Source organism: Mobula hypostoma (assembly GCF_963921235.1).
Source record: "Mobula hypostoma chromosome Y unlocalized genomic scaffold, sMobHyp1.1 SUPER_Y_unloc_1, whole genome shotgun sequence".
Lineage (NCBI taxonomy): Eukaryota > Metazoa > Chordata > Chondrichthyes > Myliobatiformes > Myliobatidae > Mobula > Mobula hypostoma.
This window is the reverse complement of record NW_026948171.1, coordinates 505,725-638,700: the sequence shown is the minus strand read 5'-3', so window position 1 is coordinate 638,700 and position 132,976 is coordinate 505,725. Positions and strand designations below refer to the sequence as shown.

Sequence of the window (132,976 nt, the reverse complement as noted above, 5' to 3'; positions counted from 1 at the left end):
GAACAGAAAATGTGATGACTGTCTGTCAAGGTGTTGACAATTTCAAATTCTCTGTATTAGCCAAATAACTGATAAAGATGTATATTTGTGTGTGTATCAAATAATGTAGTCATGTTTGTAATTTTTACCTCCCGGTAAAAATCCTTAAAAGGGGAGAAGTGTGACGAGAATACACATAAAATTAAGATGTTTGATGGCCTGGGTTAGCATCAGTGATATCAGCAAGTGGTCTGCCACCTGCCCTCAGGGGAAGGAGAGATAAGGAACAATGGAGCAGCATCTGGAGATGTGTAATGAAGGGACGGGGGAGAGAGAGCTGTCTGGAGTGGCTCCTCCCTTTGAACCTTGAACTGTTTGAAGTGATGGACAGGCGATACCCCAGCAGGGGGATAAAAAGGGACCGGTTCGCTAAGGTAGGACACACGCCACCCAAGGTAACGAGACCCTGGAAGCGGTACGCCTCTCACGAGTCGGTGGGGAGTACCAGAAAACGGCCAGGGTGGAAAGGTACGATCAGCAGGAACCCGGTATGTGTCCGCCCTTGCCTGGGTGCCGGGTTCACTGCAGAGGATCGACCGCATCTGGAGGAGGGGTCACAGTCGGTGACCTCAGGTGACATCACCAAGGACCTGCCCAAAAGCTGCTTGTGAGCCATATCGCCGGTCTGTGAGTGAAGCCGTGTCTGAATGATCAGTTGTTCCTGTTCTCTCTGTCTCTCTCCCCCCACGTTGTCCATCACCATGGCAATGATTACTGCAAACTGAACTACTAAACTGGACTGAACTTTGAGTCACATTGAAATTTGGTCATTTACCCCTAGACAACGATAGAGCTTGATTGATGCTGTTATCTTAATTCTGTGCGCATGTGTGTTTATCATTGCTGAACTGTTGCATTTATTATCCTTTCGATTACTGTGTTGCTTATTTTTTTAATAAAACTTTCTTAGTTCTAGTACTCCAGACTCCAACTGAGTGATCCATTTCTGCTGGTTTGGCAACCCAGTTACGGGGTACGTAACAATTGTTATACTTCACGTGAGTAATTTTAAAACCAAATATTATTTAGTTGACAAAACTCCCAAACATATAGGATACCAATGTATAATACAGGACAAAAAAATATATCTAGACAAATATCATGAAAAAAGAAAAAAATGAATAAAATATATAATCCCCTCAAAAAAAAGCTAATCTAAACAGAATTAATCCACTAAACTAAAAAAAATGACCTGGGCTCCTGTACCTCTTTCCTGATGATTGAGAGTTAATAACTGTTCCTGAACCTGGTGGTGTTGGTCCTGAGTCTCCTGCATCTTCAGCAGATGGTTGAGTGGTGATTACTGTTCCTGAACCTGGTGGTGTTGGTCTTGAGGCTCCAGTACCTTCACCCTGATGTTTGAGAGGTGATAACTGTTCCTGAAACTAGTGGTATGACTCCTGTGGCTGCTGTTCATATACCCTGTTGGTTGAGGGGTAATAAATGTTCCTGCACCTGATGGTGTGGGTCCTGATGCTCCTGTACCTCCGTTCTGATGGTTGAAGGGTAATAACTGTTCCTGAACTTGGTGGTGTGTGACCTGAGACTCCTATACCTTCACCGTGATGGTTGAAGGGTAATAACCTGGGCTGTGGCTTGTGAAACTCCTTTACCTTCACCCTGACGGTTGAGGTGTAATAACCACTCCTGTACCTGGTGGTGTTGGTCATGAGGCTCCTGTACCTCTTTCCTGATGGTTGAGAGGTAATAACTGTCCCTGAAACTGGTGGTCTGTGTCCTGAGGCTCTTGTACCATCACCTTGATGGTTGAAGGGTAATAACTGTTCCTGAATCTGGTGATGTGTGTCCTGAGGTTCCTGTATATTCACCCTGATGTTTGAAGGGGTGATAACTGTTCCTCAACCTGGAGGAGTGGGTCCTGAGACTCCTATATCTTCACCATAATGGTTGAGGGGTAATGACCGTTCCTGAAACTGGTGGTGTGGTTCCTCTCTTTTTCAATCTTTTTATTGCTTTCATAGAATATTTACATAACTTACCAGGTTATTGGGAATTCATTGTTATACTTAACGTGAGCAATTTTAAAACCAAATATTATTTAGTTCACAAAACTCCCAATCATATAGGATACCAATGAATAATACAGGACAAAAATATATATCTAGACAAATATCATGTAAAAAGAAAGAAATGAATAAAATATATAAACCCCTCAAAAAAAACGAATCTAAACAGAATTAATCAACTAAACTAAAAAAAAGACCTGGGCTCCTGTACCTCTTTTCTGTTGATTGAGAGTTAATAACTGTTCCTGAACCTGGTGGTGTGGGTCCTAGGTCTCCGCATCTTCAGCCAGATGGTTGAGTGGTGATTATTGTTCCTGAACCTGGTGGTGTGTGTCCTGAGGCTCTGTACCTTCACCCCGATGGTTAAGGGGTAATTACTGTTACTGAAACTGTTGATGTGATTCATGATGCTCCGATTCCTCATTCCTGATTGGTGAATGGTAATAACTACTCCTGATCCTGGAGCTGTTGGTCCTGAGGCTCCGTACCATCACACTGATGGTTGTTGGCTAATACCTGTTCCTGAACCTGGTAGTGTGGGACGGGAGGCACCTCTACCTTCACCCTGATGTTTGACGGGTAATAGCTGTAGCTGAACCAGGAGGTGTGTGCATCCCGATGCTCCTTTACCTCCTTCCTGATGGTTGAGGGGTAATAACTGTTTGTGAAACAGATGTTGTGGAACCTAACGCTCCAGTAAAACCTTCCAGATGGTTGAGGGGCAATAACTGTTCTTGAATCTGGTGGTGTGTGTCCTGAGGCTCCAGTATCTTCACCCTGATGTTTGAGAGGTGATAACTGTTCCTCAACCTGGTGCTGTGGGTCTTGAAGCTCCTGTTCCTTCACCCTAATGGTTGAGGTGTAATTACTGTTCCTGAAACTGCTGATGTGAGAAGTGAGGCTCCTATACCTCCTTCCTCATGGTTGACGGGTAATAACTGTTCATGAATGTGGTGGTGTTGGTCCTGAGGCTCCTGTTCCACCTTCCTGATGGTTGAGGGGTAATAACTGTTCCTGAACCTGGTGGTGTGGGTCCTTTCTTTTCCAATCTTTTTATTAGTTTCGTAGAATACTAACATAACATGGCAATAATACAAAGTTATTGGGAATATATTGTAATACTTAGCGTGAGTAATTTTAAAACCAAATAGTATTTAGTTGACAAAACTCCCAATCACAGCAGATACCAATGAATAATACAGGACAAAAAAAATCTAGACAAATATCACGAAAAAAGAAAAAAAAAAGAAATATTATATAACACCCTCAAAAAAGAAAATAATCAAAACGGAATTAATCAAATGAACTAAAAAAAGACCTAGGCTCCTTTACTACTTTCCTGACAGTTGAGGCGGAATAAATGTTTCTGACCCTGGTGTTGTGGGTCCTGAGGCTCCTGTACCTCCTTCCTGATGGTTGAGGTGCAATAACTGTTCCTGAACCTAGTGGTATTGGTCCTGAGGAACCTGTGCCTTCACCCTGATGGTTGAGGGGTACTAACTGTTCCTGAACCTGATGGTGTGGGTCCTGATGCTCCTGTAACTCCGTTCTGATGGTTGAAGGGTAATAACTGTTCCTGAACTTGGTGGTGTGTGACCTGAGACTCTTGTACCTTCACCGTGGTGGTTGAAGGGTAATAACCTGGGCTGTGGGTTGTGAAGCTCCTTTACCTTCACCATGATGGTTGAGGTTTAATAATCATTCCTGTACTTGGTGGTGTTGGTCATGAGGCTCCTGTATCTATTTCCTGTTGGTTGAGAGGTAGTAACTGTTCCTAAACCTTCTGGTCTGGGTTCTGAGGCTCCTGTACATCCTTCCTGATGGTTGAGGGGTAGTAAATGTTCCTGAATCTGGTGGTGTGTTTCCTGAGGCTCAGGTATCTTCACCCTGATGTTTGAAGGTAATAACCACTCCTGTACCTGGTTGTGTGGGTCCTGATGCTCCTGTACATTCACCATGATGGCTGAGGTGTAATAACCACTCCTGTACCTGGTGGTGATGGTCATGAGGTTCCTGTACCTCTTTCCTGATGGTTGAGCGGTAATAACCGTTCCTAAACCTGGTGATCTCGGTTTTGAGCCTCCTGTACATCTTTCCTGATTGTTCAGGGGTAATAATGGTCTTGAACCTGGTGGTGTGGGTCCCAATGCTCCTGTACCATCACCCTGATGGTTGACGAGTAATAACTGTTCCTGAACCAGGTGGTGTGGGTCCCAATGCTCCTGTACTACCTTCCAGATGGTTGAGGGGCAATAATTGTTACTGAATCTGGTGGTGTGTGTCCTGAGACTCCTGTATATTCACCCTGATGTTTGAGGGGTGATAACTTTTCCTCAACCTGGAGGAGTGGGTCCTGAGACTCCTATATCTTCACCATAATGGTGGAGGGGTAATGACCTTTCCTGAAACTGGTGGTGTGGTTCCTTTCTTTGTCAATCTTTTTATTGCTTTCATAGAATATTTACTTAACTTAGCAATAATACCAGCTTATTGGGAATACATTGTTATATTTAATGTGAGTAATTTTAAAACCAAATATTATTTAGTTGACAATACTCGCAATCATATAGGATATCAATGAATAATACAGGACAAAAAATATATCTAGACAAATATCATGTAAAAAGATAGAAATGAATAAAATATATACCCCACAAAAAAAACGAATCTAAACAGAATTAATCAACTAAACTAAAAAAAAAGACCTGGGCTCCTGTACCTCTTTCCCTTTGATTGAGAGTTAATAACTGTTCCTGAACCTGCTGGTGTGGATCATGAGTCTACTGCATCTTCAGCCAGATGGTTGAGTGGTGATTACTGTTCCTGAACCTGGTGGTGTTGGTCCTGAGACTCCTGTACCTTCACCCTGATGTTTGAGAGGTAACAACTGTTCCTGAACCTGGTGGTGTGGGTCCTGAGGCTCTGTACCTTCACCCCGATGGTTAAGGGGTAATTACTGTTTCTGAAACTGTTGACCTGATTCGTGATGCTACTATATCTCCTTCCTGATGGGTGAATGGTAATAACGGCTCCTGAACCTGGAGTTGTTGGTCCTGAGGCTCTGTACCATCACCATGATGGTTGTTGGCTAATACCTATTCCTGAACCTGGTAGTGTGGGACCGGAGGCACCTGTAACTTCACCCTGATGGTTGACGGGTAATAGCTGTAGCTGAACCAGGAGGAGTGTTTATCCCGATGCTCCTGTACCTCCTTCCTGATGGTTGAGGGGTAATAACTGTTTGTGAAACAGGTATTGTGGAACCTGATGCTCCTGTACCACCTTCCAGATGGTTGAGGGACAATAACTGTTCCTGAATCTGGTGGTGTGTGTCCTGAGGCTCCAGCATCTTCACCCTGATGTTTGAGAGGTGATAACTGTTCCTGAACCTGGTGCTGTGGGTCTTGAAGCTCCTGTTCCTTCACCCTAATGGTTGAGGTGTAATTACTGTTCCTGAAACTGCTGATGTGAGAAGTGAGGCTCCTATACCTCCTTCCTCATGGTTGACGGGTAATAACTGTTCATGAACGTGGTGGTGTTGGTCCTGAGGCTCCTGTTCCGCCTTCCTGATGGTTGAGGGGTAATAACTGTTCCTGAACCTGGTGGTGTGGGTCCTTTCCTTTCCAATCTTCTTATTAGTTTCATAGAATACTAACATAACATGGCAATAATACAAAGTTATTGGGAATATATTGTAATACTTAACGTGAGTAATTTTAAAACCAAATAGTATTTAGTTGACAATACTCCCAATCATAGCGGGATACCAATGAATAATACAGGAAAAAAAAACTAGACAAATATCACGAAAAAAGAAAAAAAAATAAAAAAATATATAACACCCTCAAAAAAGAAAATAATCAAAACGGAATTCATCAACTGAACTAAAAAAAAGACCTAGGCTCCTTTACTACTTTCCTGACAGTTGAGGGGGAATAAATGTTCCTGAGCCTGGTGTTGTGGGTCCTGAGGCTCCTGTACCACCTTCCTGATGGTTTAGGTGCAATAACTGTTCCTGAACTTAGTGGTATTGGTCCTGAGGAACCTATCCCTTCACCCTGATGGTGGAGGGGTAATAACTGTTCCTGAAACTAGTGGTATGACTTCTGAGGCTGCTGTTCATACACCCTTATGGTTGAGGGGTAGTAACTGTTCCTGAACCTGATGGTGTGGGTCCTGATGCTCTTGTAACTCCGTTCTGATGGTTGAAGGGTAATAACTGTTCCTGAACTTGGTGGTGTGTGACCTGAGACTCCTGTACCTTCACCGTGATGGTTGAAGGGTAATAACCTGGGCTGTGGGTCCTCAGGCTCCTGTACCTTCACCCTGACGGTTGAGGTGTAATAACCATTCCTGTACCTGGTGGTGTTTGTCATGAGGCTCCTGTACATCTTTTCTGTTGGTTGAGAGGTAGTAACTGTTCCTAAAGCTGGTGGTCTGGGCCCTGAGGCTCCTGTGCATCCTTCCTGAAGGTTGAGGGGTAGATACATTTCCTGAACCAGGTGGCATGGGTCCCGATGCTCCTGTACAACGTTCCTGATTGTTGAGGGGCAATAACTGTTCCTGAATCTGGTGGAGTGTGTCCTGAGGCTCCAGTATCTTCACCCTGATGTTTGAAGGTAATAACCACTCCTGTACCGGGTGGTGATGGTCATGAGGCTCCTGTACTTCTTTCCTGATGGTTGAGAGGTAATAACTGTCCCTAAACCTGGTGGTCTGGGTCCTGAGGCCCATGTACCATCACCCTGATGGTTGAAGGGTAATAACTCTTCCTGAACCTGGAGGTGTGGGTCCCAATGCTCCTGTACCTTCACCCTGATGGTTGACGAGTAACAACTGTTCCTGAACCAGGTGGTGTGGGTCCCAATGCTCCTGTATTACCATCCAGATGTTTGAGGGGCAATAATTGTTCCTGAATCTGGTGGTGTGTGTCCTGAGGCTCCTGTATATTCACTCTGATGTTTGAGGGGTGATAACTGTTCCTCAACCTGGAGGTGTGGGTCCTGAGACTCCTATATCTTCACCATAATAGTTGAGGGGTAATGACCGTTCCTGAAACTGGTGGTGTGGTTCCTTTCTTTTTCAATCTTTTTATTGCTTTCATAGAATATTTACATAACTTAGCAATAATACCAATTTATTGGGAATACATTGTTATACTTAACGTGAGTAATTTTAAAACCAAATATTATTTAGTTGACAAAACTCCCAATCATATAGGATACCAATGAATAATACAGGACAAAATTATATCTAGACAAATATCATGTAAAAAGAAAGAAATGAATAAAATATATAAACCCCTCAAAAAAAACGTATCTAAGCAGAATTAATCAACTGAACTAAAAAATAGACCTGGGCTCCTCACCTCTTTCCTGTTGATTGAGAGTTAATAACTGTTCTTGAACCTGTTGGTGTTGGTCCTAAGGCTCCTGTACCTTCACCCTGATCTCTGAGAGGAAATAACTGTTCCTGAACCTAGTGGTGTGGGTCCTGAGGCTCTGTACCTTCACCCCGATGGTTAAGGCGTTAATACTGTTCCTGAAACTGTTGATGTGATTCGTGATGCTCGATACCTCCTTCCTGATGGGTGAATGGTAATAACTGCTCCTGAAACTGGAGTTGTTGGTCCTGAGGCTCTGAACCATCAACGTGATGGTTGTTGGCTAATACCTGTTCCTGAACCTGGTAGTGTGGGACCGGAGGCACCTGTACCTTCACCCTCATGGCTGACGGGTAATAGCTGTAGCTGAACCAGGAGGTGTGTGCATCCCGATGCTCCTGTACCTCCTTCCTGATGGTTGAGGGGTAATAACTGTTTGTGAAACAGGTATTGTGGAACCTGACGCTCCTGTACCACCTTCCAGATGGTTGAGGGGCAATAACTGTTCCTGAATCTGGTAGTGTGTGTCCTGAGGCTCCAATATCTTCACCCTGATGTTTGAGAGGTGATAACTGTTCCTGAACCTGGTGCTGTGGGTCTTGAAACTCCTGTTCCTTCACCCTAATGGTTGAGGTGTAATTACTGTTCCTGAAACTGCTGATGTGAGAACTGAGGCTCCTATACCTCCTTCCTCATGGTTGAAGGGTAATAACTGTTCATGAATGTGGTGGTGTTGGTCCTGAGGCTCCTGTTCCACCTTCCTGATGGTTGAGGTGTAATAACTGTTCCTGAACCTGGTGGTGTGGGTCCTTTCCTTTCCAATCTTCTTATTAGTTTCATAGAATACTAACATAACATGGCAATAATACAAAGTTATTGGGAATATAATGTAATACTTAACGTGAGTAATTTTAAAACCAAATAGTATTTAGTTGACAATACTCCCAATCATAGCGGGATACCAATGAATAATACAGGACAAAAAAAATCTAGACAAATATCACAAAAAAAGAAAAAAAAATAAAAAATATATAACACCCTCAAAAAAGAAAATAATCAAAACGGAATTCATCAGCTGAACTAAAAAAAGACCTAGGCTCCTTTACTACTTTCCTGACAGTTGAGGGGGAATAAATGTTCCTGACCCTGGTGTTGTGGGTCCTGAGGCTCCTGCACCACCTTCCTGATGGTTCAGGTGCAATAACTGTTCCTGAACTTAGAGGTATTGGTCCTGAGGAACCTGTCCCTTCACCCTGATGGTGGAGTGGTAATAACTGTTACTGAATCTGGTGGAGTGTGTCCTGAGGCTCCAGTATCTTCACCCTGATGTTTGAAGTTAATAACCACTCCTGTACCTGGTGGTGATGGTCATGAGGCTCCTGTACCTCTTTCCTGATGGTTGAGCGGTAATAACCGTTTCTAAACCTGGTGATCTCGGTTCTGAGCCTCCTGTACAACTTTCCTGATTGTTCAGGGGTAATAATGGTCCTGAACCTGGTGGTGTGGGTCCCAATGCTCCTGTACCATCACCCTGAGGGTTGACAAGTAATAACTGTTCCTGAACCAGGTGGTGTGGGTCCCAATGCTCCTGTACTACCTTCCAGATGGTTGAGAGGCAATAATTGTTACTGAATCTGGTGGTGTGTGTCCTGAGACTCCTGTATATTCACGCTGATGTTTGAGGGGTGATAACTGTTCCTCAACCTGGTGGTGTGGGTCCTGAGACTCCTATATCTTCACCATAATGGTTGAGGGGTAATGACCTTTCCTAAAACTGGTGGTGTGGTTCCTCTCTTTTTCAATCTTTTTATTACTTTCATAGAGTATTTACTTAACTTAGCAATAATACCAGCTTATTGGGAATATATTGTTATACTTAATGTGAGTAATTTTAAAACCAAATATTATTTAGTTGACAAAACCCCAAATCATATAGGATACCAATGAATAATACAGGACACAAAAATATATCTGGACAAATATCATGCAAAAAGAAAGAAATGAATAAAATATATAAACCCCTCAAAAAAAATGAATCTAAACAGAAATTAATCAACTAAACTAAAAAAAAGGCCTGAGATCCTTACCTCTTTCCTGTTGATTGAGAGTTAATAACTGTTCCTGAACCTGGTGGTGTGGTTCCTGAGTCTCCTGCTTCTTCAGCCAGATGGTTGAGTGGTGATTACTGTTCTTGAACCTGGTGGTGTTGGTCCTTAGGCTCCTGTACCTTCACCCTGATCTTTGAGAGGTAATAACTGTTCCTGAACCTGGTGGTGTGGGTCTTGAGGCTCTGTACCTTCACCCCGATGGTTAAGGGGTAATTACTGTTCCTGAAACTGTTGATGTGATTCGTGATGCTCCTATACCTCCTTCCTGATGGGAGAATGGTAATAACTGCTCCTGAAACTGGAGTTGTTGGTCCTGAGGCTCTGTACCATCACCCTGATGGTTGTTGGCTAATACCTGTTCCTGCACCTGGTAGTGTGGGACCGGAGGCACCTGTACCTTCACCCTCATGGCTGACGGGTAATAGCTGTAGCTTATTCAGGAGGTGTGTGTATCCTGATGCTCCTGTACCTCCTTCCTGATGGTTGAGGGGTAATAACTGTTTGTGAAACAGGTATTGTGGAACCTGACGCTCCTGTACCACCTTCCAGATGGTTGAGGGACAATAACTGTTCCTGAATCTGGTGGTGTGTGTCCTGAGGCTCCAGCATCTTCACCCTGATGTTTGAGAGGTGATAACTGTTCCTGAACCTGGTGCTATGGGTCTTGAAACTCCTGTTCCTTCACCCGAATGGTTGAGGTGTAATTACTGTTCCTGAAACTGCTGATCTGAGAAGTGCGGCTCCTATACCTCCTTCCTCATGGTTGAAGGGTAATAACTGTTCATGAACGTGGTGGTGTTGGTCCTGAGGCTCCTGTTCCGCCTTCCTGATGGTTGAGGGGTAATAACTGTTCCTGAACCTGGTGGTGTGGGTCCTTTCCTTTCCAATCTTCTTATTAGTTTCATAGAATACTAACATAACATGGCAATAATACAAAGTTATTGGGAATATATTGTAATACTTAACGTGAGTAATTTTAAAACCAAATAGTATTTAGTTGACAATACTCCCAATCATAGCGGGATACCAATGAATAATACAGGACAAAAAAAATCTAGACAAATATCACAAAAAAAGAAAAAAAAAGAAAAAATATATAACACCCTCAAAAAAGAAAATAATCAAAACGGAATTCATCAACTGAACTAAAAAAAGACCTAGGCTCCTTTACTACTTTCCTGACAGTTGAGGGGGAATAAATGTTCCTGACCCTGGTGTTGTGGGTCCTGAGGCTCCTGTACCACCTTCCTGATGGTTCAGGTGCAATAACTGTTCCTGAACTTAGTGGTATTGGTCCTGAGGAACTTGTCCCTTCACCCTGATGGTTGAGGGGTAATAACTGTTCCTAAAACTAGTGGTATGACTCCTGAGGCTGCTGTTCATACACCCTGATGGTTGAGGGACAATAACTGTTCCTGAATCTGGTGGTGTGTGTCCTGAGGCTCCAGTATCTTCACCCTGATGTTTGAAGGTAATAAGCACTCCTGTACCTGGTTGTGTAGGTCCTGATGCTCCTGTACATTCACCGTGATGGCTGAGGTGTAATAACCACTCCCGTACATGGTGGTGATGGTCATGAGGCTCCTGTACCTCATTCCTGATGGTTGAGCGGTAATAACTGTTCCCAAACCTGGTGATCTGGGTTCTGAGGCTCTTGTACATCCTTCCTGATGGTTCAGGGGTAATACTGGTCCTGAACATGGTGGTGTGTGTCCTCTTGCTCTTGTGCCTTCACCCCGATGGTTGAGGGGTAATAACTGTTCCTAAACCTGGTGGTCTCAGTCATGAGGCTCTTGTACCTTCGCCCGGAAGGCTGAGGGGTAATAACTGCACCTGAACCTGGGCGTGTGGGTCCTGAGGCTCCTGTACTATTACTCTGATGGCTATGGGGTAATAACTGTTCCCGAACCTGGTGGTGTGGGTCCTGAGGCTCCTGCATCTACACCCTGATAGTTGAGCTGTAATATCTGTTTCTAAAACTGGGTGTGTGTGTCCTGAGGCTCCTGTACCTTCACCCTGACGGTTGAGGTGTAATAACCACTCCTGTACTTGGTGGTGTTGGTCATGAGGTTCCTGTACCTCTTTCCTGATGGTTGAGAGGTAATAACTGTCCCTAAACCTGGTGGTCTGGGTCCTAAGGCTCCTGTACCATCACCTTGATGGTTGAATGTTAATAACTGTTCCTGAAACTGGTGGTGTGGGTCCCAATGCTCCTGTACCTTCATCCTGATGGTTGACGAGTAAAAACTGTTCCTGAACCAGGTGGTGTGGGTCCCAATGCTCCTGTACTACCTTCCAGATGTTTGAGGGACAATAATTGTTCCTGAATCTGGTGGTGTGTGTCCTGAGGCTCCAGTATATTCACCCTAATGTTTGAGGGGTTGATAACTGTTCCTCAACCTGATAGTGTGGGTCCTGAGACTCCTATATCATCACCATAATGGTTGAGGGGTAATAACCGTTCCTGAAACTGGTGGTGTGGTTCCTTTCTTTTTCAATCTTTTTATTGCTTTCATAGAATATTTACATAACTTAGCAATAATACCAGCTTATTGGGAATACATTGTTATACTTAAGGTGAGTAATTTTAAAACCAAATATTATTTAGTTGACAATACTCGCAATCATATAGGATACCAATGAATAATACAGGACAAAAAAATATATCTAGACAAATATCATGTAAAAAGATAGAAATGAATAAAATATATAAACCCCTCAAAAAAAACGAATCTAAACAGAATTAATCAACTAAAATAAAAAAAACACCTGGGCTCCTGTACCTCTTTCCTGTTGGTTGAGAGGTAGTAACTGTACCTAAACATGGTGGTCTGGGTACTGAGGCTCCAGTGCCTCCTTGCTGTTGGTCGATGGGTAGAAACTTTTCCTGAACCAGGTGGTGTGGGTCCGAATGCTCCAGTACAGCCTTCCTGATGGCTGAGGGGCAATAACTGTTCCTGAATCTGGTGGTGTGTGTCCTGAGGCTCCAGTATCTTCACCCTGACGGTTGAGGTGTAATAACCACTCCTGTACTTGGTGGTGTTGGTCATGAGGCTCCTGTACCTCTTTCCTGATGGTTGAGAGGTAATAACTGTCCCTAAACCTGGTGGTCTGGGTCCTAAGGCTCCTGTACCATCACCTTGATGGTTGAATGTTAATAACTGTTCCTGAAACTGGTGGTGTGGGTCCCAATGCTCCTGTACTACCTTCCAGATGGTTGAGGGGCAATAATTGTTCCTGAATCTGGTGGAGTGTGTCTTGAGGCTCCTGTATATTCACCCTGATGTTTGCGGGGTGATAACTGTTCCTCAACCTGGTGCTGTGGGTCCTGAGACTCCTATATCTTTACTATAATGGTTGAGGGGTAATGACTACTCCTGAAACTGGTGGTGTGGTTCCTTTCTTTTTCAATCTTTTTATTGCTTTCATAGAATATTTACATAACTTAGCAATAATACCAGGTTATTGGAATACATTGTTATACTTAACCTGAGTAATTTTAAAACCAAATATTATTTAGTTGGCAAAACTCCCAATCATATAGGATACCAATAAATAATACAGGACAAAATAATATATCTAGACAAATATCATGTAAAAAGAAAGAAATGATTAAAATATATAAACCCCTCAAAAAAAATGAATCTAAACAGAAATTAATCAACTAAACTAAAAAAAAGGCCTGAGATCCTTACCTCTTTCCTGTTGATTGAGAGTTAATAACTGTTCCTGAACCTGGTGGTGTGGTTCCTGAGTCTCCTGCTTCTTCAGCCAGATGGTTGAGTGGTGATTACTGTTCTTGAACCTGGTGGTGTTGGTCCTTAGGCTCCTGTACCTTCACCCTGATCTTTGAGAGGTAATAACTGTTCCTGAACCTGGTGGTGTGGGTCTTGAGGCTCTGTACCTTCACCCCGATGGTTAAGGGGTAATTACTGTTCCTGAAACTGTTGATGTGATTCGTGATGCTCCTATACCTCCTTCCTGATGGGAGAATGGTAATAACTGCTCCTGAAACTGGAGTTGTTGGTCCTGAGGCTCTGTACCATCACCCTGATGGTTGTTGGCTAATACCTGTTCCTGCACCTGGTAGTGTGGGACCGGAGGCACCTGTACCTTCACCCTCATGGCTGACGGGTAATAGCTGTAGCTTATTCAGGAGGTGTGTGTATCCTGATGCTCCTGTACCTCCTTCCTGATGGTTGAGGGGTAATAACTGTTTGTGAAACAGGTATTGTGGAACCTGACGCTCCTGTACCACCTTCCAGATGGTTGAGGGACAATAACTGTTCCTGAATCTGGTGGTGCGTGTCCTGAGGCTCCAGCATCTTCACCCTGATGTTTGAGAGGTGATAACTGTTCCTGAACCTGGTGCTATGGGTCTTGAAACTCCTGTTCCTTCACCCGAATGGTTGAGGTGTAATTACTGTTCCTGAAACTGCTGATCTGAGAAGTGCGGCTCCTATACCTCCTTCCTCATGGTTGAAGGGTAATAACTGTTCATGAACGTGGTGGTGTTGGTCCTGAGGCTCCTGTTCCGCCTTCCTGATGGTTGAGGGGTAATAACTGTTCCTGAACCTGGTGGTGTGGGTCCTTTCCTTTCCAATCTTCTTATTAGTTTCATAGAATACTAACATAACATGGCAATAATACAAAGTTATTGGGAATATATTGTAATACTTAACGTGAGTAATTTTAAAACCAAATAGTATTTAGTTGACAATACTCCCAATCATAGCGGGATACCAATGAATAATACAGGACAAAAAAAATCTAGACAAATATCACAAAAAAAGAAAAAAAAAGAAAAAATATATAACACCCTCAAAAAAGAAAATAATCAAAACGGAATTCATCAACTGAACTAAAAAAAGACCTAGGCTCCTTTACTACTTTCCTGACAGTTGAGGGGGAATAAATGTTCCTGACCCTGGTGTTGTGGGTCCTGAGGCTCCTGTACCACCTTCCTGATGGTTCAGGTGCAATAACTGTTCCTGAACTTAGTGGTATTGGTCCTGAGGAACTTGTCCCTTCACCCTGATGGTTGAGGGGTAATAACTGTTCCTAAAACTAGTGGTATGACTCCTGAGGCTGCTGTTCATACACCCTGATGGTTGAGGGACAATAACTGTTCCTGAATCTGGTGGTGTGTGTCCTGAGGCTCCAGTATCTTCACCCTGATGTTTGAAGGTAATAAGCACTCCTGTACCTGGTTGTGTAGGTCCTGATGCTCCTGTACATTCACCGTGATGGCTGAGGTGTAATAACCACTCCCGTACATGGTGGTGATGGTCATGAGGCTCCTGTACCTCATTCCTGATGGTTGAGCGGTAATAACTGTTCCCAAACCTGGTGATCTGGGTTCTGAGGCTCTTGTACATCCTTCCTGATGGTTCAGGGGTAATACTGGTCCTGAACATGGTGGTGTGTGTCCTCTTGCTCTTGTGCCCTCACCCCGATGGTTGAGGGGTAATAACTGTTCCTAAACCTGGTGGTCTCAGTCATGAGGCTCTTGTACCTTCGCCCGGAAGGCTGAGGGGTAATAACTGCACCTGAACCTGGGCGTGTGGGTCTTGAGGCTCCTGTACTATTACTCTGATGGCTATGGGGTAATAACTGTTCCCGAACCTGGTGGTGTGGGTCCTGAGGCTCCTGCATCTACACCCTGATAGTTGAGCTGTAATATCTGTTTCTAAAACTGGGTGTGTGTGTCCTGAGGCTCCTGTACCTTCACCCTGACGGTTGAGGTGTAATAACCACTCCTGTACTTGGTGGTGTTGGTCATGAGGTTCCTGTACCTCTTTCCTGATGGTTGAGAGGTAATAACTGTCCCTAAACCTGGTGGTCTGGGTCCTAAGGCTCCTGTACCATCACCTTGATGGTTGAATGTTAATAACTGTTCCTGAAACTGGTGGTGTGGGTCCCAATGCTCCTGTACCTTCATCCTGATGGTTGACGAGTAAAAACTGTTCCTGAACCAGGTGGTGTGGGTCCCAATGCTCCTGTACTACCTTCCAGATGTTTGAGGGACAATAATTGTTCCTGAATCTGGTGGTGTGTGTCCTGAGGCTCCAGTATATTCACCCTAATGTTTGAGGGGTTGATAACTGTTCCTCAACCTGATAGTGTGGGTCCTGAGACTCCTATATCATCACCATAATGGTTGAGGGGTAATAACCGTTCCTGAAACTGGTGGTGTGGTTCCTTTCTTTTTCAATCTTTTTATTGCTTTCATAGAATATTTACATAACTTAGCAATAATACCAGCTTATTGGGAATACATTGTTATACTTAAGGTGAGTAATTTTAAAACCAAATATTATTTAGTTGACAATACTCGCAATCATATAGGATACCAATGAATAATACAGGACAAAAAAATATATCTAGACAAATATCATGTAAAAAGATAGAAATGAATAAAATATATAAACCCCTCAAAAAAAACGAATCTAAACAGAATTAATCAACTAAAATAAAAAAAACACCTGGGCTCCTGTACCTCTTTCCTGTTGGTTGAGAGGTAGTAACTGTACCTAAACATGGTGGTCTGGGTACTGAGGCTCCAGTGCCTCCTTGCTGTTGGTCGATGGGTAGAAACTTTTCCTGAACCAGGTGGTGTGGGTCCGAATGCTCCAGTACAGCCTTCCTGATGGCTGAGGGGCAATAACTGTTCCTGAATCTGGTGGTGTGTGTCCTGAGGCTCCAGTATCTTCACCCTGACGGTTGAGGTGTAATAACCACTCCTGTACTTGGTGGTGTTGGTCATGAGGCTCCTGTACCTCTTTCCTGATGGTTGAGAGGTAATAACTGTCCCTAAACCTGGTGGTCTGGGTCCTAAGGCTCCTGTACCATCACCTTGATGGTTGAATGTTAATAACTGTTCCTGAAACTGGTGGTGTGGGTCCCAATGCTCCTGTACTACCTTCCAGATGGTTGAGGGGCAATAATTGTTCCTGAATCTGGTGGAGTGTGTCTTGAGGCTCCTGTATATTCACCCTGATGTTTGCGGGGTGATAACTGTTCCTCAACCTGGTGCTGTGGGTCCTGAGACTCCTATATCTTTACTATAATGGTTGAGGGGTAATGACTACTCCTGAAACTGGTGGTGTGGTTCCTTTCTTTTTCAATCTTTTTATTGCTTTCATAGAATATTTACATAACTTAGCAATAATACCAGGTTATTGGAATACATTGTTATACTTAACCTGAGTAATTTTAAAACCAAATATTATTTAGTTGGCAAAACTCCCAATCATATAGGATACCAATAAATAATACAGGACAAAATAATATATCTAGACAAATATCATGTAAAAAGAAAGAAATGATTAAAATATATAAACCCCTCAAAAAAAATGAATCTAAACAGAAATTAATCAACTAAACTAAAAAAAAGGCCTGAGATCCTTACCTCTTTCCTGTTGATTGAGAGTTAATAACTGTTCCTGAACCTGGTGGTGTGGTTCCTGAGTCTCCTGCTTCTTCAGCCAGATGGTTGAGTGGTGATTACTGTTCTTGAACCTGGTGGTGTTGGTCCTTAGGCTCCTGTACCTTCACCCTGATCTTTGAGAGGTAATAACTGTTCCTGAACCTGGTGGTGTGGGTCTTGAGGCTCTGTACCTTCACCCCGATGGTTAAGGGGTAATTACTGTTCCTGAAACTGTTGATGTGATTCGTGATGCTCCTATACCTCCTTCCTGATGGGAGAATGGTAATAACTGCTCCTGAAACTGGAGTTGTTGGTCCTGAGGCTCTGTACCATCACCCTGATGGTTGTTGGCTAATACCTGTTCCTGCACCTGGTAGTGTGGGACCGGAGGCACCTGTACCTTCACCCTGATGGCTGACGGGTAATAGCTGTAGCTTATTCAGGAGGTGTGTGTATCCTGATGCTCCTGTACCTCCTTCCTGATGGTTGAGGGGTAATAACTGTTTGTGAAACAGGTATTGTGGAACCTGACGCTCCTGTACCACCTTCCAGATGGTTGAGGGACAATAACTGTTCCTGAATCTGGTGGTGCGTGTCCTGAGGCTCCAGCATCTTCACCCTGATGTTTGAGAGGTGATAACTGTTCCTGAACCTGGTGCTATGGGTCTTGAAACTCCTGTTCCTTCACCCGAATGGTTGAGGTGTAATTACTGTTCCTGAAACTGCTGATCTGAGAAGTGCGGCTCCTATACCTCCTTCCTCATGGTTGAAGGGTAATAACTGTTCATGAACGTGGTGGTGTTGGTCCTGAGGCTCCTGTTCCGCCTTCCTGATGGTTGAGGGGTAATAACTGTTCCTGAACCTGGTGGTGTGGGTCCTTTCCTTTCCAATCTTCTTATTAGTTTCATAGAATACTAACATAACATGGCAATAATACAAAGTTATTGGGAATATATTGTAATACTTAACGTGAGTAATTTTAAAACCAAATAGTATTTAGTTGACAATACTCCCAATCATAGCGGGATACCAATGAATAATACAGGACAAAAAAAATCTAGACAAATATCACAAAAAAAGAAAAAAAAAGAAAAAATATATAACACCCTCAAAAAAGAAAATAATCAAAACGGAATTCATCAACTGAACTAAAAAAAGACCTAGGCTCCTTTACTACTTTCCTGACAGTTGAGGGGGAATAAATGTTCCTGACCCTGGTGTTGTGGGTCCTGAGGCTCCTGTACCACCTTCCTGATGGTTCAGGTGCAATAACTGTTCCTGAACTTAGTGGTATTGGTCCTGAGGAACTTGTCCCTTCACCCTGATGGTTGAGGGGTAATAACTGTTCCTAAAACTAGTGGTATGACTCCTGAGGCTGCTGTTCATACACCCTGATGGTTGAGGGGCAATAACTGTTCCTGAATCTGGTGGTGTGTGTCCTGAGGCTCCAGTATCTTCACCCTGATGTTTGAAGGTAATAAGCACTCCTGTACCTGGTTGTGTAGGTCCTGAGGCTCCTGTACCTTCACCCTGACAGTTGAGGTGTAATAACCACTCCTGTACTTGGTGGTGTTGGTCATGAGGCTCCTGTACCTCTTTCCTGATGGTTGAGAGGTAATAACTGTCCCTAAACCTGGTGGTCTGGGTCCTAAGGCTCCTGTACCATCACCTTGATGGTTGAATGTTAATAACTGTTCCTGAAAATGGTGGTGTGGGTCCCAATGCTCCTGTACCTTCATCCTGATGGTTGACGAGTAAAAACTGTTCCTGAACCAGGTGGTGTGGGTCCCAATGCTCCTGTACTACCTTCCAGATGTTTGAGGGACAATAATTGTTCCTGAATCTGGTGGTGTGTGTCCTGAGGCTCCAGTATATTCACCCTAATGTTTGAGGGGTTGATAACTGTTCCTCAACCTGATAGTGTGGGTCCTGAGACTCCTATATCATCACCATAATGGTTGAGGGGTAATAACCGTTCCTGAAACTGGTGGTGTGGTTCCTTTCTTTTTCAATCTTTTTATTGCTTTCATAGAATATTTACATAACTTAGCAATAATACCAGCTTATTGGGAATACATTGTTATATTTAAGGTGAGTAATTTTAAAACCAAATATTATTTAGTTGACAATACTCGCAATCATATAGGATACCAATGAATAATACAGGACAAAAAAATATATCTAGACAAATATCATGTAAAAAGATAGAAATGAATAAAATATATAAACCCCTCAAAAAAAACGAATCTAAACAGAATTAATCAACTAAACTAAAAAAAACACCTGGGCTCCTGTACCTCTTTCCTGTTGGTTGAGAGGTAGTAACTGTACCTAAACCTGGTGGTCTGGGTACTGAGGCTCCAGTGCCTCCTTGCTGTTGGTCGATGGGTAGAAACTTTTCCTGAACCAGGTGGTGTGGGTCCGGATGCTCCTGTACAAACTTCCTGATGGTTGAGGGGCAATAACTGTTCCTGAATCTGGTGGTGTGTGTCCTGAGGCTCCAGTATCTTCACCCTGATGTTTGAAGGTAATAACCACTCCTGTACCTGGTGGTTTGGGTCCTGAGTCTCCTGCATCTTCAGCCAGATGGTTGAGTGGTGCTTACTGTTCCTGAACATGCTGGTGTTGGTCCCGAGGCTCCTGTACCTTCACCCTGATGTTTGAGAGTTAATAACTGCTCCTGAACCTGGTGGTGTGGGCCTGAGGCTCTGTTCCTTCACCTCGATGGTTAAGGGGTAATTACTGTTCCTGAAACTGTTGGTGATTCGTGATGCTCCTATACCTCCTTCCTGATGGGTGAATGGTAATAACTGCTCCTGAAGATGGAGTTGTTGGTCCTGAGGCTCTGTACCATCACCCTGATGGTTGTTGGCTAATACCTGTTCCTGAACCTGGTAGTGTGGGACCGGAGGCACCTGTACCTTCACCCGGATGGTTGACGGGTAATAGCTGTAGCTGAACCAGGTGGTGTGTGCACCCCGATGCTCCTGAACATCCGTCCTGATGGTTGTGGGGTAATAACTGTTCCTGAACCTGATGGTGTGGGACCTGATGCTCCTATACCTCCGTTCTGATGGTGAAGGGTAATAACTGTTTTTGAACTTGGTGGTGCGTGACCTGAGACACCGGTACCTTCACCGTGACGGTTGAAGGGTAATAACCTGGGCTGGGGGACGTGAAGTTCCTTTCCCTTCACCCTGACTGTTGAGGTGTAATAACCATTCCTGTACTTGGTGGTGTTGGTCATGAGGCTCCTGTACCTCTTTCTTGTTGGTTGAGAGGTAGTAACTGTTTCTAAACCTGGTGGTGTGGGTCCCAATGCTCCTGTACTACCTTCCAGATGTTTGAGGGGCAATAATTGTTCCTGAATCTGGTGGTGTGTTTCCTGAGGCTCCTGTATGTTCACCCTGATGTTTGAGGTGTGATAACTGTTCCTCAACCTGGTGGTGTGGGTCCTGAGACTCCTATATCTTCACCATAATGTTTGAGGGGTATTGACCGTTCATGAAACTGGTGGTGTGGTTCCTTTCTTTTTCAATCTTCTTATTGCTTTCATAGAATATTTACATAACTTAGCAATAATACCAGGTTATTGGGAATACGTTGTTATACTTAACGTGAGTAATTTTAAAACCAAATATTATTTAGTTGACAGAACTCCCAATCATATAGGATACCAATGAATAATACAGGACAAAATTATATCTAGACAAATATCATGTAAAAAGAAGGAAATGATGAAAATATATAAACACCTCAAAAAAAAATGAATCTAAAAAGAATTAATCAACTAAAATAATAAAAAAAAAGGACCTGGGCTCCTGTACCTCTTTCCTGTTGATTGAGAGTTAATAACTATTCCTGAACCTGGTTGTGTGGGTCCTGAGTCTCCTGCATCTTCAGCCAGATGCTTGAGTGGTGATTACTGTTCTTGAACCTGTTGTTGTTGGTCCTGAGGCTCCTGTACAATCACCCTGATGTTTGAGAGATAACAACTGTTCCTGAACCTGGTGGTGTGGGTCCTGAGGCTCTGTACCTTCACCCCGATGGTTAAGGGGTAATTACTGTTCCTGAAACAATTGATGTGATTCGTGATGCTCCTATACCTCCTTCCTGATGGGTGAATGCTACTAACTGCTCCTGAACCTGGAGTTGTTGGTCCTGTGGCTCTGTACCATCACCCTGCTGGTTGTTGGCTAATATCTGTTCCTGAACCTGGTAGTGTGGGATCGGAGGCATCTGTATCTTCACCCTGATGGTTGACGGGTAATAGCTGTAGCTGAACCAGGAGGAGTGTTTATCCCGATGCTCCTGTACCTCCTTCCTGATGGTTGAGGGGTAATAACTGTTTGTGAAACAGGTATTGTGGAACCTGACGCTCCTGTACCACCTTCCAGATGGTTGAGGGGCAATAACTGTTCCTGAATCTGGTAGTGTGTGTCCTGAGGCTCCAGTATCTTCACCCTGATGTTTGAGAGGTGATAACTGTTCCTGAACCTGGTGCTGTGGGTCTTGAAGCTCCTGTTCCTTCACCCTAATGGTTGAGGTGTAATTACTGTTCCTGAAATTGCTGATGTGAGAAGTGAGGCTCCTATACCTCCTTCCTCATGGTTGACGGGTAATAACTGTTCATGAACGTGGTGGTGTTGGTCCTGAGGCTCCTGTTCCGCCTTCCTGATGGTTGAGGGGTAATAACTGTTCCTGAACCTGGTGGTGTGGGTCCTTTCCTTTCCAATCTTCTTATTAGTTTCATAGAATACTAACATAACATGGCAATAATACAAAGTTATTGGGAATATATTGTAATACTTAACGTGAGTAATTTTAAAACCAAATAGTATTTAGTTGACAATACTCCCAATCATAGCGGGATACCAATGAATAATACAGGACAAAAAAAATCTAGACAAATATCACGAAAAAAGAAAAAATATATATATATAACACCCTCAAAAAAGAAAATAATCAAAATGGAATTCATCAACTGAACTAAAAAAAGACCTAGGCTCCTTTACTACTTTCCTGACAGTTGAGGGGGAATAAATGTTCCTGACCCTGGTGTTGTGGGTCCTGAGGCTCCTGTACCACCTTCCTGATGGTTCAGGTGCAATAACTGTTCCTGAACTTAGTGGTATTGGTCCTGAGGAACTTGTCCCTTCACCCTGATGGTGGAGGGGTAATAACTGTTCCTGAAACTAGTGGTATGACTTCTGAGGCTGCTGTTCATACACCCTTATGGTTGAGGGGTAGTAACTGTTCCTGAACCTGATGGTGTGGGTCCTGATGCTCTTGTAACTCCGTTCTGATGGTTGAAGGGTAATAACTGTTCCTGAACTTGGTGGTGTGTGACCTGAGACTCCTGTACCTTCACCGTGACGGTTGAAGGGTAATGACCTGGGCTGTGGGTCCTCAGGCTCCTGTACCTTCACCCTGACGGTTGAGGTGTAATAACCATTCCTGTACCTGGTGGTGTTTGTCATGAGGCTCCTGTACATCTTTCCTGTTGGTTGAGAGGTAGTAACTGTTCCTAAAGCTGGTGGTCTGGGCCCTGAGGCTCCTGTGCATCCTTCCTGAAGGTTGAGGGGTAGATACATTTCCTGAACCAGGTGGCATGGGTCCCGATGCTCCTGTACAACCTTCCTGATTGTTGAGGGGCAATAACTGATCCTGAATCTGGTGGAGTGTGTCCTGAGGCTCCAGTATCTTCACCCTGATGTTTGAAGGCAATAACCACTCCTGTACCTGGTGGTGATGGTCATGAGGCTCCTGTACATCTATCCTGATGTTTCAGCGGTAATAACTGTTCCTAAACCTGGTGATCTGGTTTCTGAGGCTCCTGTACCTTCACCCTGACGGTTGAGCTGTAATAACCACCCCTGTACTTGGTGGTGCTGGTCATGAGGCTCCTGTACCTCTTTCCTTATGGTTGAGATGTAATAACTGTCCCTAAACCTGTGGTCTGGGTCCTGAGGCCCATGTACCATCACCCTGATGGTTGAAGGGTAATAACTCTTCCGGAACCTGGTGGTGTGGGTCCCAATGCTCCTGTACCTTCACCCCGATGGTTGACGAGTAACAACTGTTCCTGAACCAGGTGGTGTGGGTCCCAATGCTCCTGTACTACCATCCAGATGTCTGAGGGGCAATAATTGTTCCTGAATCTGGTGGTGTGTGTTTTTGAAGCTCCTGTATATTCACCCTGATGTTTGAGGGGTGATAACTGTTCCTCAACCTGGTGGTGTGGGTCCTGAGACTCCTATATCTTCACCATAATAGTTGAGGGGTAATGACCATTCCTGAAACTGGGGGTGTGGTTCCTTTCTTTTTCAATCTTTTTATTGCTTTCATAGAATATTTACATAACTTAGCAATAATACCAATTTATTGGGAATACATTGTTATACTTAACGTGAGTAATTTTAAAACCAAATATTATTTAGTTGACAAAACTCCTAATATTATAGGATACCAATGAATAATACAGGACAAAATTATATCTGGACAAATATCATGTAAAAAGAAAGAAATGAATAAAATATATAAACCCCTCAAAAAAAACGTATCTAAACAGAATTAATCAACTGAACTAAAAAAAAGACCTGGGCTCCTTACCTCTTTCCTGTTGATTGAGAGTTAATAACTGTTCCTGAACCTGGTGGTGTGGGTCCTGAGGCTCCTGCATCTTCAGCCAAATGGTTGAGTGGTGATTACTGTTCTTGAACCTGTTGGTGTTGGTCCTGAGGCTCCTGTACAATCACCCTGATCTCTGAGAGGTAATAACTGTTCCTGAACCTAGTGGTGTGGGTCCTGAGGCTCTGTACCTTCACCCCGATGGTTAAGGCATTAATACTGTTCCTGAAACTGTTGATGTGATTCGTGATGCTCGATACCTCCTTCCTGATGGGTGAATGGTAATAACTGCTCCTGAAACTGGAGTTGTTGGTCCTGAGGCTCTGAACCATCACCTGTTCCTGAACCTGGTAGTGTGGGACCGGAGGCACCTGTACCTTCACCCTCATGGCTGACGGGTAATAGCTGTAGCTGAACCAGGAGGTGTGTGCATCCCGATGCTCCTGTACCTCCTTCCTGATGGTTGAGGGGTAATAACTGTTTGTGAAACAGGTATTGTGGAACCTGACGCTCCTGTACCACCTTCCAGATGGTTGAGGGGCAATAACTTTTCCTGAATCTGGTAGTGTGTGTCCTGAGGCTCCAGTATCTTCACCCTGATGTTTGAGAGGTGATAACTGTTCCTGAACCTGGTGCTGTGGGTCTTGAAGCTCCTGTTCCTTCACCCTAATGGTTGAGGTGTAATTACTGTTCCTGAAACTGCTGATGTGAGAACTGAGGCTCCTATACCTCCTTCCTCATGGTTGAAGGGTAATAACTGTTCCTGAACGTGGTGGTGTTGGTCCTGAGGCTCCTGTTCCGCCTTCCTGATGGTTGAGGTGTAATAACTGTTCCTGAACCTGGTGGTGTGGGTCCTTTCCTTTCCAATCTTCTTATTAGTTTCATAGAATACTAACATAACATGGCAATAATACAAAGTTATTGGGAATATATTGTAATACTTAACGTGAGTAATTTTAAAACCAAATAGTATTTAGTTGACAATACTCCCAATCATAGCGGGATACCAATGAATAATACAGGACAAAAAAAATCTAGACAAATATCACAAAAAAAGAAAAAAAAATAAAAAATATATAACACCCTCAAAAAAGAAAATAATCAAAACGGAATTCATCAACTGAACTAAAAAAAGACCTAGGCTCCTTTACTACTTTCCTGACAGTTGAGGGGGAATAAATGTTCCTGACCCTGGTGTTGTGGGTCCTGAGGCTCCTGCACCACCTTCCTGATGGTTCAGGTGCAATAACTGTTCCTGAACTTAGAGGTATTGGTCCTGAGGAACCTGTCCCTTCACCCTGATGGTGGAGTGGTAATAACTGTTACTGAATCTGGTGGAGTGTGTCCTGAGGCTCCAGTATCTTCACCCTGATGTTTGAAGTTAATAACCACTCCTGTACCTGGTGGTGATGGTCATGAGGCTCCTGTACCTCTTTCCCGATGGTTGAGCGGTAATAACCGTTTCTAAACCTGGTGATCTCGGTTCTGAGCCTCCTGTACAACTTTCCTGATTGTTCAGGGGTAATAATGGTCCTGAACCTGGTGGTGTGGGTCCCAATGCTCCTGTACCATCACCCTGAGGGTTGACAAGTAATAACTGTTCCTGAACCAGGTGGTGTGGGTCCCAATGCTCCTGTACTACCTTCCAGATGGTTGAGAGGCAATAATTGTTACTGAATCTGGTGGTGTGTGTCCTGAGACTCCTGTATATTCACGCTGATGTTTGAGGGGTGATAACTGTTCCTCAACCTGGTGGTGTGGGTCCTGAGACTCCTATATCTTCACCATAATGGTTGAGGGGTAATGACCTTTCCTAAAACTGGTGGTGTGGTTCCTTTCTTTTTCAATCTTTTTATTACTTTCATAGAGTATTTACTTAACTTAGCAATAATACCAGCTTATTGGGAATATATTGTTATACTTAATGTGAGTAATTTTAAAACCAAATATTATTTAGTTGACAAAACCCTAAATCATATAGGATACCAATGAATAATACAGGACACAAAAATATATCTGGACAAATATCATGTAAAAAGAAAGAAATGAATAAAATATATAAACCCCTCAAAAAAAACGAATCTAAACAGAATTCATCAACTAAACTAAAAAAAAGACCTGGGCTCCTGTACCTCTTTCCTTTTGATTGAGAGTTAATAACTGTTCCTGAACCTGCTGGTGTGGGTCCTGAGTCTCCTGCATCTTCAGCCAGATGGTTGAGTGGTGATTACCGTTCCTGAACCTGGTGGTGTGGGTTCTGAGGCTCCTGTACCTTTACTCTGATGGTTGAGGTGTAATAACCACTTCTGTACTTGCTGGATTTGGTCATGAGGATCCTGTACCTCTTTCCTGACGGTTGAGATGTAATAACTGTTCCTAAACCTGGTGGTATGGGTCCTGAGGCACATGTACCATCACCTTGATGGTTGAAGGGTAATAACGGATCCTGAACCTGGTGGTGTGGGTCCCAATGCTCCTGTACCTTCACCCTGATGGTTGAGGTGTAATAACTGTTCCTGAACCTGGTGGTGTGGGTCCTTTCCTTTCCAATCTTTTTATTAGTTTCGTAGAATACTAACATAACATGGCAATAATACAAAGTTATTGGGAATATATTGTAATACTTAACGTGAGTAATTTTAAAACCAAATAGTATTTAGTTGACAAAACTCCCAATCATAGCAGATACCAATGAATAATACAGGACAAAAAAAATCTAGACAAATATCACGATAAAAGAAAAAAAATAAAAAATATATAACACCCTCAAAAAAGAAAATAATCAAAACGGAATTAATCAACTGAACTACAAAAAGACCTAGGCTTCTTTACAACTTTCCTGACAGTTGAGGGGGAATAAATGTTCCTGACCCTGGTGATGTGGGTCCTGGTGAACCTGTCCCTTCAACCTGATGGTTGAGGGGTAATAACTGTTCCTGAACTTAGTGGTATGACTCCTGAGGCTGCTGTTCATACACCCTGATGGTTGAGGGGTACTAACTGTTCCTGAACAAGATGGTGTGGGTCCTGATGCTCCTGTAACACCGTTCTGATGGTTGAAGGGTAATAAGTGTTCCTGAACTTGGTGGTGTGTGACCTGAGACTCCTGTACCTTCACCGTGACGGTTGAAGCGTAATAACCTGGGCTGTGGGTCGTGAAGCTCCTTTACCTTCACCCTGACGGTTGAGGTGTAATAACCATTCCTATACTTGGTGGTGTTGGTCATGAGGCTCCTGTACCTCTTTCTTGTTAGTTGAGAGGTAGTAACTGTTCCTAAACCTGGTGGTCTGGATCCTGAGGCTCCTGTGCCTTCTTCCTGATGGTTGAGGGGTAGAAACTTTTCCTGAACCCGGTGGTGTGGGTCCTGATGCCCCTGTACAACCTTCCTGATGGTTGAGGGGCAATAACTGTTCCTGAATCTGGTGGTGTGTGTCCTGAGGCTCCAGTATCTTCACCCTGATGTTTGAAGGTAATAAGCACTCCTGTACCTGGTTGTGTAGGTCCTGATGCTCCTGTACATTCACCGTGATGGCTGAGGTGTAATAACCACTCCCGTACATGGTGGTGATGGTCATGAGGCTCCTGTACCTCATTCCTGATGGTTGAGCGGTAATAACTGTTCCCAAACCTGGTGATCTGGGTTCTGAGGCTCTTGTACATCCTTCCTGATGGTTCAGGGGTAATACTGGTCCTGAACATGGTGGTGTGTGTCCTCTTGCTCTTGTGCCTTCACCCCGATGGTTGAGGGGTAATAACTGTTCCTAAACCTGGTGGTCTCAGTCATGAGGCTCTTGTACCTTCGCCCGGAAGGCTGAGGGGTAATAACTGCACCTGAACCTGGGCGTGTGGGTCCTGAGGCTCCTGTACCATTACTCTGATGGCTATGGGGTAATAACTGTTCCCGAACCTGGTGGTGTGGGTCCTGAGGCTCCTGCATCTACACCCTGATAGTTGAGCTGTAATACCTGTTTCTAAAACTGGGTGTGTGTGTCCTGAGGCTCCTGTACCTTCACCCTGACGGTTGAGGTGTAATAACCACTCCTGTACTTGGTGGTGTTGGTCATGAGGTTCCTGTACCTCTTTCCTGATGGTTGAGAGGTAATAACTGTCCCTAAACCTGGTGGTCTGGGTCCTAAGGCTCCTGTACCATCACCTTGATGGTTGAATGTTAATAACTGTTCCTGAAACTGGTGGTGTGGGTCCCAATGCTCCTGTACCTTCATCCTGATGGTTGACGAGTAAAAACTGTTCCTGAACCAGGTGGTGTGGGTCCCAATGCTCCTGTACTACCTTCCAGATGTTTGAGGGACAATAATTGTTCCTGAATCTGGTGGTGTGTGTCCTGAGGCTCCAGTATATTCACCCTAATGTTTGAGGGGTTGATAACTGTTCCTCAACCTGATAGTGTGGGTCCTGAGACTCCTATATCATCACCATAATGGTTGAGGGGTAATAACCGTTCCTGAAACTGGTGGTGTGGTTCCTTTCTTTTTCAATCTTTTTATTGCTTTCATAGAATATTTACATAATTTAGCAATAATACCAGCTTATTGGGAATACATTGTTATACTTAAGGTGAGTAATTTTAAAACCAAATATTATTTAGTTGACAATACTCGCAATCATATAGGATACCAATGAATAATACAGGACAAAAAAATATATCTAGACAAATATCATGTAAAAAGATAGAAATGAATAAAATATATAAACCCCTCAAAAAAAACGAATCTAAACAGAATTAATCAACTAAACTAAAAAAAACACCTGGGCTCCTGTACCTCTTTCCTGTTGGTTGAGAGGTAGTAACTGTACCTAAACCTGGTGGTCTGGGTACTGAGGCTCCAGTGCCTCCTTGCTGATGGTCGATGGGTAGAAACTTTTCCTGAACCAGGTGGTGTGGGTCCGGATGCTCCTGTACAAACTTCCTGATGGTTGAGGGGCAATAACTGTTCCTGAACCTGGTGGTGTGTGTCCTGAGGCTCCAGTATCTTCACCCTGATGTTTGAAGGTAATAACCACTCCTGTACCTGGTGGTTTGGGTCCTGAGTCTCCTGCATCTTCAGCCAGATGGTTGAGTGGTGATTACTGTTCCTGAACATGCTGGTGTTGGTCCTGAGGCTCCTGTACCTTCACCCTGATGTTTGAGAGTTAATAACTGTTCCTGAACCTGGTGGTGTGGGCCTGAGGCTCTGTACCTTCACCTCGATGGTTAAGGGGTAATTACTGTTTCTGAAACTGTTGATGTGATTCGTGATGCTCCTATACCTCCTTCCTGATGGGTGAATGGTAATAACTGCTCCTGAAGATGGAGTTGTTGGTCCTGAGGCTCTGTACCATCACCCTGATGGTTGTTGGCTAATACCTGTTCCTGAACCTGGTAGTGTGGGACCGGAGGCACCTGTACCTTCACCCGGATGGTTGACGGGTAATAGCTGTAGCTGAACCAGGTGGTGTGTGCATCCCGATGCTCCTGAACATCCGTCCTGATGGTTGTGGGGTAATAACTGTTCCTGAACCTGATGGTGTGGGACCTGATGCTGCTATACCTCCGTTCTGATGGTGAAGGGTAATAACTGTTTTTGAACTTGGTGGTGCGTGACCTGAGACACCGGTACCTTCACTGTGACGGTTGAAGGGTAATAACCTGGGCTGGGGGTCGTGAAGTTCCTTTACCTTCACCCTGACTGTTGAGGTGTAATAACCATTCCTGTACTTGGTGGTGTTGGTCATGAGACTCCTGTACCTCTTTCCTGATAGTTGAGAGGTAATAACTGTCCCTAAACCTGGTGGTCTGGGTCCTGAGACTCCTGTACCATCACCCTGATGGTTGAAGGGTAATAACTGTTCCTGAATCTGGTGGTGTGGGTCGCAATGCTCCTGTACCTTCACCCTGATGGTTGACGAGTAATAACTGTTCCTGAACCAGGTGGTGTGGGTCCCAATGCTCCTGTACTACCTTCCAGATGTTTGAGGGGCAATAATTGTTCCTGAATCTGGTGGTGTGTGTCCTGAGGCTCCTGTATGTTCACCCTGATGTTTGAGGTGTGATAACTGTTCCTCAACCTGGTGGTGTGGGTCCTGAGACTCCTATATCTTCACCATAATGTTTGAGGGGTATTGACCGTTCATGAAACTGGTGGTGTGGTTCCTTTCTTTTTCAATCTTCTTATTGCTTTCATAGAATATTTACATAACTTAGCAATAATACCAGGTTATTGGGAATACGTTGTTATACTTAACGTGAGTAATTTTAAAACCAAATATTATTTAGTTGACAGAACTCCCAATCATATAGGATACCAATGAATAATACAGGACAAAATTATATCTAGACAAATATCATGTAAAAAGAAGGAAATGATGAAAATATATAAACACCTCAAAAAAAAAATGAATCTAAAAAGAATTAATCAAATAAAATAATAAAAAAAAAGGACCTGGGCTCCTGTACCTGTTTCCTGTTGATTGAGAGTTAATAACTATTCCTGAACCTGGTGGTGTGGGTCCTGAGTCTCCTGCATCTTCAGCCAGATGCTTGAGTGGTGATTACTGTTCTTGAACCTGTTGGTGTTGGTCCTGAGGCTCCTGTACAATCACCCTGATGTTTGAGAGATAACAACTGTTCCTGAACCTGGTGGTGTGGGTCCTGAGGCTCTGTACCTTCACCCCGATGGTTAAGGGGTAATTACTGTTCCTGAAACTATTGATGTGATTCGTGATGCTCCTATACCTCCTTCCTGATGGGTGAATGCTACTAACTGCTCCTGAACCTGGAGTTGTTGGTCCTGTGGCTCTGTACCATCCCCCTGCTGGTTGTTGGCTAATACCTGTTCCTGAACCTGGTAGTGTGGGATCGGAGGCATCTGTATCTTCACCCTGATGGTTGACGGGTAATAGCTGTAGCTGAACCAGGTGGTGTGTGCATCCCGATGCTCCTGTACCTCCTTCCTGATGTTTGAGGGGTAATAACGGTTCCTGAACTTGGTGGTGTGTGACCTGAGACTCCTGTACCTTCACCGTTACGGTTGAAGGGTAATAATCTGGGCTGTGGTTCGTGAAGTTCATTTACCTTCACCCTGACGGTTGAGGTGTAATAACCATTCCTGTACTTGGTGGTGTTGGTCATGAGGCTCCTGTACCTCTTTCCTGCTGGTTGAGATGTAGTAACTGTTCCTAAACCTGGTGGTCTGGGTCCTGAGGCTCCTGTGCCTCCTTCCTGATGGTCGATGGGTAGAAACGTTTCCTGAAACAGGTGTTGTGGGTCCCGATGCTCCTGTACAAACTTCCTGATGGTTGAGGGGCAATAACTGTTCCTGAATCTGGTGGTGTGTGTCCTGAGGCTCCAGTATCTTCACCCTGATGTTTGAAGGTAATAACCACTGCTGTACCTGGTTGTGTGGGTCCTGATGCTCCTGTACATTCACCGTGATGGCTGAGGTGTAATAACCACTCCTGTACCTGGTGGTGATGGTCATGAGGCTCCTGTACCTCTTTCCTGATGGTTGAGCAGTAATAACTGTTCCTAAACCTGGTCATCTGGGTTCTGAGGCTCCAGTACATCCTTCCTGATGGTTCAGGGGTAATACTGGTCCTGAACCTGGTGGTGTGTGTCCTCTTGCTCTTGTGCCTTCACCCTGATGGTTGAGGGGTAATAACTGTTCCTAAACCTGGTGGTCTCGGTCCTGAGGCTCTTGTACCTTCACCCGGAAGGTTCTGGGGTAATAACTGCTCCTGAACCTGTGCGTGTGGGTCCTGAGGCTCCTGTACCATTACCCTGATGGTTATGGGGTAATAACTTTTCCCGATACAGGTGGTGTGGGTCCTGAGGCTCCTGCATCTTCACCCTGATAGTTGAGCTGTAATACCTGTTCCTAAACCTGGTGGTGTGGGTCCCGAGGCTCCTGTACCTTCACCCTGACGGTTGAGGTGTAATAACCACTCCTGTACTTGGTGGTGTTGGTCATGAGGCTCCTGTACCTCTTTCCTGATGGTTGAGAGGTAATAACTGTCCCTAAACCTGGTTGTCTGGGTCCTGAGGCTCCTGTACCTTCACCCTGATGCTTGACGAGTAATAACTGTTCCTGAACCAGGTGGTGTGGGTTCCAATGATCCTGTACTACCTTCCAGATGGTTGAGGGGCAATAATTGTTCCTGAATCTGGTGGTGTGTGTCCTGAGGCTCCTGTATATTCACCCTGATGTTTCAGGGGTGATAACTGTTCCTCAACCTCGTGCAGTGTGTCCTGAGACTCCTATATCTTCACCATAATGGTTGAGGGGTAATGACCGTTCCTGAAACTGGTGGTGTGGTTCCTTTCTTTTTCAATCTTTTTATTGCTTTCATAGAATATTTACATAACTTAGCCATAATACCAGGTTATTGGGAATACATTGTTATACTTAACGTGAGTAATTTTAAAACCAAATACTACTTAGTTGACAAAACTCCCAATCATATAGGATACCAATGAATAATACAGGACAAAATTATATCTAGACAAATATCATGTAAAAAGAAGGAAATGATTAAAATATATAAACCCCTCAAAAAAAACGAATCTAAACAGAATTAATCAACTAAAATAAAAAAAAAGACCTGGGCTCCTGTACCTCTTTCCTGTTGATTGAGAGTTAATAACTGTTCCCAAACCTGGTGGTGTGGGTCCTGAGTCTACTGCATCTTCAGCCAGATGCTTGAGTGGTGATTACTGTTCTTGAACCTGTTGGTGTTGGTCCTGAGGCTCCTGTACCTTCACCCTGATGTTTGAGAGGTAACAACTGTTCCTGAACCTGGTGGTGTGGGTCCTGAGGCTCTGTACCTTCACCCCGATGGTTAAGGAGTAATTACTGTTCCTGAAACTATTGATGTGATTCGTGATGCTCCTATACCTCCTTCCTGATGGGTGAATGGTACTAACTGCTCCTGAACCTGGAGTTGTTGGTCCTGAGGCTCTGTACCATCACCCTGCTGGTTGTTGGCTAATACCTGTTCCTGCACCTGGTAGTGTGGGACCGGAGGCACCTGTACCTTCACCCTGATGGTTGACGGGTAATAGCTGTAGCTGAACCAGGTGGTGTGTGCATCCCGATGCTCCTGTACCACCTTCCTGATGGTTGAGGGGTAATAACTGTTTGTGAAACAGGTGTTGTGGAACCTGACGCTCCTGTACCACCTTCCAGATGGTTGAGGAGCAATAACTGTTCCTGAATCTGGTAGTGTGTGTCCTGAGGCTCCAGTATCTTCACCCTGATGTTTGAGAGGTGATAACTGTTCCTGAACCTGGTGCTGTGGGTCTTGAAGCTCCTGTTCCTTCACCCTAATGGTTGAGGTGTAATTACTGTTCCTGAAACTGCTGATGTCAGAAGTGAGGCTCCTATACCTCCTTCCTCATGGTTGACGGGTAATAACTGTTCATGAACGTGGTGGTGTTGGTCCTGAGGCTCCTGTTCCACCTTCCTGATGGTTGAGGGCTAATAACTGTTCCTGAACCTGTTAGTGTGGGTCCTTTCTTTTCCAATCTTTTTATTAGTTTCACAGAGTACTAACATAACCTGGCAATAATTCAAAGTTATTGGGAATATATTGTAATACTTAACGTGAGTAATTTTAAAACCAAATAGTATTTAGTTGACAATACTCCCAATCATAGCGGGATACCAATGAATAATACAGGACAAAAAAAATCTAGACAAATATCACAAAAAAAGAAAAAAAAATAAAAAAACATATAACAGCCTCAAAAAAGAAAATAATCAAAACGGAATTAATCAACTGAAGTAAAAAAAGACCTAGGCTCCTTTACAACTTTCCTGACACTTGAGGGGGAATAAATGTTTCTGACCCTGGTGTTGTGGGTCCTGAGGCTCCTGTACCTCCTTCCTGATGGTTGAGGTACAATAACTGTTCCTGAACCTAGTGGTGTTGGTCCTGAGCAACCTGTACTTTCACCCTGATGGTTGAGGGGTAATAACTGTTCCTGAAACTAGTGGTATGACTCCTGAGGCTGCGGTTCATACACCCTGATGGTTGAGGGGTAATAACTGTTCCTGAACCTGATGGTGTGGGTCCTGATGCTCCTGTACTTCCGTTCCGATGGTTGAAGGGTAATAAGTGTTCCTGAACTTGGTGGTGTGTGACCTGAGACTCCTGAACCTTCACCGTGACGGTTGAAGGGTAATAATCTTGGCTGTGGGTCGTGAAGCTCCTTTACCTTCACCCTGACGGTTGAGGTGTAATAACCATTCCTGTACTTGGTGGTGTTGGTCATGAGGCTCCTGTACCTCTTTCCTGCTGGTTGAGATGTAGTAACTGTTCCTAAACCTGGTGGTCTGGGTCCTGAGGCTCCTGTGCCTCCTTCCTGATGGTCGATGGGTAGAAACGTTTCCTGAAACAGGTGTTGTGGGTCCCGATGCTCCTGTACAAACTTCCTGATGGTTGAGGGGCAATAACTGTTCCTGAATCTGGTGGTGTGTGTCCTGAGGCTCCAGTATCTTCACCCTGATGTTTGAAGGTAATAACCACTGCTGTACCTGGTTGTGTGGGTCCTGATGCTCCTGTACATTCACCGTGATGGCTGAGGTGTAATAACCACTCCTGTACCTGGTGGTGATGGTCATGAGGCTCCTGTACCTCTTTCCTGATGGTTGAGCAGTAATAACTGTTCCTAAACCTGGTCATCTGGGTTCTGAGGCTCCAGTACATCCTTCCTGATGGTTCAGGGGTAATACTGGTCCTGAACCTGGTGGTGTGTGTCCTCTTGCTCTTGTGCCTTCACCCTGATGGTTGAGGGGTAATAACTGTTCCTAAACCTGGTGGTCTCGGTCCTGAGGCTCTTGTACCTTCACCCGGAAGGTTCTGGGGTAATAACTGCTCCTGAACCTGTGCGTGTGGGTCCTGAGGCTCCTGTACCATTACCCTGATGGTTATGGGGTAATAACTTTTCCCGATACAGGTGGTGTGGGTCCTGAGGCTCCTGCATCTTCACCCTGATAGTTGAGCTGTAATACCTGTTCCTAAACCTGGTGGTGTGGGTCCCGAGGCTCCTGTACCTTCACCCTGACGGTTGAGGTGTAATAACCACTCCTGTACTTGGTGGTGTTGGTCATGAGGCTCCTGTACCTCTTTCCTGATGGTTGAGAGGTAATAACTGTCCCTAAACCTGGTTGTCTGGGTCCTGAGGCTCCTGTACCTTCACCCTGATGCTTGACGAGTAATAACTGTTCCTGAACCAGGTGGTGTGGGTTCCAATGATCCTGTACTACCTTCCAGATGGTTGAGGGGCAATAATTGTTCCTGAATCTGGTGGTGTGTGTCCTGAGGCTCCTGTATATTCACCCTGATGTTTCAGGGGTGATAACTGTTCCTCAACCTCGTGCAGTGTGTCCTGAGACTCCTATATCTTCACCATAATGGTTGAGGGGTAATGACCGTTCCTGAAACTGGTGGTGTGGTTCCTTTCTTTTTCAATCTTTTTATTGCTTTCATAGAATATTTACATAACTTAGCCATAATACCAGGTTATTGGGAATACATTGTTATACTTAACGTGAGTAATTTTAAAACCAAATACTATTTAGTTGACAAAACTCCCAATCATATAGGATACCAATGAATAATACAGGACAAAATTATATCTAGACAAATATCATGTAAAAAGAAGGAAATGATTAAAATATATAAACCCCTCAAAAAAAACGAATCTAAACAGAATTAATCAACTAAAATAAAAAAAAAGACCTGGGCTCCTGTACCTCTTTCCTGTTGATTGAGAGTTAATAACTGTTCCCAAACCTGGTGGTGTGGGTCCTGAGTCTACTGCATCTTCAGCCAGATGCTTGAGTGGTGATTACTGTTCTTGAACCTGTTGGTGTTGGTCCTGAGGCTCCTGTACCTTCACCCTGATGTTTGAGAGGTAACAACTGTTCCTGAACCTGGTGGTGTGGGTCCTGAGGCTCTGTACCTTCACCCCGATGGTTAAGGAGTAATTACTGTTCCTGAAACTATTGATGTGATTCGTGATGCTCCTATACCTCCTTCCTGATGGGTGAATGGTACTAACTGCTCCTGAACCTGGAGTTGTTGGTCCTGAGGCTCTGTACCATCACCCTGCTGGTTGTTGGCTAATACCTGTTCCTGCACCTGGTAGTGTGGGACCGGAGGCACCTGTACCTTCACCCTGATGGTTGACGGGTAATAGCTGTAGCTGAACCAGGTGGTGTGTGCATCCCGATGCTCCTGTACCACCTTCCTGATGGTTGAGGGGTAATAACTGTTTGTGAAACAGGTGTTGTGGAACCTGACGCTCCTGTACCACCTTCCAGATGGTTGAGGAGCAATAACTGTTCCTGAATCTGGTAGTGTGTGTCCTGAGGCTCCAGTATCTTCACCCTGATGTTTGAGAGGTGATAACTGTTCCTGAACCTGGTGCTGTGGGTCTTGAAGCTCCTGTTCCTTCACCCTAATGGTTGAGGTGTAATTACTGTTCCTGAAACTGCTGATGTCAGAAGTGAGGCTCCTATACCTCCTTCCTCATGGTTGACGGGTAATAACTGTTCATGAACGTGGTGGTGTTGGTCCTGAGGCTCCTGTTCCACCTTCCTGATGGTTGAGGGCTAATAACTGTTCCTGAACCTGTTAGTGTGGGTCCTTTCTTTTCCAATCTTTTTATTAGTTTCACAGAGTACTAACATAACCTGGCAATAATTCAAAGTTATTGGGAATATATTGTAATACTTAACGTGAGTAATTTTAAAACCAAATAGTATTTAGTTGACAATACTCCCAATCATAGCGGGATACCAATGAATAATACAGGACAAAAAAAATCTAGACAAATATCACAAAAAAAGAAAAAAAAATAAAAAAACATATAACAGCCTCAAAAAAGAAAATAATCAAAACGGAATTAATCAACTGAAGTAAAAAAAGACCTAGGCTCCTTTACAACTTTCCTGACACTTGAGGGGGAATAAATGTTTCTGACCCTGGTGTTGTGGGTCCTGAGGCTCCTGTACCTCCTTCCTGATGGTTGAGGTACAATAACTGTTCCTGAACCTAGTGGTGTTGGTCCTGAGCAACCTGTACTTTCACCCTGATGGTTGAGGGGTAATAACTGTTCCTGAAACTAGTGGTATGACTCCTGAGGCTGCGGTTCATACACCCTGATGGTTGAGGGGTAATAACTGTTCCTGAACCTGATGGTGTGGGTCCTGATGCTCCTGTACTTCCGTTCCGATGGTTGAAGGGTAATAAGTGTTCCTGAACTTGGTGGTGTGTGACCTGAGACTCCTGAACCTTCACCGTGACGGTTGAAGGGTAATAATCTTGGCTGTGGGTCGTGAAGCTCCTTTACCTTCACCCTGACGGTTGAGGTGTAATAACCATTCCTGTACTTGGTGGTGTTGGTCATGAGGCTCCTGTACCTCTTTCCTGCTGGTTGAGATGTAGTAACTGTTCCTAAACCTGGTGGTCTGGGTCCTGAGGCTCCTGTGCCTCCTTCCTGATGGTCGATGGGTAGAAACGTTTCCTGAAACAGGTGTTGTGGGTCCCGATGCTCCTGTACAAACTTCCTGATGGTTGAGGGGCAATAACTGTTCCTGAATCTGGTGGTGTGTGTCCTGAGGCTCCAGTATCTTCACCCTGATGTTTGAAGGTAATAACCACTGCTGTACCTGGTTGTGTGGGTCCTGATGCTCCTGTACATTCACCGTGATGGCTGAGGTGTAATAACCACTCCTGTACCTGGTGGTGATGGTCATGAGGCTCCTGTACCTCTTTCCTGATGGTTGAGCAGTAATAACTGTTCCTAAACCTGGTCATCTGGGTTCTGAGGCTCCAGTACATCCTTCCTGATGGTTCAGGGGTAATACTGGTCCTGAACCTGGTGGTGTGTGTCCTCTTGCTCTTGTGCCTTCACCCTGATGGTTGAGGGGTAATAACTGTTCCTAAACCTGGTGGTCTCGGTCCTGAGGCTCTTGTACCTTCACCCGGAAGGTTCTGGGGTAATAACTGCTCCTGAACCTGTGCGTGTGGGTCCTGAGGCTCCTGTACCATTACCCTGATGGTTATGGGGTAATAACTTTTCCCGATACAGGTGGTGTGGGTCCTGAGGCTCCTGCATCTTCACCCTGATAGTTGAGCTGTAATACCTGTTCCTAAACCTGGTGGTGTGGGTCCCGAGGCTCCTGTACCTTCACCCTGACGGTTGAGGTGTAATAACCACTCCTGTACTTGGTGGTGTTGGTCATGAGGCTCCTGTACCTCTTTCCTGATGGTTGAGAGGTAATAACTGTCCCTAAACCTGGTTGTCTGGGTCCTGAGGCTCCTGTACCTTCACCCTGATGCTTGACGAGTAATAACTGTTCCTGAACCAGGTGGTGTGGGTTCCAATGATCCTGTACTACCTTCCAGATGGTTGAGGGGCAATAATTGTTCCTGAATCTGGTGGTGTGTGTCCTGAGGCTCCTGTATATTCACCCTGATGTTTCAGGGGTGATAACTGTTCCTCAACCTCGTGCAGTGTGTCCTGAGACTCCTATATCTTCACCATAATGGTTGAGGGGTAATGACCGTTCCTGAAACTGGTGGTGTGGTTCCTTTCTTTTTCAATCTTTTTATTGCTTTCATAGAATATTTACATAACTTAGCCATAATACCAGGTTATTGGGAATACATTGTTATACTTAACGTGAGTAATTTTAAAACCAAATACTATTTAGTTGACAAAACTCCCAATCATATAGGATACCAATGAATAATACAGGACAAAATTATATCTAGACAAATATCATGTAAAAAGAAGGAAATGATTAAAATATATAAACCCCTCAAAAAAAACGAATCTAAACAGAATTAATCAACTAAAATAAAAAAAACACCTGGGCTCCTGTACCTCTTTCCTGTTGGTTGAGAGGTAGTAACTGTACCTAAACCTGGTGGTCTGGGTACTGAGGCTCCAGTGCCTCCTTGCTGATGGTCGATGGGTAGAAACTTTTCCTGAACCAGGTGGTGTGGGTCCGGATGCTCCTGTACAAACTTCCTGATGGTTGAGGGGCAATAACTGTTCCTGAACCTGGTGGTGTGTGTCCTGAGGCTCCAGTATCTTCACCCTGATGTTTGAAGGTAATAACCACTCCTGTACCTGGTGGTTTGGGTCCTGAGTCTCCTGCATCTTCAGCCAGATGGTTGAGTGGTGATTACTGTTCCTGAACATGCTGGTGTTGGTCCTGAGGCTCCTGTACCTTCACCCTGATGTTTGAGAGTTAATAACTGTTCCTGAACCTGGTGGTGTGGGCCTGAGGCTCTGTACCTTCACCTCGATGGTTAAGGGGTAATTACTGTTTCTGAAACTGTTGATGTGATTCGTGATGCTCCTATACCTCCTTCCTGATGGGTGAATGGTAATAACTGCTCCTGAAGATGGAGTTGTTGGTCCTGAGGCTCTGTACCATCACCCTGATGGTTGTTGGCTAATACCTGTTCCTGAACCTGGTAGTGTGGGACCGGAGGCACCTGTACCTTCACCCGGATGGTTGACGGGTAATAGCTGTAGCTGAACCAGGTGGTGTGTGCATCCCGATGCTCCTGAACATCCGTCCTGATGGTTGTGGGGTAATAACTGTTCCTGAACCTGATGGTGTGGGACCTGATGCTGCTATACCTCCGTTCTGATGGTGAAGGGTAATAACTGTTTTTGAACTTGGTGGTGCGTGACCTGAGACACCGGTACCTTCACTGTGACGGTTGAAGGGTAATAACCTGGGCTGGGGGTCGTGAAGTTCCTTTACCTTCACCCTGACTGTTGAGGTGTAATAACCATTCCTGTACTTGGTGGTGTTGGTCATGAGACTCCTGTACCTCTTTCCTGATAGTTGAGAGGTAATAACTGTCCCTAAACCTGGTGGTCTGGGTCCTGAGACTCCTGTACCATCACCCTGATGGTTGAAGGGTAATAACTGTTCCTGAATCTGGTGGTGTGGGTCGCAATGCTCCTGTACCTTCACCCTGATGGTTGACGAGTAATAACTGTTCCTGAACCAGGTGGTGTGGGTCCCAATGCTCCTGTACTACCTTCCAGATGTTTGAGGGGCAATAATTGTTCCTGAATCTGGTGGTGTGTGTCCTGAGGCTCCTGTATGTTCACCCTGATGTTTGAGGTGTGATAACTGTTCCTCAACCTGGTGGTGTGGGTCCTGAGACTCCTATATCTTCACCATAATGTTTGAGGGGTATTGACCGTTCATGAAACTGGTGGTGTGGTTCCTTTCTTTTTCAATCTTCTTATTGCTTTCATAGAATATTTACATAACTTAGCAATAATACCAGGTTATTGGGAATACGTTGTTATACTTAACGTGAGTAATTTTAAAACCAAATATTATTTAGTTGACAGAACTCCCAATCATATAGGATACCAATGAATAATACAGGACAAAATTATATCTAGACAAATATCATGTAAAAAGAAGGAAATGATGAAAATATATAAACACCTCAAAAAAAAAATGAATCTAAAAAGAATTAATCAAATAAAATAATAAAAAAAAAGGACCTGGGCTCCTGTACCTGTTTCCTGTTGATTGAGAGTTAATAACTATTCCTGAACCTGGTGGTGTGGGTCCTGAGTCTCCTGCATCTTCAGCCAGATGCTTGAGTGGTGATTACTGTTCTTGAACCTGTTGGTGTTGGTCCTGAGGCTCCTGTACAATCACCCTGATGTTTGAGAGATAACAACTGTTCCTGAACCTGGTGGTGTGGGTCCTGAGGCTCTGTACCTTCACCCCGATGGTTAAGGGGTAATTACTGTTCCTGAAACTATTGATGTGATTCGTGATGCTCCTATACCTCCTTCCTGATGGGTGAATGCTACTAACTGCTCCTGAACCTGGAGTTGTTGGTCCTGTGGCTCTGTACCATCCCCCTGCTGGTTGTTGGCTAATACCTGTTCCTGAACCTGGTAGTGTGGGATCGGAGGCATCTGTATCTTCACCCTGATGGTTGACGGGTAATAGCTGTAGCTGAACCAGGTGGTGTGTGCATCCCGATGCTCCTGTACCTCCTTCCTGATGTTTGAGGGGTAATAACGGTTCCTGAACTTGGTGGTGTGTGACCTGAGACTCCTGTACCTTCACCGTTACGGTTGAAGGGTAATAATCTGGGCTGTGGTTCGTGAAGTTCATTTACCTTCACCCTGACGGTTGAGGTGTAATAACCATTCCTGTACTTGGTGGTGTTGGTCATGAGGCTCCTGTACCTCTTTCCTGCTGGTTGAGATGTAGTAACTGTTCCTAAACCTGGTGGTCTGGGTCCTGAGGCTCCTGTGCCTCCTTCCTGATGGTCGATGGGTAGAAACGTTTCCTGAAACAGGTGTTGTGGGTCCCGATGCTCCTGTACAAACTTCCTGATGGTTGAGGGGCAATAACTGTTCCTGAATCTGGTGGTGTGTGTCCTGAGGCTCCAGTATCTTCACCCTGATGTTTGAAGGTAATAACCACTGCTGTACCTGGTTGTGTGGGTCCTGATGCTCCTGTACATTCACCGTGATGGCTGAGGTGTAATAACCACTCCTGTACCTGGTGGTGATGGTCATGAGGCTCCTGTACCTCTTTCCTGATGGTTGAGCAGTAATAACTGTTCCTAAACCTGGTCATCTGGGTTCTGAGGCTCCAGTACATCCTTCCTGATGGTTCAGGGGTAATACTGGTCCTGAACCTGGTGGTGTGTGTCCTCTTGCTCTTGTGCCTTCACCCTGATGGTTGAGGGGTAATAACTGTTCCTAAACCTGGTGGTCTCGGTCCTGAGGCTCTTGTACCTTCACCCGGAAGGTTCTGGGGTAATAACTGCTCCTGAACCTGTGCGTGTGGGTCCTGAGGCTCCTGTACCATTACCCTGATGGTTATGGGGTAATAACTTTTCCCGATACAGGTGGTGTGGGTCCTGAGGCTCCTGCATCTTCACCCTGATAGTTGAGCTGTAATACCTGTTCCTAAACCTGGTGGTGTGGGTCCCGAGGCTCCTGTACCTTCACCCTGACGGTTGAGGTGTAATAACCACTCCTGTACTTGGTGGTGTTGGTCATGAGGCTCCTGTACCTCTTTCCTGATGGTTGAGAGGTAATAACTGTCCCTAAACCTGGTTGTCTGGGTCCTGAGGCTCCTGTACCTTCACCCTGATGCTTGACGAGTAATAACTGTTCCTGAACCAGGTGGTGTGGGTTCCAATGATCCTGTACTACCTTCCAGATGGTTGAGGGGCAATAATTGTTCCTGAATCTGGTGGTGTGTGTCCTGAGGCTCCTGTATATTCACCCTGATGTTTCAGGGGTGATAACTGTTCCTCAACCTCGTGCAGTGTGTCCTGAGACTCCTATATCTTCACCATAATGGTTGAGGGGCAATAACTGTTCCTGAAACTGGTGGTGTGTGTCCTGAGGCTCCAGTATCTTCACCCTGATGTTTGAGAGGTGATAACTGTTCCTGAACCTGGTGCTGTGGGTCTTGAAGCTCCTGTTCCTTCACCCTAATGGTTGAGGTGTAATTACTGTTCCTGAAACTGCTGATGTCAGAAGTGAGGCTCCTATACCTCCTTCCTCATGGTTGACGGGTAATAACTGTTCATGAACGTGGTGGTGTTGGTCCTGAGGCTCCTGTTCCACCTTCCTGATGGTTGAGGGCTAATAACTGTTCCTGAACCTGTTAGTGTGGGTCCTTTCTTTTCCAATCTTTTTATTAGTTTCACAGAGTACTAACATAACCTGGCAATAATTCAAAGTTATTGGGAATATATTGTAATACTTAACGTGAGTAATTTTAAAACCAAATAGTATTTAGTTGACAATACTCCCAATCATAGCGGGATACCAATGAATAATACAGGACAAAAAAAATCTAGACAAATATCACAAAAAAAGAAAAAAAAATAAAAAAACATATAACAGCCTCAAAAAAGAAAATAATCAAAACGGAATTAATCAACTGAAGTAAAAAAAGACCTAGGCTCCTTTACAACTTTCCTGACACTTGAGGGGGAATAAATGTTTCTGACCCTGGTGTTGTGGGTCCTGAGGCTCCTGTACCTCCTTCCTGATGGTTGAGGTACAATAACTGTTCCTGAACCTAGTGGTGTTGGTCCTGAGCAACCTGTACTTTCACCCTGATGGTTGAGGGGTAATAACTGTTCCTGAAACTAGTGGTATGACTCCTGAGGCTGCGGTTCATACACCCTGATGGTTGAGGGGTAATAACTGTTCCTGAACCTGATGGTGTGGGTCCTGATGCTCCTGTACTTCCGTTCCGATGGTTGAAGGGTAATAAGTGTTCCTGAACTTGGTGGTGTGTGACCTGAGACTCCTGAACCTTCACCGTGACGGTTGAAGGGTAATAATCTTGGCTGTGGGTCGTGAAGCTCCTTTACCTTCACCCTGACGGTTGAGGTGTAATAACCATTCCTGTACTTGGTGGTGTTGGTCATGAGGCTCCTGTACCTCTTTCCTGCTGGTTGAGATGTAGTAACTGTTCCTAAACCTGGTGGTCTGGGTCCTGAGGCTCCTGTGCCTCCTTCCTGATGGTCGATGGGTAGAAACTTTTCCTGAAACAGGTGGTGTGGGTCCCGATGCTCCTGTACAACCTTTCTGATGGTTGAGGGGCAATAACTGTTCCTGAATCTGGTGGTGTGTGTCCGGAGGCTCCAGTATCTTCACCCTGATGTTTGAAGGTAATAACCACTCCTGTACCTGGTTGTGTGGGTCCTGATGCTGCTGTACATTCACCCTGACGGTTGAGGTGAAATAACCACTCCTGTACCTGGTGGTGGTGGTCATGAGGCTCCTGTACCTCTTTCCTGATGGTTGAGAGGTAATAACTGTCCCTAATCCTGGTGGTCTGGGTCCTGAGGCTCCTGTACCATCACCCTGATGGTTGAAGGGTAATAACTGTTCCTGAACCAGGTGGTGTGGGTCCCCATGCTCCTGTACTACCTTCCAGATGGTTGAGGGGCAATAATTGTTCCTGAATCTGGTGGTGTGTGTCCAGAGGCTCCTGTATATTCACCCTGATGTTTCAGGGGTGATAACTGTTCCTCAACCTGGTGGTGTGGGTCCTGAGACTCCTATATCTTCACCATCATGGTTGAGGGGTAATGACCGTTCCTGAAACTGGTGGTGTGGTTCCTTTCTTTTTCAATCTTTTTAGTGCTTTCATAGAATATTTACATAACTTAGCAATAATACCAGCTTATTGGGAATACATTGTTATACTTAACGTGAGTAATTTTAAAACCAAATATTATTTAGTTGAAAAAACTCCCAATCATATAGGATACCAATGAATAATACAGGACAAAATAATATATCTAGACAAATATCATGTAAAAAGAAAGAAATGATTAAAATATATAAACCCCTCGAAAAAAACGAATCTAAACAGAATTAATCAACTAAACTAAAAAAAAGACCTGGGCTCCTTACCTCTTTCCTGTTGATTGAGAGTTAATAACTGTTCCTGAACCTGGTGGTATGGGTCCTGAGCCTCCTGCATCTTCAGCCAGATGGTTGAGTGGTGATTACTGTTCCTGAACCTGGTGGTGTTGGTCCTGAGGCTCCTGTACCTTCACCCTGATGTTTGAGAGGTAATAACTGTTCCTGATCCTGGTGGTGTGATCCTGAGGCTCTGTACCTTCACCCCGATGGTTAAGAGGTAACTACTGTTGATGTGAGTCGTGATGCTCCTCTTTCCTGAAGGGATAATGGTAGTAACTGCTCCAGAACCTGGTGGTGTGAGTCTGAGGCTAATGTACCTCCTTCCAGATGGTTGAGGGGTAATAACTGCTCCTGAACCTGGGAGTGTGGGTCCTGAGGCTCCTGTACCTTCACCCTGATGGTTGAGGGGTTAGAACTGCTCAAGAACCTGGTGATGTGAGTCTGAGGCTAATGTACCTGCTTCCAGATGTTTGAGGGGTAATACCTGTTCCTGAAACTGGGGGTGTGGTTCCTGTGGCTCCTGTACTTTCACCGTGATGGTTGAAGGGTAATAACTGTTTCTCAACCTGGTGGTGCATGTCCTGAGGCTTCTATACCTCATTACTGATGTTTGGGGGATAGTAACTGTAACTGAACCTGCTGGTGTGGGTCCTGAGGTTCCTGTACCTTCACCCTGATGGTTGACGAGTAATAACTTATCCTGAACCAGGTGGTGTTGGTCCCAATCCTCCTGTACTACCTTCCAGATGGTTGAGGGGCAATAACTGTTCCTGAATCCGCTGGTGTGTATCCTGAGGCTCCTGTATCTTCACACTGATGTTTGAGGGGTGATAACTGTTCCTCAACCTGGTGGTGTTGGTCCTGAGGCTCTGTACCTTCACCCTGCTGGTTAACGGATAACAACTGTTGCTGAAAATGCTGATGTGAGTCGTGAGGCTCCTGTACCTCTTTCCTGATGGTTGAGAGGTAATAACTGTTCCTAAACCTGGTGATCAGGGTTCTGAGGCTCCTGTACATCCTTCCTGATGGTTGAGGTGTAATAACTGGTCCTGAATCTGGTGGTGTGTGTCCTAATGCTCTTCTGTCTTCACCCTGATGGTTGAGTGGTAGTAACTGTTCCTAAACCTGGTGGTCTCGGTCCTGAGGCTCTTGTACCTTCACCCTGATGGTTGAGGGGTAATAACTGTTCCTGAACCTGGGCGTGTGGGTCCTGAGGCTCCTGTACCTTCACCCTGACAGTTGAGGTACAATAACCATTCCTGTACCTGGTGGTGTTGGTCATGAGGCTCCTGTACTTCTTTCCTGATGGTGGAGAGGTAATAACTGTCCCTAATCCTGGTGGTCTGGGTCCTGAGGCTCCTGTACCATCACCCTGATGGTTGATGGGTAATAACTGTTTCTGAACCTGGTGGTGTGGGTCCTGAGACTCCTATATCTTTACTATAATGGTTGAGGGGTAATGACCGTTCCTGAAACTGGTGGTGTGGTTCCTTTCTTTGTCAATCTTTTTATTGCTTTCATAGAATATTTACATAACTTAGCAATAATACCAGATTATTGGGAATACATTGTTATACTTAACATGAGTAATTTTAAAACCAAATAATATTTAGTTGACAAAACTCCCAATCATATAGGATACCAATGAATAATACAGGACAACAAGATATATCTAGACAAATATCATGAAAAAAGCAAAAATGAATAAAATATGTAATCCCCTCAAAAAAAGACTAATCTAAACAGAATTAATCAACTAAACTAAAAAAAAGACCTGGGCTTCTGTACCTCTTTCCTGTTGATTGAGAGTTAATAACTGTTCCTGAACCTGGTGGTGTTGGTCCTGAGGCTCCTGTACTTTCACACTGATGATTGAGGGGTAATAACTGTTCCTGAACCTGGTGGTGTGTGACCTGAGACTCCTGTACCTTCACCGTGATGGTTGAAGGGTAATAACTGCTCCTCAACCTGGTGGCGCATGCTCTGAGGCTTCTGTATCTCCTTCCTGATGGTTGAGGGACAGTAACTGTTCCTGAACCTGGTGGTGTGTGTACTGGGGCTCCTGTACCTTCACCCTGATGGTTGACGAGTAATAACTGTTCCTGAACCAGGTTGTGTGGGTCCCAATGCTCCTGTGCTACCTTCCAGATGGTTGAGGGGCAATAACTGTTCCTGAATCTGGTGGTGTGTGTCCTGAGGCTCCAGTATATTCACCCTGATGTTTGAGGGGTGATAACTGTTCCTCAACCTGGTGGTGCTGGTCCTGAGACTCTGTACCTTCACACTGCTGGTTAAGGAATAATTACTGTTCCTGAAACTGCTGATGTGAGTCGTGAGGCTCCTACACCTACTTCCTGATGTATGAAGGGTAATAACTGTTCCTGAATGTGCTGGTGTTGGTCCTGAGGCTCCTGTACCTCCATCCTCATGGTTGAGGGGTAATAACTGTTCCAGAACCTGGTGGTGTGAGTCTGAGGCTAATGTACCTCCTTCCAGATGGTTGAGGGGTAATAACTGTTCCTGAACCTGGGCGTGTGGGTCCTGAGGCTCCTTTACCTTCACCGTGATGGTTGACGAGTAATAACTGTTCCTGAACCAGGTGGTGTGGGTCCCAGTGCTCCTGTACTACCTTCCAGATGGTTGAGGGGCAATAACTGTTCCTGAATCTGGTGGTGTGTGTCCTGAGGCTCCAGTATCTTCACCCTGATGTTTGAGGGGTGATAACTGTTCCTCAACCTGGTGGTGTTGGTCCTGAGGCTCTGTACCTTCACCCTGCTGGTTAGGGGGTAATAACCACTCCTGTACTTGGTGGTGTTGGTCATGAGGCTCCTGTACCTCTTTCCTGATGACTGAGAGGTAATAACTGTTCCTAAATCTGGAGATCTGGGCTCTGAGGCTCCTGTACATTTTTCCTGATGGTTGAGTCGTAATACCTGTTCCTGAAGCTGGCAGTGTGGGTCCTGAGGCTCCTGTACCTTCACCCTGACAGTTGAGGTGCAATAAACATTCCTGTACCTGGTGGTGTTGGTCATGAGGCTCCTGTACCTCTTTCCTGATGGTGGAGAGATAATAACTGTCCCTAATCCTGGTAGTCTGGGTCCTGAGGCTCCTATACCATCACCCTGATGGTTGACGGGTAATAACTGTTCCTGAACATGGTGGTGTGTGTCCTGAGATTCCTGTATGTTCACCCTGATAGTTGAGGGGTAATAACTTTTCCTGACCCTGGTGGTGTGGGTCTTGAGGCTCCTGTTCCTCCTTCCTGATGGTTGAGGGTTAATTTCTGTTCTTGAACCTGGTGGTGTGGGTCCTGAGGCTCCTGTACCATTACCCTGATGGTTGTGGGGTAATAACTGTTCCCGAACCTGGTGGTGTGGGTCCTGAGGCTCCTGCATCTTCACCCTGATAGCTGAGCTGTAATACCTGTTCCTAAACATGGTGGAGTGGGTCCTGAGGCTCCTGTACCTTCACCCTGACGGTTGAGGTGTAATAACCACTCCTGTACTTGGTGGTATTGGTCATGAGGTCCTGTACCTCTTTCCTGATGGTTGAGAGGTAATAACTGTCCCTAAAACTGGTGGTCTGGGTCCTGTGGCTCCTGTACCATCACCCTGATAGTTGAAGGGTAATAACTGTTCCTGAACCAGGTGGTGTGGGTTCCAAAGCTCCTGTCCTACCTTCCAGATGGTTGAGGGGCAATAATTGTTCCTTAATCAGGTGGTGTGTGTCCAGAGGCTCCTGTATATTCACCCTGATGTTTGAGGGGTGATAACTGTTCCTCAACCTGGTGGTGTGGGTCCTGAGACTCCTATATCTTCACCATAATAGTTGAGGGGTAATGACCGTTCCTGAAACTGGTGGTGTGGTTCCTTTCTTTTTCAATCTTTTTATTGCTTTCATAGAATATTTACATAACTTAGCAATAATACCAGGTTATTGGGAATACATTGTTATACTTAACGTGAGTAATTTTAAAACCTAATGTTATTTAGTTGACAATACTCCCAATCATATAGGATACCAATGAATAATACAGGACAAAAAAAAATATCTAGACAAATATCATGTAAAAAGAAAAAAATAAATAAAATATATAATCCCCTCGAAAATAAACTAATCTAAACAGAATTAATCCACTAAACTAAAAAAAAGACCTGGGCTCCTGTACCTCTTTCCTGATGATTGAGAGTTAATAACTGTTCCTGAACCTGGTGGTGTGGGTCCTTAGGCTCCTGTACCTTCACCCTGATGGTTGAAGTGTACTAACAGTTCCTGAACCGGGTAGTGTGGGTTCTGCGTCTCCTGTACCTCCATCCTGATGGTTGAGGATAATAACTGCTCCAGAACCTGGTGGTGTGAGTCTGAGGCTAATGTACCTCCTTCCAGATGGTTGAGGGTTAATAACTGTTCCTGAACCTGGTGGTGTGGGACCTGAGACTCTTGTAACTTCACCGTAATTGTTGAAGGGTAATAACTGTTCCTCAACCTGGTGGTGCGTGTCCTGAGGCTTCTGTACCTCCTTCCTGATGGTTGAGGGATAGTAACTGTTCCTGAACCTGGTGTGTGTCCTGGGGCTCCTGTACCTTCACCCTGATGGTTGATGAGTAATAAATGTTCCTGAACCAGGTGGTGCGGGTCCCAATGCTCCTGTACTACCTTCAAGATGGTTGAGGGGCAATAACTGTTCCTGAATCTGGTGGTGTGTATCCTGAGGCTCCAGTATCTTCACCCTGATGTTTGAGGGGTGATAACTGTTCCTCAACCTGGTGGTGCTGGTCCTGAGGCTCTGTACCTTCACAATGCTGGTTAAGGGATAATTACTGCTCCTGAAACTGCTGATGTGAGTCGTGAGGCTCCTATACCTCCTTCCTGATGTTTGAAGGGTAATAACTGTTCCCGAACCTGGTGGTGTGAGTCCTGAGGCTCTTGCATCTTCACCCTGATGGTTGAGCTGTAATAACTGTTCCTAAACATGGTGGTGTGGGTCCTGATGCTCCTGTACCTTCACCCTGACGTTTGAGGTGTAATAACCACTCCTGTACTTGGTGGTGTTGGTCATGAGGTTCCTGTAGCTCTTTCCTGATAGTTGAAAGGTAATAACTGTTCCTAAACCTGGTAGTCTGGGTTCTGAGGCTCCTGTACCAACACCCTGATGGTTGAAGGGTAATAACTGTTCCTGAACCTGGTGGTGTGTGTCCTCTTGTTCTTGTGTCTTCACCCTGACGGTTGAGGTGTACTAACTGTTTCTGAACCTGGTGGTGTGGGTCCTGATGTTTCTGTTCCTTCACCCTGATGTTTGAGGTGTGATAACTGTTCCTGAACCTGGTGGTGTGCATCCTGAGGTTCCTATATCTTCATCCTGATGGTTGAAGGTTAATAACTGTTCCTGAACCTGGTAGTGTGTGTCCTGAGGCTCCGGTACCTTCACCGAGATGTTTGAGGGGTGATAACTGTTCCTGAACCCGGTGTTGTTGTTCCTGAGGCTCCTGTATCTCGTTCCTGATGGTTGAGGGGTAATATCTGTTCCTGAACCTGGTGGTGTGGGTCCTGAGGCTCCTGTACCTTCACCCTGATGGTTGTGGGGTAATAACTGTCCCTGAACCTGGTAGTGTGGGACCTGAGGCTCCTGTACCTTCACCCTGATGGTTGTGGGGTAATAACTGTTCCTGAACCTGGTGGCACTGAAGGCGTTACGCTGACTGCAGTGCCTTACAGACACTTAGGTAGGCTGACGGATGATGGAAAATGGCATGCTGTGCGTGAGGGTAGGGTTAGTTTGATTGATTCATTGATTGAGATGTGGCGCTGAATTGACCCTTATGCCCTTCGAGCCTCACCGCCCAGCAATTCCCCCGATTTAACCCCAGACTAATCACAGGGCAATTTATAATGACCAATGAAACTATTGACTGTTAAGTCTTTGGACTGTGGTAGGAAACCGGAGCACCCAGAGGAAACTCACGTCTTGATGGAGGCCAAAGGTACAAACTCCTTACAGACAGCAGTGGGATTTGAACCCGGGTCACTGGTACTGTAAATCATCACGCTAAGTACTGTGCTACCGGGCCACCCCACCATCTTGAGGGAGGTTGAAAGGTCAGCACAACATCTTGAGCAGAGGGGCCTGTGCTGTGCTCTACTGTTGTATGTTCAGTGTTTTTAAGGTTCAGAAAATCTCTCAGCACTACCTCCCGAGACAGCACTGCTCCTTCGGTCCTGCGCCCCATGGACATGTTTCCGGATTAGCGCTTGAAGGGCGTAAAATGAGAGCTAGACTCTGTGCGTGTGCCCAAGGCACTACCATAGTACAGGACAGAAGAATTCCCCACCCTCAGGAACGTGCGAAAACTGGGCGAAAGTGGAGTCGAAATTAAATGCAGAGTCAAAGGTCAAGAAAAGGCCACCAAGGAGATGGGTGGTCGGGATGGAACCAACAGTACGATAAAACTTCTGGCATTCACCTTTTTTTTACCCTGCCATGATTGTTGAGGTCCCTTTGTCTGATCCTGGGTTTTGTGGAACGGGTAGAGCCACGGAAGAGCAAAGCTGGGGCCTTGGAGGACACGCACAGCTTCCCTCTGCTCCTGTCCTCGGTCAACCCCTCGGAATAGGCCAATGAGCTGGGAAACCTCTCGGCAAATTGATTCTGCTGGTGCTCGGGCCGGTTCCTGCAGCCGGGTTCCACGGCACTGTCCCGTAACCAGCTCATGCAGCAGATCCTGTCTGAGGTATAAGATGAATATTTTAGCTATCAAAAAACATTCAAGATTGTTTAGTGTCATTTTCAGTACACAAGTGTAAAGGAGAATGAAATAATTGTTACTCTGGATCGGATGCAGCAGATAAATAAAACACACCAAGCAAACACAAGAAAATCTGCAGATGCTGGAAATCCAAGGCAACATACACAAAGTGCCGGAAAAACACAACAGGTCAGGCAGCATCTACAGAAAAGCGTAAACAGTCGACGCTTTAGGCTGAGACCCTTCATCAGGACTGGAAAGGAAGGGAGAAGAAGTTGGGGGAGGGGGAGGAGAGGAAGAAGTACGAGGTGGGAGGTGATAGGTGAGACCGGAAGAGGGGACGGGGTGAAGTAAAGAGCTGGGAAGTCGATTGGTGGAAGTGATGAAGGGCTGGGGAAGGGGGAATCTGATAGGAGAGGACAGAAGACCATGGGAGAAAGGGACGACGGTGGAGCACCAGAGGGAGGTGATGGGCAGGTAAGGAGAAAAGGTGAGAGGGAAATGAGAATGGGGAATGGTGAAGAAGAGAACCAGAAGTTCGACAAATCGATGCTTAACTCACTACTAAGATAAGCACCCTAAGATAAAGAACACAATAATAATAATAATAAAAACACAATAAATATAAATACATAAGATAGCTTATATGCATAGTTTGATTGTACGTGCATAAAGTGACACTAGGCACAGGAGTGTCTCAAAATCACAGTCAGCTTTAATATCACCAGTATATGTCATGAAATTTGTCGTTGTACAGCAGCAGTACCTTGCAATACATAATAAACTAAATTACAATAAATATATTTAATTTAGTTTTATTTTTTATAAGTAGTGCAAAAAGGCAAAAGGAAAACAGTGCGTTAGTGTTCACGGGTTCAATGTCCATTCAGATATCTGATGACGGGGGAGGGGGACAGGAAGGAAGCTGTTCCTGAATCATTGAGTGTCTGTACAGAAGGTGACTCTGACAGGAAATGATCAAGTAGTGGTGGTTGGGGGTGTGGAGGTGGGGTGGGTTAGTGTTGGGAAAAGTCACTGTTTTTTGAGTCTGGTGGTCCTGGCATGGATGCTACGTAGCCTTCTCCGCGATGGGACAGGGACAAACAGTCCATGAGCAGGGTGTGTGGAATCCTTCCTGACATTACTGGCTCTTTCCTGGCCCTTGAAGGTGGGTAGGCTCCTGGACCGGCTTCACTCGCTCCCCCCCCCCCCACCGCCCCAGTGGCTCGTGGGTGTGCACCCACTTCTGGGGATCCTGCTGATGTTTGATGTTCTGAGTGTTACTTGTTCAATGTTTTTGTTGTTTGTGTGACTGCACGTCTGATGGTCTTGTTTCGCGGACGTTTTCTTTAAGCAAGTTCTCTGATGTTTCTTTGTTTTGTGGCTGCCTGCAAGAAGATGAGCCTCAAGACTGTGCACCATAAGCATACTTCGATAATTACTGTACTTTATACTTTGAACTTCGAATACATCCTTGACTGCTGGTAGTCTGATGCTGGTGATGCTTTGGGCACTTAACTGTTTACTGAAACACTTAATTCAACAGCTAGTTTTACTCAGTCCACAAGGCTGTAATAAAATCTAGCACACATTCGGAATTTCTTTAAAATTTTCATACACAAGGTATTTGTGCTCGGCCGGGGGCCATGGTCGAGTGTTCGGCGACTTGGGCCGGCTCCCCACCAGACTTAGTCTGGTGAGGACAGTGTGAGGACACCCAGCAGGACTAAAAAAGAGCAAGACCTGACAAAGGGCAGATGAGCTCCTTGTGACCCAACGGCCATCTTCCGTGGGAGAGATTAAAGCCTCACCACATATCTACAAATCGTATGCCATGCACCTAGTTAGAAGAGACATGATGAACTTGGGCGCTGCACCGTGTGCCTGGACCTGCCCAAGGCCTCCACCTAAGGAAGGGCCGGGCTCGGAGAAGCAGCCACGGCTGGAGGCCGACACGGCCTCGGGCCCGAGTTTGGCAGGGGCGGCGGGTGTGCAGTGCCAAAGCGGCCAGCAAGAACAAACTGGAAAGATTGTTGGTGCCAGACAGAGTGGTTTGAGTATGTCAGAAACTGCTGATCTCCTGGGGATTTTCAAGCACAACAGTCTCTAGAGTTTATAGAGAATGGTGTGAAAAACTAGTGAGCAGCAGTTCTGTGGGTGTAAACACTCTGTTAATGAGAGAGGGCAGAGGAGATTGGCCAGACTGGTTCAAACTGACAGGAAAGTGACAGTAACTCAATTAACCAGGCGTTACAACAGTGGTGTGCAGGAGAGCATCTCTGAATGCACTTCACGTCGAACCTTGAAGTGGACGGGCTAGATCAGCAGAAGACACTCAGTGGTCACTCTATCAGGTCCCTAATAACCTGGCCACTTAGTGTACATGTGTTGGGATGTATTGCCCATCCCGGATTGCTGAATAGGGAATGGTATTTGGAAAATTTCTTAAAACTAGTCTGTGAGGTTAAAGGTGCTTCCAAAGTGCTCTTGTGTCGAGCTCTCATATGTGATTGTGTCATCCGAAATTATTTGCTAACATTTCAGTTTTCAGAGTTTGGTTTATTATCAAATTAAATATACTGTCTGTCACCATATACAACCCTGAGATCCATTTTCTTGCGGGCATTGATCTTTAAACACACTCCATATCCCTGATGTGGACCTTGTCAGAGAAAAGGTACTCCCAATGAATGCTTCTTGGTTCCTGCCTCATGCCCTCGTAATTTGCCCAACTCCAGTTGAAGATTCTTCCACAAGGACCATACTTACCCTTATTTCTGGCTATCCTGAAAGGTAAGGAGTTGTGGTCACTGTTCCCTAACTGTTCACACACTGAAAGATCAGTCACCTGGCCAGGCTCATTACCCAACACCAGGTCCAGTACGGACCCTTTTTTCGTTGGACCACCCATGTATTGATTCAAGAAATCTTTCTGGATACACTTAACAAATTCAGCCCTGTCCAAACCTTTTACATTAAGAAGGTCCCCGTTTACATTAGGGAAGTTGAAATCCCCCATCACAACAACCCGATTATTTTTACACATTTTCTTAATCAAATTACACATCCATTCCTCAGTGTCCCAGTGACTATTTGGGGTATGTCTGTAGTAGAATCCCATCAGTGTGATTGCACCCTTCCCATTCCTGAGTTCCACCCAAACAGACTCAGTGTCTGAACCTCCATTATAAATATCAAGAACATGCAATGAAGAGTCCTTGAAGGTGAGAAGTTGTGGGAACAGTTCAGTGATGGGACAAGTGGAATGGAGTTATCCCCTCTGTTTCAGGAGCCTTATTTTTGAGGGGAGGGGGTGATAATCATTTCTGAGCCTGGTCTTGGGGCTCCTGTACCTCCTGCCTGTTCTTTGGCTGGGCAGCTGGATGGTGAAGTGTCATTAAGACCTGGATATTAAAACAGCTCCCTTTCTTAAAGGGAACACATACTACTTCTCACATGCTCCTCTGCCTGGGAATTAAAATGTCTCATTCTGTCTTGTTCCAATAGACCTTGGGATCAGAGCCAGGGGATTCCCTACAACAATTCTGCAACCCTGTGCTAAATGGACAGTTCATTTCACCATTGACAACTTCATCTTTGACCATTTTCTTTGTATGCTAGCTCTGCTGATTTTCACCTCAGGAAAAACTTAGGACCACAAGAAGGATGATTAGACCATTCAGCCAATCGAGTCTACTCTGCCTTTCCATCAGGGCTGATTTACTTTCCCTCTCAACCCCATTCTCCTGCCTTCTCCCTGTAACCTTTGATACCCTTATAAACAAGAACCTATCAACCTCCACTTTAAATACATGTAATAAATTGGCCTCGAGAGCTATTTATGGGGATGTTTTCCACAGATTCACCACCTTCTGGCTAAAGAAATTCCTGCTCATTGTTGTACTAAAGGGATGTCCCTCTATTCTGAGGCTGTGCCCTCTGGTGCTCGACTCTGCCACTTTAGGAAATATCCTCTGCACACTTACTCCATCTAAGCCAGGGGTTCCCAACCTTTTTTCTGTCATGGACCCTTATCATTAACTGTGGGGTCGTGAACCCCAGGTTGGGCACCCCTGGTCTAAGCTCTTCAATGAGATCCCCCCCTCATTCTTCTAAGCTCCAAAGCCATCAAACGTTCCTCACACGTTAACCTTTTCATTCCCAGTATCACCCTTGTAAACCTCCTCTGGACCCTCTCATGATCTGCCATCTCATCCTTTCTTCGATGCAGCCCAAGCACACTGGATGCTGAAGACAGTCTGTCCTGGTGTCAGAGGATCGTGTCTGTGTCTGGGTGGGAGGGAGGGGAGGGAACGGGGATTTAGCTGCTGCTGTTGTTTGTCGCCTGTCGCGGTCTGTTTTGTGGTGTTCAGGGTTGCTTTGCCGAGCATGCTACATTGGTGCCAGAACGTGTTGCAGCACTTGTGGGCTGCCCCCAGCACTCCCTCAGCTGTGTTGGTTGTTAAGCAAATGACACATTTTATTCTATGTTTCAATGTACAGCCCTGTGCAAAAGTCTTCAGCACACACTCCATACATATAGCTAGGATGCTTAAGAATTTTGCATAGTACTGTAGTAATTTTATGTATAACACTGTACAGCTGCCGCAAAACAAAACAAATTTCATGACATATGTGAGTGATGATAAACCTGATTCTGATACAGGTCTCTATTGTGGACAGAGAGTGCAAGGGAGAGGGGAATCATGGTTGGGAAAACGGGAAGGGAGAGGGGAGGGGGCGGAAAGCACCAGAGAGACATTTTGTAATGATCAATAAACCAATTGTTTGGAATTGAATGTCCCTGCCTGTTGTCTCAGGATTGGGTGTGTCTGCACCCCTGACCTCTGACACTCCTTCTCTGCCACCTGTCCCACACCCCTCCTATGGCGTTTCACTCTCACCATTCCCAACATTCTTTCCCACCAGATTTACAAATTCGCTCTCTGCCCTATGTTGACAAATACAGTACTGTATGCAAAAGCCTTAGGCACCCTAGCTAGATAGATATGTAACGCTCGGCTCGATCAACTCACGTCCGTCTAGGGGAACTGCCGTAGGCCCTACCAAATTGTGTATTCACGTTTGCATAGATGTTGTGTAATGCACCCCAGTACAAGCCCACACTGTAAAATATCAGACAATACTCCGAATGTGATCGGAAGGTTATGTTTACCTTACTTCGAAGTTCAAAGTTCAAAGTAAATCACTTTTGAAGTACATATACGCCGCCATTTACTACCCTGAGATTAACAACGAACTGCAGCAGAATCAATGAAATACTACACACAAAGACTGACAAACAACTAATGTGCCCCAAAAAATGTAAATAAATAAATAATACCGAGCACTGTAGAGTCCCTGAAAGTGAGGAAACTCATGTTTTGAATTAATTAATTTATATATTTTACGTTATTAACATACAGTGTGAAGTAAACCCTTCTGCTGCTTCGAGCCGTGCCACCTGGCAATCCCCCGATTTAATCCCAGCCTAATCACAGGACAGTTTTACAATGACCAATGAACCTCCCAACTGATAGGTCTTTGGGCTGTGGGAGGAAACCAGAGCACACAGAGGAAACCCTTGTGGTCATGAGGAGAACATACAAATTCTTTACGGGCAATGGCTGGAATTGAACTGGGATCACCAAAACTGTAAAGTATTGCGCTAACCACTACGCTATGGTGTTGCCCCATGGAATCCCCCTGCAGCCTATCAGAGTGTGAGCAGTTTCGTAAAGAAGAAAAGGGAAAAATGGTGTGTCCAGGTGTGTAAAGCTGATAGAGACCTATCCACACAGACTCAAGGCTGTAATTGCTGTCAAAGGTGCATCTATTAAATAGTGACTTGAAGGGGAAAAATACTTATGCAGTCAATTGTTTTGTGTATAATAATTGTAATTAGTTTAGATCACTTTGTAGAGATCTGTTTTCACTTGGACACAAAAGAGTTTTTCTCTGTTGATTAGTGTCAAACCAGCCAAATTAAACCCACTATGATTCAGTGTTGCAAAACAACAAAACATGAAAACTTCCAAGGGGGACGAATACTTTTTTTAGAGGTACTGTACACACAATCGCTGACAAGCAACCAATGTGCAAGAGAAGACAAATGGTGCAAATACAAAGAATAAACAAATAATACTGAGAACACAAATTGTGGAGTCCCTGCAAGTGAGGAAACCCAGATTTTGAGTTTAGAAGGCTAAAAGGTTGTATTTCACTCACTGTAACCCCAGCAGTTGCAATAGGAATCATGCTGATCATTTGAAATCTCCCCGTGACATTAGCGTGCCCTGCAGCATAAATTTGTCCAGAATAATTCACATTGCTTGCTGGGCCCATTTGGTTATGGTTGCGCTTCAGCGCCTTGGACAACTTCTTGACAACCTGTGAGGTGACGTGCAGGTTGTCTGCTGCGCTCAGATTAGATTAGATTAGATTCAACTTTATTGTCATTGTGCCGAGTACAAATACAAAGCCAATGAAATGGAATTAGCATTTGACCGGAAGTGCATAAGAATAGTATTATTTACAAAATAACTGCGAATAAAAATTAAGTGCTACAGCACACAAATATAAAAGTACTGAGACAGTACAATACGGATGCAATACTGCTTAGCGCTGTGATGAGAGGTTCAGCAGTGCCACAGCCTCAGGGAAGTAGCTCTTCCTGTGCCTGCTGGTGTGGGAGTGGAGGCTCCTGTAGCACCTACTGGATGGGAGGAGAGTAAAAAGTCCATGGTTAGGGTGAGATGCATCTTTTATGGTAGATGTTCTCAATGGTGGGCAATTGGGTGCCGATAATCCGCTGGGCAGATTTCACCACCTACTGAAGTGCTTTGCGGTCCAATACAGGACAATTGCCATACCACACTGAGATGCAGTTGGTGAGTATGCTCTCAATGGTACAGCAGTAGAAGTCTGTCAGCATCCGTGACAGAGGCGAGCTTTCTTGATGCTCCTCAGGAAATAAAGACACTTTTGTGCCTTTTGATCAGAATGGAGGAGTTGCATAATAATCTCCTTGGTCTTCTGGGTGTTAAGGACCAGGTAGTTGTCAGCACATCACATGCCCAGATGCAGGGACCTCATCCCTGTAGGCTATCTCATCATCCCCTCTGATCAGGCCAACCACGGTGGCGTCATCTGCAAACTTCATTATGGAGTATCTAAGCAGTATTTCACCCATATTGGACTGTCTCAGTACTTCTATATTTGTATGCTGTAGCACTTACTTCTTATTTGCAGTTTTTTTGTAAACAGTACTATTCTTTTGCACTTCTGGTCAGATGCTAACTGCATTTCATTGGCTTTGTATCTGTACTCGGCACAATGACAATAAAGTTGAATCTAGTCTAATCTAATCTTATCTAATAAAAGGTGCTATTCTGGTTGGTTGCCAGTGATAAATGGTATTTCACGGGTGTTGGTGTTGGGACTGATTCCTTTCAGATTGTATGTTAAAGATTTAGATGATCGAATTGCTGGCCTTCTAGCTAAGTTTGCAAATGATACAAAAATAAGTGGAAGGACAGATAGTGTTGAGAAAAAAGGAAATTTGCAGAAGTGCAGATAGATTGGAGGGAATGAGCAGGGAAGGGTCAGGTGGAAAAAGGATGTGTATGTTGACCAGAAGAAACTTCAATCTAATCAAGCCAGACAAGCCAGTTGTCCCTGTTTGCCCACATTATGAGGACTCTGAATTGGCTCTTGTTCTTGGATAATCTAATCAGAGCAGCTGCATGTGGACACACAGGTAATGATCGCTAACCCTGAGACCATTCTCAAACAAATAGTCATTTGTTATGTAAAGGGCGTGGACTCTGAACTGATTCTTGACTCTGGGACAATCTAATCAGAGCAATATACCTGAGACCATTCTCAGAGGAGTAGCTACTTGTTATGTAAAATGCCAGACCTGAAATCGGTACTCAAGTTAGGCTCTGTCTGGGTTGTCTCCTTTAACTGGTTTGGTCCAGTCAGAGTGCAAAGACACAAATACACAAGGCTGGAGTGGGCAGAACCATGAAACAATGTTGGCTGTAGCTCTGTACAGTGACAAGTAAGAAGGTGATCCAGGTAGGTCAGATGAACCTTTAGCCAATGGGATGGAGATCCAATGGTTCAATTGATCAGGAATAGTATAAGACTCAGGACCTCCAAATACACATGGGCGATAACTCTCCAGAAGCCAGAGACCAACCATAGCAGATAAGGAGGTCCCCACGGACACATGAAGATCGGGACAATGAGGAATGCCTGGTCAGCGTAGACTCCTTTCCGGGTAATAACTTTTCTCTTCATGGAGTGTCAGAGATTCTAGTAGGGTGAACACAAGTGGATAGCTTGTGAACCTACCTGCTTTTTGTTGAAACAATAAAGCTTACTTGTTCGTAAATATAGAATCTCTGCCTCACAGATCATTATTACAAGGGGTGATTCTTGTAACGTGTATGGTCATGCATTTTGACAGAAGGAAAAAAAGAATCAAATGTTCTTAATGGGGAGAAACTCAAAAACTGGAGAAGCAAAGGGACAGAGTCCTTGTATAGGGTTCTTTAGAAATTGACTTGCAGGTTGAGTCAGTAATAGGGAAACTGAATGCAATATTAACATACATTTGAGAGGATTAAAATTTAAGAGCAACAATGTAATGCTGCTTTATGTGATTCCTTCTTTTTCAGCTCTTTGCCTTTACAAGTTACCTTAGTGGTGTTACAATTTCAGCATATTCCCCAATCCAATCTGAACTATATCCTGTCAATCCCAGAAACATCATCATCTGTCTCACTGTCTGGGGCTTGAGAGCTTTAGTTATAACCTCAATTTGGTCTGGCACTATCGCCTTCGCACCCTTGGATATCACTCTACCTAGGTATTCTACCTGTTGCTTGCAAAATTGCAGCTTCTTTCTCGATACCTTATGCCCTCCAAGCGCCAGTCTGTCTAAAAGGGTCATGGTATCCTGTTCACACTGTCGCACACTTTTGGAGCAAATCAACAAATCATCCACGTACTGTATCAATGTACTTTCCAACGATGTGCCCACCAGGTCCGCCTTTAACACTTGATTAAATACGTGTGGTGAATGTTTAAATCCTTGCGGCATTCTAGTGTAGGTATACTGGTTGTCTCTGTATGTAAGTGCAAATAGGAACTGACGCTGATCTGCCAGGGGAACGCCGAAAAAAGCCGAACACAAATCAATCACTGAAAAATAATCTGCCTCTGGTGGAACATTAGTCAAGAGCGTGTGTGGGTTGGGATCTACTGCTAGCCAGTCCTCCACTACCTCATTCACCGCTCACAAGTCATGTACCAGTCTCCATTTAGATTTATCCGCTTTAAGGACAGGTAACAGTGGGGTATTACATGGGCTGTCTATCCTTTTAAGTACTCCTGCCTCCAGTAGCCCCCGTTTTGTTGGCGCTATTCCCTCTTCTGCCTCTGGTTTCAAGGGATATTGTGGTCTCCTGGGTGGAACTGCTTCCTTTTTCAGCTTTATTTCTACCGGACTGGCTGTTCTTATTCTCCCTACATCCGTGTCATGTTGTGACCACAGAATAGATGGTAACCTATCCAGCCTGTTATCTTTCTGCTGGCCTTCCTCCTTTCCCAATAACATCAGGTGTGGTTGAGGAGTTACTTCGACCTCCTTTGTTGTTCCTACTATATCTATATCTACCTCTATTTAAAAATAGTTGTTGTCTCCCGATACCCACACCTGTGGCATAATTTTCCTCCACACCGCTACGGTTCAAGCGTGCTTTATTAAGGGTCCTAGGTCTTCAGACTGATGTCCCTCATTTACCAGCGGCGTTATGTGGGGCTCAGCTTCCAGTATCCTGTACCATTTCTCCAAGAAGGTATTCCACCTGACTTGCAGGGCTGCCCCTTGTCTCCCAATTATTATAGCTTCTCCTCTTAGGTGCTGCTGGTTGCCTGCCTCCTTGTGCCATCTCTCCCCTAACTCTTTGTTCTGAGTTTCGTCAAAAATCACTGTGCAATGTAACTCGGATTTGGGCGCTACAGCCTGGGGCAATATAGCTTGCACGCCCTTTTTCCATTTTTCCCAGGTTTCCCAGACCTGATCTTCTATGTCTCCTATCCAAAAGACATTAGCTTTCTTGACTTCCTGCACTAGTAATTGAGCATTTACTCTTTCCACAATCAACCCACTTCTGGTACATTCTAATTTTAATTCTAGTTTTAATAGGGCATCTCTGCCTAGCAAATTCACCGGAGTTCCTTTGGACACTAATATCGGTAAAACTATTCCTTTGCTGCCCATCCTTAATCTCACTGGAGTTGTACATTGTGTCAACTGTGTTTTCCCGAGAACCCTACAGTCTTAATAAATTTTCCTGACATGGGAAGGTGAAGGGCATACTGCGGCTGTACGCAAGTATACGTGGCTCCAGTATCTATCATCATTGGTGTCAGCTGCCCTTCTAACACAACCTGAACAATGGGTTCCTCCTCTGCCTCCCTTGTTATCACTGGGTAGTGTCTCTTCCCACCTGGGTTCTCTGGGCACCCCTAATGTCTTGCATAGGGGTTCACAGGTCCACTCGGGCCTGGGGGGACTGGTCCTTGGCTAGACTGTGGTTCCCATCTCATTGGTTCCCACTGTATGTGACGGCACATGGTTTACGTGGGCAGTCCCTTCTCATGTGTCCTGGCTGGTTACATCCCCAGCACAGTCTCTGTATCTCTCTTCCCCCCCATTTCCTTGCTTGTCCTTCCTGCCCATAACCTCTCTGCCCCCCTCCTTGGGATTTCCAGTCCTGTCTGGGCTGCTGTTTAAATTTATCCTGTCCCTGATAGGGCACTTGTAGAAAAGCTCCCCCAAAGACATTTATTATTGGCATGGGGTTTTCTGGGGTCTGTCTTATCGGTCCCTCCATATAATGGTATTTCATTCATTTCAACGGCTGTGCTTAAATCGGTCACTGCTGGCAGCATCTTCTTGCCTTTTTCTTTTTCCTTCTTTTTAAGTTCTTCAGCTGCATTTGTATCAGCTTTCTTGCTGCTCAGTCAACTTTTGTCTGTCTTTTCGATATTTTTCGACTGCATGGACTACGTGGTCCCTGAATTCCTGTGGGGTCATTGACATCAGTCCAACCACTTCCTCAAGTTTAGACTTAACTTGGGGAGGCATTGCATCCAAAACAGTATTTCAGAACATCAAGGTCATAAACGGGTTGCCTTCCACCTCTTGTTCAGTTTCCAGTCTCCACCTTTTCAACTGATCTTCTATATAGGCTGCTGGATTTTCAGTGTCTCCCAGTGGATCCCCTTTCATGGCTTTGGGGTCCATTTTGGGTGGATAGAGCTCTCTGAGGGCCCCCCATAACCTCTGCCTCACTGTGTCAAATCTGGCCCCGTCAATCAGTGTGCTGTCCACATTCTGTATGCCAGCCACTTCCATCAGCGCTTGTAGTTTGGAGGTTCCCATCAGCCTTATCAGCAGCACCTTCAAATCTCCCATAGCCAACATTCATTCTGTGGTTTCTTCCTCAAAGGCCCTAATCCACTTCCCTGCACCCTCATGTAGGCTGGGCACGGTGTTTTTCAGCCCTTCCAGGTCCTGGGATCCCCAAGGAATATACTGTACTTGTCCCAATCCTTCTACTAACAATGGCATCTTTCTTCCTTTCCTTTCCCACATCTCCTGACTCTCCTCCTCACCTGACTACCCATTTGTTTCTGAGCATGTTTTTACTGGCTGCCACATGATTCTTTCCGGGGTTTCCTTTCTCCCTTGGCCTCCTCATGGAGTTCTTCCTTTCTGCCTTGAGCTAGCATTTGTTTGGACCCATGTGAAATCCTCAGACTCCCGTTGGAAATTCATTCTCTGCTGTAATTTCCTGTTCTCTTCCTTTGTTTCTAATATCTGCCTTTTCACTCTCTCTTTTTCCCCTTCAAGGCTTTTATCTCCTATCCTCTGCCTACACTCTCTTGCACCCTCTCTTTCGCTGCTTAACTCTTGCTCTCCCGACAAGTCACCTTCTGCTCTGGCCTGTTCAGTTCCGTGCCCATATAATAAAGATTTCTCTTCATCCCTTTTCGCTTTTAATTCCTGTAACCCTTTGATCTCTTCTACTATTTCCCTTTTCTCCTGTTCTATCTTTGCCCTGTCTTCTTCTATCACCTTTTGTAGTTCCTCCTACTCCTTTTCATGATCCTTTCTTTCCTCCTCGGTATCCCAAACTTTAATTTCTCCATTTAGATCCACTCTTCCTGTTATCATCGGACACTGCTTAAGGGTTTCTTTCTCATAATAGGGAGGAGGTTTTTCTATGTCTTTCAGGTCTGGGTATAGAGCCGAAGCCAGCTCTCTGTTATGCTTTTCCATTTCTTTACCAGACTGCTCGTTTCGTTTCTCAGTATCTTTTTCACTTACTATTAATACACTTCCCGTCTTTCTTAACCTTTCTCCCTCCATCCTAAAGAGTTTTAACAATTCCATTTCTTGTTCCCTATTTTCTCTCTTTTCTTAGATTTATCTTTGGGTTTGTGATTTTTAATTAGCGCTTCCATTTCCTCACATAAGCTTACATCAAACGTTCCTTCTCTTCGCCATTTTGTGACCAGTTTTTTAGTTCCTTTTTCCCATTTTTCTGAAATTTCCGCGATCTTACCTTGACACACCAGGAATTTTCTGTTCAATATTTCTACTGCTGTTCCTTTCTCTGTCATGTTGTTCTCTTTTTCCTTTTCCTATTACGGTATTTTTAGAATCTCATGACTTACCTATTTAATAATACTATTTCTCTAACTCTATTTCTATGCCTAGCCTTATGGTTTATCTCACCAGCGTCTGAATTATCTATTAAACTATCTTTATCTCGTATTACATTCTGCCCTTGCAGACTCCTACTTAGGGCGATATCCACAAAACTTTTTCCTTTTACACCTCACCTATGCAGACCCTTACACTTCTTAAGGCAGTATTCATGAGGATTTTTAATTTTCTTTCCCTGCCTGTCTAGACCTTCGTTTCGTGCAAAGCGGTATCCACAGGGACTTACCAACACCACGTGGAATTTTCTTACTTAACTTATTATTACTTTATTCGTACTTACTCCCATGGCTGTGCTCTTGATTAATCCTCTGAGCCTCCTTTTATCCCCAATTCTGCCAGATTCTTTGGATCGGAGAGACCCTTCGGCAGTTGCTTCACACTTCTGAGTCCCCGAGACCCCCCAAAACCAACAGAATTCTTAGTCCGAATTATCGCGAAAAGCAAAGCGCTCACCTTTTTTCTTTGGGTGCACCCTTAATTCTGTTAGCCCCGTGAGGGTCCCCGAGGGACCAGGAAGCGTCCCAATCTGCTGTTCCCTTCCTCGCGGGTCTCTATCCAATCCTGTTCGTGACGCCAATTTTGTCATGGTTGTCAAGGAGATGCAGAAAACTCGTCAAGAGGTTTTAAACTTTAATTTGCAAATCAAAGTTGGGACAATCAGAAAGCTAGTAGCTGACAGCCCATCGAGGCTTGTAAACAGCATTTTTTATAGCAATTTTCCTATCTTAGCTACATTATCATATCCAGTCAGCCTGTGATTACATATCATCAATATATCTGCTCTCGACTTTCCACTATTGTTTTACTCCCCAACTTAATTATGTCCTTGTTTACATTTTAGACCATATGTCCTCTCATTCCTAACCACAGTTATTTCTTAATTAGTCTTGCGTTGACTTATTGCCACATATTTCATCACCTTACTCACCACCGTTATCTTTCTACTTGGTTTCATTCTAGTTCTCTTCATGAATTAATAGTAAACGGGTCAAAAGTCATGGCTACATAGTGAATACCTTCTATTGAGCTAGCAGTGGTTACATAGTAAATATAGAAAATACAATGTGTGCATTTGACTGAATACTGTTGAGTAAATATTGTAATACATAGAAAATACAATACATGCATTTGCATTTTCCAATTCTATCTGTCTGTCTGTCTGTCTATCTATCTATCTATCTGTCTATCTATCTATCCATTTTATCTGTCTGTCTACCTATCTATCTACTAATAAGCTTCATGGAGCTTAGAAAATTAGAGGGCTCTGCAGTAGGGAAGTTCTAGACAGTTTCTAGAGTAGGTTACATGGTTGTGAACTGAAGGGTCTGTAATGTACCATAGATTTCTTCTTCTATAATTCTATGTAAATTTTCTATGTTCTATGTTCTATGTTCTCTGTTCTCTTTGTTTATGAGTGCATGTGTTTATGTGTGTGTCTGTATGTGTGCATATATTCTCAGATCATTGTGAAGTAACAAGTCTTCAGCTCACTGTCCCTGCTGAGTGTTATCCATTCACAAAGTGGTTCTGTCATTCTGACAAAGAAGAATGTATAGTAGCTGGTGAAGGCCTCTCACCTGCTTAGGTACAAGACAACAGTGCATAGGTACAAGAACAGTCAGATTTCAATGTTGGCGTTTTGCATTTAATGTTATTTTTATCGGTTCTATTTAAAACAATTTTGTCCTCATTTCATCCGATTTAATTTGAGACATGTAGGCACATATGTAAATTTAAAATTGCAGTAAGTGAAAAGAAAACTGTAAATTAGGGCATGTTTACTTCAACAGTAAGCTTTCATTTCGGTTTTGTGAAGGATAATAGGGTGGTTGGAGAATAGCTGGATTAGAGAAAGGAAATGGTAAGAGAAGGAAGGAAGGCAGGAAGATTGATGGCTTTAGCAATGTAGGAGAGAAGGGTGAGTGGTTGGCAATGAAAAAGATGAGAAATAATGCAGAGTTAGCTGCCATTACCCCATAGATCCAAACTTGTGTTTCAACTATTTCATTAACTGATATCTATAGCTGTGACTATAGATTGGTAAAGTACCAATCACCCATTAATGTTTCTCATCTCCCATGCTAATTCTTGTGTTCCATGGTCTTCCACAGAGACTGATGCAAAATACTTATTCATGTCATGCTATATTTCTTATTCCTATTACCACCTCTCCAGTATTGTTTTTCATTGGTTCAATATCCACTCTCATCTCTGTTTTACATTTCATATTTCTGAAGAACCTTTTGGTATCATTTTTAATGTTACTGGCCAGATTACATTTGTATTCCATCTTTACCTTACTGTGATATTTTTTGCTGCCTTCTCTTGGGATTTGAAAGCTTCCAAGTCCCAATAATTTTGGCTGTAGCATATTGCTTCACTTTGGCTTTTATGTTGGCATTTTTAGCCACGGTTGTGTCATGTTGCCTTTAGAAAAACTCTTCCTCTTTGTGATGTATGTATCCTGTGCCTTCTGAATTGCTTCCAGAATCCTGACCATTGCTGCCCTGCTGTCATCTCTGCCACTGTTCTTTTCTAGTCAGTTCAGGCAACTCCTCTCTCATGCCTCTGTAATTTCCTTTACTCTACTGTAATCTGACTTTAGCTTCTCATTCTCAAAAGTCACTGTGAATGCAAATGTATTATCGTCACTTACTCCTAAGGCTTCTTTTTTCTCTGTATTCAATTCCAGTTCAATGAAGAATATCCAATCTAGAATAGCTGATCTCCTAATGAACTCAACCATGAGCTGCTCTAAAAAGGCATCTTGTAGGCATTCTAGAAACTCCGCCTCTTGTAATTGTTATAGTTATAATCATAGTCATACTTTATTGAACCCGGGGGAAACTGGTTTTCGTTACAGTTGCACCATAAACAATTAAATAGTAATAAAACCACAAATACTTAGATTATGTAAAATTATGTAAATTATGCCAGGAAATAAGTCCAGGACCAGCCTATTGGCTCAGGGTGTCTGACCCTCCAAGGGAGGAGTTGTAAAGTTTGATGGCCACAGGCAGGAATGACTTCCTATGACGCTCTGTGTTGCATTGCGGAGGAATGAGTCTCTGGCTGAATGTACTCCTGTGCCCACCCAGTACATTATGTAGTGGATGGGAGACATTGTCCAAGATGGCATGCAACTTGGACAGCATCCTCTTTTCAGACACCACCGTCAGAGAGTCCAGTTCCATCCCCACAACATCACTGGCCTTACGAATGAGTTTGTTGATTCTGTTGGTGTCTGCTACCCTCAGCCTGCTGCCCCAGCACACAACAGAATCAGCACCAATCAGATTTTCCCAATCTACCTGCATTTTGAAATTCCCCATGACTATTGTAACATTGCCTTTTTATCATGTATTTTCTATCTCCCATTGTAATTGTAGACCACGTCCTTACTACTGTTTGGGGTCTGTATGCAACTCCCAATGTGGCATTTTTACTCTTGTTATTCCTTAGTTCTAACCACAATGATTCAACATCTTCTGACCCTATGTCACCTCTTTCTAATGATTTGACTTATTTTTTACCAATAGAGTAAAACCCTCTGCCTTTCTGCCTGTCCGTTTGATACAATGTGTATCCTTGGACCTTAAGCTCCCAGCTATAATCTTTTCAGCCATGGTGTCTGCATTATACATACCAATTTGTACAAAGTCACCTACCTTATTTTGTATACTGCACACATTCAAATAAAACACCTTCAGGCCTATATTCACCTTTTTCAATTTTTTCCAATTTCTACATTGCAACTCATTCTGTTGACTGCAGTTTTACTCTATCATCAGCCTCTCTTTGCCTGGAAACGAGAGAGGTAGTGAAAAAGTGAATTAGTGGGCCATATCTTACCTGATTAAGGTGAAGACATTACACCATGATAGCTACTTTTGTCAATGACTCTTTTTGTTATAATTAGAACTGAAGTTATTGAGGACTAAGTGGTCTGTGAATATTTATATTTATGAATGTGTTCATTTGAAATATATTTGTCTGTCACTACGTCTTTATGAATTTCTCAATGTTTCTCTCTCTCTAATATGTATCTGTGTCATCCAGTCATTCCTTTAGAAATAGAAAATTTGTAATTTAAGTTCAGACATTGAACCAATACAAACTTTCCCTTCTTTCCTCATCCTACACAATCCCGACTTATTTCTGAACTCCTTTCACGCATTTTTCTGTTCAACCCAACTTCTCTTTGAGCCTCTGAAACAGCCACTCATTCTGTGCACCCAGGCTGAAGTAGTAGGTTGTATAATTTAGAGTTATATTGAGGGTGATAACCGTACAGCCTCTTAGCTTTCCCTAGGACATGCATGCTACAAGGATGCAAAGCATCGACACAAACAGAAAATATAACAGTATAACAGAAAATAATAAGACTTTTATGGATTGAATCTCATCAAACTGTCTATAAGAAACTGCTGAAATGAGATGCTAAAGTTAAGATGATTGCATTGTTTTTTTTTTGTTCCTTGCCAGTCCTTCTCTCCATTGATTAATTTGCAAACAGGCTGCAGTTTCCTGGTATTCTGCTGGACTTTCATCATTTGACAATGGGAATAGTTTCCTGAGCATCACTTTCTTTTCAATTATACTTAATTTTTGTCCCCTGATTATCTCTGCTAAAGCAAATCTGTACTTGCCATTCATATTGACCAGCGTTCTAATAATTTTAAAGACCTCACAAACCTTCTCTATTCCATGAAATGATCCTAGCTTAGCCAATCTTTCCTCATAAGTGGGATTCAAGGGAAGATATATAGCCATGAAACTTTAGTTTTTACAGCAGGAGCAGTGCACTACACATTTGAAAAATATAATAGACAATAGACAATAGGTGCAGGAGTAGGCCATTCGGCCCTTTGAGCCAGCACCACCATTTACTGTGATCATGGCTGATCATCCACAATCAGTACCCTGTTCCTGGCTTCTCCCCATATCCCTTGACTCCGCTATAATTAAGAGCTCTATTTAACTCTTTCTTGAAAGAACCCAGAGAACTGGCTTCCACTGCCTTCAGAGGCAGAGCATTCCACAGAATCACAATCCTCTGTGTGAAAAAGTTTTTCCTCAACTCCGTTCTAAATGGTCTAATCCTTATTTTTCAACTGTGACCTCTGGTTCTGCACTCCCCCAACATTGGGAACATGTTTCCTGTCTCTAGTGTGTCCAATCCCTTAATAATCTTATATGTTTCAATCAGATCCCCTCTCACTCTTCTAAATTCTATTGTATACAAGCCCAGTCACTCCAATCTTTCAACATATGACATTCCTGCCATCCCTGGAATTAACCCAGTGAAACTACGCTACACTCCCCCCATAGCAAGAATGTCCTTCCTCAAATTTGGAGACCAAAACTGCACACAAATACTCCAAGTGGGGTCTCAAAAGGGCCTTGTACAACTGCAGAAGGACCTCTTTGCTCCTATACTCAACTCTCCTTGTCATGTTAGTATACAGTAATCTTAAATTAACATAGATTTTTCATGCCTGATCAATTTCAGAATCATTGATGTTGATATATCTGACATAAGTGGAATTGGTTCATTATTTTCATTGGAATTAGGTCAAGAAACTGGCAGTAAGGATCTAGAGTTTCTTAACAAACAATTTGAGCATTGGCTGTGTTGAAACTGATGTGCAGATTGGATTAGATTGACACATATAAAATCAGTTTACATCCCAAAAGATGGAGTAGGATTTCCCGCACCTTGAAGCCAGTATTTATATTTTTATGCAACACACATAGAAGTTGCTGGTGAACGCAGCAGGCCAGGCAGCATCTCTAGGAAGAGGTGTAGTCGACGTTTCAGGCCAAGACCCTTTGTCAGGACTAAGAGATGCTGCCTAGCCTGCTGCGTTCACCAGCAACTTTTATGTGTGTTGCTTGAATTTCCAGCATCTGCAGAATTCCTGTTGTTTGCATTTATATTTTTATAATGCCTTTACAAGTGAGACAATGTGGGATTTACAAAGTATTAAATGCTATAAAGAGTGGATGAGAAATAGGTTAAGAATGTAATGGAAAAGACTCATGTACATACAGAGGGTTAAGGAAGGAGTTGGAAAGTTTAGCACCAGTTGAAAGGTTGATGAGTTAATTGATGACTCAGCCATGAGTCAGCAGAATGAAATAAATCAGGGTCATGCAGGAGCTCAGAAATGATGAGAAGTCAGCTGTCAGCTTGTATCTTCCCCCACTCTCTTATTCCTGCTTCTATCCCCTTCTTTTTAGTCAAGACATTTCAGCCAAAGACCTCTGCCCAAAACATCTCAATTTTTTTGCTCTCCATAGATGATATCTAACTTGTTGACTTTTGTTTCTGTTTATGGGGCAGTATAATATTCTTGGAGAGCCAAAGGAGATTGTGGTTGCTTAAGGGAGAAGATTGGGTAGGAGTCAAAGAACTGTATGGTGGGAGTAGGTTATTATTGCAGGACAGTTAGATCACTGTATTGGTTAAACGTTCAAAACTGAATGAAGATACTTGCCAGTTGTCCTTGGCAAAATGCTGAAAGAGCAGCAATCCTGGTAATTGTTTTATCCTTACCTAGTAGATGATATGAAGAATATTTCACCTAGTGCTCAAAGTGTGGTTAATGATTACACATCTGTCATCAGAGAATTTGAGTTCAAAAATGATTTTTTAAAAAATGAACTTGCTGGAAATACACAGCAGCCCTCTCCCCACAGGTGCGGTGTGACCTTCTGTCTATTTGCAACATTTTTAGACAGTAATTTTTCTTTTTCATGAGGTAACTTTAAATCTTATCATGGTTTTTCTATAATTTGAGTTTATTTAAAAAAAACTCTTAGAATAAGTAGCTGATGTCAGAAAATGATGAAGTTCAAGTTTATTGTCATTCAACTGTACACATGTATACTGCTAAACAACACAACATTCCTCTGGGAGTTATGAAGAAACTACAAAGCTATGACTTGTTGTAAAAGTCATTAATATTTCTCAACAAATGGAACCAAGGCTGACATATGCATATCAAGTTTGCACCATTATGAAGTTGTTCCTTAGTTACCTTGGGAGTATTTTAAGAGAGTAACAGAACTGGCCTACATACAGTGCCCTTTGCCAGGTGTATGAATAATAATTGGATCCTACATCATTAAGGTTTGAGTTTATGCAATCATCAGCCCAAGTTTGTTTGAAATCCCTGGATATCAAATAAATTGTCTAAATTATCAGAAATTGTAGGTCAATCAAGAGCAAGAGTGCTCACTGATTGCATGGTCGAGTTGGGCCAAATGGTCCATTTTCAAACTCCACAATAATCCTCTGAGGTGACAAAACACTAGTTTAGGAATGGATAATAATAGTGCAATGTTAAATATATCCCAATGGAGAACAATAATCTGATTGAATCTGTATTGATCAAGTGGTTACATAGATCTACAACAATTGAAGTCAGTTTCCATATAATTATTTCTGTATATAAAGTCCACTCAACCCTTGATAAAAGAAAACATATAGTTAGGTATTAAGTAGCAACAATACTATTACATCAGAGTGGTGGGACTGATTAATCTACATTGTTGAATGGTACAACCTGTCTTCCAGTTGAGTACATGCCAGATTGGTAATATTTGGTGCCTTTCTTAGCTCATTTTCTTTAATGGGAAATGGATTGGATTTTCAGCTACAGCTGAAGTAATAGTTTTAGAAGTATGTAGTACAACAATTTGAAAACCAATTTCAAAGTTTGCCCTCATTTGATAGAATGGGTAAATGACTTGTTGCGATTATGACCAGAAAATGACTTCAGTGAAGGCAATATTCTGACTTCACCCAGAATTCAAATATCATTGAAGTAAAATAACATTAACACCCATCTGCAATGAGGTTCTGGCGTGGTGATTATGTAGATTGTTATATGGGACTGGAGCAATGGATAATGAATCAATCTGATAGAATTTGTAGGTTATGTTCAACTGCTGTCACTGAGAAGAAGAGAAATGTTCAGACGGCTGGATGCTCCCTGGATAAAAGGGTAATATGCTATAAAGAGAATTTGGACAAACTTCAGTTATTTTCTCTGAAATGGTGGAAGTTAAAGATAAACTAGAGAGAGATTTATAAAATAATAAGACAAAGATAGAGTGGACAGACTGTATCTTTTTACTCACTGTTGAAATATCTAATAGCAAAGGGAATGCACTTAAAGTAAGAGGCAATAAATTCAAAGTTGTGTGGGGCATTTTTGTTTTACACAGAAAATGTGCTGCCTGGGTGAAGGTTGTTCAGGAATTCAGAAGGCTTGTAGATTGGCATGTGAATATACAAGGATATTAACATTGTGCAGACAGAAGGGATGTTTAGTTGGACATTTGATAATTAACTTATTTAGTTCAGCCCCAACATTTTGACCCGAAGGGTCTGTTCCTATGCTGTACTGTTTTTGTTTAAGTACTATAAAATTAAATAATACCAGAAGGGCCTCCATCAAAGGCTCATTTTTGATCATACCTTCTATCAAATGGGTGGAGTTTAGAATCTGACATTACTGTCATTGCTGATCTAGATATCCCACTAATAATCTTAGAAGTTGGAATATAATGTATGAGTCAGTACTTCTAGCAGAGACATTGTTAGGCACCAAACATCTCCAGACTTACAATAGATTTCAACAACTGTTGATAACTAGGCATAAAGTTCATTTTCTGGCTGGGAATATCTAATGAATTGTGTAACATAAGCAGGGAGATTTTTGAGTATCTCAGGCCAATATATTGTCACTTAGTTGCTGTGTGCCAATTTAAGCAACTTCCTTCATATGTAATGGACTCAATAAATATTGGACATTGTGTAAACATCATTGCTGTCCTTTGAAATATGACTGAATTCCATATGCCCTACTATAATTTGGCTTCATGAAAGAGTCTCATCAGTGCAAAACCAAAATGTCTTCAACCTGCCATATATCAATATTCTAATATTTTATGAAGTTGAACAGTAAGGATGTTGCCACAGTATTAATTAGGTGAGACTGTGCTTTTAAATCCCTTGGATATTTTAGCTGCAGTGTTTTGGTCTGAGTACTGGTAGTGAGGTGAGAAATTAAATGGAGCTGTTAAAAACATCAGTTAACTGACTGGCATTTTACAGAAAGTCAGACTGTCATGTCCATTTATTTTGTCACATTATTGGGTTTAGTGAGAAAAAAAGGACCGCATCAGGACAACAAAGAATCTAAATATTTATTTATTTATTTGTTTGTTTGTTTATTTATTGAGATACAATGTGGATTAGGCCCTTCTGTCCCCTAGAGCCACACCACCCAGTAAACCCTTAGTTTAATCCTAGCCTAACCAAAGGAAAATTTACAATAACCAATTCACTGAAGAGGTAATGCCAAGCAAACTTGTAGGCCTGAAGATAGATGTCACCTAGTTCTAATGGAACGCATCTCAGAATTCTGATAGAAATGGCAAAAGTTATAGTTGAGGCTTTGGTGATGATTTATCAAAAAGCAGATAACTATAAGCCAGTTAGTTTTACTTCTGTATTTGGGAAAATGCTTGAAGATATCATTAAAGAAGAAATAGGGAGGCATCTGGAAAGAAATAGATCCATCAGGAAGATGCAGCATGGATTTCAACAAAGGCATGTCCTGTTTGACAAACTTATTGGAGTTCTTTGAGGATATAATAGGTGCAGTGGATAGAAGACAACAGATAAATGTTATTACTTGGATTTCCAGATGGCGTTCAATAAGATGCTGCATAATAGACTTAACCATAAGATAAAAATGCATAGAGTCGGGGGTGATGTATTAGCATGGATAGAAGATTGGTTAACCAATAGAAAACAGAGTTGGGATACCTGGGTATTACTCTTTTTGGCAATCAGTGGTGCCACAGGGGTTGGTGCTGGGCCTGCAGCTGTTCATGATATACGTTAATGATCTAGAAGAGGGGACTGTAGTGTATCTAACTTTGCTGATGACACTAAATTGAGTGGAAAGGTAAATTGTGCAGGAGTATAAGGAGAAATATAGATAGTTAAGTGAGTGTGTAAGATTCTGGCAGAGTACAATGTTGGTAAATGCAAGATCAAAAGAGTAGATTTATCATTTAAATGGTAAAATATTGCAGCATGCTGCTGTGCAGAGGGACTTGAGAGTGTTTGTGCATGAATCACAAAAGGTTGGTTTGCAGGTGCAGCAGGCTATTAAGAACGCAAATGGGATGTTGGCCTTCATTGCTAGGTGGACTGAATTTAAGAGCAGGGAGGTTAACTACAACTGTACAGGGTACTGGTGAGACTTTATCTGTAGTACTGCATGCAGTTCTGGTCTCCTCATTTCAGGAAGGATGTATTGGCTTTGGAGGCAGTGCAGAGGAGGTTCACCAGGTTGATTCCAGAGATGAGGGAGTTAGACTATGATGAGAGATTGAGTTGCTTGAGACTGTACTCACTGAAATTCAGATGAGAGGAGATCTTATATCAAATTATGGAATTATTATAAGATAGAGGCAGGAAAGTTGTTTCCACTGGTAGATGAGACTAGAACTAGGGGACAAGCCTCAAGATTTGGGGGGGGGGGAGTAGATTTAAGATGGAGATGAGGAGGAACTGCTTTTCCCACAGAGTGGTAAATCTGTGGATTTCTCTGCCCTATGAAACAGTAGCAACTACCTCAGTAAATATTTTTAAGACAAAGTTGGATGGATTTTTGCATTGTAGGGGAATTAAGGGTTATGGGGAAAAGGCAGGTAGGTGAAGATGAGCCCATGGCCAGATCAGCCATGATCTTATTGAATGGCGGACCAGGCTCGACTGGCCAGATGGCCGACTCCTGCTCCTATTTATTATGTTCTTATGTAACCTGATAACCTTATGTCTTTGGGTCATGGTTAGGAGGAGGAAGGGGAAGGGTCAGGTACTAGAGAGTACCCCAGTGGCTGTGCCCTTGACAATAGGTACTCCTGTTTGAGTACTGTTGGGGGGGGACAGCTTACCTGGGGGAAGCAACAGTGGCCGTGTCTCCGGCTCTGAGTCCGGCCCTGTAGCTCAGCAGGGTAGGGAAAGGAAGAGGAGGGCAGTAGTAATAGGGGACTCGATAGTAAGGCGGTCAGATAGGCGATTCTGTGGACGCTGTCCAGAGACCCGAATGGTAGTTTGCCTCCCTGGAACCAGGGTCCGGGATATTTCTGATCGCGTCCAAGAGATCCTGAAGTGGGAGGGAAAGGAGCCAGAAGTTGTGGTATGTATGGGTGCCAATGACATAGGTAGGAAAAGGGGAGAGGTCCTGAAAGAAGAATATAGGGAGTTAGGAAGGGAGTTGAGAAAAAGGACCACAAATTTAGTAATCGGGATTACTGCCTGTGCCACGCGACAGTGAGTTAAAGGGCTGGATGGTTCGAGTTTATCAAATGTGTGCAAGATAGTGTTTTGCAGCAATACATAGAGGTACCAAGGGGCAGTGTTGTATCTCCTGTTAGGGAATGAGATAGGTCAGGTGATGGAGATTTGTGTTGGGGAGCACTTCGGGTCCAATGATCACAATGCCATTAGTTTCAATATACTTATGGAGAAGGATAAGTCTGGACCCAAGGTTGAGATTTTTGATTGGAGAAAGGCTAGCTTTGAGGAGATGCAAAAGGATTTAGAAGGAGTGGATTGGGACAATTTGTTTTATGGGAAGGATGTTATAGAGAAAAAGAGGTCATTTAAAGTTGAAATTTTGAGTGTACAGGATCTTTATGTTCCTGTTAGGTTGAAAGGAAAGGTTAAAAGCTTGAGAAAGCCATGGTTTTCAAGGGATATTGGAAACTTGGTTCGGTAAAAGAGAGGGATCTACAATAAATATAGGCAGCTTGGAGTAAATGAGGTGCTCGAGGAATATAAAGTATGTATAAAGAGTCTTAAGAAAGAAATTAGAAAAGCTAAAAGAAGGTATGTGGCTGCTTTGGCAAGTAAGGTGAAAATAAATCCAAAGGGTTTCTACAGTTATGTTAATAACAAAAGGATAGTGAGGGATAAAATTGGTCCCTTAGAGAATCAGAGTGGATAGTAATGTGCAGAGCCAAAAGAGATGGGGGAGAATTTGAACAATTTCTTTTCTTCGGTGTTCACTAAGAAGAATGATATTGAATTGTGTAAGGTAAAGGAAACAAGAAGGGTAGTTATGGAAAGTATGATGATTAAAGAAGAGGAAGTACTCGTGCTTTTAAGGAATATAAAAGTGGATAAGTCTCCGGGTCTGGACAACATATTCCCTAGGACCTTGAGGGAAGTTAGTATGGAAAGCAGGGGCTCTGACAGAAATATTTCAAATGTCGTTAGAAATGGGGATGGTGCCGCAGAATTGGCATATTGCTCATTTTGTTCCATTGTTTAAAAAGGGTTCTAAGAGTGAACCTAGCAATTATCGGCCTGTGAGTTTGATGTCAGTGGTGGGTAAGTTGATGGAAAGTATTCTTAGAGATGGTATATATAATTATCTGGATAGACAGGGTCTGATTAGGAAAATTATAGGAAAGATGTCAATAAAATTGAGAGTACAGAGGAGATTTACTAAATTGTTGTCTGGGTTTCATCTCCTAAGTTACAGAGAAAGGTTGAACAAGTTAGGTCTTCATTCTTTGGAGTGCAGAGGTTGAGGAGGGACTTGATACAGGTATTTAAAATTATGAGGGGGATAGATAGAGTTGACGTGGTTAGGCTTTTTCAATTGAGAGTGGGGGAGATTCAAACAAGAGGACATGAGTTGAGAGTGAAAGAGCAAAAGTTCAGGGGTAACATGAAGGGGAACTTCTTTACTCAGAGAGTGGTAGCTGTGTGGAACGAGCTTCCAGCAGAAGTGGTTGAGGCAGGTTCGATGTTGTCATTTAAAGTTAAATTAGATAGTTATATGGACAGGAAAGGAATAGAAGGTTATGGGCTGAATGCAGGTCGGTGGGACTAGGTGAGAGTAATAGTTCAGCATGGACTAGAAGGGTTGAGATGGCTTGCTTCTGTGCTGTAATCGTTATATGCTTATATGGTTACATGGAGGAAACTGGAGCATGCAGAGGAAACCCATGTGGTCAAGGAGAGAAGTTACAAACTCTTTACAGGCAGTAGTAGGAATTGAACCTAGGTCACATGTGCTGTGACATGTTGTGCTAAACAGTATGCCTCCATGATACCTCAGAAATTGCACAAGTCTATTAATATGACTATTCACCACAGAGCAACAGTGAAGTATTGTTCATGAGTTCATGGGAACAGAATGCATGAATTTCTCATTGTATCCCTTATTCTTTTTCACCAGATGAAAGTAAGAAAGTTTAGATGATTACAACAGTGTAGGAGTGTAAGGCCTCCGCATACAACACTCACAGTGGTACTTACCCCACAACTGAGTGGAAGTGGTGATCAGTTTCAGTTTCATCTTGATTAATAGACCATCCAGATTTAGTGTATTCCCTCATGGAATGTTAACTTAGTAACCTTAAGTCCCTTTAGTGGAATTTGAACCTCTTGGCCCATCACCCATAATCATAACCAACAATATCCAAACACTAGTAGGGTTCTCACGATTGAGGCCACCCATCCTGACCTTCTGATTTCTTGTCACAACACATTTTTCCAACAGGCTTTGAGAAGGTGAGTTGTTAGAAGAATGGGCATTTTTGATAGCAAATGAGAGTACTGGAAGTAAAGATGTTCAACAGTTTTAGAAGGGAACTGGATGGAGACATGATCCAAATAAACAAACAGAGCTACAAGAACAGAGGGAGAATGTAAATCAGGCTGAATTCTGCCTTGAAAGCAGGCATGAACCATTTTGGCTAAAGGACTCCTGCTGTGATGACACTATAAATTAGAGACGGCAGTTCTGGAATGAAAGATGGATCAGGATCACTGATGCAGGTTGCCAAATGTACTAATTGCAACACATAGTTTTAAGAACCCCTCTAGAACATTACCTGAGAGACTGTTCATCTTTCATGAGACCACAAGGGTTTAAAGTTATTACAGTTAATTCTAATCTGTCCCTGAGTTCACAAAACACATTGCACTAGAAATTATGGATCTTTTTTTCTCGTTTTATCAACTGATTTGGAGCCATCATTATAAACTGCCCAATGTAGTATGCCTCATAATGCCATTATTAAATATGATTCCAATAGCTGATGAATAGAGAGGATGATTCCATACTTGTGATAGGTTCCACAATTCACTGACATTGGTGAATTTGGACCTGTGGAATATTCTGTTTTGTCCACTTTTCTACAGGATGAATGATTGGAAACAATGAACAGGAACCAGCTCCATCAACCTCAGTTATAATAAACAGGAACAAATGAAGTCTAGTTGCAATAAAAAGCAAAAGATGGTAAACAGGGGTATAGGACATAAATAGCATTTGCATGTTGTTTTTAGCTCACTTCAATCTGAAGTGGTAATCAAATCAATGGGACTAGTTTTCAAGTTATGCCATCAAGAGAACTTGAGATAATTTTGAAGTTAGACCAATTGGGATATTTGAACTCAGATGTTTTGTAATTAATATTTGTAGTTTTAATATAATCTTCCTTGCTATTGAGTAGAATAATAACAGCCAATTCATCCAAAATGATCTGTGCTAGTACCTCCATACAGGATTCTTCCAATTCCTTCTAATTTATCAGTCATAAAGAATGACTAAAAAATAGAAGTCAGCATGACTTCCAATTTCTTTTCCTTTCATGTAATTATCCTGTCTGTTCTATAAATCTTCTAATACATTTTATTCTATTTGGATGTTCTAACCATATTCTAAGGAAAGTACTTCCTCCTATCGATTTTAGAAATCTTCGCACATTTCACTTAAGTTTATTACTTTGACCTTTATTGCTCCCAAAGACAAATCCTAATTCTTTACTACCAAATTTAATTGTTCTGTTAACTTGCTTTACTCTTCAATTTCACCTGCTTCCCATGAGCCCTTTTCTCTCTCACTCCAAATAATTCCTTATTTTCAAAATGAAGCTGGAAGTTTTGTCTTCCAAACATAGAGAGAAGTGAGGAAGGGTATTCCCAGCCCATTGTTAGCTTTGCACATGAATTTCAAGTAGGTAGAAAACTACAACAGTAAGTTACTTTCTAACCATTTCTAACAATAATCTCTCTTAGAGATGTCTATGGATGGGAAAGAGAAAATCTCTTGCATGTCAACAGAAATGGTCTTCTAAGAATGGGTTTCAGCTACATTCATGTCCAAAGGTAACAAAAGAACTTAAAACAAACTCTCCATTAACTTGCGCAGGGAGCGCCTAATGCTGAGAGTCAACTTGGAAAATGCTCAGTTCCTCAGTCCTGAGAACGTGGAGAGAAGGAAAAATTGTAGTGAAGTATGATTAGTGTAAATAGATCATTGAAGGTCAGCATTAACTCAGTGAGCTAATGGACCTTTCACGAAGTTATATTTTTATGTGACTCTATAACTTACCCCTACTCCAAAAGATCATAAATGATTTGTAAATGAAAGGAATTTGCCATAAAAAAACAGTAAAGATGAAGGTAAATTGGCCCATGAAATCTAACTGGTCCCAGAGATCCCCTCTTCTGCCCTATTCCTTAACAGCAAATAATATGATAAATCATTTTTTACCCATTCAAGGGCAAAATTCTACAGACACTGGAAATCTGAAGTATAAACTGAGTGTGTTTATAAAGTTGTTGCGTAGTTGGAAAGAGATAATGTTTCAACCCCATGACCTACTGTGAGGAATTTCCAGCTCCATTGATCTGTTTAGGTTCTTTTACGGTACGGATCTCAGTAAGAAAAACATTCCTCCTGTTAACACTCTCCTGAGTTATTCATCCTGTATCATCCATCATAGCTCATCAAATGGCCAAGGGATTATCCTTTTCTTTCTTTTTCAGAAAATGGAGGACCTCCAATATTTGTGAACTATCCCTATGATCCCAGAAAAGATAAGAAGAATTCTAAAAGGAAAATCTACACAAAGACAGGAAATACAATCTAGAAGTGAGTCAAGATATTTCAAAGCCAGTGGGGAAGCGCCTTTAGTGAGGTTGTCGAACAGTTATCAAAGTGAAGCTGTGGGAGCTAAACAAATTTTTCCCATTTTGTTTATGAATGTTTATAGGAAATGGAACTGAATCTCAATTAACTTTGACTCATATGGGAGAATAAGGAGGAGATAAACAAGAGCTACAGGGAGGTAATAACCCCTAAGTTACAGGAGACAGGTAACTGTGTGACTATCAGGAGAACAGGATGAATGTACAGCCAGTGCAAGGTACACCTGTGGTCATTCTCCTCAATAATATATAACTGTAGATATTATTGAGGGGAATGACCTACCAGGGGAAGCCACAGTGACCAGCTCTCGGGCACTGTCTGGTGCAGTGGCTCAGAAAACTGAAGCCGAGAAGAGAACTGCAATGTATATGTAAGATTTCTTATTCAGAGGAACAGATACAAGGTTCTGTGGGAGACATCAAATGGTATGCTGCCCCTTTGGTGCCAGGTTCAAGGTTATCCTGGATTGAGTCCATGGCATCCTTAAGGGTAAGGGAGAGCAGCCAGAAGTCCTGGTACATATTGGCATCATTGACATAGGTAGACAAGGCATTGAAGAGAGATTTTATGGAGCTAGGTCAAAAGCTGAGAAACACGATGTCCAGTTTAGTAATCACTGGATTTGCTGTTTGTGCCATGAGCAAGTGATAGTACAAAAAGGATGATGTGGCAGGTAAGTGTGTGGCTGAGGAACTAATGCAGGGAGCAGAGGTTTAGATTTATGGGTCATTGGGATATTTTCTAGGGAAAGGCATGGGGGATTTCAATATGTAGATAGATTGGGAAAATCAAGTTGGTGATGGATTTCAAGAGGGGAAATTTCTATAATGCCTAAGAATGGTGTTTTAGAGCAGCTAGTGGTTAAGCCCAATAGAGAGTAGATTGGGTGTTATGCAATGAACCAGAATTGATTAGAGAGCAGAAGGTAAAAGAACCAATTGGGAAAAGTGATTATAATATGATTCAATTCACCCTAAACTTTGAGAAGAACCTAAATCAGATATATCAGTATTACAGTGGAGTAAAGGGAATTACGGAGGTGTGAAACAGGAATTGATCAGAATTGCTTGAAAAAGAACACTGGCAAGGATGTCTGTAGAGCAGCAAGGGCTAAGAATTTCTGGAAGAAATTCAGAAGGCACAGGATGTATACATCCCAAAGAGGAAGAAGTATTCTAAAGGGAAGATGACTGTGGCTGACAAGATAAGTCAAAGCCAACATAAATGCCAAAGAGATGGCATATAATAGAGCAAAATAATGGGAAGTTAAAAAAAATGAGAAGCTTTTAAAAACCAACAAAGGGACTAATGCGAGGCAACTAAAAAGTCATTAAGAAGTAAAGATTGAATATGAAAGTAAGCTGGTCAATAATATTAAAGAGGATATCAGAAGTTTCTTTAGACACATAAAGTGTAAAAGAGAGGTGAGAGTAGATATCAGACTGCTGGAAAATAATGCTGGAGTGGTAGCAATGGGGTTCAAGGATTTTTCAACAGTCTTCACTGCGTAAGGTACTAACAGTGTGCTGGAAGTTCCATGTGTCAGGTCTCATGAAGTGTACAAAGTTGCCATTACTAGGGAGAAATTTCTTGGAAACTGAGAGGTTTGAAGGTTGGTAAATCAGTTGGATCAGATGGTGCGCATCCCAGGGTTCTGATAAAGTGGCTGAAGTGATAGTAGAGGCATTAGTAATGATCTTTGTAGAATCACTAGTTTCAGGAATGTTTCCAGAAGACCAGAAATTGTAAACAACGTTTCACTCTTCAAGAAGGGAAACAAGCAGAAGAAAGGAAATTATAGACCAGTTAATCTGACCTTAGTGGTTGGGAAGATATTGGAGTCAACTGTTAAGGGGGAGGTTTGATGGTACTTAGAGGCATGTGATAAAATAGGCCATAGACAACATGGTTTTCTCAAGATTTGCCTGACATATCTGTTGTAATTCTTTGAAGAAATAACAAACAGGATAGAAAAAGAAGAATTGGTTGATGTGTGTACTTGGATTTTCAGGTAGACTTTGACAAGGTGCCATATATGAGGCTGCTTAACAAGCTGGGAGTACATGGTACTACAGGAAAGATACTAGTATGGTCGGAAGACTGACTGACTGACTGACAGAAGGCAAAGAGTGAAAATAAAGGGAGCCTTTTCTGTGGCTGCTAGTTAGTGGTGCTGGAATTGGTGTTGGGGCTGATTATTTTTATATTGCATGTCAATAATTTGGGTGATGGAATTGATGACTTTATTGCAAAGTTTGCAGACAATATGAAGATAGTTGGAGGAGCAAATGGTTTTGGGGAAGTAGGTAGGCTATTGGAGTACTTAGACAGAAAATGAGAATAGCCAAAGAAATGGATCATCATGCCCTTTAGTAGGAGGAATTAAAGAGTGGACTATTTTCTAAATGGAGACAAAACACTAAAATCTGAAGCACGAAGGGACTTATGAGTATTTATGCAGAATTCCCTGAAAGTTAATTTACAAGTTGTGTCTGTGGTGAGAAAGCAACTGTGATGTTAGCACTCATTTCAAAAGAACTACAATATAAAAGCAAGGATATAGTCCTGAGATTTTATAAAGCACTCTGAGGCCTCATGTGGAGCTTTGAACCCCTTATCTCAGAAAGTATGCACTGAAACTGGAGAGGGTTTGAAGGATGTTCACAAAAATGATTCTGGGTTTGAACCGCTTGTCACATGAAGAGCCTTTGGTTACATACCTTTTGTGGGTCTGGGCCTGTAGTCACAGGAATTCAGAAGAATGAGGAGTGACCTCATTGAAACATGAGGCCTTAATCGAGTAGGATTGGAGAGGATGTTCGCTGTGGTGTGAGAGTCTAAGACCTGAGAACACACCCTCAGGTTTGAGGAATCCTGAATCTTAATGTTTGTCTCTGTCGAGTTGTTGATTCCACAGTCCCTATGGATGCAGTTGCTAAGGTTCTGCTTTGTCCATTTCACCTCCAGCCACTCCCCCAACCCTCATCTAAACACGCACACACAAATTCATAGACCCGCCTTTTTCTCCCCCAGGTAATGCGGTATGTGTATAAAATGGTAAGCTGCATCGAGCGAGTGTTCTAAACTGTAACCATTCCAATTTATCTTATTTCCACCCGTCCTTTAAAAGAAGCCTTTAGAGTGGCCAACTTAAACCAGGTCCTTGGCCCACAACCTCACGTGCTGATAACCGCAAGACTTGGCCAGCTCCCTTTGAACTGAATCTTATGAATGCAGGGGTTCTGTTATCCGCATAATTGGCTTGAAATAGGCTGCGCAGGATTCAGTAACTCAGCCACCTATCAAAATTAAATATACGTATTTACCATTATTTAATGATTATTCAGCACCCCCTCTGAATAATGTCTGCTTCTCCCATTCTTACTGCTATCTTCATGGGTGACAATTAATCTAGTATTAGACGATACAGTGTGTTGCACCCTCCCCTAACACACTACCCCACCCCGCCCCCCCCCCCCCGCCACCCCCCAACCTCTCTATCCGTCTTTCCTTTCTGCAGGGAGGACTGAGAGTGGTCATTAAAACGGTATTCCGCCAGTGCTGTTAGTATTTTATCCTTCTCAATCTGGAGAAAGAGGGCGCCTAACAAAGGAGAAGTACTTCCAAGCTTTCCTGGAGGGAGGGAGCAGTGCTGCACACACTTCTGCATGTCACTGATTAATGACTACAGTCCGTCGTCCATCAGCAGCCTCCTTTCCAAGACTATGCGAGAGCCAGCTCCAGACTATATGCGCTGTAAAAAAAAACTGCGAGTCAGCCACATCGCTAGTACAATATCTACATGGTTAAGTTGAAATACAATCCTAATGATGTCGGTCTGGCGATGCTGAAAAAGACTGGAGAAGAGGATTATTTTCTACTGTGTATGTGTTCAAAAGAGGTGAGGAAATAAACATGATATTCATGAATGCAATTTAACGTTTTAAATATGCAAGACTGTTCTGGTTGCCGGTATGTGGGGCCAGAGCTTTGTATGTTACTTTAAAACATTCATGTTTAAACTGACGTATTTCGGATCTCTGCTGAAAAGGCCATACCAGAACCGTCCTCTTCACTGTTCCCTCTTCCCAACCGTAGCTGTTCGTGCCCGTCTAGTTTGCGTGTTTATTAAAGAGGCAGGAAAAGGGAAACAGCGGGCACGCTAGACAAAAGAGGAAACTTGGGTGTGTTGTTTCTCTTTCTGAGATATTTTTGAGCTGTTTAGGCACAAAGTTCACCGAAAATGCCTGTTCTTTAGCCACCGGTGATCAACGGTGGCACAGGGTTAGAGCAGTATAAGTACAAGAAAGGTTATGCCTGCTAGAACCACCTCTCCACCCCCACCGTGTATGCTGAATGACACATCCGAATTGCATTTGTTAATTTGGCGTTGGCTTGTACATAACTGCTGATGCACTGAGGCCTCAATGACAGAGGCTTGGAAAATACACAACGAAGGAAGGAGCAGAGGAGGCGGAAGCAGAGTATATTTTTAAATGAAAGGATTAGGAGAGATTGAATCGTCGGTGAGTGCGAAGGACTGTCTTTCGAAAAGGTACTAGTGACTTGAGGGAGGGGGGTCGTCGGTAATCGGGATTTCGTTTTTCACTTTTTCTCTCAAATGTCTAGGTCTCAATTAAAATTTCTCGCTGCCTCTTTCCGGGCTGATTGCAGATACTATGGTGCTCAATGTTAATGGGTGAGTCCGAAGTGATGTTTGGTTATTGCGTTCCTCCCTCCCATCACTGTTCTCCTCTGTTATTTGTCCTGACCTGCTATATATGGGCTGAACCGCTAATTCCCTCCTCCCATCCCTGTCTGAGCTGCTTGGCAGGCTTTGCCTCCTGTCTCTCTCCTTTCCTATAAATTTTCTTTTATTCCATATTTAACCTAAGAAAATGAACGGTCAGTCTTGGGCAGACTGAGAAAAAAGAGACACCTCACCAAAGTGAACTCGCACCAAATAAAACATCATCCATAAATATTTAGCACGGACAAGAGTGTTTTATTTTTCTCTATTTCTAACATTCCTCTGTTTTTCCTCTCGAAGCAATATTCTCATTGACTGTGAAAACTGATATAAACCTAATATATTCCTGCAAATTAGAAGTGGATAATAATACGGGCAAGGTGAGCGTTACAGTGATTGGCAGTTCTGGGGGATGAGGAGGTGATATTCATAGAAAGCGAAGAAGAAATCTTTCCGCAAGTTGCTTCCTTGCGACTTATTCTGACTATATTTAATTTATGTATAAGAAAATGTTGCACTCCTCTCAGTCCCTGAGACCCTAACTTGTGATGTGTATCTCCTTAATCCACGGGTTAGTCTCTTGGGAGCTGTGTGCTGTGCGTTGACATCCAAAAATAGAAAGACATTTAGAAAGAGAAAGTTTTTGTTGTTGAGATATGCTGTGTGGTTTGACCAATAGTAAGGGGAGGGGCAATATGGAGAAATAGAACAATGTCAGATGATATGAAAAACTCCGTTCAAAATTGAATAGAGAATTGTTCAGATTTGCGAGGAGAGAAATTATATTTGTTATCTTTTTCTTTATCCTATACGCATGCTATCAAGTGTTTGAAGAGCTGTTGGGATTTGTCCTTGCAATCTCTCAGACGGCCTTTTCTGGTGGGGGGGGGGATTTTGTTATCAAGCATAAATTAATAAAGAAATAAATGATTGAAGATTTAAACGCATTCCGAGTGTGTGGGGTTTGATATTCGGCTCGAGTCTTGGCTAAAGAGAACGCCCATACTTCTTTGTCTAACTAAGGAGGAATTAATTGAAAGTTGCCCGTAGCCCCTGAGACTGAAAGGTGCTGTGCACATACATTTAGTCATAGTCATACTTTATTGATCCCGGGGGAAACTGGTTTTCTTTACAGTTGCACCATAAACAATTAAATAGTAATAAAACCATAAATAGTTAAATAGTAATGTGTAAATTATGCCAGGAAATAAGTCCAGGACCAGCCTATTGGCTCAGGATGTCTGACCCTCCAAGGGAGGAGTTGTAAAGTTTGATGGCCACAGGCAGGAATGACTTCCTATGACGCTCTGTGTTGCATCTTGGTGGAATGAGTCTCTGGCTGAATGTACTCCTGTGCCCAACCAGTACATTATGTAGTGGATGTGAGACATTGTCCAAGATGGCATGCAACTTGGACAGCATCCTCTTTTGAGACACCACCGTCAGCGAATCCAGTTCCATCCCTATAACATCACTGGCCTTACGGATGAGTTTGTTGATTCTGTTGGTGTCTGCTATCTTCAGCCTGCTGCCTCAGCACACAACAGCAAACATGATCGCACTGGCCACCACAGACTCGTAGAACATTCTCAGCATCGTCCAGCAGGTGTTAAAGGACCTCATTCTCCTCGGGAAATAGAGACGGCTCTGACCCTTCTTGTAGACAGCCTCAGTGTTCTTTGACCAGTCCAGTTTATTGTCGATTTGTATCCTCAGGTGTTTGTCATCCCGTTCCTCTCACAATGAATCTGAATGTGAAGGGGAGAAGGGAAGTAAACAAAATGCTAACCGGGTATCAGATTTCTTTCCGTGCCAGATAAGACGACAAACAGCCCTGCAAACATTCTGCCATTTTTCCTCCAAATAAACTTTTCCTGTCCCACCACAACAGTCACCACGCTCTGCCCGAGGGCTAAGCCACTGAAGGGTCGGAAGAACTGAGTCAGAATTTGGTTTAATATCACTGGCTTATGTTGTGACATTTGTTGTTATACGACAGCTGTACATTGTAAAAAAAAATAAAAATCACTGCAAGAAATATATATATATATTTATAAATATTAAATTAAGTAAGTAGTGCTAAACGTGAGGTGTTCATGGGTTCAAGAGAAAGAAAACCTGTTTCTGAATCGCTCAGCGTATGCCTTAGGCTGCTATATCTCCTCCCTGATGGTAGAAATAAGAAAAGGGCATGTCCTGGTCGATGGACGTCCTTAAAACAGTAAAGATGTCCTGTATACTAGAGGCTAGTGCCCATGATGGATGTGACTGAGTTCACAACTCTCTGCAGTTTATCTCGATCCTGACAGTGTCCTCCACGTCAATACCAGACGGTGATGCAGCCAGTTAGTATGCTGTCCATGGTACATTTGTAGAAATGTGTGTGTCCTTGAAGACATTCCAAACCTCCTCAAACTCCTAATGATATGTAGATGTTGTTGTGCTTTATTCGTAAGTGCATCAATATGTTGGGATAAATCTTCGGGCATGTTGGAACTTGAAATTGCTGGTTGTTAACACTACTGGTCACACAACCTGGGGTGTGTGCCCTCGTCTTACATTTCTGAAATCTACAATTAACTCTTCGATTTTACTGAGGTTCAGTAGAAGATTATTGCTGCGCCATCACTTAAACAGCAGCTACCGCCGCAAGAACATAGATTTAATTATTGGTTTAACGGGGAAAGATGTTCAAATGATATTACACAGAAGAACAATCTGAGGGAGAAAATATTCCGGCCAAACAGCAGGACAAGTGTTTGCAGGGGGGAGGTATTTTAGAAAGAGGGGAATTCCAAGGGGAAGTGGCGAAGGGCGCTGGGATCAATGGATGAGTGCTACCTGAATACTCGATGGTTACAGTTTAGAAGAGGTTGCAAAAAAATGGGAGGATGTGTAGGCGCACGTGATTGGTGAAAAGGAGTGGGAGGAAGCAACTTCAAAAATAAATGGAAGTGTATATTTATTTAGAAAAAGCTGCAGCGCAGAACAATCAACTAACAAACTGTAGTGAGACATGTTTTTCAAGGAAGGTCTAATCAATAGAAAATGTAACATTCGTTCTCTGCAACATAGGCAGCTTACTCTACCGTTAAAGAACACAAATGAACAGCGTAATTGCTAGTTGGGTCAATCTCCGACGGTCTAGACTGGTCGAAACACATATATTTGTGCAATCTTTAAGGGAAGCGTTCAGCAAAAACAAATGATAGTTATTGATACTGATCTAAATAGCTAAATAGTGAAGAGAGAAAGGTCCATTCAAACGGGTGCTGTGGATGTGACAGCTTCATAAAAACAAAAGACGTCATGAGAAACAGTGCTGTTGGGAAAGTGAGATTGTATCTACCCTTGTATATCTCAACAAATTCTATTGGTTTTCGAGGAGACCCTAAGGCATTTTTTTTAATTGTCTGAGTAAAGCAGCAGTTCGAAGAGTGAGACGATTGAATGTCACCAAGTATCCCATTAATTCTAAAATTAGGGTATGGCAGGCAGAATGAGGCGAATTGTGTTGAATTTATGATGAAGTTAAGGCGTCGTGTCTTTTGTATTTCCTGATCCCCGTCACTATCAAAGTGACTATTAGAAAAGAGACCGAAAAAGGACGGGGGTTTCTCCCCCTGTTCGATAATGGGTAAATCGCTGTGAAACCTGCTTAGGTTAATTATACACTTTCAAAGACAAATCATCAATCTCTCTCTTTGATAAGGGTTCAATTAGTTCTGGCTTTCTCCTAATAAAATTGATACTGAAATAATTAGAACCTCAGGTAAAACACTAATGGGTTACGCAATCTATTATTGGGCTTCTCTACGCATTCCCGGGCTAGATCTATTAGTTTTAAATACTCGAATAAAGCCTTCACACCCTAAATAATGAGCCCCTCAAAAAGCCTCAGCTTCAACGCAACCCATCAGTAATACCCTTCGTCGGTCATTAGTAAAACCTTTGTTTAAAAAAACTGCACTGCATTTTCTTTAATCCTTTATTTTATATAATTACAAGAGGGAATCTTTCTGTTGTTTTGCTAAATGTTTCCTTTCTAGTCTCCAGAAGCGATTGTAAGGCCGATCGTTTCAATTTTCACATAGAGCTGTTAAAAAATAATTCTTTTCAGTTTTATTGCCAGCCGGCCTCCCACCCTTCCCTCCTCTTTATGCTTGTGGTTTCATTTTGAGCTGAAAAATGCAGAGCACGATGCAATGCTGTCTGGTTGGTATGGAAACCAACGGGGCTAATATCGCACCCTTTTCATTTATCATGGAGCATCATTTTACAGATAATGTAGAGGGAAAATTGCAATTATTTAAAAAGAGGACTCTCGAATCGTTCAACTCTATTGTATATGGATTAAACATGTATTTATAGTCTGTATTGGCTGTCTACATAGGCTCCCTCCTATTTAATTTTATTTCCAGACAACAGGACTCCGCCGTTGAAAAAATCTGAGTCGCTACTGCCCAGACCAGACAGCTTTATTTATCTTTACATATTTTTTTTCTCTCTTGTTCGTCCTGCTGTTGAGACAATTAATGTCGCTTATGATAAAATACTCCGTTTTGGACTTGTGCATTTGATGATCCAAGTAATACGGAAGCGAGATGCTTTTCCGATTTCCACTCTTTGTAGATTTTAATCAACATGTCCGGACTCGGAGTTTAAGAGAATATTACAAATTTCAGCATCCCACCTGTTTCAATCTTATTTATAGCAGTGGTCAGATTTGGGAAAATGCTCTACTGACTGGGTAAATACAGAACCCACAACAATAAAACAAATTTTCAAGCCAGTCTTTCTGCTTTTCTCTTTTGTCAGTAATGCTCCTGCTTATTAGGTAGAAGTGCTAGAGCATCATGCCAGTTCATCCACGAATCAACTGCTCCATCTTTACTTTTCTGCTTTGAAAAGGACAGGAAAGGTATGTCGCATCCGGAGCTTCAGTTAGCGGACGATTTCCCTCCACGCCTCTCCGGCGTAGTGGGGAACCGCATACGAGACAAGTTACAGCATTGGTTTGCCATGCCTTCTGCCGGGTGAGTTTCCAAAGAGATCGCCAGTTTGTAACCCAGCATGGATGGAAAGCGTGCAGGGGAACAGGCTGGATTCGAAACAAGGACCTTTCCTATGTTACTACGCCACCAGCAGGGTCGATACTAGTAACATTGTTATTGTCAGCGTTCTCAACAACCCTTCAACATGCAGAGATAGAAAAGTATCTGTGTAAAGGTTATATTAATTCCAGCATTTTATGTAACAGATGCTGGTGAAATAACGCATTCCAATACCCTGTATTGTTTTAATTGATGAAATAGTTGGAGTAGTAATCATGGTTGGAATCAACTAGGATAACATGTTCTTCTAGAATAATGAAAGTGAGAGTAAATATTAATCCTTGAAAATGAGCAATGCCAAAATTAGATCTAAGCAATTTGTCCAGAAGCTCTTTTTCACAAAAAGGATGAAAAAAAAATCTGGAATCTACTGAAAAAAATTTTGTTCTGGATAATATCCAAACTCAGTTTAATATATATTTTGTTAGTCAAAACATGCTGAACAAGGAAGATAACTGCATCTGAGTACAGATCTTGCATATTCTAAGCAACACATAGAACATTCTGGATGAAATCAGCAAGTCAGTCACATCCATTATGGGGATTAAGCGGTTGATGTTTTGGTCAAGAGCCATCATCGGGCATATTCTAATGTAACCAGGTGGGAATAGGGCTATTGTTATATAACTCAGCTGAAGAGAGTATTAACTTTCTGGCTGTTCTTGTGTAAAAGACAAGCAAAGCTTTTTTCTGATCCTAAGCCATACAAAGTGGCTGAATGATCCACTTTACCCCCTAGAAGAGCCACAAACACCAAATACAGAGGCTAAATATTCTTATGTTTACAGGAGTGAATGATATCCTCATCTTCCAATCTAACAAGCTCAAAACAGCTGAACGGCAATTGTACCATGATACTCTGCTTAACCATTCCCTGTAAGTCTTTAAGAGAGGAGAAAAAGATGCAAAAATATTCTACAATCTTCAGAGAAAGTACACTGCTTCTAAACCTGGAAGGCAGTCAGAATCCTACAGGAATCCCCTCTCATTGTCCAAACTTTCTCTCCTCTTACACTGTAAATATTGAAAATAGTGGATGGAAAGAAATAAAGACTGTTCAGTCTGAAACATCAAGCAAATAATTCTTGCTTTCCTGAAAACTATTTCACATTCCTTTTAAACACTTAACAAGCGTACTTTTCCAGAGTTTTGTTTGTGAAGCACAGTGGAAGTGGCTCTCTCTGAATACCCTCTCACTGTGTGGTATTTTTCTGCTCTTGGATCACATCTTCATTGTTCATTCAGAGGTGGAAGTGTTTCAGATTGTAAAATGTGACTTTTCATAATGAAAGAACCTTTATGAGGCTTTCACAGACTCTGCATGTGTGTGTGTGTGTGTGTGTGTGTGTGTGTGTGTGTGTGTGTGTGTGTGTGCTTGTGTGTGTGAGTGTGTGTGTGTTCTATAAAAGTGTCTCTGCTATGTCTCTCATTGTTTGTTAGTCATGCTAATAGACTACAAGGTGAATGGAATAGATGCAAATGAAATTTAATACATAGAAGTAAAACTAAAAGAATATTACGAAAGGTAAACAAGACAGTCCTAAAGTTTATGCAGGAACAAAGGCCCTGGATTTGCTTAAATGATTGAAAATGGCACGATGGGTTGTTGGAATACTTAGTTATGCATATGAGATTCTGGATTTTATAGATGGATCCATAAAATATAAAAACAAGGGTGGTTATGCTGAATCCATATAAAAACGGTCGAATTCTAGAGTAGTGCTTTACATTTAGTTCTGTTCATCACACAAAGAGTTTGGTTAGGCACTTATGTCTAAGCAACTTGCAGAGCAACAGGAAGAGAGCATTAAAATTGAATTGAATAGATTTAAGTCAATGGGTTGATGGCCCCTTTCTGGCCAAAACAATTCCAAGTGTAAAATAGTGGGAATATTCTATGTCTGCGATATCATTGTCTGCAGATTATTTTTCTGTGAATATGATGGTAGGTTTGTATGTACACTCATAGATTTTCTGAAAAAGGAAGTTCAGTCTGCTAAAAAAAAATTAGCTGCTTGAATCTGTTGTGATTTGTTCCTGAAGGATTTCTCAAAGAGCACCTGCTTTCATGCCATGCTAGTGTACTGTCAACTGCATAAAAAGACAATGGGCTTCTGGATCATAAAGTAATGATGGGAGATTAAGATTTAATTACAACTCAAGAGCATAAAACAATATTGGAATCAAGGATCAGGGCCAAATTAATTCTGCAGGGTTGTATGTTAACAAACCATTGCTTTGATACTAGTATTTTTTTATTGACGGGGCAAGCTGGAGGCAAACTGCAGAAGTTTCACATCCGGGTCTGTCTGATTTATGTTGTTCAAGATTACACTGTTTCTGAACCTAAGGAATAAACAAACAGAATTCAGCATGACTTATGAAAATTGTGGTCCCACCTGAAGCTAAAGGCAAAGTTTCACTTCAGTCATTCAATAATAATAATTTGTACAAAGTTCAAAGTTCAAAGTAAAATTTATTATGCGACTACATACATTTCACCATATACAACCCTGAGATTCCTTATCTGTGGCCATACTTAACAAATATATAGATTAGTTACTGTAAACAGGATCATGGACAATAAACTCTGGCAACCACCTCAGGAGATGACTGGGGCTGCCAAAGAGCCTGAGCAGTATCGCACTCTATGGACACCACAACAAACTGCAACTGCCCTTCAAATCCTTGGAGAAAGAATTCAAGGTAACAAGAGCCAGAGAAGTGCTACAGTATAGGGACTCAAGTGACCCGAAGGTGGCAAGAGCAGGGATCCAAGTAAATACTGGCAGGAAGTGGAAGGCAGAGGAAGCTGTTCAGGAGGCAGAGGCGAGGCTGCATCACAGGAGGCTGGTGGGAGTGGTCACACGAGGCGGAGCTGGGCTAGGATCCTTTCCAACTCCCCAAATGGACACCAGAGGGAAGGAAAGGCGTCATCTAGTTCAGGAGGAGGTGAGAGCAGTAGTGGAGGAGATGACAGCCTGCAAGGTGGTGGGAATGAAGCAACAGGGAGCTTGGACAAGATGGAAGAATGCGGTTGAGAGGAAAGTGACCTGGGCTAATCTTTGGAAAGCCGAACCACACCACATCCAATTTCTCATCCAGGCAGTGTACATTGTGCTTCCAAGCCCATCAAACCTGCACACATGGGGCAAGACAGAGTCATCTGCGTGCCCACAGTGCCCCAAGTGAGGAACCCTGGAGCACATCCTCAGCGGCTGTGCAAGGGCACTTGGTGAGGGACGGTACAGGTGGAGGCATGATCAGGTCCTGAAGACCATCGCTGAAGCTGTCAGTGCAGGAGTTGAGTGGGTGAAGCAGTCCCGACCCTCCAAGCAGACCATTGACTTTGTCAGAGCTGGGGAGCAGCCAATACCTGCCAAAAGAACATCTGCAAGCATCCTGACCTCTGCAAGGGACTGGCAGCTGTTGGTGGACCTCAAAGGGCACCTGAAGGTCCCCAACCATATCGCAGCCGCCACCCTGCGACCAGACATTGTCCTATTGTCCGAGTCTACTAAGCAAGTGGTGCTGCTGGAGCTGACAGTCCCAGGGAAGATAGATTGGAAAAGGACTTTGAAAGGAAGCTCTCCAAGTACGCAGGACTGGTCAGCAACTGTCAGCAGGCTGGAGGGAAAGTGAGGTGTCTCCTGGTGGAGGTTGGTTGTAGGGGATTCGTAGCCCATTCTTTAGTTAGAGCCTTCAGCATTTTGGGTATCGAGGGAGAGAGGAAGAGGAGAGCCATCCACAGTACCACCAAAGCGGCAGAGAGGGCCTCAAGATGGCTGTGGCTCAAAAGAGGGGAGCCATGGAGTCATAAGCAGCTAGCCATCTGGACACAAGCTGGGGTCTGATCAGCCCTGGCTGGGTCACCTGGAAGAGGTTGTATGATGTTGAAAGACCCGAAACACCAGATGATTCCAGGAACATCACTGAAGATGTGTCCAAAAGCATCAATAGATGTACGTACACAGCTGCAAATGCAAATATAAGTAAATAGCAAAAAATAACAAATTATGGATTAAATGCATGACGTTGTGGCCATCACTTAATCATGGATGAAGGAAAGTTGTAGTTGGGAGCTGTATGTCCAAGGTTACACATTATATCGGAGGGATAGGAAGGTAGGCAGAGGGGGAGATGTGGCTCTACTGTTAAAGAATGGCATCAAATCAGTAGAAAGATGTGACATAAGATCAGAAGGTGTTGAATCCTTGTAGGTTAAGTTAAGAAACTACAAGGGTAAAAGGATCCTGATTGTAGATATATACAGGCCTCCCAACAGTGGCTGGGAGGTTGACCACAGATTACAACAGGAAATAGAAAAGGTTGTCAAAAGGGAAATGTTATAATAGTCATGGGAGATTTTAACATGCAGGTCGATTGGGAAAATTAGGTTGGTAGTGGATCTCAAGAGAATAAGTTGCTGAATGTCTAAGAGATGGCTTTTTAGAACAATTTGTCATTGAGCCTATTGGGGGATAAAATATATTCCAAGAATGAAGAAATACTCAAGTGGCAAAATAGTACAACCATGGCTGACAAGGGAAGTCATAGCTAATGTAAAAGCAAAAGAAAGGACATACAACAAAGCAAAAATTAGTGAGAAGATAGACTGTGAAGTTTTTAAAAACCTGCAGACCGAACAAAAAATATCATCAGAAGAAAAAGATGGAATATGAAAGCAAGCTAGCAAACAATATCAAAGTGGATAGTAAAAGTTTTTTTTTTGGCTTGTGCCTGCGTGCATGTGAATCTGCGCATGTGCATTTGTGTGAGCGTGTGTCTGTGCGTGCCTCCATGATGATGTCTCTTTTTCTCATGGCTTTTTTTTTACAAGGCGTGGAGCGAGACAGAGAGAGACTGTGTGACGTGCCATCCTCACACAGACATTTTCACAGTATTTTCCCTTTATTTTACAAGGTCGAGTTGCGTTCTTGACACTCAACCCAGCACGGATGGAAAGCGTACTCGCGAGCGGACCCAACTTGTTCTGCAACCAGCCAGCCCAGTAAAAATTTTTACAAGTGAGAAATAAAAGAGCGATGAGAGTGGATATAGGACTGCTAGAAAATGAGGTAGGAGAAATAATAACGGGGTCAAGGAGATAGCAAATGAACTAAATGAGTATTTTGCATTAGTCTTCACTGTGAAAGACACCAGCAGTGTGCCAGATGTTGCAGTGTTTGAAGGAGGAGAAATGAATGCAGTTACTATTACAAGGAAGAAAATATTCAAAAAGCTGAAAGACGTAAAAGTACATTAGTCGCTTGGACTGGAGTTCTAAAAGAGGTAGTGTTAGAGATTGTGGTGGCATTAGAAATGATCTTTCAAATATCATTGGATTCTGGCATTGTGCCAGAGGATTGATAAATTGCAAATGTCACTTCACCCTATAAGAAAGGAGGAAGGCAGCAGAATGAAAATTATAGATCAATTAGCCTGACCTCAGTGGTTGGGAAGATGTTGGAGTCAAATGTTAAGGGCGAGTTGGTAGAGTACTTGACAAGATAGAACAATACCAGCATAGTTTCCTTCAGGTAAAATCCTGCCTAACAAACCTGTTGAAATTCTTTGAGGAGATTACAAGTAGGATAGATGAAGGGGATGCGGTATATTTGAATTTTCTGAAGGCTTTTGACAAGTGCCACACATGAGGCTGCTTACCAAGTTAAGAGCCCATGGAATTACAAAGAAGTTACTAACATGGTTAGAGCATTAGCTGATTGGTAGGAGGCAGTGTGTGGGAATAAAAGAATCCTTGTCTGGTTGGATGCCAGTAACTAGTGGTGTTCCACAGGAGATAGTGTTGGGATCACTTCTTTTTATGCTGTATATAAATAATTTGAATGACAGAATAGATCGCTTTTTGGCAAGTTTGCAGATGATACAAAAATTGGTGGAGGGACAGGTAGTATTGTGGAAACAGGTAGGATGTAGAAGGACTTAGACATATTAGGAGAATGGGCAAGAAAGTGGGAAATGAAATGTAATGTTGGAAAATGCATAGTCATACATTTTGGTTGTAGAAATAAAATCTAAGATGCAAAGGGACTTGGGAGCCTTTGTGGAGAACAACCTAAAGATTAACTTGAAGGTTGAGTCAGTATTGAGAAAGACAAATGCAATGTTAACATTCAGTTCAAGAGGTCTTGAATACAAAAGCAGGGATGTGATGCTAAGGCTTTATAAGGCTGGTGAGATCTCATCTTGAGTATTGTGAACAGTTTTGGGCCCCTCATCCTAGAGAAGATGTGCTGCCATTCTAGATGGTCCAGAGGAGGTTCACAAGGATGATGCCAGGAATTAAAGGGTTATTATACCAGGAACTTTTGATGGCTCTGGGTCTGTACTCACTGGAATTCAGAAGGATGAGGGGAGATCTCACTGAAACCTTCCAAAAGTTGAAAGGCCCAGACAGAGTAGATGTGGAAAGGATGTTTCCCATGATGGGAGAGTCTAGGACCAGAGGGCACAGCCTCAGGATAGAGGGGCATCCACTCAAAATAGAGATGTGGAGAAAGTTCTTTAGCCAAAGAGGGATGAATTTATGGAACTTGTTGCCACATGCAGCTGTGAAGATCAAGTCATTGGGGTTTTTTAAGGCAGGGACTGATAGGTTTTTTATTGGACATGGCATCAAAGTTTATGGGGAGAAGGCCAGGAACTGAGGTTGAGGAGGAGAAAAAAAAGATCAGCCATGATTGAATGGCAGAGCAGACTCAATGGGCCAGATGACCTAATTCTGTTCCTATACCTTATGGTCTTATGGTTTAATAATAAGCATGAAATAACAAGGTAAGGTAAGCAACAGAATCCCAAAATATCCCAGTTATTGAAATGAGAGCACAAAATGCTGAAAGAAGGCAGCAAGTCAGGCAATATCTACTGATGGGAATAAAAAGTCAACATTTGAGGTTGTGTCTCTTTAGCAACACAAGCAAAAGATTTACATTTAAATCAGGGTTCTCAAAAGACTTGCTCCAGTCTTTGTCATTCCAAACTCTTCTTGTAGCATCCCCAAACTCCCATCTGCATAAGCTCAAATTTGTTGATTTTCTCATTACATTCCTGCATTTTCATATTCATCCATCATTTGTGTGTTCACTCTCCTACACTGGGTCCTAGTCCAGCTATGTTTTTGTTTTAAAAGACTTGCTCTCATTTTCAAACTTCACTCTCTCTAACCTCGTCCCGTCCAATCACTGTGATTTATTCCAATTCCACTGTCCCCAAGCTATTTGATCTTCTATAATTCTTTCCTTTTGAACATTTCTAATGTTCAGCCTTCATGTGCAGTTGCCCTTGATCAGAATTCCCTTCTAAAACTACTTTCTCCAATCTGAAACAAGAGAAAATAAGCAGATGCTGGAAATCCAAACACCACACACAAAATGCTGGAGGAACCCAACATTGCAGGCAGCATTTATGGGAAAGAGTACATTTGACGTGTTGCGCTGAGATCCTTTGGCAGGACTGGAAAAAAAGAGATGGAGAGCAGATTTAAAAGGGTGGGGGTGAGAGAGAAACATAAGGTGAAAGGTGAAATCTGAAGAAGGAAGGATAATGTAAAGAGCTGGGAAGTTGATTAATGAGGGTGATACAGGGCTGGAGAAGGGAGAATCTTATAGAAGAAGACAGTAGGCCACAGAAGTAAAAATGGGGGGAGCACCAGAAGAAGGTGATGGGTAGGCAAGGTGATAAGTGGAGAGAGGGAAAAGGGGATGAGGAATGGTTTCTCCCATCTCTCTTGCTTAATATAGTACTCAGAGTGCCTTTTAGTTCAAAATTTTATTGAACTGTTCTAAAATTTGTCATAAGTTTCAATGTCAAAAAGCATTTTATAAATACAAGTCTTCATTAGTTATATGTTATTAGTTTTCTTCATTATTAGTTTTCTACTATTGCATACTTCTGCACTTGCCTGCATTATGGTAGGTCTCAGTAGTGCAGTCTACTGATTTATTTTCTTCGGCGATATGTAGATACTATAACAACTAACAAGGAAGCAGTTAATGGGAAAAGGAGAAGTTAAATATGGAGTAGACAATCTAAGAGATATTTACACTAAAATATTGAAGCACTATGGAAGGGTGCCCTGTAGCTTAGTAATCATATGAACTAGGAACAGCTGCATTGTTCTTGACAGAACTAAATTACAAGAAGGGACTTCTAATGCAAGAGGAAAAAGATGATATCAAATTTTATTTTTAAGTTCGATGAAAGGTTCATTGCCCCGACAATATATTATGAATGTGACTGCTTTGTTCTGCTTCTTATTAACCATTCATGCATGACCTCCAAATCTCCAGCCCAGTGACATTTCCCAATTTTAGCTTCAACTGGCTTCACTTAGCCACTAGACCCTCTTGCTAAATCTCTGAACAAGGTCTGGTATTCACATGTTTTATGAACTCATCTATAATTTATGAAAGTAAATTCATGCATTTTTATGATGTTTTGAATGTCTCAAGATGTATAATAATGGAGGCACTAGTAATATTAAGACTTTTCTCATTGGAAGAGAACCCTTAAGATGTAATTTAACAAAAGTATTTAAAATTGTGGGAAATTGCTCCCACTGCCTGAAAGGATTGGAAACCGAAATGTACAGATTAAAGCAATTGGCATATGAGGGGAAGTCTTCTGAATTCTAGTGAATACAGGCCCAGAATATAAACATCTTCTTCCATCTCATCTTGTTAGTGTAACTTCCTATGCCTTTGTTGCTCACATTTTTAGCTAGCTCCCTTGGTGATTTACCTCAAGTATCTCTTTACACTTTTTGCATTTTACACTTTAATGATCATCTTTTATTTCTTGTTTGGATTTATTACTGATTATCTATATTTATGATCTAAGTCCATGCTTCATCCATAGAAGCATCATCTCTATTCTTTTCCTATCAAGCCCTTTCTTCGTCTTGAAGACCTCTATCAGGTCACTTCTCAGTAGAGTAACACCTTTGTTTATACAGTCCTTCCTGATAATAATTATCCCTTATTCTGTTTAATACCTGTATCTTTGTCATCTCTTCTTCCATGCCTCTCTTTTTAATGACATTGAGACTAGAATTTATCTGACCAATGGTTCATGCAAGTTTGACATAACTTCTCTGTGTTCCACCCCATCCAATAATCACACTTCTGAATGAATGGAAAAAGTCAATATGAGTCAAAGGAAAGAATGGTATAGAGTGAAGGAAAGGGGGTTGGTTGCCTAGTAAAGCAAATGTCTATTCCAGGAAGAGTTCCTACAATACAACGGCCATAGAATCCAGAACATGTGTAGAGGTGTATGCAAAATGAGTTGATTCACAAACTGTAAGAATCTAGTTGCTTCCCAGTTTTTAGTCTGTAGTCCTCTCAGAATCAAAAATTAAATAGAACAGGCAAATGCTGGTAATAGTTTTCATATAGCTACTAGTAGGAAAATAAGCTAGAATGTAAAATGTTCCCTTAATAATAGTGCATTTAACAACAAATGGAAAGCTTCCTCACGTGCATGGAGGCTGAAAGTCAGAAAATATTTGATTCTCATCCATCATTTTAATGTTTTCCACCTCTGAAATTCTCAGTTCAGGTTGAGCATCTATATTGTCAATAGAGCTCTTACAACAGCTCACACTACCTGGCATCTATGAATCCAGATGCAATCACATTTGAAAATAATCTGGACAAGTACTTAGACAGTAAAGAAATAGAGTGCTATAGGTCTATGCTGGAAGATAAAAGATTACTGTTTTTAGACATCATGATCATGTGCAGGAAATCTGTCTAAAGGATCTATATCTATGTTGTATCTCTCTATGATGCTATTAAAGTACAAAGGCTGACCTTTCCAAACCTTGTCCTCGTTTGCCTGCAGACTTTACTCCAAAGGCAGTGACTGGTAATCAGAATCAGGTGTTCTACTTGGTTTCTTTGTCTCAACGTTTGCACCTCTCTAGCTTTGAAAGGGTACGTGAATGAAACAGAAAACGCAAAAGGATGTCCATTAAGCCGGTACTGGTTCTTTTTGAAAGATCAATTATTTCATCTCTCACTTTAGTTTCTTCATCATCCAGGTGCTTCTCCATTCCCAAAGTCCATTACTTTGAGTCAGAGTCAGGGTAAAAGGTCCTTCGCCAAACACACCAATGTTAACCAAGATGTCAAACAATCTAGTTCCATTTGCCCATAATCCCCTAAGCAATTTTTTTATGTACCTCTCCAAATGTCTCATTGAAAATGAATATATCTCTGTCTGGTATCCAAGAATTCACTTAAATATTAGAAACAAGGAATTCATAGGTAACTGTGGGAAAACAGAATAATGATTCTACCCAACCATGTAATTCAATTTCCAACCAATTAATGATAACAGTGCAACTCACAGAAAATGTTGGCGGAACTCAACATGTCCTCTTGTTTGAATCTCCCCTAATCTCAATGGAAAAAGCCTATCCGCATCAACTCTATCTATCCCCCTCATAATTTTAAATACCTCTATTAAGTCCCCCCTCAATACTTCTACACTCCAAAGAATAAAGACCCATCCTGTTCAACCTTTCTCTGTAACTTAGATGTTGAAATCCAGGTAGCATTCTAGTAAATCTTCTCTGTACTCTCTCTATTTTGTTGACACCTTCCCTATAATTCAGTGACCAGAACTGTACATAATACTCCAAATTTGGCCTTACCAATGCCTTGTACAATTTCAACTCCTATATTCAATGTTCTGATTAATAAAGGCCAGCATACCAAAAGCTTTCTTCACCACCCTATCCACTTGAGATTCCACCTTCAGGAAACTGTGCACTATTATATCTAGATCTCTCTGTTCTATTGCATTCCTCAATGACCTACCATTTACCATGTATGTCCTATTTTGATTAGTCCTATCAAAATGTAACACCTCGCATTTATCAGCATTAAACTCCATCTGCCATCTTTCAGCCCACTCTTCTAACTGGCCTAAGTCTCTCAGCAAGCTTTGAAAACCTACTTCATTACCCACAATGCCACCTATCTTAGTATCATCTGCATACTTACTAATCCAATTTACTACCCCATCATCTAGTTCATTAATGTATATGACAAACAGCACTGGACCCAGTACAGGTCCCTGAGGCACACCACTAGTCACTGGTCTCCAACCTGACAAACAGTTATCCACCACTACTCTCTGGCGTTTCCAACCCAGCCACTGCTGAATCCATTTTACTACTTCAATATTAATACCCAATGATTGAACCTTCCTAACTAACCTTCCGTGTGGAACCTTGTCAAAGGCCTTACTGAAGTCCATATAGACAGCATCCACCACTTTACCCTCGTCAACTTTCCTAGTAACCTCTTCAAAAAATTCAGTAAGATTTGTCAAACATGAACTTCCACACACAAATCCATATTGACTGTTCCTAATCAGACCCAGTCTATCCAGATAATTATATATACCATCTCTAAGAATACTTTCTATCAAATTACCCACCACTGACATCAAACTCACAGGCCTATAATTGCTAGGTTTACTCTTAGAACCCTTTTTAAACAATGGAACCACATGAGCAATACGCCAATCCTCCGGCACCATCCCCGTTTCTAATGACATTTGAAATATTTCTGTCAGAGCCCCTGCTATTTCTACACTAACTTCCCTCAAGGTCCTAGGGAATATCCTGTCAGGACCTAGAGACTTATCCACTTTTATATTACTTAGAAGTGCCAGTACTTCATCTTCTTTAATCATCATAGTTTCCGTAATTTCCTTACCTGTTTCCGTTACCTTACACAATTCAATATGCTTCTCCTTAGTGAATACCAAAGAAAAGAAATTGTTCAAAATCTCCCCATCTCTTTTGGTTCCACACATAGCTGTCCACTCTGATTCTCTAAGGGACAAATTTTATCCCTCACTATCCTTTTGCTGTTAGAATAACTGTAGAAACCCTTCAGATTTATTTTCACTTTACCTGCCAAAGCAGTCGCGTATCTTCTTTTAGCTTTTCTAATTTCTTTCTTAAGATTCTTCTCTTTTTATGTTCTTTATATTCCTCCAGCACCTCATTTCCTTCATGCTGCCTATATTTATTGTAGATATCTCTCTTTTTCCTAACTAAGTTTCCAAGATCCCTTGAAAACCATGGCTCTTTCAAACTTTTAACCTTTCCTTTCAAACTAACAGGAACATAAAGATTCTGTACACTCAAAATTTCACCTTTTAATGACCACCATTTCTCTATCACATTATTTTACTTTACTTTACTCTTACTTTACTTTTTACTTTATTGTCGCCAAACAATTGATTCTAGAATGTACAATGATCACAGCAATATTTGATTCTGCACTTCCCACTCCCTGTATTATAAATCGATAGCAAATATTAAATATTTAAATTATAAATGATAAACAGAAAATAGAAAAATGGAAGATAGTGCAAAAAACCGAAAGGCAGGTCTGGATATTTGGAGGGTATGGCCCAGATCTGGGTCAGGATCCGTTCAGTAGTCTTATCACAGTTGGAAAAAAGCTGTTCTCAAATCTGTCTGTATGAGTCTTCAAGATCCTAAGCCGTCTCCTTGAGGGAAGAGGGACAAAAAGGGTGGGCCGTGTCCTTGATTATCCTGGCAGCACTGCTCTGACAGTGTGTGGTGTAAAGTGAGTCCACGGACGGAAGATTGGTTTGTGTGATGTGCTGTGCCGTGATCACGATCTTCTGCAGCTTCTTCCAGTCTTGGACAGGACAACCTCCATACCAGGTCGTGATGCACCCTAGAAGAATGCTTTCTACTGTGCATCTATAAAAATTAGTGAGGGTTTTAGGGGACAGACCAAATTTCTTTAGTTTTCTCAGGAAGTAAAGGCACTGGTGGGCTTTCTTGGCAGTGGACTCTGCTTGGTTGGACCAAGTCAGGACATTTGTGATATTGACCCCAAGGAACTTAAAGCTTTTGACGTGTTTCACTTGTGCACCATCGATGTAAACTGGGTCGGGCAGTCCACTACTACTTCTGAAGTCAACAACCAATTCCCTCACCTTGCTGACGTTGAAGGATAGGTTATTGTCTTCGCACCATGTCACCAGGTTCTTAATTTCCTCTCTGTACTCAAACTCATCATTACCCAAGATACGTCCTACAATTTTTGTGCCATCAGCAAACTTATATATTGAGTTCGATGGAAACTTGGCTACACAATCATGGGTGTACAGTGAGTACAGCAGGGGGCTGAGTACACAGCCTTGTGGGGCACCAGTGCTCAGAGTGATTGTAGAGGAGAGCTTGTCCCCTATTGTTAGAGCCTGGGTCCAGTCTGTGAGGAAGTTGCAGATCTGAGTGCTAAGGCCCAGGGTCTGGAGCTTAGGAATCAGTTTATTAGGAATGATGGTATTAAAGGCAGAGTTGTAGTCAATGAAAAGGAGCCTTATGTATGCATCTTTATTCTCCAGGTATTCTAAGGAGGAAAGTAGGGCCAGAGAGATGGCATCTGCCATTGACCTGATGCTCCGGTGGGCGAATTGCAAAGCGTCGAGGTTGACCGGTAGGCTGTGGTTGATGTGTGCCATAACCAATCTCTCAAAGCACTTCATAGCAATTGATGTCAGAGCCACAGGTCAATAGTTATTCAGGCATGCCACCTTGCTCTTCTTCGGCACAGGGATTATCGTTGCCTTCTTAAAACACAAGGGGATCTTAGACTGAAGCAAGGAGCAGTTGCAGATGTCAGCAAACAATCCAGCTAGCTCGCTTGCACAGGCCCGGAGAACCAGTCCCGGGACACCATCTGGGCCTGTCGCCTTCCTTGGATTTATCTTCAGGAAGGCCCTTCTAACATCCTCCTTGGTGACGATGAATCTCGATGCCACCAGGTCCGGTTCATCTGGAGGGAGCAGGACACATCTGTTCTGTTCGAATCTTGCGTAGAATACGTTAGGTTCGTCAGGAACAGAAGCACCACAGTTATTGATATTCCCAGCCTTTTCTTTGCACCCAGTGATCTCATTTAAACCCTGCCATAGTCTACTTCTCTGGCAAAGATGTGATTGGTAGGTGGGAAGCCTTCAAAGGGGAAATTTTGAGAGTACGGAGTTTGTATGTTCCTGTCAGGATTAAAGGCAAATTGAATAGGAATAAGGAACCTTGGTTCTCAAGGGATATCGCAACTCTGATAAAGAAGAAGAGGGAGTTGTATGACATGTATAGGGAACGGGGGTAAATCAGGTGCTTGGGAAGTGCAAGAAAATACTTAAGAAAGAAATCAGGAGGGCAAAAAGAAGACATGAGGTTGCCTTGGCAGTCAAAGTGAAGGATAATCCAAAGAGCTTTTACAAGTATATTAAGAGCAAAAGGATTGTAAGGGATAAAATTGGTCCTCTTGAAGATCAAAGTGGTTGGCTTTGTGCCGAACCAAAGGAAATGGGGGAGATCTTAAATAGGTTTTTTGCGTATGTATTTACTAAGGAAGCTGGCATGAAATCTATGGAATTGAGGGAATCAAGTAGGGAGACCATGGAAACTGTACAGATTGAAAAGGAGGAGGTGCTTGCTGTCTTGAGGAAAATTAAAGTGGATAAATCCCCGGGACCTGACAGAGTGTTCCTTCGGATCTTGAAGGAGACTAGTGTTGAAATTGCGGGGGCCCTGGCAGAAATATTTAAAATGTCACTGTCTACGGGTGAAGTGCCGGAGGATTGGAGAGTGGCTCATGTTTTTCCGTTGTTTAAAAAAGGATGGAAAAGTAATCCGGGAAATTATAGGCCGGTGAGTTTAACAACAGTAGTAGGTAAGTTATTGGAGGGAGTACTAAGAGACAGAATCTGCAAGCATTTGGATAGACAGGGGATTATTAGGGAGGGTCAACATGGCTTTGTGCTTGGTAGGTCATGTTTGACCAATCTGTTGGAGTTTTTCAAGGAGGTTACCAGGAAAGTGGATGAAGGGAAGGCAGTGGATATTGTCTACATGGACTTCAGTAAGGCCTTTGACAAGGTCCCGCATGGGAGGTTAGTTAGGAAAATTCAGTCGCTAGGTATACATAGAGAGGTGGTAAATTGGATTAGATATTGGCTCGATGGAAGAAGCCAGAGAGTGGTGGTAGAGAATTGCTTCTCTGCGTGGAGACCTGTGACTAGTGGTGTGCCACAGGGATCAGTGCTGGGTCCATTGTTATTTGTCAGCTATATCAATGATCTGGATGATAATGTGGTAAATTGGATCAGCACGTTTGCTAATGATACAAAGATTGGAGGTGTAGTAGACAGTGAGGAAGGTTTTCAGAGCCTGCAGAGGGACTTGGACCAGCTGGAAAAATGGGCTGAAAAATGGCAGATGGAGTTTAATACTGACAAGTGTGAGGTATTGCACATTGGAAGGACAAACCAACGTAGAACATACAGGGTTAATGGTAAGGCACTGAGGAGCGCAGTGGAACAGAGGGATCTGGGAATACAGATACAAAATTCCCTAAAAGTGTCGTCACAGGTAGATAGGGTCGTAAAGAGAGCTTTTGGTACATTGGCCTTTATTAATCGAAGTATTGAGTATAAGAGCTGGAATGTTATGATGAGGTTGTATAAGGCATTGGTGAGGCCGAGTCTGGAGAATTGTGTTCAGTTTTGGTCACCAAACTACAGGAAGGATATAAATAAGGTTGAAAGAGTGCAGAGAAGGTTTACAAGGATGTTGCCAGGACTTGAGAAACTCAGTTACAGAGAAAGGTTGAATAGGTTAGGACTTTATTCCCTGGAGCGTAGAAGAATGAGGGGAGATTTGATAGAGGTATATAAAATTATGATGGGTATAGATAGAGTGAATGCAAGCAGGCTTTTTCCACTGAGGCAAGGGGAGAAAAAAACCCCAGAGGACATGGGTTAAGGGTGAGGGGGGAAAAGTTTAAAGGAAACATTAGGGGGGGCTTCTTCACACAGAGAGTGGTGGGAGTATGGAATGAGATGCCAGACGAGGTGGTAAATGTGGGTTCTTTTTTAACATTTAAGAATAAATTGGACAGATACATGGATGGGAGGTGTATAGAGGGATACGGTCTGTGTGCAGGTCAGTGGGACTAGGCAGAAAATGGTTCGGCACAGCCAAAAGGGCCAAAGGGCCTGTTTCTGTGCTGTAGTTTCTATGGTACTGGCATCCCCCTAGTTAGCCTGGGCTTCCAGTTTGGTTTGATATTGCTTCTTGGTGACTTTAATGACTTTCCGGAGTTCACACCTGGATTCTGTGTAGCGAATGGCATCCCCGGACCTAAAAGCCGCAGCTCTAGCCTTTAAAAGGGACTTGACCTCATAATTCATCCAAGATTTCTGGTTAGGGAATACCTGGATTGTCTTGCAAGACACACAGTCCTCCATGCATTTCCAAATAAAGTCTGAGACAGCTGAAGCATACTCATCGAGGTTAGCTCCCGAGTCCTTGAATACTATCCAGTCCACCGATTCAAAGCAGTCACGGAGGACGTCATCCGTTTCCTCCGTCCAACACAGCACTACTTTTGACACCGTGACCTCCCGCTTCAGTTTCTGTTTGTAAGCCGGGAGGAGGAGTACGGCTATTACATCCTTCCCATAAAACAATTCATCCTGATCCGCTCCTTCTAAATCCTTTTGCATCCCCTGAAAGTTGGCCTTTCTCCAATCAAAATCTCAACCCTGGGTCCAGTCCTATCCTTCTCCATAATTATATTGAAACTAATGGCATTGTGATCACTGGACCTGAAGTGCTCCCCAACACTTACCTCCATCACCTGACCTATCTCATTCCCTAACAGGAGATCCAATACTGCTCTCTGTATTACTGCAAAAAACTATCCTGCTCTAATTTCACAAACTCCAAACCATCCAGCCCAATCACAGTATGGGCTTCCCAGTCTATGTGTGGAAAATTATAATCTCCCACAATCACAACCTTGTGCTTACTACAAATATCTGCTATCTCCTTACAAATTTGCTCCTCCACTTCTCACTCCCAATTTGTTCATCTATAATACACCCCCATAAGTGTTACTACACATTTTCCATTCCTTAATTCCACCCAAATAGCCTCACTAGATGAGCCCTCTAATCTATTCTGCCAGAGCACCACTGTAATATTTTCTCTGACAAGCAATGCAACACCTCCCCCTCTTGTCCCTCCGATTCTATGACACCTGAAGCAATGAAATCCAAGAATATTTAGTTGCCAATCACACCCCATCACACCCCTCAGGGGGGATCTGATTGAAACATATAAAATCCTAAAGGGATTGGACAGGCTAGATGCAGGAAGAGTGTTCCCGATGTTGGGGAAGTCCAGAACAAGGGGTCACAGTTTGAGGATAAAGGGGAAGCCTTTTAGGACTGAGATTAGGAAAAACTACTTCACACAGAGAGTGGTGAATCTGTGGAATTCTCTGCCACAGGAAACAGTTGAGGCCAGTTCATTGGCTATATTTAAGAGGGAGTTAGATATGGCCCTTGTGGCTACGGGGATCAGGGGGTATGGAGGGAAGGCTGGGACGGGGTTCTGAGTTGGATGATCAGCCATGATCATAATAAATGGCGGTGCAGGCTCGAAGGGCTGAATGGCCTACTCCTGCACCTACTTTCTATGTTTCTATATATTAATAGCTACAACATCATACTTCCAGGTATCAATCCATGCTGTAAGCTCATTCACCTTTCTTATAATTCTCCTAGCATTAAAATAAATGCATTTAAGAAATTTTCCACCTCTTACTCTCTGCTTATCACTAACAGTGCAAACAACTTTACTATTTTCTTTTTCTTCCTTCTCCCCTACATCTGTTCCTATACTCTGGTTCCCCTCCCTCCTTGTATCTAGTTTAAATCCACCGGTGCCTCTCTAGCAAACCTACCTGCAAGAATATTTGTCCTCCTCCAGTTCAGATGTAAACCATCGCACCGGAACAGGTCCCACCTTCCCTGGAAAACTGCCCAATTATCTATAAATCTGAAGCCCTCCCTCCTGCACTATGTCTTCAGTCACGTGCTGATCTGCGCTATCTTACTATTTCTGAACCCCCTGCCTGCACGTGGCACTGGTAGCAATCCTGAGATTGCTATCCTGGAGGTCCTGTCCTTTAACTTATTATGTAAATGTAAGGGTTTCTTCTTTTACTTTACTGCTAAGGTGAATAAAATAGACTCTCTGTACTGTAAACTGCTGAGACAGTGGTTCTCTATAGCAGAATGTTTGGGTTATAATTAGTGATAACGTGACTTGTATTCATTTTCTAACTAGTTGAGATAGATGTTATTCTTCCTGTCTGTGTGAAAGCTGTTAGTTTGCGCGGGCTTTGGGGAGAAGGCACAAGGAGAATGAAGAAAGGAGACATGGCTTGAAGAGACGGTTGCCAGACCCGTTGGGCCTGGGCTCGGGGCAGGAGCCCAGGGGTCGATGACCAGCGAAGGAGGATCAGCAAAAGGGAATCTGTGAGCTCCAACATTTGTGCACTGCACATGTTTATGAGATTATTGGCGCCTTTTATTTGTTTTCCTTTTCTTTTGTTTCTCTACTAACCCCATACTTAAATATAAAATATTAATCGTTTAACCTTACAGTGTGGACTGAACGTTATTTCGGGGTACTGGTGTTACACAGGGGACACAACATACAGCATTCACCCAAACAAACGTGTTGAAGTTTGGTCGGGGAGGGGGCACCACCCCCAAGATCATGCCACTATATGCAACAAGTCTTACAATGTGGGGTTACTCGTCCGGGATATGGATTTTTGTAGAGTGCTGCGTGTTCACCCTGTTTAAATCAGTGCTGGTTTGTCTCTGTGCGATTGCGGTTAGACATGTGTGCCTCTGTGGGATAGGGGTTAGTAACGGTCTGAGTGGGGTGGATATTCATACCTTGGATGAATTGTTAATTTGATTTTTGAGTATGGTTAAAGCTGATGGCGAGCTTGAAATCGTACAGCGAAAAATTGATAAAATGGCACTGTACCTGACCCGTATGCGGTCCCGAGGGTCAAAGACGTGCTGGTCTGGTTTAATGTGCTGGATCTGAGGAATGGATTTTACTAGATCCTGATGAGTGAGGCCGACAAGGAGAAGACAGCCATTATAGGTCCCCTGAGATTCTTCCAGCCCAAAAAGATGCCACAGGGCATATCCGGAGCCCTTGCAACTTTCCAGTGGGACAGGAGGAAGACAGTGGGGGATGTGGAATTGTTTGGAATTTTGGTGTATTTGGATGATCTCTCAGCATTGGGATTCGCCTTGGACCACTATGAAGCGAGGCAAGTGAGGGATCCCAGGCGACTAGGGGTTAACGATGTAAAACTTCCTTTGGACGAGTGCCAGGTCATTAGTGTTCTGCTGAGAGAGGAGATTCGCACCCACCGAACTAAATGCTCAGGAATGCAGGCTGGAGACTGAATGCCGCAATTTTGGGACAAAGATTGGAGAATTGGAGTCTAAATTCATCAAATTGGAGATGGGGAAACAGAGTTCTGAGCCAAAACTGTGGTCATTTATTGATGAAGCAATCCAGAGAGATGAAACAAAAGGATCAGCAGAAACTGGAGAAATTGATCCGGACAGCTTGAAAGAAGCTGAGTTGTGTACTTGCGTCCCAGATAGAGAGGAACACGAAGCGTGAGTCCAAACTGCTGCGACTGCAGGTGGAAGCAGAGGAGTCAAAGAAGAAGCTGTTGTCTCGATTGCAGGAGGCTGAAGAGGCTGCTGAGACAGCCCAGGCTAGAGAAAACCAAACAACAGCTAGAAATCGAGGAAATGGAGAAGAAGCTACACACATCAAAGTTGCTGGTGAACGCAGCAGGCCAGGCAGCATCTCTAGGAAGAGGTACAGTCGACGTTTCAGGCCGAGACCCTTCGTCAGGACTAACTGAAGGAAGAGTGAGTAAGGGATTTGAAAGTTGGAGGGGGAGGGGGAGATCCAAAATGATAGGAGAAGACAGGAGGGGGAGGGATGGAGCCAAGAGCTGGACAGGTGATTGGCAAAAGGGATATGAGAGGATCATGGGACAGGAGGTCTGGGGAGAAGGAAAAGGGGGGGGAACGCAGAAGATGGGCAAAGGGTATAGTCAGAGGGACAGAGGGAGAAAAAGGAGAGTGAGAGAAAGAATGTGTGTATAAAAATAAATAACAGATGGGGTACGAGGGGGAGGTCCGGCATTAGCGTAAGTTAGAGAAGTCGATGTTCATGCCATCAGGTTGGAGGCTACCCAGACGGAATACACCTTATTGAGAGAAGATTTGGCAAGCAGACCCGAGATTTCCCCAGAAGTGTCTGAGCCTGAAGGGTTTAGGCGGAGGGGTACAGAGGTCTCGGAGGATTAGGAAACTCCCAGATAGGTTGGCCTATGTAGCGCTTGGAGAACAGGGTGTTAGGTCTACTCTTTGGGGAGCAATGTGACTGTTTGTACCTGGATTGGGTTTTGTGTCTGTAGGAAGGGTTGACGAGTTATTTAGAAGTCATGAGGACATGACTAAATTTGGTAGGGGGAGAGTGTAAGGGTTTATTCTTTTACACCCATACTTGGAGTACTGTCTTTTTTTGGGATGGTTGTCAATGCTACAATACCATTCTACATAATGAGTGATACTATAAAAAAAAGTTTCTAATTAGTTGACAGCAGCTCATTATAGATCATATTAGAGACACTTACTTAAAAGTTAAAAAAAATTCTTTTAACTAGATACAGCTTCACACTCAAAAGACTAATTTTCCCATTTACTAAGAGATTAGGAAGTTCGATTATAAATGGAAGTAATCTGTAGTGAGACTGTTAGCAAGGACAGGTTGACGGTAGAGCAGAAGTATAGCCAGCACATTGATTTACAACTTAAAAGGGTCACAAAATTTTTTTTTAATTGATGAGTAAAGGACTGTGTGTGCTATATTTGAATGCACACCATGTATGGAATAAGGTAGATGTAGTACATTTAAAGATTGGTTGGTACGAAATTGTGGCTGAAAATTATATTTGAGAACTTAACATCAAGGATTCATATTGCATCAAAAATACAGGCAGGTAGGCCAAGGGAGTGGGGTGGCTCTGTTAGTAAAAAATGAAATCAATCCTTAGAAAGGATTATCTATCTATAGGGTAGAAGATGTAGAATCCTTGTGTAAGGCTTTCTTTTACTTTACTGCTAACGTGAATAAAATGGCTTTTCTGTACTGTTAACTGCTGAGACAGTGGTTCCCTGTAGCAATATGTTTGGGTTATAATTACTGAAAACGGGACGTACTCATTTGCTAACCAATTGGGATAGATGTCATTCTTTCTGTCCGTGTGAAAGTTGTTAGTTTGTGCGGGCTTGGGAGAGAAGGCGCAAAGAGAATGAAAAGAGAAGACGTGGCTTGAGGAGACGGTTGCCGGACCCGTTGGGCCAGGACTCGGGGTGGAAGCCCAGGAGTTGACAATGAGCGAAGGAATGAGGATCAGCGAAAGGAAATCCGTGAGCTCCAACATTTGTGCAATGGACATGTTTATGAGATTATTGGTGCCTTTTATTTGTTTTCCTTTTGTTCTGTTTCTCTACTAACCCCCATACTTAAATATAAAACCTTAATTGTTTAACCGCACACTGTGGACTGCATGCTTTTTCGGGGTTCTGATGTTACACAGCGGACACAACACGCAGCATCCACCCAAACAAGAATGCTAAAGTTTGGTCGGGGAGGGGGTGCCACCCCTGAGATCATGCCACTAGATGCAACGAGTCTTACATAAACAAGGTGAGGAGGTCTTGAAGAGAGATTTTTGGGAGCTAGGTATAATGCTAAGAATGCAGTGTAGGTAGTAATCACCGGATTGCTGCCTGTGCCACGTGTCAGTGAAAGTGATTTAGCAGATAACTGCATGGCTGAGGAACTGATACAGAGAGCAGCGTTTCTGATGTATCCATTATTGGGATTTCTTCTGGGGAAGATACAACCCATACAAAAGAGATGGGTTACACCTGAATCAATATCCTTGCCACGAAGTCAGAGCAAGTTTGCAAAAACTATTTGGGGTGGTTTAAACTAATTATAATCAGAATCAGGTTTATTATCACCACTATGTATTGTGAAATTAGTTGAGTTAGCAATACGTAATATAGAAGAAAAAAAGTAAAAATAAATAAATGAGTAAGTAAATAAATAGATAGATAGATAGATAGATAGATAGATAGATAGGTAGATAGATAGATAGATAGATAGATAGAAAGATAGATAGATAGATAGATAGATAAAAAAGTAAGTAAGTAAGTTATGGTATATGTAAATCGAATTGTTTAAAAATGGTGCAAAAACAGATATAATATATATTTTAAAAGTGAGGCAGTATTCAACATCCATTTAGAAATCAGATGGTAGAGGGGAAGAAACTGTTCCTCAGTCGCTGAGGCTTTTGTATCTCCTACCTGATGGTAACAGTGACAAAGGGCATATCCTGGGTGTTGGGGGGTTCTTAAGCAACACCAGAGTGCTTTCCATGCTACATCTATAGAAGCTTTTGAGTGTATTTGTTGACATGCCAAATATCTTCAAACTCCTAATGAAGTATTGTCTTTTTTTATAACTGCATCAAATGTTGGGACCAGTTTAGATCCTCAGAGATCTTGACACCCAGCAACTTGAAACTGCTCACTCTCTCCACTTCTGACCCCTCTGTGAGGATTGGTTTGTGTTCCTTCGTCTTGCCCTTCTGGAAGTTCACAATCAGCTCTTTCATCTTACTGACGTTGAGTGCCAGGTTGTTGCTGTGGCACCATTCCACTAGTTGACATATCTCACTCCTGTATGCCCTCTCGTCACCTCCTAAGATTCTACCAAAAATGGTTGTATGAGTAGCAAATTTATAGATGGTATTTGAGCTATGCCTAGTGACACAGTCATGTGTATATAGAGAGTAGAGCAGTGGGCTAAGCACACACCCCTGAGGTGCACCAGTGTTGATCATCAGCCAGGATCCAATTGCAGAGACCCAAGTACTGTATTTTCTCAAACAAGATTGTGTGAATGATTGTGTTAAATGCTAAGCTATAGTCAATGAACAGTATCCTAAAATAGGTATTTATATTGTCCAGGTGGTCTAAGGTTGTGTGAAGAGCCATTGAGATTGTGTCTACCATTGACCTATTTTGGCGATAGACAAATGGCAATGGGTCCAGGTCCTTGCTGAGGCAAGAGTTCAGCCTAGTCATGACCAACCTGTCAAAGCTTTTCATCAATGTGGACGTGAGTGCTACTGAGTGAAGTCCTTAAGGCAGCTCACATTATTATTCTTAGGCACTGGCATAATTGTTGACTTTTTGAAGTAAGTGGGAACTTCCTGCCATAGCAGCAAGAGGTTGCAAAAATCCTTGAATAGTCCCACCAGTTGGTTGGTACAGGTTTTCAGAGCCTTATCAGGTCTCCAGTGGGACCTGCTGCCTTTCAAGGATTCACTCTCTTTAAAGACAGTCTAACATTGGCCTCTGAGACAGAGATCACAGGGTCGTCATGTGCAGCAGGGATCACAGCTGTAGTTATATTCTCCCTTTCAAAGCAGGCATAGAAGTTATTGAGTTCATCTGGTAGTGAAGCATTGCTGCCATTCATGCTATTGGGTATCATTTATAGGAAGTTATGTATTGCAAACCCTGGAGGAGTTGTAACACACACAACACGCTGGAGGAACTCAGCAGGTTGGCCTGAAACTTCGTCTGATCTTTTCCACGGATGCTGCCCGACCTGCTGAGTTCCTCCAGCGTGTTGTGACTGTTGCTTTGACCCCAGCATCTGCAGATTATTTTGTGTCCTGGAGGAGTTGTTATGCATCCATTGATACCTCCAATTTTTTTTGAAATTTTCTCATCAACATTGAAATAGCCCTTCATGTCGTACAAACCTGGGTCACCAGACTTGAATGCCACTGATCTAACCTTCAGAAGGTGATGTACCTCCTGGTTCATCCATGGCTTTTGGTGTGGGAATGTACAGTAAGTCTTTGTGAGCACACACTCATCCACACAGATTTTAATAAAGTCAGTAATTCTATCTATTCATCTATCTATCTATCTATCTATCTATCTATCTATCTATCTATCTATCTATCTATCTATCTATCTATCTATCTATCTATCTATCTATCTATCTATCTATCTACCTATCTATCTAGCTATCTATCTATCTATCCATCCATCCATCCATCCATCCATCTATTATCTATCTATCCATTCATCCATCCATCCATCTATCTATCTATCTATCTATCTATCTATCTATCTATCTATCTATCTATCCATTACCTTAAGAAACTGTGATGTTTCTGCTGCTGAACCGTCGAATCATCAGCCGGGTGCGTCCTTCTTCAGACATTTCATCCCCTAACCTGGAACATCCTCGGGATGATGGAACAGCAGAAGGTGATCAGTCTTCTACCCCCAACAGTCAGACATCCAGCTAACATCATCCCTTCACAGACAAAGCCAAATGGATGCTCTCTCTGCTGCTTGACCCATGGTGTTAATGGCTCTTTTCCTGGTTCTCCCTTGCATCTCTAAAGCTGCCATCATCTTCCAGCATGACATGGTGGGAAATCCTCTTGCCCCCACTTTGACAGGGAAGTTCCACGTCTGCCAGCCTTGCAGTCTGCAGTCCGCCACCAGGTCTTTGTACCTCGTAAGTTTCCTCTCGTGAGCCTCTTGGCATTGGGTCTCCCATGGTACTGTTAGCTCTATCACCACGAGCTTCTTTGCACTCTCTGACAATAGTAGAATGTCTGGTCGAAGAGCGGTCTCTACTATTGGTGGGAATTTCAAGATCGACCTTCATCTCCCCTTCCTTTACCACGCTCAGGCTACCGTCTCTATGCTTGTTTGTTGTTGCAGCATGTTCCCCGGTCTTGATGAAGTTGATGAATTTTCGTTGGCTGTCCTTTCTGTGGTCCGTCTTCCTCTCTGTCTCCAAAGTGTGGGCGAGTGCTCTCAAAACCTGGTCGTGTTTCTATCTGTACCGTCCCTGGGAAAGGGCAACCTGGCATGAAGAAAGAATATGCTCTAGGTTTGCTGGTTTCTGGCACAGATGGCACGTTGGGTCTTCTGTTATTCCTCAGTTCTGCAGGTTTGTTGGAGTTGGTAATACATCATACCTGGCCCTCAGTAAGAACTGGAGTTGGAAGGATGAATATTTCCATATGTCATTCCATGTCAACACTCTCTGTTCTGTTTCCCACTTTGTCCAGGTCTCTTGACTCCCCATCTCCACTGCTCGCACATATCTAGCCTCCTCCTCTTTCTTCCTTATCTCCTGCTGCACCAAGTGCCATCTGTCCTTAGGGTTGGCCTCCCTCCACCTGACTGTTGACTCACATGTGAGGCCCTTGTCCGCCCTTATATACTATTTCGACAACGTCTCTGTGGCGAAGTCAGGACTCTGCTTCCTCTACCGCCTCTGCCGCCTTCTATTTGCTCTCTGTCTGTTTCTTGACTCCCGCTTCACTGACCTTGTCCTCCTTTGAGTCTTTGAGGGTCATGATGAGGCATGCGTTCCCTGCCTTAAATTCCTCTACAACTGAGGAGCGGGGCAACTGGAGCTTGGCTGACTTGCTGTAGAGCCCTGTTGAAGAGAAGCACTGTGGTTCTCCTAACCACCTTCTCAGATACTGATTTATCTTCCTCTCCATGCCCTTGATTGTTGACAGGGTGGTGTCATACAGCATCATTGGTCATATTAGTCTGGGTAGGAGCCCATGTTGGAAGATTCATGCCTTAAACTTTCCTGGTAAATCTGATTTGTCGATCCTTACCAGCCTTTCTGTTGTTTTTTGCTCCAGGCGTCTGCATCCTGGATCTTCAAGGTGAACTTCTGGGTAAGTTGGCCCACCAAACACCTTGATTTGGCAGATTTAAATTTCATTCGTGCCCATGTGGCAGTCTCGTCCATTGCCTGGAGTACCCATCTGGCCTGGATATGTATTGTGGTTGTAATTGTAAGGTTATCCATGAATCCTCTGCCTGGTGGCTGTCCAATATTAGTGCTTGTCTTTGGCCCCCTGGTCTCTCTTTTCCCTGCCTCTATAAGTAGATTCATGGCCATGACAAAGAGGACTACTGATATAATGCAGCCAGTCACAATACCCTTCTCTACTCGCTGCCATGATGTTATGTAGTCCTGCACGCTGAACCTTAGGTGAATCCCCTCAAAATAGCTGGCCAGATCTTGGTGACCTTCTCCGGGATATGGTAGTGTTTCAGTGCTGTCTCGATGAGCTTGTGTGGCACTGTACCATAGGCATTGGCTAAATCCAACCACACAACCGTCAGGTTCCCTTCGGTTGCCTTGGCCTTTTTTAACAGCTGGGATATAACACTTGTGAGTTCCACACAACCTGGGAATCCAGGAATCCCTCCCTTTTGCACTGCCATATCTATGTATTGGTTTTCTACCATGTATGATGTCATCCTTCTTACTAGAACAGTGAAGCATATTTTTCCTTCAACGTTGAGGAGGGAAATGGTCCTGAACTGCTTGATCTCAGTTGAGTTTTCCTCTTTTGGCACAAAGCATCCTTCAGCCGCTTGCCAGAAAGGTGGTATCTGGCCCTTCCTCCAGATGACTCTCATCAGCCTCCACATCCTCTTGAGAAGCTTTGGGCACTCCTTGTAGACATTATATGTGACCCCATTGGGCCCAGGTGCTGCACCTGCCCCGTCCTTCTGACGGCTTCTCTTACTTCCTTCAGTCTTGGCTCTTTCTCGTCTAGAGGTTTCTGCGGCTGATGCATTGGCTCAATCCTGCTGTTCTCCCCCAGTGGCAGGTCTCGTCTTTCATCTGAGTGTGTTTCCTGCAGGTATGCCTCCACTTCCTCTCTTGGTTTCCCCAGTTTGCCTAATCTTTCCCCTTCTAACACACTTGCAGAAAAACAATAAGAGTTCCTGATGAAAGCAGCCCTTTTCCTATTCTTCTTACGCTTGTTCTTCCTTATCCTTTCTGCATGCCGAAGTTCTTTAAGCCTCCAACTCAGGTCTTGTCTCAATTGCCTCAGTCTTTCTCTCTCTTCTACACTGCTTCTTCTGTACCTGTTGGAGAGTGTTCTGATTCACGTCTTATGCTGGTTATTTCCCTCTCTCACCTACTAGTCCGGTAAACTCTCTTCTCCTTTATCTTCTCCACCACACCAAATCAGTCTTCTCCAATGGAGAACACTAATCCGCACATATTCTCAAGCTTCTTCTCCACAGGACCTATGAGTATCATCTCAAGAAGCCTGTCCATGTCCTCGTCGAATTTCTCCTACTCACCACTGTTCACTGGGAGCCAGTTTATTCTTTCCTTTCTCTCCTCTGGAAGTCTCACACAGCTTTCCCCCCACCCATCAGTTGATCCCCTTCTGTGTTCCTGGGTTGAAGCAGTAGGTTGAAGGGCCTCAGTACTATGGGGTTGTTCCAGACTGTGTTCCTCCACCATCTCACCAGCCACTGTTGTGCATTCCTCCTGCCTCTCACCAGTCAATAGATCCACACTCTCTGGGTGAAAAAGATTTTCCTCAACTCCATTCTAAATGGCCTACCCCTAAACTGGTTCTGGACTCACCCATCAGTGGGAACATGCTTCCTGCCTCCAGCGTGTCCAATCCCTTAATAATCTTATATGTTCCAATAAGGTCCCCTCTCAGCCTTCTAAATTCCAGAGTATACAAGACCAGTCACTCCAATCTTTCGGCATATGACAGTCTCGCTATCCTGGGAATTAACCTTGTGAACCTACACTGCAGTCCCTCAATAGCAAGAATGTCCTTCCTCAAATTTGGAGACCAAATCTGCACACATTATTCCAGGTGTGGTCTCACCAGGGCCCTGTACAGCTGCAGAAGGACCTCTTTGCTCTTATACTCAATTCCCCTTGTTATGAAGGCCAGCATGCCATTAGCTTTGTTCACAGCCTGCTGTACTTGCATGCTTGCTTTCAGTGAATGATGTACAAGAACACCTAAATCTCATTGTACTTCCCCTTTTCCAAACTTGACTCCATTTAGATAATAATCTGCCTTCCCGTTCTTACCACCAAAGTGGATAATCTCACATTTATTCACATTAAACTGCGTCTGCCATGCATCTGCCCACTCACCCAGCCTGACCAAGTCACCCTGCATTCTCATAACATCCTCTTCACATTTCACACTGCCACCCAGCTTTGTGTCAACCGTAAGTTTGCTAATGTTACTTTTAATTCCCTCATCTAAATCATTAATATATATTGTAAACAGCTGCGGTCCCAGCACTGAACACTGCGGTACTCCACTGGTCACCACCTGCCATTCCGGAAGGGACCCATTAATCGCTACTCTTTGTTTTCTGTCAGCCAGCCAAATTTCAATCCATGTCAGTACTCTGCCCACAATACCATGCACCCTAATTTTGCCCACTAATCTCCTATGTGGGACTTTACCAAAGGCTTTCTGCAAGTCCAGGTACACTACATCCACTGGTTCTCCCTTGTCCATTTTCATAGTTACATTCTCAAAAAATTCAAGAAGATTAGTCAAACACGATTTCCCCTTCGTAAATCCATGTTGACTCGGACCGATCCTGTTACTGCTATCCAGATTTGTCGTAATTTCATCTTTTATATGTACAGGATCTTTCTTCTTTTGTATGTTAAAGTTAAAAAGGCTTCTTTGTTATGTTATGATTGGGAATGCTTCTTTGTTATGTTAAACGCTGAGAAAGCTTTGCGCCAGCAGCTTGTTGTGGGTTAAGGGGTGATAGAGAATGTTACGAACCAATTGGGATAGTTTCATGACTTTGGTGTATCTGGAAGATATGTATGCGCGGGGTTTTGAGGGAGAAGGCGGGAGAGCGAGACAGAGGATGGACCAGGTGCCGTGATGTCCGCTAATGGGGTCGGACCCCGAGGAGGGCATTCAGCGAGGAGACAGAGATGGACTCATGTGGAATGTCTGGTCAACCACTGTTATTGGTCCCAGGCGGCTGGTCGAGGTGGTCCGAGGGGTCGCAGGGTGAAGAAGAAGGTTCTTGAGCTCCAACTGTTTTATGCACGAAGAGATTGGATTTTGATAAGTGTAGCCCCTTTTATTTTCCTTTTGTATTTTATTCTCTATTAGTTATATAGTTCCAGCCATATCTATAAACTGTAAATCATTTAATTGTAGCTAGTATATTGTCTGTTATTTGGGCAGGGTGGGGTACATCACACAGCATCCACACAAAATAATTACCCAGTTTAGCAGGGCCGAGGGCTGTTTCCCCAGACGACAGCAAGCCTAGCAACCCTGAGGGTGGCGAGGGTAGCTACACATAATTGACTCCAGCATCTTTCCCACCACCGACGTCAGGCCAACCGGTTCCTTGTTTTCTCTCTTCCTCCCTTCTTGAAGAGAGGGACAACATTAGCCACCCTCCAATCCACAGGAACTGATCCTGAGTCTATACAACAGTGAAAAATGATTACTAATGCGTCCATGATTTCTAAAGCTACCTCCTTAAGTACCCTGGGATGCAGACCATCGGGTCCCAGGGACTTATCAGCCTTCAGACCCAACAGTCTATCCAACACCATTTCCTTCAATTCATCCATTACCCTAGGTCCTTTGGCCACTATTATATCTGGGAGATTGTTTGTGTCTTCCCGAGTAAAGACAGATCCAAAGTCCTGACGAAGGGTCTCGGCCTGAAACGTCGACTGCGCCTCTTCCTATAGATGCTGCTTGGCCTGCTGCGTTCACCAGCAACTTCGATGTATTTTGCTCCAAAGTACCTGTTCAACTCATCTGCCATTTCCTTGTTCCCCATAATAAATTCACCCGTTTCTGTCTTCAAGGGCGCAATTTTGGTCTTAACTATTTTTTTCCTTTTCACATACTTAAAGAAGCTTTTACTATCCTCCTTTATATTCTTGGCTAGTTTACCTTCGTACCTCATTTTTTCTCTGTGAATTGCCTTTTTAGTTACCTTCTGTTGCTCTTTAAAAGTTTCCCAGTCCTCTGGCTTCCCACTCATCTTTGCTATGTTATACTTCTCCTTTATTTTTATATTGCCCAATATTTCCCTCGTCAGCCACAATCTCCCATTACTCCCCTTAGGATCTTTCCTCCTCTTTCGAACGAACTGATCCTGCACCTTCCGCATTATTCCCAGAAAAAATTGCCATTGCTGTCCCACTGTCATCCCTGCTAGGGTATTGTTCCATTGAACTTTGACCAGCTCCTCCCTCATAGCACCATAGTTCCCTTTGTTCAACTGTAATACTGACACTTCCGAGTTTCCCTTCTCCCTCTCAAATTCTAGATTAAAACTTACCATATTATGGTCACTAACTCCTAATGGCTCCTTTACCTCGAAGTCCCTGATCATTTCCAGTTCATTGCACAACACTAAATCTAGAATTGCGTTCTCTCTGGTAGGCTCCAGTACAAGCTGCTCTAAGAATCCATCTCGGAGGGACTCCACAATCTGCCTTTCTTGGGGTCCAGTACCAATCTGATTCCTCCAGTCTACCTGCATGTTGAAATCCCCCATAACAACTGCAGCTTTGCGACATGCCAATTTTAACTCTTGATTCAACTTACACCCTACATCCAGACTACTGTTTGGGGGCCTGTAGATAACTCCCATTAGGGTCTTTCTACCCTTAGAATTTCTCAGTTCTATCCATACTGACTCTATGTCTCCTGATTCTATGTCCCCCCTCGCAAGGGACTGAATATCATTCCTCACCAACAGAGCCACCCCACCCCCTCTGCCCATCAGTCTGTCCTTTCGATAGGACGTATACCCTTGAATATTCATTTCCCAGGCCTGTCCATTTGAAGCCCTGTCTCTGTTATTCCCACAACATCATACTTACCAATTTCCAACTGTGCCTCAAGCTCGTCTACTTTATTTCTTATACTCTGTGTGTTCATATACAATACTTTTAATTCATTACTCCCCTCATCTCCCATATCAATTCCTATTTCACTTGGCCATACTGTACAATCCCTTCTTGAGCTTTCTGCTCTGTTGATTCTGCTGTCTTTCTTAACTTTTCTTATTCTCACTTTCCCTTTATCTCCATCCTTATATTTCCAGTTCATCCCCTCCCCCCACCCCCGCTACTTAGTTTAAACACACCCGTGTTGCAGTGGCAAACCCGCCTGCCAGAATGCTAGTCCCCTGCTTAGTAAGGTGCAACCCGTCCCTTTTGTACAATTCATCCTTACCACAAAACATACCCCCAATGGTCCAAGAATGTAAATCCAAGCTTCCTGCACCATTTCCTCAGCCACACATCCAGATCCATTATCTTGCTGTTCTTGCCCACTGCAGCACGAGGAACTGGAAGCAAACCGGAGATAACCACCCTGGAGGTCCTGCTTTTCAGCCTTCTTCCCAGTTCTCTGAAGTCACGCTGCAGAATGTCTTTCCTCTTCTTCCCCACGTTATTTGTGCCGACAAGCACCACCACTTCCAGATGTTCACCTTCACTCTTGAGGATTCCCTGAAATCGGTCCGTGACATCCTGGATCCCAGCACCAGGGAGGCAACACACCATCCTTAAATCCCGCCTGTTGTCACAGAAACCCCTTTCTGTACCTCCCACGATTGAGTCCCCTACTACCACGGCTCTGCTTGACGTCTGTCTCCTCGGCTTTGCCTCAATCCCAATTGTTGACTCGCAGACCAAACTGCCTCTCAAGCTGGCACTGTCTTCTGTCCCAACAGCTTCCAAGAGGGTGAACCTGTTTATGAGAGGCACATCCTCCGGGGTCTCCTGTACTTCAAGCATCCTTTCCTTGCTCATCGTCACTCCCCCTTCTCTCTTCTGGTATCCTTGGTGTAACAACCTCACTGTAGGTCCTGTCCAGAAAACTCTCGTTTTCCCGGATGAACCTAAGGTCATCTAGTTGCCTCTCTAGTGCTGCAACACAGTCCTTCAGAAGCTGAAACTGGACACATTTTCCACAGGTGTAGGAGCCAGAGGCACTGTCAGTGTCCCTGGCCTCCCACATCATGCACACAGCACACTGAATCAGCCTAGCGGTCATCTCTTCACCACTTCTCACCCTTTCCAATTGTGGCGTAGTCTCCTCTCTCAGCCTCCTCGCCGAAGACTCTCAAGGGGTCCTCACTTGGAATGAAGCTTGTCCTCAGCCTCTCGAGCCAAAGCCTTCCTACTCTGTCTCCCACTACTCCGACACCCTCTACAACATCGCCTGCTCCGTCAAACTGCTCTCTTTTAAATACTCCCACTGACTCACGGACTGATTTGCACATGCTTGCGCAGTCCTGTCCCGATCAACCACGGAGAAAAATGGTCCTACACTTGGATTTCACTTAGTGGATCCTGAGTCCCTTGAGATTTTTATAGAGTTTTTCACAGTGGCATCTTGGCTGTGTCAGGGTTGCTCTGGTCAAAGTCCGCAGTACAAGCCATGTCGTTTCCGTTTGGTCCGTCCTGTTGGGTCTTTCATCCTCCCTCCCTCTCGGAAGACCCTGAGGGTATCCTCTTGTTTCTGTACTCGTAGGTAGTTGGAGGTGCCTTATTCCAAAGGCATCATGTTGGGTTGCTGGCCCTTCATGCCTCAGTTCCAGTCTTTCCTGGATGTCATCTGTCTCTCTAGACATCACCAGTCTATTCCCGGTCGTCATTCAGTCTTTCCTGAATGTCTCTGGTACCCCAGATGAAGTATTATTTTAAACAGCTGTGATTTTTCTGCTGCTGGACCATGAGTTATCAGCTGGGTCCATCCTTCTTAGACATTTCACCCACCTATCTATCTATCTATCTACCTATCTATCTATCTATCTATCTATCTATCTATCTATCTATGTACAGTATTGATCTATCGATATAGCTTTCTAAGTATGTTTCTATACAACCATCTCTCTACCTATCTGTCTATCCGTCTCTCTATTAATATGTCAATCAATCTATCTATATATCTATCTATCTAAGAATCTATCTATCCAACTATCTATCCATCTATCTGTCCATCTATCTATCAAACTATGTATCTATCCATCTATCTCCCACTCTAAGATAGATGTATCTTAGAGACTTAATCTATCTATCTAACTACCTATCAATGTATACATCTATCTATCTATCTATCTATCTATCTATCTATCTATCTATCTATCTATCTATCTATCTATCTATCTATCTATCTATCTATCTATCTATCTATCTATCTATCTATCTATCTATCTATCTATCTATCTATCTATCTATCTATCTATCTATCCATCTATCCACCCATCTATCTATCTAACTATCTATCTATCTTTCTATCTATCAATCTAAACACCCTCCACATTTCTGATGTGGTCAATCAGAAAAATATGTTCCCAATTAACACTTACTTCTTCCTCCAAATGGTCTTGTAATTGTACAGAGGATGTGGAGAGTCTGCAGAGAGATATAGATAGAGGTGAATGGGCCAAGGTCTGGCAATGGAATACAACGTTGTTAAACGTGAGATTTAACTTTGTATGGAATAATAGAAGACCAGATTATTATTTAAATGGTGAATGATTACAGCATGCTGTTGTGCAGAGGAACTTGGGAGTGCTTGAGCATGAATTGCGGATTTCCCAGTGGTGGCTGATGGAGTATCAGCAATCTGCCATTGCTCCAACTCTAATTATCTTACTATATCCAACCCGTCTTGAAACTTGCTTTTTAAGTGTGATAGTCTTTCATTTTTGGATACAAGGAGTGCCAGAAGTACTAAAGTGGATGATTTCCCTGCTTCTTTGGATTCTATTATGGATTTGCTGCAAAGTCATACACAAGAAGCCTCTGAGAAGTTTCAACAATTCAGCTCTGAATTTAAACAAATAGATGGTAAATTGGATTCTATTCAACAAACTCTTAATGAATACAATAAAAGTATTAAAAATAATGAGGAAATGTTGTCGTCTCTGAAAATAGAAGTGGATGAATTGCAAAAGCTTTGTGAAAAGGAATCGAAGTCCAACGAAAGTTAAGACAGAAGATGGTCAACCTAGAAAATAGAAGAAACAACCTACAGGTTCTGGGTCTCAAAGAATTGATCGAAGATAATCACCCTATGGAATTTTTTGCAAACTTTTTGGAAGAATTATTTCCAGAGATTTTGACGTCTGTCCCTATGATTGATCGAGTTCACAGATCTCCTGTGTTTAGACCTCCTAAGGGTCAGAGACCAAGATCAGTAACAATCTGTTTTCAGGATTTTAAAACAAAAGAACTCTTAATTCGTGAATCTCTTTGAAGAGGCATGATTGACTATAATGGTCGCAAGATTAGAATTGTCTCAGAACCTGAGGTTATGCAGAAATGTATTAAGTTCATCTGAGCTTTTTAATAAGGCTTTCAAGTCTTCCCTTCATTATCCAACCTGACTCAGAATCACACTTAAAGATGGATCTTTCGAATGGTTCCATTTGACTGTTGAAGCACAAAGTTTTTTAAAATCTGAAGGCTAGCTGTTTAGTTTGTCCTGACATGAAGAAACAAGATTAAATGAGAAACTTGTAATTCACAAATCCCATTAAAGGGACATGATTGGTTATAGGTGGAATATTAAGATTCTCAAAGGTTATTCACTTGAGGTTGTGCAGGAATGTCCTAAGTTTAAGCAAGCTTTGTTGGAATTTTTTTAACCCGTCCCTTGGCTACCCAGTTTGACTGAGAATCTTATCACAGAAGGATCCTTTAAATGGTTTCATCTGAATGCTGAATCACAAAGATATTTTTAATTTGAAGGCTAACTGATTAATTTGTTTTTTCATGAAGATTTAAGATTAAATGTTTAATGTCTTTCTGTATGAATAATTATATCTTTTACTTTTGGTAAACCTTTGTAACTAATTTCCTTTTGTACTTTTTAATACTGTATTTTTTATATTTCAGAATTGAATTTCTTGTTTAGATATCGTTTAGTCCAGGTTGGAATATAAACAACCTTGAAACTAATTGGAGCAATCACCATGTTTTTTAGGGGGGGTTGGCCATAGTTGTAGATGCCAACTTTCTTTCAGTTGGTTTTCTTTCTTTGGGAGGTGGGCAGGGGTATGGTTTTTCCGCTCAGAAGCTATTTTCAAATTTTTAGCCAACTTGTTGCCCATCATCCCCTAACCCCACTCTCCCTGCATTCGATCTTTTTATCTCCAACTGCCGCCGAGACATCAACCGTCTCAACTTCACAACTTCTTCTCCTGTTCCAACCTCACTCCCTCTGAACACACTGCCCTCCACTCTCTCCGCACTAATCCCAACCTCACCATCAAACCCGCAGACAAAGGTGGTGCTGTAGTAGTCTGGCGGACGGACCTCTACCTCACTGAGGCCAAACGGCAGCTCTCTGACAACTCCTCTTACTTACCCCTGGAACAGGACCCCACCAAAAAACATCAAACCATTGTCTCCCGAACCATCACCACCCTTATCAACTCCAGAGACCTTCTATCCTCAGCCACTAAACTCATAATTCCCACACCCCGTACCGCTCGATTTTACCCCCTCCCCAAGATCCAGAAGCCTGACTGTCCTTGTAGACCCATAGTTTCTGCCTGCTCCTGTCCCATCGAACTTGTATTTGCCTATCTGGACTCCAGTTTGTCACGCATAGTTCAGTCCCTCTCTATCTACATCCGGGATACATCCTATGCCCTCCACCTCTTCAGTAACTTCCTGTTCCCCGGTCCCGACCGCTACATTTATCCTATGGATTTCCAATCCTTATACCCCTCTATTCCCCATCAAGAAGGCCTCAAACCCCTCCGCTACATTCTAGACAATGGACCTCACCAGTTCCCCACCACCTCCTCTGGTTGGCAGAACTGGTACTCACACTCAATATCTTCTCTTTTGGCTCTTCCCACTTTATTCAGACCAAGGGTGCAGCTATGGGCGCTTGCATGGGCCCAGCTATGCCTGCCTCTTCGTTGGTTATGTGGAACAGTCCATGTTCCAAACCAATACTGGTATAGCTCCCCAACTTTTCCTTCGCTGCATTGATGACTACATTGGTGCTGCTTCCTGCACCGATACTGAGCCCGTCAATTTCATTGACTTTACTTCAAACTTCCACCCAGCCCTCAGATTCACTTGGTCTATCTCAGACACTTCTCTCCCTTTCTCGATCTCTCGGTCTCCATCTCTGGAGACAGACTGTCCACTGACATCTTCTATAAGCCCAATGACTTTCATAACTACCTCGACTATACTTCTTCCCATCCTGCCACATGCAAAAGTGCCATTCCCCATTCCCAGTTCCTCTGTCTCCGCCGCATCTGCTCCCAGGATAAGGCTTTCCATTCCAGGACATCTCAAATGTCCTCTTTCTTTAAGGATCATTGTTTCCCTTCTGCCGTCATCAATGATGCCCTCACCCACATTTCCTCCATTTCCCGCACTTCAGCCCTCACCCCATCCTCCTGCCACCACAACAGGGACAGAGTTCCCCTTGTCCTCACCCACCACCCCACCAGCCTCCGGATCTAGCACATTATCCTCTGCAGCTTCCGCCACCTTCAGCAGGACCCCACCACTAATCACATCTTTCCCTCTCCACCCCTCTCTGCTTTCCACAGAGGTCATTCCCTCCGCGACTCCCCAGTCCGCATGTCCCTCCCCACGGATCTCCCACCTGGCACTTATCCCTGCAAGCATAAGTGCTACACCTGTCCCTACACCTCCTCTCTTGCCATCATTCAGGGCCCCAAACAGTCCTTCCAGGTGAGGCAGCACTTCACTTGTGAGTCTGTTGGGGTCATCTATTGCATTCGGTGCTCCAGGTGCGGCCTCTATATCTAGATCTAGTTCTAGAGGACTTCTGATTCTTATAGATAATGCACTTTCATTTGACCAACATAAAGTAGTGTCTGATTCCAATGGATGTTTTGTTATAGTTTCAGGAAAACTAGATAATAAATTAATAGTATTTGCCAATGTATATACCTCAAATGTAGATGATATTGGATTCTTTGAGCATTTTTTTTTCATTTTTACAAGATCTGAATCTTCATTCCTTGGTGTCGGGAGGAGATTTTCACTGTTGGCTAGACCCAATTTTAGTCTGATCATTTTCTAAATCAGCTTTGTTTATTCAATCTTTTTTATTGAAGTGTGGTATTGTTGATGTTTGGCATTTTTTACACCTTTTACATAGGGAATACTCGTTTTATTCCCATGTTCATCATACATATTCCAGGATTGATTTTTTTTATTGATAGTCAAATGATTTCATCAGTTCATTCCTGCGAAAATAAAGAGATTGCTGTCTCAGATCATGCTCCTGTATTTCTATCTTTAAATCTCCCTGGTCTTCCTCAAACAAACAGATTTTGGTGTTTGTAATACAACTTTGTTATCTAATAAGGAACTTCTTAAATTTCTAGCGGGGCATATTACTTTGTTTTTTGAAGAGAATAAGAAGGAAGAGATTTCTAATCTTATTGTATGGGATACTTTCAAGGCCCATATTAGAGGACAAATTATTTCTTATACTGCGAGTGTTAAGAATAAAGCTAATAAAGAAAGAATTGAATTAGACAATCAGTTGAAATAACTAGATCAAAAATATGCTATAGCTCCAGGTCCTGTTTTATATAAAAGACATGTTGAAGTTAAAACTCAGTATGATCTGCTGTTAACATATCCAATTGTAACTCAACTTCTTAAAGATGAAACTCAATTTTACATTCATGGAGATAAATCAGGCAAAGTATTGGCCAACCAATTAAAAGCTTCTGAGGTTAAATGACAAATAAAAGAAATTTTCAAACCTAATGGTGATAGGACAAATGATCACTCTGAAATAAATGATACCTTTAGAGAATTCTATTCGAAACTTTATAGTTCTGATTCCCCTAAAGATGATACTGTAATGAATGATTTTCAAGATCAATTAAATATCCCTGCACTTTCTGCAGATAATTGCGAACAGATGGATCAACCCATTTCTTATGAGGAAATTGCCGAGGATTTACCTTCATCACCCTCAAGGAAGGCTCCGCGTCCAGATGGATTTTCTGGAGAATTTTATAAGGCTTTTTCTTCATTAATTATACCACAATTACACTTAGTCTTTTTGGATTCTTTCAAATTGGGTAGTTTGCGTTAATCTTTTTATGAAGCTTCTATTTCGCTTATCCTAAAAAAGAACAAGGATCCAGCTGAATGTTCTTCATATAGACCAATTTCATTACTCAATGTTGATACTAAAATTCTTTCTAAAGCTCTGGCTCGTAGGATTGAAAATATTTTACCTTTTATTATTTCTGATGATCAGACTGGATTTATTAAAAACCGACATTCTCATTTTATTATACGCCGTGTATTAAATGTTATTTACTCTCCTTCTCAGGAGATATCGGAATCCTTAGATGCTGAGAAGGCCTTCAATTGGGTTGAATGGAATTATTTATTTAAAACCTTAGAAAACCTTAGAACCTGCTCAGGTTCTTACTAATTTTCAAAATTGCAAACCATTTAAACTTCACCGTGGAACTAGACAAGGCCGTCCGTAGAGTCCTTTGCTCTTTGATTTAGCTTTAGAACCCCTTGCCATTGCTTTTTGGGAATCTAATGATATCTGTGGTATTTTAAGGAGAAGTGTTACTCACAAAATCTCGCTTTATGCTGATAATATATTGCTTTTTATCTCTAATGTTAAGACCTTGTTACTTTGCGTACTTTCTTTACTCTCCCTTTTTAACCAGTTTTCAGGATATAAATTGAACGTCCATAAGAGTGAATTATTTCCTTTAAATAATTTGGTATCAATTAATACCAATCTCTCTTTTAAAATTGTAAAGAGTCAATTTACTTATTTGAGTGTAACAGTCACTAAGAATTATAAGCACCTGTTTAAAGAAAACTTACTTACTTTATTGAACTATGTAAAAAGGATATCATTAAATTTGTCACTTCTTTCAATATCATTGATTGAATGAATTAATTCTATTAAAATTAATATTCTACCTAAACCTCTATATCCTTTTCAGGCTTTACCTGTTTTTATTCCTAAATCCTTTTTTGACTCTCTTGATTCTGTTTAATCCTCCGATGTATGGAAAAATAAACATCTTCATTTAAATAAAGTTCATCTTCAAAAATCTGAAAAGTCTGGAGGTTTAGCCTTACCTAATTTTAGGTTTTATCACAGGGTAGTTAATATATGATATCTTATATTGTGGCTGTATTATATTAATCATGTAGGCTGACGGGAATGGGTTTCTTTAGAAGCTAACTCTGTTAATAAATTTTCTATTATTTCTCTTCTCGGATCTTCACTTCCTTTATTTGTAAGTAAACTAACTGATAATTTAATAGTTAAACATTCTCTGAGGATGATTTAATAGTTAAACATTCTCTGAGGATCTGGATACAATTTAGAAAACACTTTGGTTTATTGAGATTTAACCTTTCATGTCCCACTTATTCTTATTTTTTTAAAACCCTCCATGACTGACTTAGTTTTTTTAAGAATGGGGCAGGTTGGGTATCAAATATTTCTGGGATCTGTTTGTGGAGGAAATCATTTTTCATTTAAGCAATTGTCAGCTAAATATATCTTACCAAAACTCACTTTTTTAGTTATCTACAAATTAGAGACTTTCTAAGATCTCAATTATGCACATTTCCTATAAGCTCAGATAAGAACTTACTAGACGTAATTTTTAATTTGACACCTTTTCATAATGATTCAATATCTAATATTTATGGTATGTTACTGGAGACAAGCAATGTTCCTTTATACATAACTAAGAATATCTGGGATTTACAGACATCAATATCTGAGGAAACGTGGAATGAAATTTTTAAACTGGTTAATACTTCATGGTTATGTGCTCGCCATTCCCTCATACATAGAGGGAACGTAAGGTGGCACGTAGAGCTCATATGACTAAGGATAAGCTATCTCATTTTTATTTGGATATATCTCCTTACTGTGACAGATGTAATAGAAACATAGAAAATAGGTGCAGGAGTAGGCCATTCGGCCCTTCGAGCCTGCACCGCCATTTATTATGATCATGGCTGATCATCCAACTCAGAACCCCGCCCCAGCCTTCCCTCCATACCCCCTGACCCCTGTAGCCACAAGGGCCATATCTAACTCCCTCTTAAACATAGCCAATGAACTGGCCTCAACAGTTTGCTGTGGCAGAGAATTCCACAGATTCAGCACTCTCTGTGTGAAGAAGTTTTTCCTAATCTCGGTCCTAAAAGGCTTCCCCTCTATCCTCAAACTGTGACCCCTCGTTCTGGACTTCCCCAACGTCGGGAACAATCTTCCTGCATCTAGCCTGTCCAATCCCTTTAGGATCTTATACGTTTCAATCAGATCCCCCCTCAATCTTCTAAATTCCAACGAGTACAAGCCCAGTTCATCCAGTCTTTCTTCATATGAAAGTCCTGCCATCCCAGGAATCAATCTGATGAACCTTCTTTGTACTCCCTCTATGGCAAAGATGTCTTTCCTCAGATTAGGGGACCAAAACTGTACATAATACTCCAGGTGTGGTCTCACCAAGGCCTTGTACAACTGCAGTAGTACCTCCCTGCTCCTGTACTCGAATCCTCTCGCTATAAATGCCAGCATACCATTCGCCTTTTTCACCGCCTGCTGTACCTGCATGCCCACTTTCAATGACTGGTGTATAATGACACCCAGGTCTCGTTGCACCTCCCCTTTTCCTAATCGGCCACCATTCAGATAATAATCTGTTTTCCTATTTTTGCTACCAAAGTGGATAACTTCACATTTATCCACATTAAATTGCATCTGCCATGAGTTTGCCCACTCACCCAACCTATCCAAGTCACCCTGCATCCTCTTAGCATCCTCCTCACTGCTAACACTGCCACCCAGCTTCGTGTCATCCGCAAACTTGGAGATGCTGCATTTAATTCCCTCATCCAAGTCATTAATATATATTGTAAACAACTGGGGTCCCAGCACTGAGCCTTGCGGTACCCCACTAGTCACCGCCTGCCATTCTGAAAAGGTCCCGTTTATTCCCACTCTTTGCTTCCTGTCTGCTAACCAATTCTCCACCCACACCAATACTGTGTGCTTTAAGTTTGCACACTAATCTCCTGTGTGGGACCTTGTCAAAAGCCTTTTGAAAATCCAAATATACCACATCCACTGGTTCTCCCCTATCCACTCTACTAGTTACATCCTCAAAAAATTCTATGAGATTCGTCAGACATGATTTTCCTTTCACAAATCCATGCTGACTTTGTCCGATCATTTCACCGCTTTCCAAATGTGCTGTTATCACATCCTTGATAACTGACTCCAGCAGTTTCCCCACCACCGAAGTTAGGCTAACCGGTCTATAATTCCCCGGTTTCTCTCTCCCTCCTTTTTTAAAAAGTGGAGTTACATTAGCCACCCTCCAATCCTCAGGAACTAGTCCAGAATCTAACGAGTTTTGAAAAATTATCACTAATGCATCCACTATTTCTTGGGCTACTTCCTTAAGCACTCTAGGATGCAGACCATCTGGCCCTGGGGATTTATCTGCCTTCAATCCCTTCAATTTACCTAACATCACTTCCCTACTAACATGTATTTCACTCAGTTCCTCCATCTCACTGGACCCTCTGTCCCTTACTATTTCTGGAAGATTATTTATGTCCTCCTTAGTGAAGACAGAACCAAAGTAATTATTCAATTGGTCTGCCATGTCCTTGCTCCCCATAATCAATTCACCTGTTTCTGTCTGCAGGGGACCTACATTTGTCTTTACCAGTCTTTTCCTTTTTACATATCTATAAAAGCTTTTACAGTCAGTTTTTATGTTCCCTGCCAGTTTTCTCTCATAATCTTTTTTCCCCTTCCTAATTAAGCCCTTTGTCCTCCTCTGCTGAACTCTGAATTTCTCCCAGTCCTCAGGTGCGCCACTTTCTCTGGCTAATTTGTGTGCTACTTCTTTGGAATTGATACTATCCCTAATTTCTCTTGTCAGCCACGGGTGCACTACCTTCCTTGATTTATTCTTTTGCCAAACTGGGATGAACAATTGTAGTTCATCCATGCAACCTTTAAATGCTTGCCATTGCATATCCACCGTCAATCCTTTAAGTGTCATTTGCCAGTCTATCTTAGCTAATTCAGGTCTCATACCTTCAAAGTTACCCCTCTTTAAGTTCAGAACCTTTGTTTCTGAATTAACTATGTCACTCTCCATCTTAATGAAGAATTCCACCATATTATGGTCACTCTTACCCAAGGGGCCTCTCACGACAAGATCGCTAATTAACCCTTCCTCATTGCTCAAAACCCAGTCTAGAGTAGCCTGCTCTCTAGTTGGTTCCTCGACATGTAATAATGGAGAAGTTTCATTAATTCATGTTTTGGATTTGTACAAGTCTTGAAAAATATTGGAAGGAAGTTTTTCAAACTTTTTCTTTACTTTCCAAAGTCAATTTTAAGCTTAACCCTCTGACGGCCCTATTTGGTATTGTTGCAGGACAAGATATCAGGCTGAAGACATCTGATTTACATATTTTGGCCTTCAGCTCCCTTATAGCTAGGAGGGCTCTTTTGTTTAAATGGCAAGATGTTTTTCCTCCTGCTCATGCCCATTGGTTATGCGATGTTATGTCATGCTTAGATTTAGAGAGGATTCATTGCCCAATTTCTGAATCTCGTCAAACTGTCAAACATTGTGGGGACCTTTTCTGAATTATTTTCAAACCTTTCAAAACCTTTAATTCATTGTTTAAATTTAGATGTTGGCTAATATTAATTTTTTTTATATGGGAAGGAATTTTACCTTTACTTTCTCCTTAATAAACAGTTTTGGTCTTGGTGGGGGTTAGACACTTTTTTTGTAATAAATTAGTATAATTCAATATAACTATTGATTAACTTACATTTATATGGGGTAATTGTTAGTATGAATAGATATAATGTAATTGGAATTTTTTAAAAAATCTTTTTTGACCTTTTATATATACTTTCCTGTATTCTTCTATGTAGAAACTAATAAAAATATTGGAAAAAAGCATGAATTGCAAAAAGTTGGTTTGCAGGTACAACGGGTTATTAAGAAGGCAAATGGAATGTTGGCCTTCATTGCTAGAGGGATTGAATTCAAGAGCAGGGAGGTCATGCTGCAACTATACAGGCTACTGGTGAGGCTGCACCTGGAGTACTGTGTGCAGTTCTGGTCTCCATACTTGAGGAAGGATATACTGGCTTTGGAGGCGGTGCAGAAGAGGTTCACCAGGTTGATTCCAGAGATGAAGGGGTTAACCTATGAGGAGAAATTGAGTCGCCTAGGATTATACTCTCTGGAATTCAGAAGAATGAGAGGAGATCTTATAGAAACAAACAAAATTTTGAAAGGGATAGATAAGGTAGAAGTAGGAAAGTTACTTCCATTGGTAGATGAGATTAGATTCAGGGGAGAAGATTTAGGACGGAGATGAAGAGAAATTGTTTTTCCCAGAGAGTGGTGAATCTGTGGAATTCTCTGCCC

General features: G+C 42.8%; 1 pseudogene; it reads right to left on the bottom strand.

The window, feature by feature from the left end:
• Positions 1–30,946: 30,946 nt before the first annotated feature.
• LOC134341424 (uncharacterized) lies at positions 30,947–121,497 on the bottom strand (annotated as a pseudogene).
• Positions 121,498–132,976: the final 11,479 nt, after the last annotated feature.